The 131,160-nt window shown below is 31.4% G+C and overlaps 4 protein-coding genes and 1 long non-coding RNA gene across 5 annotated transcripts; 3 read left to right on the top strand and 2 right to left on the bottom strand.

Moving 5' to 3' along the window:
* The first annotated feature begins 30,912 nt into the window (after positions 1 to 30,912).
* On the top strand, positions 30,913 to 36,138 carry LOC127737025 (uncharacterized). Its single transcript, XR_007999268.1, has 4 exons — positions 30,913 to 31,024; positions 31,406 to 31,505; positions 31,976 to 32,133; positions 35,737 to 36,138. It is a non-coding gene; the product is annotated as an uncharacterized LOC127737025 (long non-coding RNA).
* Positions 36,139 to 47,906: 11,768 nt separating this feature from the next.
* LOC127738921 (propionyl-CoA carboxylase beta chain, mitochondrial-like) lies at positions 47,907 to 91,627 on the bottom strand. Its single transcript, XM_052250415.1, has 17 exons — positions 91,388 to 91,627; positions 89,882 to 89,995; positions 88,026 to 88,094; positions 87,429 to 87,485; positions 85,945 to 86,058; positions 85,469 to 85,529; positions 84,344 to 84,393; positions 83,864 to 83,905; positions 66,476 to 66,542; positions 65,610 to 65,730; positions 64,751 to 64,832; positions 63,267 to 63,390; positions 57,752 to 57,859; positions 56,817 to 56,917; positions 56,158 to 56,256; positions 53,038 to 53,134; positions 47,907 to 51,551 (listed from the first exon to the last, which is right to left on the bottom strand). The coding sequence occupies exons 1-17, from the start codon at positions 91,598 to 91,600 to the stop codon at positions 51,430 to 51,432; spliced, it is 1,641 nt and encodes a 546-aa protein (XP_052106375.1). The 5' UTR covers positions 91,601 to 91,627; the 3' UTR covers positions 47,907 to 51,429.
* LOC127738922 (beta-1,4-galactosyltransferase galt-1-like) lies at positions 74,327 to 81,674 on the top strand. The gene is made up of 2 exons (XM_052250417.1): positions 74,327 to 74,451; positions 80,133 to 81,674. Exon 2 carries the CDS (start codon positions 80,188 to 80,190, stop codon positions 81,658 to 81,660), a length of 1,473 nt encoding a protein of 490 aa, XP_052106377.1. The 5' UTR covers positions 74,327 to 74,451; positions 80,133 to 80,187; the 3' UTR covers positions 81,661 to 81,674.
* Positions 91,628 to 91,801: 174 nt separating the features above from the next.
* LOC127698950 (alpha-1,2-mannosyltransferase ALG9-like) lies at positions 91,802 to 118,401 on the top strand. The gene is made up of 17 exons (XM_052202729.1): positions 91,802 to 91,902; positions 95,839 to 95,986; positions 96,414 to 96,548; positions 97,557 to 97,627; positions 98,638 to 98,800; positions 100,165 to 100,226; positions 103,180 to 103,267; positions 104,691 to 104,796; positions 106,906 to 106,994; positions 107,584 to 107,620; positions 110,302 to 110,372; positions 110,796 to 110,867; positions 112,184 to 112,313; positions 114,557 to 114,707; positions 115,317 to 115,446; positions 116,407 to 116,537; positions 118,211 to 118,401. Exons 1-17 carry the CDS (start codon positions 91,835 to 91,837, stop codon positions 118,320 to 118,322), a joined length of 1,764 nt encoding a protein of 587 aa, XP_052058689.1. The 5' UTR covers positions 91,802 to 91,834; the 3' UTR covers positions 118,323 to 118,401.
* A 4,865-nt stretch (positions 118,402 to 123,266) lies between these two features.
* LOC127698956 (interleukin-1 receptor-associated kinase 4-like) lies at positions 123,267 to 125,020 on the bottom strand. Its single transcript, XM_052202736.1, has one exon. It carries the CDS (start codon positions 124,939 to 124,941, stop codon positions 123,343 to 123,345), a length of 1,599 nt encoding a protein of 532 aa, XP_052058696.1. The 5' UTR covers positions 124,942 to 125,020; the 3' UTR covers positions 123,267 to 123,342.
* Positions 125,021 to 131,160: the final 6,140 nt, after the last annotated feature.

The raw sequence follows: 131,160 nt of genomic DNA, 5'->3' as shown, positions 1-131,160 counted from the left end.
GTGCCAAAAAGAAGCAATTTTCATAGGTTCTTTGGGACAGGACATTTTTTTAGTCCCTCTCTTTTTTTTCCAAAATCCGTTAATTTTTTGTTTTCTATTAATTTCAATTATTTTCGCGTTTTTCTGTAATATATACTATATGAACATAAATATACAAGAATTAACTTGTATTTGCTATTTTCTATCACAAGTTTACTATCCACAGCGGTCACTGATATGTTATATAGGCTCTAATTATTTCTAGTATATCTATGTTCATATAATACAGAAAAACGCGAAAATAATTGAAAGTAATAGAAAAAGAAAAAAATAACGGATTTTTGAAAAAAAAGATGGAGGGCTTAAAAAAATTGTCCTGTCCTCAAGTACCTATCGTTATTTTGTATTAATAGAAATATCACAACTATTTCTATGTGAAATTTGTAGTATTTTGGCCTGAGTGAAAAAACACTAAAATCTTAGTCAATTTTAAGTTAACCCTTCGTAAACTTACTCCTTTTTTCTCATCTGTACATCGGTTTTAATTACCTTAATACGAGATTTGTTCACACGAGTAAACTACAAGAAGTAGTTTAATTGTACATTTCATAGATTTGGAGTATTTTGAAAGTTCTATGAATGTTATGATTACGTAATAAAAACAAGCAGGCTATAGCTGCGTAGCAATAGGCGAAAAGGGATTGAAATGTTCAGCAACGCAGGATCACTGCATTTTAAACTTTTATGTCCTCCCATATTTTCCTGCTCATTCTGCCATAAATCTTTTAACCCTAAGGGTTGACTGGGGTATAGAAATATGTTCATCTTTTTAGTCTACTTCCGATCGGCAATACAACCAAAGTTGGGCGTTCTTTGGCTGTGCGGGATGTATGAACTCGAAGTCACGTCCGGTCGGAAAGGGCGTTCCGCTCCATGCACTTTAAGAACCCTTGCAACAAATTGTGTAGGATACGTAGGTAGCCCGTTGCCAGGCTTACTCTCTGTCCATATCCAATATATTTTTCCAATGTCATTTTTAATTCTCTTCTATTCATATCCCGGTCGACTTCCTTTTCCAGGATCTACCTATTGTAGTAATTGTAAACTCGTTCTCGTCCTGGACATGCATGAAATAGTTGCCACTGGACGTAAAGCAAATAACAATCAATCAATCAAAAACTATTAATTCATAAATGGTCCAGTTTCTGAATGAGGATTCTGATGATAATTTGATTAGCAACTCCGAGGCTCCTACGATTGAACTTTTGGTTGCTATAAAATGATCGGCACTTAAAGTTAACCAGCGAGGGACAATAACCACCGAGGGTAGTAATGAATATTCATCTTTACTGGATGATTGACATCGATGTAAATAAAAACATGAGTGTAATTGCCGGAAGTAGTTGCAATTACTGTGTGTCATCGTCAGAGCACATTAGTTCATTTTAATTGTTAGAAATCAAACGGTATTAATTCTAAAAAGGAGTAAATCATGATAAAAACGTTTTTGACGTCACGGTCATATGACAAAATTATATCTATGAGCTGATAGACAAAACACTTTCAGGCAATCAGAAGACGTGTTACATTAATTTATTGTAAAATATTAACTTTTTTTGTGAAATGCAAGGATTCAACATTCTTGTGAATTATAACCATACAACTATTCTTTTTCATTCCTTACAGTTTAAACAAGCATGCAACTATTTTTTTTCATTCCTTACAGTTTAAAAATTATATACTAATTCATTTGTGTTCATTCCTGATACCTTGGTACTAATATGTTGCATATGATTTTCATAAATGTATTTACTGTTAAAACCCGATGATAATATAACATTATTAATTATATTCTATTAATGATAAATTAAGTTTCAGTTTAAAGTTTAACGATAATCTTAATAAATTTTCCCTTGGTCTCAGAGGCGGATTTAGGGGGGGGGGGGGCAGGGGGCCCGCCCCCCCCCCCCCCCCCTTTTGTGGAAAAAAATTGGTTGATTACATAGGGAATCACTGAAGCATGACTGGAGCGGGCCCCCTCTTAGGCAGTCAGTGGGCCCCCACTTATAAAAATTTCTGGATCCGCCACTGGGTCTGTTAGTATCTACATTTGTTGTATTAATGAAAATAACTATTTTAGACAGAATTTCGTTTTGTTTAATTATCTTTCTGTGTTTTCCGATCTAAGGTAAATATTTTTAACAGTAATATCGTTTTGTTCATTTTCTTCTTGCTTTCCGACATTTGCTCAGGCTATGATGGATTTACAAATAGAACGTGGTAAACGTTTAGAAATAATCAATTTATTCTAGGACATAATTTAATGTCAGTATATTATTCCCATGTTTAATGTCACCATGCACATTAGCAACCCGAATAATTCAGTCCCTCCCCGTGATCGACTCTCCCACTCGCGAGCCTGAACTCTTTATACGATAAAACGCGTCACGAATCCAGGATTCTGATTGGTGCTCTCTGTGAGAGAGAGCCAATCAGCTAATAGCTAAATCCCGAGCTAATTCCGAATGATTTTTTGACGATTTTACATTGACTAAGCCTTCAGGCGTTAATGTAGCCATCGCAGAGCAGTGGAATATAACGACTGAATTATTCGGGTTAATACAGGGACCGTCTCAAAACATAAATTATATAATTGCAACATCATTACTTCATATTTAATGCTTTCAAATAAAACCCCATATGTCTGTCAAAAGCAAATAGGTTGAGATATATAAATGGCTTTCTTATTGCAATTCATTCTTTAATCTTTTACTTTCCGATTTACAAATGAACTTTGATTTGATTGTCGAAAATTGATAAAATGTCACGTGGTAATATATCAATTGAGGGACCGTATCAAAGACATAGATAACGACCTGTATAAATGATCGAAAAATTTCGAGACGTTCCGAGAATCATGTTTCCGTGGATATCGAATGGCCCATATATATATAGAAGCTTCCAAAACTCATCAATATATAAGCATGAACCCCTCAGGGGATTCACGAAAAAATACAAAAAATGTTTTTGTTAAATTTATAAAAAGAATCTATTTTTTTTAAATTGAAAGTTATATTGTTAAATATTATATAAACCAACAGTGTGAACAGTCGGGATTCGAAGTGCTGTCCCCATTAAAATGCATTGATTTCTGCTTAGTAAGCGAGGGCTTTATCCTCACTGCTATCTACACGTAGGAGAACATAATCAATTGACAAGTTAAGTAAGACACTAATACCATACATGGACAATATAAAATCAGGAGATTATGAAGAAATTGAGAACAATCTACATCACATGCCTGCTACCAATAATTATGCACATTTTTTTAGAATTTCGTTAAAATTTCGTTTTTGTACCTTTTTGTATGGACTGACTCATATGTTAAGTGACGATTTTGAAGCTTTGTTACTTACTAACTGCCTTGTAAGCCATTGGCGTGTATGGCAGTAGCGAAGATATATAAGCTTTATAGATTTAACAACATACCAGCAATCAGGGGTTAGGCACAAGCAAGCTGTTATATAATTTTCACATACGAAAATGTCTGGTATGATTAATGCCGCAATCATACGATCGATCCTCAGTTTGCTCATTCGAATACAACGGGCACATATGTAATGTTTTAAAAGATCAGCAAAATCAAAGCATCTCTTAATACTTCTAATAAGTGAGCATGATATCCACATATATATTAGGCAGTATTTAAATATTTGTAGTCTTTTCTCCTTTTCGCCTACAACTTAGAACAGTTTTTATCGAAAGTATCTAAAAATCATATCTTTGCCAAACTTTGTCTTGTAGACCCAGCACTAAGTAAGAGCACAGTCATTGGTGCTATCATTGGTGTAGTGATTGTTACCAGTGCCGTTATCATTTTACTTTATTATTTTACCAAATATAGGTATGTATATTTACAAAATATATAATTATAGTATTTTATATATACATTTACTTCCAAAGCAAGCACTCGTATGAACCTTGTGTAAGATCGGTTAGATCCAAACACGTATATTATCTTTATGATAATGACTTGGCCCTGTGTTCATGTTCTTTTTCTTAACTAAATCACAACCAAATTTTACAGGTAGACGGACATGCAAGTGCCGATATTTACAAAAAACTACTTTTCATATTATATAATGAATGTAAAATGTGTTTTTCTTATTATCAAATATTCAAAATTTACTGAATAATAAAAATTCAAGTTTTTGCGTTATAACGCAAATGTTTGCATTCGTTCGTAAAGGTTTGCGTTATAACGCAAAGGTTCACGCAAACATAGGAAGAAATATAAAAAAAAATGTTGTGTGGCGCTAATATGCTTCCATATGTATAATATAAATAATAAGCTAAATTTATAAAATTGAAGCACTCCAAAAGTTACGTGTTTCTTATATGTTCTTAATATGTTTTTAGAAAAAATAGATTTACTTTTTGTCGAAATCTCAAACGACGAACTTGGTCTTCGGGATCTAACTACAGTCAACACAACCCACTAGAACCAGATGAAACGGGTACCAGTGATCCTCCTCCTAGGACAGAGAGACAGCTGTTTTCGATCTCAGATCAGCCGGATGACGATGGATATTTGTATGATGAGATTTTCGATGCTTCAGAATTTACTGACGAAAAAACAAAAAGGTCAATAAAAAATTTGTATACAGCAACACGGACACATGAAGATGTTCCAGATCTGAATCTCAGAATTTAAATGTACAGAATAATCATACATATTAAGTTCAGAACTTTTTTTGGATATTTCTGAATGGAAAGATTTTTTAAATAAGTGAGAACTGTTCCTGCTTAACGACAGAGTGAATTCCAACGAGCACGTGGTGAATGGAAGATATGTTAACAAACAATGTTTTAGAACGGTCTAAGACCAAATCCAATGAATAGTTTACTTACTGTGTGATTTGTTCTGTCAAAAACAACCTAACATGTTCAATAACAATTAAAATTCAATATAAATCCTTTTTATTACAATCAATAGATAATATATAGCAACAAAAAGGTGCTAGAGAAAAGTCGAAGCGACCGTGTGTCTGAAACTTTCTTCTCTCATTTACACAGTGCTAGTTTACTATGAATAAAGTGGGGATAATTCAGATCTACTATCAGGGAAAATATTAAAAATAAGAAGATGGGGTATGATTGCCTATGAGATAACTCTCCACCAAAGACCAAATGACATAGAAGTTAACAACTATAGGTCACCGGTACGGTACCCCGTGTGTACCGCCTTCAACAATGAGCAAAACCTATATCTCATAGATAGCTATAAAAGGCCCCAAAATGACAAATGTCAAACAATTAAAACGAGAAAAATAACGACCGATTTATGTACAAAACAAAACAATGAATGAATAACAAATATGATATACAGCAACAAACGAGAACCACTGAATTACAGGATCCTGACTTTGGACAGGCACTTACAGAATTGGGGATGGGGTTAAACATGTTTGCTGGTGCCAAACCTAACCCCTAACCTAGGACAGTGGTGTAACAGTACGACATAAGAACAAACTATAAAAGTCAGTTGAAATGAGCTTAACCCTCTTGATGCCACATTAAAAAAATCAACGTCGAAACGTTGCCAATAGGCAATGACAATTTGACGTCGCCAGTACCAAATTCTTTTGACGTCGTCTTTTTGGCGTTTTTTTTTCTCATATTGATTTATAAAGTTGTTTTTTCTACGCGAACGGCATTCACAATAGCGGTGACCAGGAGATCATTTTGATAATGCTAAATTGACCGATTAAAATCTTTCTATACAAATTTGCTTCTTGATGGACCAAGGAGACTCATGAATGTAAAGTTAACTGATAAATTTTTGAAAATACTGTTGAATTTGTGCAATTTACGTGTTAGTTACTTTACCCATTTAAATTTTCGACTGATATAATTCTCCAAAACGCAAGACCAATTATTAAAAGTTCTTTTTTTTAATTGCAAGGGAATATTGTAAAGTATTATGCAATACGTATTTGCCACCTACAATTTTGGCTATATATTTTCATATCATAACAGTTTTTAAAAAGATATTTTAGGGTTTTATCTTCGATTGTTTTTGTTTTCTACTGATGTGAACATTGATATTAATATTTTGCAAACTAATTTGGGTAAAATATATGGCAAACTTCGGGATAAAAAATTATTGTTTATATCACCAGTAAAAGATAATTGTCCAAGGATAAATATAACTTATAAACAAATAGATTTGTGATAATTTTTTTCTATTGGTTGATTGAAACCCAATTAGAAATAACTTTATAAAATTTATATTTAAAAAATGTAATATATAGCCAAAAGTTGTTCGTGAAAAATACTTCTCGTCCACTGTATAAAAAGGAGTTGTACATAATTTCTTCTAAAAGGGAAATGCAGGGTCAGTTATAATCGTTTTTCCCCATGTTCAAGAACTTTTATTTTTCTATAAGTGACATTTTGATTTAACAATTACCGATAAAAAAGGAGGCGAGTAATGTCGTGATATTTTAACCTCGCAACATTGTCCTGTGCTGTCTCTATACATAAACCATATGAGCAGTAGTCTTTTTTATATTACATGTAAGAACATTTTTTTCTTGCATTTAATGTTTAGGGATAAATTCAGAAGACGGGCTTAAATTTATCTTAACTTGTCTCGACACGGGACTATTCATTATATGAAGTTATATAGATGTGATTGTGTATTGAATGTTTGTCAACCTCTGTTTGTCATGATTTTTTTTAATTTATTGTGTCTTTTGATGTAGGCCTATACCACTTCTTTTTATCTTGGAGATGGGGTATTGAAGGTGACAAGATTCCTTTTGTGTAAATTTCTGTAGAACAACCTCAATTTCAAAAACATACAGCAAATAAAAAACAGTATGAAAGAAAGTATTGCCCGTAACTATTATCGAAAATAATTTTAGTACCCATACTCCTTGTATTCTTCACCTGCAAAACAACTTATTTCATTTCTAAATGGTATATTTTACATCATTAACCGAATCAAAAGGTTAAAAATAGTTCCAGATTTTAGAGGCCGTAATAACCGCTGCTGGTTTTGTGTAAAAAAAATGTGTCAGTAGAGGGTGTCTCCTCTTATATATCTTTTCGTGTTCTCTTCTAACGAATGCATAGACATTGGGTGTTCATTTTGTATTTTTTAATGTGAATCATCGCACAGAGAAGTACTATTATCGACAAGATCCTTTTAAGTTAAATTACAAAAAATGAATGTCGAACACTCGGAGAACATATTGTTTCATCAGTTTATTCTCTATAATTTATTTATGAATATTTCATGACCAGGTCTGTGGTATCTGTTAAGCGAAATTCAAATCCCTAGCTTCTGTTAAATCCGGAAAAGTCAGACATCAAATAAAAAATACTGGTCCCTCAGGCTTTAAAATTTCAAGCTGGATACAGATGGTGCATGCATGGCTAAAAATACCAAAAAAAATGTCAAAAACATTCAGTAACTTTCATTTTTATTTCAATAAATGATTAAAAACTTATGTGTTATACTTGTACACGAGTATGAATAAGCCAAATATAGTATTAGAGTTGAGGTTTTTCACTACAGTCTAGTCTATATTTAATAAGACCTTATATAGTATTATGAATTAGGTCATTAATTTTCTAAATTGAATTATTTCACATTTTTTATTTCGGGCCTTCTATAGGCGACTAGTGGTATTGTTTTTCTCATCGTTGAAGGCCGTACGGTTGCCTGCAATATTGCTGACATCCACTTCTTTTCAACTTTGGTTTATTGTTGTCTCATTGGCAGTTATACCACATTCCCTTATTTTTATATTATAAGTATGAAATATTGGTCGCTGAACTAAATGACATGCAATTAATTAATCGTAAATTCAGTTTTAAAATAGCTTTACTTAAAATTTAAATTAAATATTTCGTCTATTAACTATGTGAAGCCGACTGAAAGTGTTCGTCAATAATGCACCATATAATGTTTAATGACACGATTTCATTCTAAAATGTTTGTAAAATGTTTTTCCTGCGGTGTTCACACAAATAAAACAGTCGAAGTTCACGAAATATATGTTTGTAAAAAATGGAATTAACCCTTTCCTCTTTCACGGCAGGAATTCAGCTAGCAATAATAAAGAACACTTTGAAACATCAAAAGGAGTAAAAAACATGGTTAAATTTCAATTGTCGAAAACTAATAAATACGAAATTTTGTTTATCAAATTAAAGTCAAGTATTTGTCGCTTATCAGTCAAACACCATTTGGATAAAAGGAATTCAATTTAGATAAGAAAATGTGGGCATTGGCAGTGTGTATTTTTTCGAGAATGTTAGGGAATTTCTGTTGAGTTCCATGTTTAAAATTAGTGTTTTTCTAAATTTTCATAACTCCAAATCTAAATATTTTATTTTAATATTTAGCGAGTCCTAACTGTGCTTTCTCTTGGGCCATGATTCTGTCATGGGTGGACCGATTTCCCGTTTCGGACTGAGAGTGTAAACACAGAAACATTACTATTCGAACATACGTAATGTGCGAAACTTTCTAAAGTATTTTTCAACACACAGTCTGACGAATATGTCGGATATGCGGTCAATAAAGTGTTTTATATTATGTTAGTCTGGTAAGTTACAATGCCAAAAGGAGGGCGGCACGGTCTTGTTGTTCAATTATCTTGTGTTTCCAGCTCTTATGTCGATCTTTAAATCGTCAGCATCAGTGTCATGTGCGTGCATGCAAATATAAAAACCAACGTTGTCGTTTGCCGCTGGAAGACGGGTTTTTTTTCAGAGAAAGAAAACTCAATTTACTTGTGCCATAATTATAACGTCACAATGACGTCATGGATACTACGTCATTGCTCCAAAATACACTTAGATGACCGATGGTCAACAATGTTATAAAGCATTAATTATTTAGTGTAGTATAGGTTGCAAAGTTTTGATTTATAATATATACTTATTGTAATATTGCTGAAACGACATATATGTCGCCTTGGCATCTAACCCCCAAACGACTTATATGTCGCTTTGGCATCAACACTGAAACGACATATATGTCGCGTTGGCATTAAGAGGGTTTAACTCATCAGATCGATACAAAGTAAATAAAAACTCTAACAAAATCACAAAAGACACTAAGTGTAAATCTGAGAGTACTCGCAATTAACTGAAAGCTAATTTTTATTATGGTTACTTTTCAATACCAAATAATACTACTTGCCAATGCAACACACAACAGATAGTACATGCTTTTTTAAACCCCTTAATTTTCCATTTTGGAAGTAATATGAGTATAATAATGCACCCCATACACAGCGCGCATATGTGCATATTATAGACTTAACAGTTACTGCCAAAGATCTGCATTCGACACCGAATTTCTTAATTGATACAATGGTAAAAAAAATAAAGATATATATGAAAACAAAGACAACTGACGAAGTTTTATCAACTGAACCCTCCAGAGTTTTTTTCTCTCTCAATCGTTGAAATAAAAAAGAAAGTATAAAGAAAAACGCACAATAAAATATATAGTTCAGATAAAAGCATCGAATTAAAAAATATCGACATTACAGATCATCAAAACACAGATACGTACATGTTATCTGGTTGTGGATATATAGATATAGAAAAATATCAGCCCGCGAGCCAGAATATGAAGCTAAATGTCGAGTGAGCGTAGCGAACGAGCCATTTAGCTTCATGTTCTGTCGAGCGGGCTGATATTTATCAATATCTATACAATCCACATTTAGATAACATTTTTATCATCTTTCAAAGCATTGTTTTTGATCAAAATTTCCTTTTTTAATAATTTCGCGGGAATTGTTATTACCGGAGTGTCTCTGTTATTACTAGGCAACACACGTCATCGACATATTAAAAACCGCGGAACACCTTGCGGCCAAAATACGCAGGGTAAAATATTCCCATTAACTACATGAAGAAAAATGTTTTTTGTACATGATAATGCATATATGGATGTATAATATTTGAAGATGATACAAAAAAGAAGAAACAATGCTTAATGATAGATTGAAAGATCGAAGTATTTCATATCACCAGAAGAAGAAAATTTCTACTCGCTGACTGCTGAACAACTTCTAAGCATACGCTGCACAAAAAAAAATCCAATATTTCGCATCAAAATGTTGTTTGTATCAAGTCTGAGAGTACATAAATATTCAGGAGTTCATGTAAGGTCACAGAGTTCAATTTAAAAAAAAAAGTAGTCCCGGCAGACGTTATTAAGAATCCGGTGGGACACGTTTTTACTATTGCTTATTCAAGCATAAAAGGTAAATTTTGCAACATAAAAATTGCACAATGAAAAAATTGGTATGCAAGTGTAATTTATTTGGTCAAGTCATCTTTGTAAGTGACATGATATCATTACAATGATGGAATAAATGTTGGAATAATTTGTTGATATTTCCTCCTCAAGTTGATAATGTCTCCTCACAGCCCGCGCTATCGTGATTCGAGTTTTACGGATACGTTGAGGAAACAGATATAGCCGTAGGGAAGGATGATAAATATGTCTTGACGTACTGAAATAATATCAAAATAATTTTAAGATAACTCTAATATCGGTCGTTGTATATTAGATTTCACAAAGTAACGTAACTTAATTGACCTTGAACAACCGTCAAATCAAAGTTCAAATTGTAAAGCAGATGATTTATATTAACTCCCCCAAAAATACAAGACAATGGTTGTTAACAATAGTGTAAATAGATATAAGAAAATGTGGCATGAGTGCCAATGAGACAACTCTCCATCCAAGTCACAATTTATAAAAGTAAACCATTATAGGTCACAGTACGGTCTTCAACACGGAGCCTTGGCTCACACCGAACAGTAAGCTATAAAGGGCCCCAAAAATTAATAGTGTAAAACCATTCAAACGGGAAAACCAACGGTCTAATCTATATAAAAAACGAGAAACAAGAAACACTTATGAACCACATCAACAAACGACAACTACTGAACATCAGATTCCTAAAGTTCATCAAAATCAAATCGCTTAGTTTATTCAGTCGACTATTTTTAAACGCGAGGAATTCTTTTGATTTCTTTGTTCGTGCATGCTTATATGAATAACATTGAAAGTTGCATTACCAACGAACGAGTGTCATTTTATTTGAAGTCTTTACTACTAGGCAGTGATCAACCAAACGTCGTGTACTGTAAACCTGTTTGCAATTAGTTTCATGTAATGAACACGGGTTTTCTTTAAGGACAAGGTTCGCTTTAGGCCAAATATTGCCTTTTCAACTTCATCATAAAATGTCAAAATGACCAGAATTTGGCTCTTAAATGGGCCTATTTCAAAGACCTAACTCCTAGGTTGAACAAATCTCATCATAAGAATATACTCTAGGCTTCAAAGTCAGCACATTTTTGGTAATATTGTCAAAAAGACATAATTTTGTGCATTTTTCAGACCTGTATAGCCAGACCATTTGCTGGGTATTAAATGAAGATTCAAGTCGGTATAAAGTTTAACAATTTAATAAACGATCCAACAAGAATATAAATGATGTTACAATATTGAGTCCGGTGTTTACGGTTCGAGAACCTTTCCAAAACTGAATATAAATTATTTTTAAGAAGTATATAAAACAGAATAATAAAGAAATACATGTAACTACGGATAAAGCAATTATTGTCCATTGTTTAGATAATCTGCTAAAATTGTCTTTGACACGTAGATACGAAGTCCATTATCGGATTAGTAGAAACATACATTTTTAACCAGAAGATAATTGTGTGGGAATATTTGAGCTAATAATGACAATTAAAAGATATAATAATTAAAGTCAGAAAGATGATAGTCCAAATAATTAACATGCTTTTCATCCGGTCATATTTTATTGGTCACCTCTGTCGCAAAATGTTTTGTGATCAAAAGATGTCAGAGATGATATAAAATCCTCAGATACAAAAATATTCTGGAATAGGGGTGGCGACCAAAGTTAATTATGACTAAAACTGATAAGAATTATTGAAAAGACCAAAACTAACATTTCAACACTGACAATTAAATAATGCATAAATAAGGGGTCATTACTACGTCATTTATAATGTGAAGTGCCAAAAAGAAGCAATTTTCATAGGTTCTTTGGGACAGGACATTTTTTTAGTCCCTCTCTTTTTTTTCCAAAATCCGTTAATTTTTTGTTTTCTATTAATTTCAATTATTTTCGCGTTTTTCTGTAATATATACTATATGAACATAAATATACAAGAATTAACTTGTATTTGCTATTTTCTATCACAAGTTTACTATCCACAGCGGTCACTGATATGTTATATAGGCTCTAATTATTTCTAGTATATCTATGTTCATATAATACAGAAAAACGCGAAAATAATTGAAAGTAATAGAAAAAGAAAAAAATAACGGATTTTTGAAAAAAAAGATGGAGGGCTTAAAAAAATTGTCCTGTCCTCAAGTACCTATCGTTATTTTGTATTAATAGAAATATCACAACTATTTCTATGTGAAATTTGTAGTATTTTGGCCTGAGTGAAAAAACACTAAAATCTTAGTCAATTTTAAGTTAACCCTTCGTAAACTTACTCCTTTTTTCTCATCTGTACATCGGTTTTAATTACCTTAATACGAGATTTGTTCACACGAGTAAACTACAAGAAGTAGTTTAATTGTACATTTCATAGATTTGGAGTATTTTGAAAGTTCTATGAATGTTATGATTACGTAATAAAAACAAGCAGGCTATAGCTGCGTAGCAATAGGCGAAAAGGGATTGAAATGTTCAGCAACGCAGGATCACTGCATTTTAAACTTTTATGTCCTCCCATATTTTCCTGCTCATTCTGCCATAAATCTTTTAACCCTAAGGGTTGACTGGGGTATAGAAATATGTTCATCTTTTTAGTCTACTTCCGATCGGCAATACAACCAAAGTTGGGCGTTCTTTGGCTGTGCGGGATGTATGAACTCGAAGTCACGTCCGGTCGGAAAGGGCGTTCCGCTCCATGCACTTTAAGAACCCTTGCAACAAATTGTGTAGGATACGTAGGTAGCCCGTTGCCAGGCTTACTCTCTGTCCATATCCAATATATTTTTCCAATGTCATTTTTAATTCTCTTCTATTCATATCCCGGTCGACTTCCTTTTCCAGGATCTACCTATTGTAGTAATTGTAAACTCGTTCTCGTCCTGGACATGCATGAAATAGTTGCCACTGGACGTAAAGCAAATAACAATCAATCAATCAAAAACTATTAATTCATAAATGGTCCAGTTTCTGAATGAGGATTCTGATGATAATTTGATTAGCAACTCCGAGGCTCCTACGATTGAACTTTTGGTTGCTATAAAATGATCGGCACTTAAAGTTAACCAGCGAGGGACAATAACCACCGAGGGTAGTAATGAATATTCATCTTTACTGGATGATTGACATCGATGTAAATAAAAACATGAGTGTAATTGCCGGAAGTAGTTGCAATTACTGTGTGTCATCGTCAGAGCACATTAGTTCATTTTAATTGTTAGAAATCATGTTTTTGATGAAAATTGAAAAAACAAAAATGAAATTGAAATTGAAATTGAATTGAATTGAATTGAGCTATGTACAATACAGTAACAGTAGACATTTAGCATATTTTGCATGATAAATGCTTTTTGCATGCATATTTGGTTATACTATGTACTCATTGTTTCCATACTGTTTTATGTTCAAATAAGACTTATATGTGAAACATTTATACACGATTAATATAAAGAAATGAAGTGGATTCATACAGGATCATACAGTTAACGATTTTATAATATACGAAAGCTAATACTACAATACCGTTTTACTATTTATTACCTATTTTCTGATATCAAAAAATGATTTTCTGATATCAAAAATTCGAATTCCTGATATCAGAAAATATTTTTGATTTTTTGATATCAAGAAATAGATTTTGTGATATCAAAAAATGAATTTGTGATATCAAGAATTCGAATTCCTTTTTTGATATCAGAAAATAAGAAATAAATGAATGATGGCTCCCTGTGTGTAATTTAAAATATTCAGGCTCACCAATGAGGCCAAACATCAGGAAATATCTGAAATAATGTTCCCGGTAGACTAATTGTTTTATAGTGTGGAGTACCAGTATACACGGAATTGGTCATTATATTGATGACATTGTGTCCCTTGTTACAAAAACAAAATGCTTATACACTTCAAGTTTTATAAACATGAATAAGACTTCAAAGTCTCCGGAAAACTGCTATTTAATAACAATATTAGAAGCAAAAAAACTATTTACACTAATCTTCAGTTTGATCAAACTTATTACGAAATTCAAGACCCATGCACTAAAAGACAATATATGGAAGATTTTTTAAAATTATTCCTAAATAAAACATATTTACTCTTGTGTCGTACAATCCGAATTGACGGGATATGTCGACCTAAGAATTTACTACATACTGGAAATTGTTTTCAAGATTTAAATACGATGGCTCGATAATATATTCAGGTTCAACTGGCGATATACACGATCTTTTCGCCTTATATATCTAATACAATGCATAAACAAGTCTAAATTGAAAACAACGTTCAAACCTATGATTGCGTTGGATAAAAACCGCAATTTTTATACGTGTGCATGCAAAACAAATTTCTTGGTAGAGGGGTCTAAATACAGCACAAACAACAGTTTCCAAAAGATCAAAAAAGTGAAAAAGTATATTTTAACAAAACGAATTTGACTAACAGGTCGAACAACGGATGTTCTTAAACCCTGCTGACTGCCATTGGCGATTGCCAAATAAACGGATCACAAGATGTAACAAAATTGATCTATATTATTAATTTAATACCAACCAGAAAACAATAAACTTGCGGAAAAGATGGTATACCGCAAACATGAGGTGCAGAAATTTGTACACCATATCCGGATTTCGACAATTAATGTCTCTTCAGTGATGTTAGGAATCGAAACGGTATTTGGAAGACCATATAATTTACCTCAATTTAGGATAGACTCTTGAATTTTAAAGAGCCGAAATATATACCCTTCTAAATTGCACTTACCACTTTTCTCAAAATGAAGTGAAAATTTCTTGACAATCCTTTCAATATAAAGACAAACTTTTCCAAAATGAAGGTATTTTAGAGATGAAAACGTACATCCAACCTACTGAAACGTTTCATTACATCACAGAAAAAGCTCATATGTATTTAAAAGGTTTATGGAAGACGCGGTTCGTAAGAAATACTAGCAGTCTCGTAAAAAGACGAAATAGACAAATCTTTTGAAAATACAAGACATGCATTTTTTTTTATGTTGTTGTTGGCTTTGAACTAGTTGTCACTATCACATCTGTAATTTGTGTCTTTTTGTTGTTGTTACCCTGCCACGTTTGTTATTACACTATGTTGTAATGTAACACCAGTGTCCCAGGTTAGGGGATAGTTGAGCGCTAAAACATGTTTAATCCCGCCATATTCTTTATGTGTCTGTTCCAAGTCCGGAGCCTGCAGTTTAGTGCATTGTCTTGGTTCATAGAATTGAGAATGGAAATGGGGGATTATGTCAAAGAGAAAACAACCCGATCAAAGAGCAGACAACAGCCGAAGGCCTCCAATGGGTCTTCAACGCAGCGAGAAAATCCCACACCCGGAGGCGGTCTCAGCTGGACCCTAAATAAAATTGTGTACTAGTTCAGTGAACATGGACGTCACACTAAACTCCAAAACATATCAATGAACTAAAATTAAAAAACATACAAGACTAACAAAGGCCAGAGGCTCCTGACTTGGGACAGGCGGAAAAATGCGGCGGGGTTAGACAGGTTTTGTGAGATCTCAACCCTCCCCTATACCTCTAGCCAATGTAGAATAAAGAAAAACATAGCAATACGCACAGTAAAACTCAGTTTAAAAGGAGTCCGAGTCCGATGTCAGAATAGGTAACAAAATAAACTAAGCAAAATGACAATGATACATAAATGAACAAAGGACTACTAGCAGTTACTGACATGCCAGCTCCAGACCTCAATTAAACTGATTGAAAGATTATGTCTTCATCATAAGAAAATCAAGTACAATCCCTCCCGTTAGGAGTTTAGTATCATACCATCATAAAATATATGAGAAGAACATAAACCGTATCATGCCAACAACTGGTTTTAGAATAAATGTGTTTATTTCCGATGAGTGAATCAATATTAATACCAAAATATGCAATCATTAATGACTAATTGACAACAGTATCGTAACTACCGGTATATCCTTTCCAAATAAGTCTGTTTAAAGGTTTGGTTAGATTTTGAGGTGAATGCCGACATTTTTGTGCTTTGTAAAGAATATTTCCATAAAATATTGGATGTGAAATACCTGAACGTATAAGAAGTCTGCATGCTGATTTATATTTACGAATGATGTCTGCCATATTTGTTTTACGTAGATTGTTTTGTTATAAATAATATAGGCCTTTAGCTTTCTAAATTGAGTTGTTTATTTCTTTTTCATATTGGGGCCTTTTATAGGCGACTACATGGTATGGGGTTTTCTCATTGTTGAAGGCCGTACGGTTGCTTATAATTGCTTACATCAACTTTGAACTTTGGTGGCTAGTTGTCTCATGGGCTATCATACCACATCTCCTTATTTTTAAATTTAACAGAACTAACTTACTTACTAAATCCTCAACATAAATAACGGGACAAAAATATAAAAACAAGATGAACAAAACACTGGGGCTTGATATTTGCAAAAACCTGACTGCACAAATCTGTTTCAGAGGAAACCAATAATTTCTTATAAGCGAGAACTTACAATTGTTGACTATAAACCTTAAAATAATAAATATGTGAAACACAAAAAACACAAAACTTCTTATATTAAGACTGATGAAGCCGAACTCTGATATATGCTTTCGTATATATTACACGACCGAAACACCAGACTTAATGTAAGGGCTCATTGGTGAACGTTGATGCTTTTATTGACACAAAGGGAGCAATCGTTGATATTTTTCTTATTTTCTGATATCAAAAAATCATTTTTTGATATCAGGAATTCGAATTTTTGATATCAAAAAATCATTTTTGATATCAGAAAATGTATTTCTTGATATCAAAATATCGTCAGTAATATTTGATATCAGAAAATCAATTTTTTGATATCAGAAAATGGATTTCTTGATATCAAAAAATGATTTTTTGATATAAAAAAATCGAATTTCTGATATCAAGAAATAAAGATTATTTTCTGATATCAAGAAATCGAATTCTTGATATCAAAAAAGGCAATTTTTGATATAAAAAATTGAATTCCTGATATCAAGAAATATTTTTTGATATCAGGAATTCAATTTTTTATATCAAGAAATATTTTTTGATATCAGAAAATAAGGAATAAATAGTAAAATGGCGCCTCATAGTAATCAACTTTCAATTGCATGAGTCGTTTGCAACGAAAATCGAAATACATAATAAATGCTTATGCAACTGTTGACATATCAGCGGAATTTTAAAACAATAAATATATTTATGTTTTAAGAAAAAATATTTTAATTACATTTTTCAAAAATGATCTAAATTTGTTTGATATTTGATAACCGCGTCCACTCTGCACTTCATTTGCGCCTATTTTTTTTCTTTGCGCCATTTTTTTTTCCTCATTTGCACCAATTAACAGGTAAACACAAGTCATGAGACATAGAAGATGTATAGAATTTATTGATAAAATAACAAAAATATCCCTACTGGACTTCTGCCATCTGCCCCTTGTTAACCCGTGACGGGGAGGAGGAAGTTGAATTATGTGCAGGATAAATTTATTGCAAAAGTTCCAAAACTGTATACATCACACTTAAAATAGCAATTTATAAAATAAGATAGTAACAGTTTGACATCAAAAGCAAATTTGCATATTTACAAGTCTTCCCTAACTGAGTATTGTCATGCACCACTTCTGTTGAACTGCGACCTTGTGATATCTTCTCTACAATATATCATATACTTTTTATTAAAAAAAAAGTCATTCTTTTCCCTTTTCATGTTATGTTACGGTTGCTGCCATGTTGAGAGATCTGATTATCATGTTATCATATATTAAATTAATGCCTGGATTTTCTTTATGACATCCATAAATTAAAGTAAATGTTCGGGTAACAGAAGTGTTTTATAACTAAATCAATGAGCTCAACATGTATATATAACATAGACATGTACTCATTGAACTGCTGCGTTTGGTTAACCTAAGTGAATGTAATTATCTAAAATGTATCAGATTTAACCTGTTCGAATTAATTTGGCGCAAATAAAAATTGATAATTGGCGCAAATGAAAAATAAATATGATATTTCGATATTTTCAAAATTGGCGCAAATGATATACGCACATAATTTACCGATCACACTTAATTGGTTAGATTAAAAATAATATGATATTTAGATTTAAAAGCACCTCAGGAAATTGATTGATTGTTGTTTTCCATCAGTCCAGCGGCAAATATTTCAGCCAAGTTCGGGGAGAGAACTAAACAATTAATACAATAGGGATATAATGTTCCTGTAATCGGTCAATCGGAGTGAAGTGAGATAAATACGGAAATTTGTACTGCCACTTGCTAATAGTTTGTTTGGATATATCTTTGGAATTGTCCCCCTTTTTTGGATTGACAAGAACTTTAGTCTTGCCAGAGGCGACCTCCGGATACTCAACGATTTATTGATAGGGTTCTCTAATTGCGGATTTCATTGCACTCTCTCTACTCGAAGATAACGATTAGACGTATCCCTTAATTAACGTGGATACGTATGTATACATCCTGTACAGCAAAAAGGACACCCCCCTTTGGAAATAATTTTACCAGCAAATTTGAAAATGCCGATTATTTTACTTTAATTTGGACACGTATGTATACATCCCGTACAGCCAAAAGGATATCCCCTTTGGAAATATTTTTACTAGCAAATTTAAAAACCCCCGAGTATTCTAACTTTAATTTGGACTTAACCGTTTACAGATGGAAACCTGCAATTCAGCGTTAGGTAACAGTAACCTAAAATAAGACATCTCATGGATTTGAATAGAATCAAGAAACTAACACAATCGAAACTGTTTATGAATATCGTAAAATTATATTTGTAATGTTAATACTTTTCGATGCAAAAGGAATTAGAATTGTTGAGTTTAAAATTAAAATTATCGGTATTATTTAAGTAGGTGCTTCTACATGAATTAAATTTCGAATATATATAAGCAAGGGGTAGTTAATGCCAGATACTGTTTAAAGACTGCATATTGGAGTACTGTATTGTATTGTATCATATCCGACGGTAAGCATAAACAGATACAACCATTTCACTCCCTAAAATTTAGAACGTATGTAAAAGTAGCCCTACTCTGACAAAAAATAGTGCTTTTGGTGTCATTGTTTAACTTACCAAATAAATTCCAGAAATGAACTTTTGGTGAAAGAAAAATAAATAAATATATATATATATATATATAGACTATTTTGAGCTAAAAGTTCATTGTCTATGAGTTTGTATCTAAAATTAGGGATTAATGCGCTCCTTAGATTCCAGAAAACATAGGGACTTAGCTTCCTAAAGGCAGTTGATAGACTGTGTAATGGAGCACTGTATTGTATGTTAACCACCGACGGTAGGAATAGACAAATACTGTTGATATACGGTATATAGGAGTACTATATTGTATGTTAACCACCGACGGTAGGTATAGAAAAATACTGTTGATAGATAGTGCATATGAGTACTATATTGTATGTTAACCACCGACGGTAGGTATAGACATATACTGTTGATAGACGGTATATAAGAGTACTATATGGTATGTTAACCACCGACGGTAGGTATAGAAAAATACTGTTGATAGACTGTGTAATGGAGCACTGTATTGTATTTTAACCACCGACGGTAGGTATAGACAAATACTGTTGATATACGGTATATAGGAGTACTATATTGTATGTTAACCACCGACGGTAGGTATAGAAAAATACTGTTGATAGGTAGTGCATATGAGTACTATATTGTATGTTAACCACCGACGGTAGGTATAGACATATACTGTTGATAGACGGTATATAAGAGTACTATATGGTATGTTAACCACCGACGGTAGGTATAGAAAAATACTGTTGATAGACTGTGTAATGGAGCACTGTATTGTATGTTAACCACCGACGGTAGGTATAGACATATACTGTTGATAGACGGTTTATAAGAGTACTATATGGTATGTTAACCACCGACGGTAGTTATAGAAAAATACTGTTGATAGACTGTGTAATGGAGCACTGTATTGTATGTTAACCACCGACGGTAGGTATAGACATATACTGTTGATAGACGGTATATAAGAGTACTATATGGTATGTTAACCTCCGACGGTAGGTATAGAAAAATACTGTTGATAGACTGTGTAATGGAGCACTGTATTGTATGTTAACCACCGACGGTAGGTATAGACAAATACTGTTTATATACGGTATATAGGAGTACTATATTGTATGTTAACCACCGACGGTAGGTATAGAAAAATACTGTTGATAGGTAGTGCATATGAGTACTATATTGTATGTTAACCACCGACGGTAGGTATAGACATATACTGTTGATAGACGGTATATAAGAGTACTATATGGTATGTTAACCACCGACGGTAGGTATAGAAAAATACTGTTGATAGACTGTGTAATGGAGCACTGTATTGTATGTTAACCACCGACGGTAGGTATAGACAAATACTGTTGATATACGGTATATAGGAGTACTATATTGTATGTTAACCACCGACGGTACATTGTAGGTATAGAAAAATACTGTTGATAGATAGTGCATATGAGTACTATATTGTATGTTAACCACCGACGGTAGGTATAGACATATACTGTTGATAGACGGTATATAAGAGTACTATATGGTATGTTAACCTCCGACGGTAGATATAGAAAAATACTGTTGATAGACTGTGTAATGGAGCACTGTATTGTATGTTAACCACCGACGGTAGGTATAGACAAATACTGTTGATATACGGTATATAGGAGTACTATATTGTATGTTAACCATCGACGGTAGGTATAGAAAAATACTGTTGATAGGTAGTGCATATGAGTACTATATTGTATGTTAACCACCGATGGTAGGTATAGACATATACTGTTGATAGACGGTATATAAGAGTACTATATGGTATGTTAACCACCGACGGTAGGTATAGAAAAATACTGTTGATAGACTGTGTAATGGAGCACTGTATTGTATGTTAACCACCGACGGTAGGTATAGACAAATACTGTTGATATACGGTATATAGGAGTACTATATTGTATGTTAACCACCGACGGTACATTGTAGGTATAGAAAAATACTGTTGATAGATAGTGCATATGAGTACTATATTGTACAAAAATGTATGTTAACCACCGACGGTAGGTATAGACATATACTGTTGATAGACGGTATATAAGAGCACTATATGGTATGTTAACCACCGACGGTAGGTATAGAAAAATACTGTTGATAGACTGTGTAATGGAGCACTGTATTGTATGTTAACCACCGACGGTAGGTATAGACAAATACTGTTGATATACGGTATATAGGAGTACTATATTGTATGTTAACCACCGACGGTAGGTATAGAGAAATACCGTTGATAGGTAGTGCATATGAGTACTATATTGTATGTTAACCACCGACGGTAGGTATAGACATATACTGTTGATAGACGGTTTATAAGAGTACTATATGGTATGTTAACCACCGATGGTAGGTATAGAAAAATACTGTTGATAGACTGTGTAATGGAGCACTGTATTGTATGTTAACCACCGACGGTAGGTATAGACATATACTGTTGATAGACGGTATATAAGAGCACTATATGGAATGTTAACCACCGACGGTAGGTATAGAAAAATACTGTTGATAGACTGTGTAATGGAGCACTGTATTGTATGTTAACCACCGACGGTAGGTATAGACAAATACTGTTGATATACGGTATATAGGCGTACTATATTGTATGTTAACCACCGACGGTAGGTGTAGAAAAATACTGTTGATAGATAGTGCATATGAGTACTATATTGTATGTTAACCACCGACGGTAGGTATAGACATATACTGTTGATAGACGGTATATAAGAGTACTATATGGTATGTTAACCACCGACGGTAGGTATAGAAAAATACTGTTGATAGACTGTGTAATGGAGCACTGTATTGTATGTTAACCACTTACGGTAGGTATAGACAAATACTGTTGATATACGGTATATAAGAGTACTATATTGTATGTTAACCACAGACGGTAGGTATAGAAAAATACTGTTGATAGATAGTGCATATGAGTACTATATTGTGTTTGGATATGACGGTATACTCTATAGAGACTGAAGATACAAGTACTGTTATATATGGTAACCACTGAGAGTAGGTATGGTTATAACGATATACTTTAAATAGACTGTAGATACAATAACTGTTATATATTGTAACCACTGAGGGTTGGTATGGACATAACGGTATACTCTATATAGACTGTAGATACAAGTACTGTAATATATTTGGTAACTACTGAGGGTTGGTATGGGCATAACGTTATACTCTATATACTGTATATATACTGTAGATATAAGTTCTGTACTATATGGTAACCACTGACGGTAGGTATGGACATACAAGTATACTCTATATCGACTGTTTATACAAGTTCTGCATTGCATGTTAACCCCTGAGGATTGGTTACATTATACTTTCATCTGTTGTTTCCTTTTTTAGCCACAAAAACATTATCGACTGTTGATATGCTTTTCGTGATCATGGAAACGTTGTACCCGCCACATTATGTGTGTACCTTTCCCAAGTCAGTAAGTAGTCTTTAATTCAGTGGTTGTTGTTGGTTGCTGTCTTTGATATTGGTTTTACGTTTATTGTTTCAGCATTACTCGGGCTGTTAGTTTTCGTTTTTCGTCACATCTAGTCAGGAATGGGTTTTAATAACATTCTACATCATTGCATAGGAGTACTACAGTCTATATTAGTACATGTATACGTATGGGTTACTCATTGTTGATTCACGTTCGTTTGTCTTCGGTGGATAGTTTTCTCATTGGCAATCATACCACATATCTTCTTATTTTCATTGCATCATCTAAACATGGAAAATACGTATACAGAAAATATATACGTATAGATAATATATATATAAGACCCATACAATACATACAGACCATATATCGAAACCAATATATAATAAGCATTCAGGCAATCATACAAAATGCATCTTAGAACCAGAGATTATTTTGACACTGCACATGGGTCAGAGATACAGTTTGTATACAGACTGAATGTAAAAATTAGACCCATAGACAAAGCATACAAAAATGCATACAGACTTTAAGAACCACAGGCAATGCACACACTTTATCTTGCAGTAACAAGCAAAACATACAGACTGTATCTTCAACTTAGAACAACTTACAATGCATACATACTTTATATCTGATCCATAGACAGTGTATACCGACTAAATCTAAGATATACCGACAACAGAAACTGTATCTTAGAATCATAGTCAAAACATATAAACAATGTATATAGACTAAGAACCACGATCAATACATAAACTTAATTTAACTTACAACAAAAGACAATGTATACAGACTGTATCTTGGAAGCACAGACAATGCATTGATTGTGGCTTATTAAGAACCTTTGTGAGCAGGCTCACATACCCCACAGCCCGACATTGTCACTTAGCAAGCAAAATCTCAACAGATTATTAAGTTCAAAGACGCATAACTCCTTCAAAAGCCAACTGATACAAATTTCTTGTGGATATGCACAAAGTTCAAAGGCATAATTCATAATTCCAAACAAGAGTGCACATGCACGCTGAAAAGTCTCGCCTTCTTTACTAACTATTGATATTATGTTGATAGTTCTAAATATAAAGCTTTACTACAACTATAAACTTAACATGACAGTGGCGGATCATATTACCTTGACCTCATTTTATTGGATCATGTCCAAGTAAATGAGGTCAAGGTCATATGACCAAAACGAGAAATACATATACACCTTACAATCATTCAATACACTAAATATAGTTGACCAATTGCTTGTATTTTCTAAGAAACAGACTAAACCAAGAAAACTAAACATTGACAAATGAACTATCAAAATGAGGTCATGGTCAGATAAACCATGCCAGGCAGACATGTACAGCTTACAATTCTTCCATACAACAAATATAGTTGACATATTGCTTATAGTTTAAGTAACCAAAACAGACCAAAACACAAAAACTTAACACTGAGTAATGAACCGTGAAAATGAGGTCAAGGTCAAATAAAACTTGCGAGACTGACATGTACATCATAAGATATTTCCATACACCAAATATAGTTGACCTATTGCATATAATATTAGAAAAAAAGAACAAAACTCAAAAACTTAACTTTGATCACTGAACCAAGGAAATGGGGTCAAGGTCAGATGATACCTGTCAGTTGGAAATGTACACCTTACAATCATTCCATACACCAAATATGTAGACATATTGCATACAGTATAACAAAAACAGACCAAAACACAAAAACTTAACTATAAACACTGAACCATGAAAATGAGGTCAAGCTCAGATGAAACCTGCCAGCTGGACATGTACACCTGACAATCCTTTCATACACCAAAAATACTAGACCTACTGCTTATAGTATCTGAAATATAGACTTGACAACCAAAACTTAACCTTTTTCACTGATCCATGAAATGATATCGAGGTCAAGTGAAAACTGTTTGATGGGCATGAGGACCTTGCAAGGTACGCACATACTAAATATAGTTAACCAATTAATCATAAAAAGAGAGAAATTAACATTACAAAAAATCTTAACTTTTTTCAAGTAGTCACTGAACCATGAAAATGAGGTCAAGGACAATGGACATTTGACAGACGGAAACTTCCTAACCTAAGGCATCTATATACAAAGTATGTAGCATTCAGGTCTCCCACCTTCTAAGATATAAAGCTTTTAAGAAGTGAACTAACGCCGCCGCCGCAGCCGGATCACTATCATTATGTCGAGCTTTCTGTGACGAAAGTCGCAGGCTCGACAAAAACAAGAATGTGTCCACAGTACACGTTTCCCCACTCGCACTATCATTTTTTATGTTCAGTTGACCGTAACATTGGGATAAAAACTCTAATTTGGCATTAAAATTAGAAAGAACATATCATAGGAAACATATGTACTAAGTTTCAAGTTGATTGGACTTCAACTTCATCAAAAATTACCTTGACCAAATAATTTAACCTGAAGCGGGACAGACGGACGAACGAGTGGAGGACGCATAGACCGGAAAACGTAATGCCCATCTACTATCGTGGGTAAGGCATAAAAATTTAATCATAATTTTCTGTCGATATGCACATCGACATAGCATGTCCTAACTATCTAAAAAATTTCGTGAAACTCTGTTGTGTACTTTCAGAAAGTTGTGATGACAAACTGTTGTAGGAGTATATTTAGGCCAAAATTCTCATAACTAATAGAAAATCAATGAATCGATAATTTTATAATTTCCTGTCGATATTATCTACAAAGGTTTATAAAATTCTGTTATGTGGTTTCAGAGGAGTTGAGATAACGAGAACAGGACAGACAGACTGATGGGTCAAAAACATTGTACCCTTAGGAACTTTGTTTGGTTTGGTATAATAAAGGGTCTGCTAAATAATGTAAGGCTCAGATTAATTAGTCAATTGGTCACACCAGTTTTTGGTGAAGTTGGTTTTGCTCAGTCTTTAGTGTTCTTTTTTGTGTTTTGCATACTGTTGATTGACTTTTAATCTTTCTCTTTTTTGCCGTGGTTTTGTCAGTTTATTATTGACTTATGAGTTTGAATGAGCCTTTGTTATCTTTCGCCTCTCTCTTCGATCAATTTGATTGGGAGTTAGGACATACTGATTTAGGCCCAAACTTGTCTCTGATTGTTCAGTGATTATTGCAGATGTAAATCATACTAGCCTTTACAAGGTTCTATATGGTATGTTTTTGATCATTGTGGAAGGCTGTATGGTTGCATATAACTGCTTACATCCACTTCATTTGAACTTGAGTGGATAGGTGTCTCATTGGCAATCATATCACATCTCCTTATTTTTACAGTATTGTATTAGTACTGCTACAAATTTGGCTACTTCCTGTTTATGAGGCCGGTGCCTTAGAAAAGAATTGTAACAATGGATCCAATCTTTCAAAAACCAGACTAACTTTACTAGGAGCAGCAGTTAGTTGTCATAGATACTCATGTATAAATAGGCAAAAAAAAACATTTGCCACTTTTATAAAAGGGACTACACATAGTTTTTGAAAGGGTATAATCGGTTTGTGCCGAAAATACTTTCTTTTGTCCCGAAACTCATTTGTGCTAAATGGTAATCTCCACCCACATGTTCGTGTTGCTTAGTCTTTAGTTTTCTATGTTGTGTCTTGTGTACTATTATTTGTCTGTTTGTCTTTTTCTTTGATAGCCATGGCGTTGTCAAGTTTATTTTCTATCTATGAGTTTGTCCATCTGGTATCTTTCGCCCCTCTTTTATGACTGACAGTTCCCTAAGGCTGATATTTGTAGTTTTTATCAACAGCTTGCAATTTCTAAATTATATTTGCTTCTTAAGACTGACCAAAACTGCTTTTTAACAGTGTAATTTGATTAAGGTAGTGTTTATCAAACAACTGTTGGAAATATTTTGGACAACCCTCTTATTTACAATATTATTTGATTAACACATAGTGATCTTTGATGGTATCTTGCATAACATTAATAAAGTCTTTTTTAACAGGCAACTTGAATTTATTGGCCCCTTATTTATGTGCATCTATAGCACATGCATGTACTGCTGATCTGCATATATGATAGCAATATATTCTTATGTTTTCAATCACCCCTTATTTCTTCACTCCATTTTATAAGATAACAATCTTTTTTATTCCATATTTTATTGGTTTTTTAAAAGGTATCATTATTTAGACATAAAGACAAAACTAAGCACAGTGAAAAATGTCTTTGACACTTGTATGGAAACACTAAATCTTGATTACCTACAACAGAATTATTATCACTTTTAATAAATAAGTCCAATTCAGTTGCTGCAATTAACATACATGTAATAAGGAAAATGACAAAATTTAATAGACAAGATCAGATCTCCACGTGAAGAATATTCAAAAATATATCAAACATAAAAGCCAAGAACAATAAGTTTTATTTGCCATTTAAGGACAAATAGGACCATTCCACCATTTGAAGGGGAAACAACGAAATGTACAGATTACATAAAATTTCAATGCAGAAATACAATTTATGTGCAACACTTTTCATTTAAATAAATAAATTCTACACACAGTATTTGTCTATACCTACCGTTGGTGGTTACCATACAATACAGTACTCCTATACAAAGTCTATATACAGTATTTGTCCATACCTACCGTCGGTGGTTACCATACAATACAGTACTCCTATACACAGTCTATATACAGTATTTGTCCATACCTACCGTCGGTGGTTAACATAAATTATAAGACTCCTATACAGAGTCTATATACAGTATTTGTCCATACCTACCGTCGGTGGTTAACATACAATACAGTACTCCTATACAAAGTCTATATACAGTATTTGTCCATACTTACCGTCGGTGGTTACCATACAATACAGTACTCCTGTACAAAGTCTATATACAGTATTTGTCCATACCTACCGTGGGTGGTTACCATACAATACAGTACTCCTGTACAAAGTCTATAAACAGTTTTTGTCCATACCTACCGTGGATGGTTACCATACAATACAGTACTCCTTTACAAAGTATATATACAGTATTTGTCCATACCTACCGTCGGTGGTTAACATAAATTACAAGACTCCTATACACTGTCTATATACAGTATTTGTCCATACCTACCGTCGGTGGTAACCATACAATACAGTACTCCTATACACAGTCTATATATACAGTATTTGTCCATACCTACCGTCGTTGGTTACCATACAATATAGTACTCCTATACACAGTCTATATAAGTATTTGTCCATACCTACCGTCGGTGGTTACCATACAGTACAGTACTCCTATACACAGTCTATATAAAGTATTTGTCCATACCTACCGTCGATGGTTACGGGGCATACAATACAGTACTCCTATACACAGTCTATATATATACAGTATTTGTCTATACCTACCGTCGGTGGTTACCATACAATACAGTACTCCTATACACAGTCTATATACAGTATTTGTCCATACCTACCGTCGGTGGTTAACATACAATACAGTACTCCTATACACAGTCTATATACAGTATTTGTCCATACCTACCGTCGGTGGTTACCATACAATACAGTACTATACACAGTATATATACAGTATTTGTCCATACCTACCGTCGGTGGTTACCATACAATACAGTACTATACAAAGTAAATATACAGTATTTGTCCATACTAACCGACGGTGGTTACCATACAATATAGTACTCCTATACACAGTCTATATACAGTATTTGTCTATACCTACCGTCGGTGGTTAACATACAATACAGTACTCCTATACACAGTCTATATACAGTATTTGTCCATACCTACCGTCGGTGGTTAACATAAAATACAGTTAGAGTATTAGGAGTAAATTATATATGTATGATAAGTAACACAACTATTTTACGCAACAAATGGTATGAATGAATGTTGTATTATTATTTAAAATATTATGATTTTACCCAGTGAATTTTTATTTGGTCTGTTGATTAGTTTTCATTGATAAGTTTATCAGGACTGGGTTGAAACTAACCTTCAGATTTTGAAGGCTGCATCAGGTACCAGGATTGTAGTATAAAATTTTACTACCTGTTAACCCATGAGTTAATCAATTTTATAAATCAACAAGCTATTAGCTTAACAGGCTAGGTAAAATTGTTCAACGATTGTTTCATTGTTCTTTTTAATAAAAAAAAAATACCTGTTTCAGTAGACTGAAAATAATATTATTTTATAAAGGAGGATGCATTTAGATCAAATTGTGACATGAAAATGTCAAGATTCATTCCAAATTATGGACAAATGATAATGCTATTAATAAAACCAAGTCGTAACCTTTCTCTTTTCTATTTACATTATTTATGACTAGGTAATAATGATTACTTGTTTCAACTATTTTCATACTCTTTTGTTTTCTCTACTTTTCTATCAAGGACATAATTGTTTATTGCAAACTAAACATCTGCATATTTAAACTATTCCTGACTATACTCTACCTCAAATTCTGGAAACTGCAACATTTTTCTTATCATGCTTATGGCATGAATGGTAGCTGAACAATTTCTATTTTTTGGTAATCTGGATTAGTCTTTTGCCACTGTTCTGTCCATTCTGGGGCTACATAAAAAAAACCATGACAGAATTATTAAAATTATTTGTATAATGTTTGTGTACAGTCATGTTCTTAAAAGGACAAAAAATATGTTTAGTGTACAAATAAATAATTGTGATTTTAATATCTTAATATTATAAAAGAAAAGATTCAATTTATATTTTAATTAAAACATGAATGAGCACATATAAATCAACCTTTTACTCAGATTTAAATCTATCACCAGTTATTATAATTACTAGCTATGACTATCATCATCTAATTTTACAAGACAGTATTTGCATGTATTTTAGTGGCACATCCTGCACAATTAGTATGATATGCCTTAGGTGTCATTTTGATGCAATCACATTGCAGGTGGTTCATGTCTTGGGTTTTTATTAATGAATAAATTACAGTTTAGGCTGACCTGAGGTCAATAGGCATAAACAATGTCATCAAACTATCGGTTTTTATTGTAATATAATGATATTGTGACATTTATGGGAAAGAGCATAGGAGTTGGTCATATTGGTCAATAAATTTGAAAGTTTATAACTATGTTAAAGAGCTCCAAAAGTAGGCGTGCATAGTTGCACTGGGCGTGTCTAAAAACCGACCCTCGGTGGTTAACGTCCGTCCCTCGCTGGTTAACTTTAAGTGCCGATGACTTTGATAAAAATTTGTTAGTGGATAATTTCGAAATAGTTTGATATTTTTCATTAATCACTTCATGCATAAGTGGTCCACTTTCATTTGGATCTCTTTAAAATCTCTTCTCATGGAATTGTTTGCACTAATTGTGTTACCAGAACCCTTTTTGTCTCTCCTATATTAATTTAAACAATATAACAGTTTTGAGCTATCTTCAGCATTTACATTTTGATAGCATTTACAGATGTACACCCTGAGTAATGTTATTACAACCGCAAAGTGCACGTATGAATCTGTCACTGTGGATTTTGGTTTAGAAGACTTTTTAAAAAACAATCCTGGTGTGACATAAATTCAGAGGGAATTGGCCCTACCTTAAGTGGTAAATTTTGAAAAGGTGTATTTAAATAGATCCAAAGGAGATTGGCCCTCCCTCTTTGCCATCGCAGTCAGTCCACTTTATTATGAATTTATTATTTATGTGTTTGCGTACTGAATATGCATGAAATACTTGCCACTGAACATTAATCAAACAACACCAACTAAATCTCAACATGGTGTATATGTGGTAGTGTGTTTATTTGGATATTTTTATTTTTGTATTATACTTTGATATTATTTATCTGATGAGTTAAATATATTAGTTATAAGTACTTATTGAATAGTTTCTAGTCATGCATCAGTGGTTATATTTATTTTAAGACTTCTTCATGGCTTAGTGAGTTTTGATCCATTGGTTATATGAGTTCACTCTCTAGGTTTTACTAGTTTATGTTATGAAAACTCTCTCTGCTTTATGATAATTGGTTCATTAAGTCATATGTCTATTTTGGAGGGAAATTCTTTTGTTTGGTTGGAATTTGCTTTTTTTTTTAACTGAACGGTGTTATGAAGATCTTTGTATAATTTGTATTCATATTTGGTGGACATCTTTGATTTTTATAAAATAAGGTCAGTTTTCTCAACTTTATATCTCACATTCCTACAAATACACTATGAATATACAGTATAGATGATAGACGATGTTGTATGAATGGCCAGAATGAATGATTTCAGAATGAAGGTGCATATGATAGAATAAAACATATAAAAGTATAAAAATATATGAAATATCAGTTAAATCAGACAATCTAATCATTTTATAAGTATTTAAGCGTCTAAAATTATATGCATAACTCAGATTGAGTGAAAAGAATCAACAGTAAATAGATAAAATATTTTTTTGTATCAAAATAGTAATTTGTATGTTAAGACATATATATATTCAAACTATTAGATAATTTCATACATAAACTATAACACACAAAGTTATGATTATATTTCTTATTACAGATATTGAACCATACTGTTCCAATATTGAACATGATGTACATGGTGTAGTACCATAGGTTCCATAGTTTTGTGTATACATGACCTTTGTACCTCATACATGGTAAGTTTTGTATTCTGTTTATATGTGTGTTTTTGTGCTTAATATGTGTCTTAAGCTCTGCTATACTATATGTTTCAAAACTTGGTGTGTTATGTTGCTGTTCCCTTTGCTTTATGTGTACTAGATTAGTACAATGTTGGAAGTCATTTTAATCGAATGACCTGAAAAATAAATCAGAAGAATATTTGGTAGAATTTGATATGTTAGATATTAAGATGTATAATTTATGATGAGAACAAAATTTAAAACATGGAAACCACAGTTTTTCAGTAGGAAATATTTGAGTTCTGTCATCTAAAATTAATAGAGTTATCTTTCTTTGCACTGATTATTTTTATATTGCAGTGTCATTATCATAAATAACCAGTGACCTTAGGTGTTTATTTTATTATGCAACCAAAACAACCTGATAACATATAAATAATTTCAAAAGTATTCCTATTTGTTAAGCATGTTTTTATGTTTTGCAGGGAATGATTAATAGCGACTTGAAATAAATGAACAATCTTCAGAGTTAAATGCATAGAAAGGAAACATACCAATGCTTGACTTTAAAGGAGAAGCAATTATGAAATTGGTACAAAGGCAATGGTCATACATCACAGAAGTCTCAAAACAAAGTGTACAGGTAAGCAACTTGATTGGTTGATTTTAATCTTTTGTCATATATTAAGGAGATTCGGTATGATTGGCATGAGACAATTATCCAACGGAGTCCAAATAATGCAGATTTAAGCAACAGTTACTATAGGTCACCATACAGCTATCAACAATGAGCAATACTATATAGTCAGCTATACAGGCCCCAACATTGTTTGTTTACTGTTTTGTGGCAACTGTTTCATACATAATCAAGGCAGATGAAAAAATCATAATCTCTTAAGTAGCTTCTGCAAATTTGGTGAAAACTTGTTTCTAGAGGGGAGGGACCATCACTGAAAAGTAGGATCTGTTGCAACAAACCATCTGCAGATTCTTCATATAAAGAGTTGCTACACAAGAGTCCATTATTTAAATAGAAATAGAAATAGAAATATTTTTCATTAATTTTCCTAAAAATCTTTCATCAGATCAGACTTTTTCTGTTAAAACATATTGTTATGCAATCATATTACCATTTGCTCATCTCATTTCCATGGAGATTATATGGTCAAGCCCCATCATCATGGTTCATTGACTTTAAACGTTTGTATTGTTTACATGTTAAAGTTTGTGTTAAGTCAAGTTTTTAGGGAACCACTTACAATGTATGATGTCAATGGTATTGGGTATAAAGTATTAGCATTGGCACTTCTTGTCTCCACGAAGGTTATTAGGTCTTGCACCTTCAGTCATGGTTCGTTGGCTTTAGATTGTTTGCATTCTCAGAGAACGGTTTTATAGAGGTACTGGCTACAATTACTCACAAAAAGTAACCTAAGTAATAGTTACTTCCAATACTAATTGCTAAAATGTATTTTCATGTATGTTTTTGTATGATTTTGCTCATTTTCTGTATTTTATGCCAGGCCGTTTTTATATTAATTCCATTTTCAAGACATCTTATAAAGTTAAAAAGATATCTTTTCAACAAAATAAGATGTCTTAATATAACCTTTATGATAAGATATCTTATAAAGTATATATAATATCTTGTATTTTTTTTAGATCTGATTTAATCTGAAGTTCATAAGATATAGTATATACGTTATAAGATATCTAGATATATTATAAACAAATAGAGATATCTTATAAACTTAATAAGATATCTTATAATCTTATAGAGATATCTTTTAAACTTATAGAGATCTTATAAACTAATAGAGATATCTTTAAAACTAAATAAGATATCTTATCTATTAAATAAGATATCTTATAAATTTAAAAGGATATCAGATAAATTAAGATATCTGATAAATCAATCATATAAGATATCTTGTATATATCTTATAAAGGTAATAAGTTATGTAATAAAGTAGATAAGATATCCTTTATACTTTTAAAGAAATCTTATAAACGATACATGATATCTCATAAAGTAGACACAAAATTATCTAAAGTATATTTGTTTATTTGATCACAGTTTTGTCGTCAATTATTTTTGTTTTCTCTTGATATGAACATGTGTAGTAATTTCTTTATAATTTAATTTGGTTGAAATATATAGCAAATTTATGAATAAAAAATAAAACTTATACTTTAATATCATCAAAAAATGAAAACGCTCCACAACAAATATACAACCTAATAAACAATAAAGTTGTGACAGTTCTGCCTCTATTGGTACAAATGTACCAAGTTGATTAAAATTCAACCAGAAATGTCTCCATAATATTTTTTTTTGAAAAAACATAGTTTTCTATGAAATATAAACAGTATTCAAAAAGTGACGAATACTTTTGGCAATTCACTCATACATAATAATAATAAATAATTTAGGTACCTTTAAAAGTATAATTTATGTAATAAATAAAATGAAAGGTTTATATTATACAATTGCATAGATTGAACATGAATAAATTATTTATCAATTTGAATTTAATAAAAGTATGCACTGTCCCTGGTTAGGGGGAGGGTTTGGCGCCAGCAAACATGTTCAACCCTGCAACATTCTATATGTGCCTTTTCCGAGACAAGAGCCTGTAATTGAGTGGTTGTTGTTTAGTGCTGGTTCTCATATTTTTTTTTCGTCTATTGTTTTGTAGTTTGTTCTTGTATTGTGCAGTTATACCACTATTCCCGGTTAGAGAGAAGGTTGACTTCTTCAAACGTGTGTAACCCCGCCACATTCTGTATGGGGACAGTGACTGTCCTGTCCCAAGTCAAGAGCCTGTAATTCAAGGGTTGTCATTTGTTGCTGTATATCATATTTGTTTTTCATTTATTGTTTTGTACATAAATCTGGCTGTTAGTTTTCTTGTTTGAAATGTTTTTACATTTGTCATTTCTGAGACTTTTAAGGCTTACTATGCGGTACAGGTTTTGCTCATCGTTGAAGGCTGTACAGTGACCTATAGTTGTTAACTTTTACATCATTTGGTTGGAGAGTTGGTCTTATTGGCATTCGTACATCTTCGTATTTTTGTAGCTCTTTTGCAGTCAATATTTTGGTAGTCTGTGATTAGAGATTTTAAAACCAAAAATCTCCATGGAATTTTAAAACAAGACTTGGTCAGAAGCTTCTTCATAGTTAAGAGAGAATACCCTGAGCAAAATTTAGACTTTTCTTATATATCTATTTTTATCTAACTAATAAAGGGACTCACATTACTAAATTGTAAATGGTTAAAGATAGCTCAAAATTTCAAATTTTGATAGATTTGTCAAATTTCTGGTATTTACCTCAATCATGTTTAAAAACGACATTCTTTACAAAAACCAAAATGCATTTTTTGTTTTAACAATATTTTATAAACTAAAAAAATATCTTAAATTCTAAATAAGATATCTTATAGACTGAAAATGATATCTTGTATTCTTTATGAGATACCTTATTTAATTTGAAGAAAATAAGATATGTTACATACTTTATAAGATATTTTTATCTATTAATAAGATATCTTATTAACTATATATGGTATCTTATTGTGTTAATAAGATATCTTATAACATATATAAGATATCTTATCATCAAATTAAGTAAGATATCTTATAACATATATAAGATATCTTATTATCATCAAATTAAGTAAGATATCTCATTCAGAATACAAGATGATATATTATATACTTTATAAGATATATTATTAACATATAAACCAGGGGCAGATCCAACCATTTTTAAAAGGGGGAATCCAACCATATGTCCCTATTCAAAAGCATTGATCGTAAAAAAAAAGGAGGGATTCCAACACCCAGAACCGCCCCCCCCACACCCTGGATCCACCACTATAAACTATTTTGAAATTGAATAATATAAAACGGCTTGCCATGCACAGGTACAGGGAAAATCAATTAATCTTTCTCAAATAATTTTTCTATGAAATATTTTTCATTTTGTCTGAAGTTCCAATTTATGTACATGTATACCCTATGACCTCCCTCTTTTTCCTTTTTTGCATTTAATTGGTATTACAATTTGCATTGTGCAATTATTTAAATATTAGCTGGTATTGAATAAAGTTTCATGTTTATTTACCAATTCAAAATTTTTAAACTGAACATTACATAAGAATATTTGATTTAAGGATGATTTAACTCCTACAAGCAGCAAACTTAATTTAGGATTATAAATCTTGTTTTTACATTTCAGTAATGTGGAGAGAAGTTCAGAACAAGCTATTTTGTTTGAAGAGGAATCACAGTGGTCAAGACTTATCTTTAAATGAAGTGGAAGTGAAGCATTGAACATAGTCATGAGACAATAATTAATATTTAACTGTTATTTCAAAGTGGATGGAATCTGACTAGCATTTGTTTGACTTTTAAAACGTGGCATTTTTTTCCATATGAAGACTTACAAGGCAAAGAATTGGATGTGACAAAAATTTGTGTATTTTCTAGACATGAAGATCTTGTACTGTCTTCTGCAGATTTCAGGAGAATTTGTTTTAGATGGTAACAAGTATATGTAATGAAGAATGTTGATTTTCTCATTTTTTTTTGTTATAATATGATTTCAACCTTGAATTTATTAAAGTAAAAACATAAATGTTGGACAAAGTTCTTTTTTTTTTTCATGCCACTTATTACAGAAATATTCTTATATACTAATTCTTGATAGATGTGCTTAATGGAAATTCCATACAAATGGCCTTGTGGAAGTCTTTTTGTCTCAAACTTCTTATGTTCATTATTCTGCTGTTTGGGCAAATACAATGTTTGTTTATTTAGTAAATAGTAATGGTTAAACATCTAACGCATCCACAGGATATGTAGACAGGAAATTACTCAAACTCTATTTTTTATACCTTACTTTAAAAATATGATTTGTTCATTCTTGAGAATATCACAAATCAAAATTGGAGTTTTGTTTGATTGTTGGGCCCATGCTGTTCAGTGTTGGAATTTTGTAAAATTAATTGCTCAGTTCCAGTACTCAACATACCATTTTTTGTGTGTCACATCTATAATCAAGATTGCACAAGAAAAAACATGTACTGGTCTTGCAGCTACATGGTGCAAAAAGCTCATGCAAGAAAATATGCTTGTTTATGTTAATGTCTTGCTGTCTATCAAAAGCCCTTAATTGGAACAGTAAATATTTTTATTTCCTTTCAAAATTAAAGAAAATATATGTGTATTCTTCCAATTTTTTTATCTTTTTATTTCATAGATTCCATTAGATAGTTTGGTATTACACATTGTATATGTGTTCATAGATTGATTAACTTAATGCCACACTTACTTCATTTGTATCAATTTAAGGAAGTCACAACTAATGACTAAGGAAACAGGATTCTGACAACTGATCATTCTAAATTATAAACTGAGAAACTGTATTGTGTATCTCAATGGGTAACACTGTAGTTTTCTGTGATGCTAACCCAGCATCACAGAAAAGTACAGTTTTCCTCTCAGCCAGTAAGGAATGAGGTAATTATCCCTACAGACCAAAGATCAAAGATAATGAAGTAATAATAGCTTATCATGGATTTCAATACAAAAGAAAGGTCACATATATGATATAACATTCAAATACCATTAGATACTATTAGTTATAATCGTTTATTGGTAAAAGACTGTATTTTGACATCTTCATGTATATTTGCTTGAACTTTATTGTTGAGTTTCTGTCACACTGTGTTTATCCAATGGACACAACTTTTTCAATCCTTTCAAAAACTTTTAACAAAAATACTTAGTAGACATTTATAGAATAAAACATTTCACTTCTTACCACAGGGAACTGTTATAGTGTTCAACTTTGAATCAAGAATTTTATGTTATCATATTGCAGGAGACCTTCAGTAGTTATATTTTTTAAATTGTTTTCAGTGACTGACATGAAAAACATAACATAACTTACCAGTAAGCATTGGATACTTGTACACACGTATGGGAAGTTAAGCCGCTCTTTGTGTTTAGGGTTCATAGATGCTACACCTCTGCTCTAGGTATAGTAACGTCCCCTACCATACGTACCAAGTATCCACTATTACTGGTACAAACTGAGAGTGAGGCGGCTCGGTTTGGCTGAGAGTGAGGCGGCTCGGTCTGGCTGAGAGTGAGGGGGCTCAGTCAAAAAATTTTTGGGGATCTTTTATCCCCCGTACCAAGTATTTGCTATTCCCGGTACAGACGGAGAGTGAGGTGGCTCAGTCAGCATGTGAAGCTCTGTAACATGATTTTAAATGAAAAGGGACATTTTATATGTTTTTTATCGAATTTTAACTGGGGATGTTTTACTGTTTTTATGCAAATTTTAATTGGGGATATTTTACTGCTTTTATCCAAATTTTAAAAGGGACATTTTACTGTTTTTATCCAAATTTTAATTGGGGATATTTTACTGTTTTTATACAAATTTTAAAAGGGATATTTTACTGTTTTTACCCAATTTTAATGGGGATGTTTTACTGTTTTTATCCAAATTTTAATTTGGGGATATTTTACTGTTTTTATCCAATTTTAATGGGGATATTTTACTGTTTTTATCCAAATTTTTAAAGGGATATTTTACTTACTGTTTTTATCCAAATTTTTATTGGGGATATTTTACTGTTTTTATCCAAATTTTAAAAGGGATATTTTACTGTTTTTATCCAAATTTTAATAGGGGATATTTTACTGTTTTTATCCAAGTTTAAATTGGGGATATTTTACTGTTTTTATCCAAATTTTAAAAGGGATATTTTACTGTTTTTATTTTACTGTTTTTATCCAAATTTTTATTGGGGATATTTTACTGTTTTTATTCAAATTTTAAAAGGGATATTTTACTGTTTTTATCCAAATTTTAATTGGGGATATTTTACTGTTTTTATCCAAATTTTAATTGGGGATATTTTACTGTTTTTATTTTACTGTTTTTAGCCAAATTTTTATTGGGGATATTTTACTGTTTTTATTTTACTGTTTTTATCCAAATTTTTATTGGGGATATTTTACTGTTTTTATCCAAATTTTAAAAGGGATATTTTACTGTTTTTATCCAAATTTTAATTGGGGATATTTGACTGTTTTTATCCAAATTTTAATTGGGGATATTTGACTGTTTTTATCCAAATTTTAATTGGGGATGTTTTACTGTTTTTATCCAAATTTTAATTGGGGATGTTTTACTGTTTTTATCCAAATTTTAATTGGGGATGTTTTACTGTTTTTATCCAAATTTTAATTGGGGATATTTTACTGTTTATCCAAATTTTAATTGGGATGTTTTACTGTTTTTATTCAAATTTTAATTTGGGGATATTTTACTGTTTTTATCCAATTTTAATGGGGATATTTTACTGTTTTTATCCAAATTTTTAAAGGGATATTTTACTGTTTTTATTCAAATTTTAATTTGGGGATATTTTACTGTTTTTATCCAAATTTTAATGGGGATATTTTACTGTTTTTATCCAAATTTTTAAAGGGATATTTTACTGTTTTTATCCAAATTTTAATGGGGATGTTTTGTTGTTTTTATCCAAATTTTTATTGGGGATATTTTACTGTTTTTATCCAAATTTTAATTGGTAATATTTTACTGTTTTTATCCAATTTTAATGGGGATGTTTTACTGTTTTTATTCAAATTTTAATTTGGGGATATTTTACTGTTTTTATCCAATTTTAATGGGGACATTTTACTGTTTTTATCCAAATTTTTAAAGGGATATTTTACTGTTTTTATTTTACTGTTTTTATCCAAATTTTTATTGGGGATATTTTACTGTTTTTATTCAAATTTTAAAAGGGATATTTTACTGTTTTTATCCAAATTTTAATTGGGGATATTTTACTGTTTTTATCCAAATTTTAATTGGGGGATATTTTACTGTTTTTATCCAAATTTTAATGGGAATGTTTTACTTTTTTTATCCAAATTTTAATTGGGGATATTTTACTGTTTTTATCCAAATTTTAAAAGGGATATTTTACTGTTGTTATCCAAAATTTTAATTGGGGATATTTTACTGTTTTTATCCAAATTTTAATGGGGATGTTTTACTGTTTTTATCCAAATTTTAATTGGGGATATTTTACTGTTTTTATCCAAATTTTAATTGGGGATATTTTACTGTTTTTATCCAAATTTTAATTGGGGATATTTTACTGTTTTTATCCAAATTTTAATTGGGGATATTTTACTGTTTTTATCCAAATTTTAAAAGGGATATTTTACTGTTTTATCCAAATTTTAATTGGGGATATTTTACTGTTTTATCCAAATTTTAAAAGGGGATGTTTTACTGTTTTTATCTTACTTTTTTATCCAAATTTTAAGTTTTTATTCAAATTTTAAAAGGGATATTTTAGTTTTATCCAAATTTTAATTGGTTTTACTGTTTTTATCCAAATTTTAAAAAGGGATGTTTTACTGTTTTTCTCCAAATTTTAATTGGGGATATTTTACTGTTTTTATCCAAATTTTTATTTGGAATATTTTACTGTTTTTATCCAAATTTTAAAAGGGATATTTTAGTTTTTATCCAAATTTTAATTGGGCATATTTTACTATTTTTATCCAAAATTTTAATGGGGATATTTTAGTTTTTATCCAAATTTTTAAAGGGATATTTTACTGTTTTTATCCAAATTTTAAAAGGGATGTTTTTTTTTTATCCAAATTTTAATTGGGGATATTTTACTGTTTTTATCCAAATTTTAATTTGAGATGTTTTACTGTTTTTATCCAAATTTCTATTGGGAATATTTTACTGTCTTTATCCAAATTTTAAAAGGGATATTTTAGTTTTTATCCAAATTTTAATTGGGGATATTTTACTATTTTTATCCAAAATTTTAATTGGGGATATTTTACTGTTTTTATCCAAATTTTAATAGGGGATATTTTACAGTTTTTATCCAAATTTTTAAAGGGATATTTTACTGTTTTTATCCAAATTTTAAAAGGGATGTTTATTTTTATCCAAATTTTAATTGGGGATATTTTACTGTTTTTATCCAAATTTTAATTTAAGATGTTTTACTGTTTTTATCCAAATTTTAATTGGGAATATTTTACTGTTTTTATCCAAATTTTAATGGGGATGTTTTACTGTTTTTATCCAAATTTTAATTGGGGATATTTTACTGTTTTTATCCAAATTTTAATTGGGGATATTTTACTGTTTTTATCCAAATTTTAATTGGGGATATTTTACTGTTTTTATCCAAATTTTAAAAGGGATATTTTACTGTTTTATCCAAATTTTCATGGGGATATTTTACTGTTTTTATCCAAATTTTAATTGGGGATATTTTACTGTTTTATCCAAATTTTAAAAGGGGATGTTTTACTGTTTTTATCTTAATTTTTTATCCAAATTTTAAGTTTTTATTCAAATTTTAAAAGGGATATTTTAGTTTTATCCAAATTTTAATTGGTGATGTTTTACAGTTTTTATCCAAATTTTAAAAAGGGATGTTTTACTGTTTTTATCCAAATTTTAATTGGGGATATTTTACTGTTTTTATCCAAATTTTTATTGGGAATATTTTACTGTTTTTATCCAAATTTTAAAAGGGATATTTTAGTTTTTATCCAAATTTTAATTAGGCATATTTTACTATTTTTATCCAAAATTTTAATGGGGATATTTTACTGTTTTTATCCAAATTTTAATGGGGATGTTTTACTGTTTTTATCCAAATTTTAATTGGGGATATTTTACTGTTTTTATCCAAATTTTAATTGGGGATATTTTACTGTTTTTATCCAAATTTTAATTGGGGGATATTTTACTGTTTTTATCCAAATTTTAATGGGAATGTTTTATTGTTTTTATCCAAATTTTAATTGGGGATATTTTACTGTTTTTATCCAAATTTTAAAAGGGATATTTTACTGTTTTATCCAAATTTTAATTGGGGATATTTTACTGTTTTATCCAAATTTTAAAAGGGGATGTTTTACTGTTTTATCCAAATTTTAAAAGGGGATGTTTTACTGTTTTTATCTTACTTTTTTATCCAAATTTTAAGTTTTTATTCAAATTTTAAAAGGGATATTTTAGTTTTATCCAAATTTTAATTGGTTTTACTGTTTTTATCCAAATTTTAAAAAGGGATGTTTTACTGTTTTTCTCCAAATTTTAATTGGGGATATTTTACTGTTTTTATCCAAATTTTTATTGGGAATATTTTACTGTTTTTATCCAAATTTTAAAAGGGATATTTTAGTTTTTATCCAAATTTTTATTGGGCATATTTTTTCTATTTTTATCCAAAATTTTAATGGGGATATTTTAGTTTTTATCCAAATTTTTAAAGGGATATTTTACTGTTTTTATCCAAATTTTAATTGGGGATATTTTACTGTTTTTATCCAAATTTCTATTGGGAATATTTTACTGTCTTTATCCAAATTTTAAAAGGGATATTTTAGTTTTTATCCAAATTCTAATTGGGGATATTTTACTATTTTTATCCAAAATTTTAATGGGGATATTTTACTGTTTTTATCCAAATTTTAATAGGGGATATTTTACAGTTTTTATCCAAATTTTTAAAGGGATATTTTACTGTTTTTATCCAAATTTTAAAAGGGATGTTTATTTTTATCCAAATTTTAATTGGGGATATTTTACTGTTTTTATCCAAATTTTAATTTAAGATGTTTTACTGTTTTTATCCAAATTTTAATTGGGAATATTTTACTGTTTTTATCCAAATTTTAATGGGGATGTTTTACTGTTTTTATCCAAATTTTAATTGGGGATATTTTACTGTTTTTATCCAAATTTTAATTGGGGATATTTTACTGTTTTTATCCAAATTTTAATTGGGGATATTTTACTGTTTTTATCCAAATTTTAAAAGGGATATTTTACTGTTTTATCCAAATTTTCATGGGGATGTTTTACTGTTTTTATCCAAATTTTAATTGGGGATATTTTACTGTTTTATCCAAATTTTAAAAGGGGATGTTTTACTGTTTTTATCTTAATTTTTTATCCAAATTTAAATTTTTATTCAAATTTTAAAAGGGATATTTTAGTTTTATCCAAATTTTAATTGGTGATGTTTTACAGTTTTTATCCAAATTTTAAAAAGGGATGTTTTACTGTTTTTATCCAAATTTTAATTGGGGATATTTTACTGTTTTTAACCAAATTTTTATTGGGAATATTTTACTGTTTTTATCCAAATTTTAAAAGGGATATTTTAGTTTTTATCCAAATTTTAATTGGGCATATTTTACTATTTTTATCCAAAATTTTAATGGGGATATTTTAGTTTTTATCCAAATTTTTAAAGGGATATTTTACTGTTTTTATCCAAATTTTAAAAGGGATGTTTTTTTTTTTTCAAATTTTAATTGGGGATATTTTATTGTTTTTATCCAAATTTTAATTTGAGATGTTTTACTGTTTTTATCCAAATTTTAATTTGACATGTTTTAATGTTTTTATCCAAATTTTAATTGGGGATATTTTACTGTTTTTATCCAAATTTTTATTGGGAATATTTTACTGTCTTTATCCAAATTTTAAAAGGGATATTTTAGTTTTTATCCAAATTTTAATTGGGGATATTTTACTATTTTTATCCAAAATTTTAATGGGGATATTTTACTGTTTTTATCCAAATTTTAATAGGGGATATTTTACAGTTTTTATCCAAATTTTTAAAGGGATATTTTACTGTTTTTATCCAAATTTTAAAAGGGATGTTTATTTTTATCCAAATTTTAATTGGGGATATTTTACTGTTTTTATCCAAATTTTAATTTAAGATGTTTTACTGTTTTTATCCAAATTTTAATTGGGATTATTTTACTGTTTTTATCCAAATTTTAATTGGGAATATTTTACTGTTTTTATCCAAATTTTAAAAGGGATATTTTACCTTTTTATCCAAATTTTAATTAGGGATATTTTACCTTTTTATATCCAAATTTTTATTAGGGATGTTTTACTGTTTTTATCCAAATTTTAATTTGGACTGTTTTACTATTTTTATCAAAATTTTAAAAGGGGTATTTTAGTTTTATCAAAATTTTAATTGGGGATGTTTAACTGTTTTTACCAAAACTTTAATTGGGGATTTTTAACTGTTTTTACCAAAACTTTAATTGGGGATGTTTAACTGTTTTTATCAAAATACGAACTTATTTTAAATTTTACATTGGGATATTTTACTGTTTTTACCCAAATTTCAATTGGGGAAGTTTTTCTGTTTTTATTCATTTTTAACATGGGATATTTTACTTTTTTATCCAAATTTTAATTGGGGATATTTTAGTGTTTTTATTGAAATTTGAAATGGGTAATTCTATTGATTTATCAAAGTTTTAAATGGTCATTTAATTGTTTTAAAACTTGGCTTTATAATTCATGCCAAATTCAAATCAAAGACTTAAAAAACTGGAACTCCGAAAGGAAGAGGCAGGTGTCTTACTGCGGGCATTTGTCTTGGTGAACTAGCACCTTAAAGTTCAGATAACCCACAGGCCAGCTGGCTAGTACAAGCAGACAGGTATTTTTTGTACCATTTGGCATTTTTAATACTTTTAAGACATTTTTACTTTTGGACTTTTGCCTTTTTCTTATTTTTTGTTTTAAATTTTCTTTTTAATAATATTCTCAACACCTTTTAGTAAAATACATATTTTGGCTGCAAAATGGTTATCCAAGGATAATTTCTTTTTCTAAATTTGCATCACACATTTTGGCTTATTGTAACTTTGGCTGTTACCTTACATTTTAAGAAATGATATGATAACCATTTAATATTGAAAATAAAAACTACACTTCAAAATTGGTTCAATGCAAATAATTTTTTCCAGATTTGTTTTGATCTTCTTTTCAATGTTGGAATTTTAAACTTCCATGCCCATGCAGTACTTCATGATTAAAAATCTTTTTTTGTCAACTAACAAACTTTTCATAGGAGTAGCTAACATTGGGTAGGCTAATGTAGTTGGCTAAGGTTGGTATGGATTCGAGAAAATAGGAAGAATTGAGAGGGTGAGGGTAAATAATGAGAGGGGTATGTTAAGATGGGAGAAAAAGACGAATTGAAAGGATGAGTAATATTGAGAGTGGTATGTAAAGAAGTAAGTTTGAGAGGGAGAGAATGTTAATTTGTTTGAAAGGGTTTGATGTTCTGGTCTAATGAAAGTGAAGTTTTCTCTCTTTCATGTAGTTTTTATTTTGTTTAGAAATCTGTTCTTAACTTGTGAAATTACTGCTGCCTAAATATTTACAAGTTAACATATTCCATTAACATGTTCTCAATCTGAATAGTCGTTTAATTTGCCATCCATCCACCATCATTATCAAGCCTCTTTTATCTGATTTTCAGAACATTTATAAGAAAATTTATCAGAGATGTCTTTGACCTTCAATATGTGACACACTCTCTGAAGGTGGTTTCAAAAATACCAAGTGTCATTTATCCCTCAAAGCTTTTAAAACTTCTGAGAAGGACACAACTTTGTAAACTTTGATATGGTGGTGTAATGTTGAACTAAGTTTGTGACCTTGAGAGACATTCCAACCTTACGGTAGACATTTGAACTTTAGTCAGACCACACAGGCACTTGTCTCAGAATTTTCCCCCTATATACCTTAATGTTATATAAAGGTATATAGGAATTTTTTTTCTGAGACAAGTGCCTGTGTCAGACCACCCTTTATTGTTGTGAGCAATATAAGTATCATCCTTCTTCTAATTTCATTTACTAGAACAAATTTCAGTTAAAAACACCAAAACAGATTATAGTTTTTTGAAGGTGTTGAAAGCACTAATTTTATGGTATATATGGTAAAATATCATGTACGACTATTTTTGTATCCCATATTGGTTATATACAGATATTTCCAGTAAGTTAAGGAACATACTATAGTTTCTCTTGTATTGCTGATCATTGTTTGCAATTCTAACCTGGCTCCTATTGTTTTTTCAAAGTAAATAGATTTAGTCAGTATGATTTTTTGCAATTTACACTTTTAAGCTAGCCCCTAAAATTTTCACAATAAATGCCAATAAATGCTAAAATTGGAAAAAGAAAGTTATTTCAAGGGAAAAATCCAAAACAAGTACTTAAGATTTTATCAATTTTCAGGGAGGGTACATCATTTTTGCAATTTACACTTTTAAACAAACTCCTATAGTTTTTGAAACAATGGCAAGGAAATGCCAAAAAAGTTAAAAACCAACATTTATGGGGCAATAACTCCAAAATGGGTTAATGAAAATAAGTACTTCTCTTACAAAACCGCCTTAGTTAGCTATAAAGAAAAAGTTATCTGAGCCGATTTAGCTATAAAGAACAAGAGGCTCTCTAAAGGAACATTTAGTTAAAGTTTGAAGGTAATTGGCCCAGTAGTTTCAGAGGAGAAGATTTTTAAATGTTAGCAAACTTGATGAACAAATTGTGTAAAATTGTCTTTAAAGGGCAATAACTCCTTAAGGGGTCAATTGACAATTATGGTCATATAAACTTTTTTGTAGATCTTACTTTGTTGAACATTATTGCTGTTTACAGTTAATATATATCTATAATAATATTCAAAATAATAACAAAAAACTGCAAAATTTTGTTAAAACTACCAATTCGGTGGCAGCAACCCAACAATGGGTTGTTCGATTCGTCTGATAATTTCAGGGCCGATAGATCTTGACCAACTAAACAATTTTACCCCATGTCAAATTTGCTCTAAAAGATTTAGTTTTTGAGATATGAGCCAAAAACTGCATTTGACCCTTATGTTCTGTTTTTAGCCATGGTGGCCATGTTTGTCGATGGATACAAACTTCGGATACATTTAATAAACAAGATACCCTAAGGAACATTTAGTTAAAGTTTGAAGGTAATTGGCCCAGTAGTTTCAGAGGAGAAGATTTTTAAATGTTAGCAAACTTGATGAACAAATTGTGTAAAATTGTCTTTAAAGGGCAATAACTCCTTAAGGGGTCAATTGACAATTATGGTCATATAAACTTTTTTGTAGATCTTACTTTGTTGAACATTATTGCTGTTTACAGTTAATATATATCTATAATAATATTCAAAATAATAACAAAAAAACTGCAAAATATTGTTAAAACTACCAATTCGGTAGCAGCAACCCAACAATGGGTTGTTCGATTAGTCTGAAAATTTCAGGGTCGATAGATCTTGACCAATTGAACAATTTTACCCCCATGTCAGATTTGCTCTAAAAGCTTTAGTTTTTGAGATATAAGCCAAAAACTGCATTTGACCCCTATGTTCTATTTTTAGCCATGGCGGCCATGTTTGTCGATGGATCAAAACTTCGGATATAATTTATAAACTAGATACCCTAAGGAACATTTAGTTAAAGTTTGAAGGTATTTGGCCCAGTAGTTTCAGAGGAGAAGATTTTTGAAATAGTTTACGACGACAGACGACGACGACAGACTATGACGACGGATGACGACGGACGCCAAGTGATGGCATAAGCTCACATGGGGCCCTTTGAGCCCCGGTGAGCTAAAAAGTTATCTGAGCTGATTTAGCAACAAAGAAAAAGTTATCTGAGCTAATATATGTTTGGCTTTTTCATCACTAAATTTAAGTTATTTGCAAGTACAGATCAGTTCTTCTTGCGTTTATGAAATTGGGCAAAGATGATGGCAAGATCAATCTACAATTTTTTTAAGAACATCTCTTACCATGGACATTTCATTCCAAAAATTGACTCTCTGTAAAGAGTTTTTATCTTAACTTCTGTTTTGATTCGTAGGAGCCATGTTGAACATTACAAGTGATCAAGTATATTTAATTTTGATGAGTAGAGTCGAAAGTTAATTAAGGTTATAACTGTTCATGTGGTATCAGAAGAGATTTCAAAACATTCTTTCTCATAACATCCTATGTAAACTATGTTCAACAATGACAGTTATATAGGATGTAAAGCAATACCTAAAGAAATGGAATTTTAAAACAATTGTAGTGAACATGGAAGTAATGTTTAAATATCTAACAACAGTTATATTGACCATCATGTTAGGTCATAAGAGTTTTTAAATTCCAGAAGACAGCATTTAAGGGATTGTTTCATGAGCTTCTGGTTAAAACAAGACCATTAATCGGAGAATTATAACATAACTCCTTTAAAAAAATAAATTATGAATTTTTTGTTGATTTGTTGACAGATTATCATTCACAAACATTAATATGGATGACGGAGACCAAGGTTAGTCCTAATTTGCTTACCGGTATATAAAGTGGAAACTTCCATCAAAACTTATTATAAAGGATTAAAAACATTCAAAATATTTGAATTAAATATTAATAGAAACTAACGCAGGAGATTTGGACCAGGTGAGGTAAGAACAAAAAGTAAAGATTATCAAATCAGTTTTAGATTTTTAATAAATCATCACAGATGGTGGATAGCTAACAATCTTAAAAATATCAATAACATACAACTATTAGCACTTATATAACTATAAATTTCAGACAAATAGCAAATTTTTGTTAACACCATTCTAAAGGAGCATAATGTTGATAGGTGCTGAATACTTGATACCCTTGTATATTACATTCTTCTCTCAGTAATAATAACTTTTTTCGTATTGCTTCAATTCTTCTATTCTTACTTCAACTTTTGATGATAGCCCAAGATTTTCAGCAATCCTTTTCAATACCAACTACCACAAGAACAAAACCAAACTATCCTTTGATTAATCTGTTTTCTTTCACTTTGAAATTACTATAAAAATTAGTATATCTATAGCCTCAGATAGGAAAAATCATTTAAAAAGTTTTAAATTAAGAAAGAATAACTCATTTTTTAACTTTTGAAATTATTTTTTCATAAAGGTATATGTACTATCAAGTGTCTAAATATGTTATCACATGATGGTTAGTATTTAGTAGATGAAAGATCTATACTTTAAAAGTCGTTGACAACAATGTAAGAATGTCATTTTTAATGTCATTTTGATTTATTTGAGTCTGTGTCCTAACATTTGTCATGAATAGTAAATTCAGAAGAATCTGCAATAGCATCATTGAGAGAAAACTAACCTAACACACATTGATGAAACTACATTCAGGTGGAATTCAGTTTTTAAATAAGAGTATTTTTAATAAATGTATCCTGCAATGAATTTATGGTATTTGCATGTACTGATTTTGTGTCATGGATGGATACCCCATATCCTTTGTTTTTTCTAATACAGAGAAATTGATGAAGTTGTTGCAAGATATCGACAAAGTAGATATTCATACATCACACTATTAGGTCAAGGATAACATACATTTGTAATTTGAATTCATGCATTGATTCAACTGTTTTAAAATGTTTTGTTTGCAATTCACTTTGGTAATGTAAAATGGAAAATTAACCCTTCTGTTACAAAAAATGTCCATGTTACTCGTATGGTCTATATTGACATCAAATTCCATGCAAGCATCTCATGTTTTGTGTGATATCATAATATATTTTATACAAATATCTTATTAAAGCCATACATTATATTTATGTCTCTACTGCTATGATACAAAATGCTGTATACATGATTCATATCTTCAACAGATACCCTTTTAGGTTAGAGGCTATAAATATACAAACAATACTATACATCTTTAACATAGTAACTTGTTTCTGATACTAGAAAAAAAACATACAAATGCCCATGAGAGAAATACTTCATTTTGAAAAAAAAACTACTATAAGAATAAAGAAATAAGATTTCACTATTTAATAAAATGCTCCGCAGGGCGCAGCTTGATACGACCGCAGAGGTCGAACCCTGAACAGTTGGGGCAAGTATGGACACAACATCCAAGCTTGATACAGCTCTGAATTTGGATTGTGATTAAATATTTGACACAGCATAGGTTTCTGACACAGAATGAATGTGGTCTAAGAACTTAAAAATTTTAAATTGGACATTCACCTATTATGGTCAAATATCCAAAATCTAAATACATGGTTAGATTCAGCATATCAAAGAACCCCAAGAATTCAATTTTTGATGAAATCAAACAAAGTTTAATTTTGGACCCTTTTGACCTCAATGTGGACAAAGTTGATAACGGGGCCCAAAAATCAAAAATCTAAATACATGGTTAGATTCAGCATATCAAAGAACCCCATATATTCAATTTTTTTTTAAATCAAACAAAGTTTAATTTTGGACCCCGATTTGGACCAACTTGAAAACTGGGCCCATAATCAAAAATCTAAATACATGTTTAGATTCAGCATATCAAAGAACCCTAAAAATTCAATTTTTGTTAAAATCAAACTAAGTTTAATTTTGGACCCTTTGGACCTTAATGTAGACCAATTTGAAAACGGAACCAAAAATTAAGAATCTAAATACACGGTTAGATTCAGCATATCAAAGAACCCCAATAATTCAATTTTTGATGAAATCAAACAAAGTTAAATTTTGGACCCTTTGGACCTCAATGTGGACCAATTTAAAAACGGGGCCCAAAATCCAAAAACTTAATACACAGTTAGATTCAGCATATTAAAGAACCCCAAGAATTCAAGAATAAAACCCCATTGAAATTGATCAAGAAATAAGCAATTTATACGAAGTATCTTCTTTTTGCACAATACTGTGCAATTGAATATTTCTTGCTATTGCGCAATACTGTACAATTGACAATTTCTTGCTATTGCGCAATATTGTGCTATTGGATATTTCTTGCTATTGCGCAATACTGTGCAATTGAAGATTTCTTGCTATTGCGCAATACTGTGCAATTGAAGATTTCTTGCTATTGTGCAATACTGTGCAATTGAAAATTTCTTGCTATTGCACAATACTTATTATATAATAATTTACACATCCTGTTTGGTGTGTATCTCCTACCATGTCATTATTATTTGCTTCAAATATAAATCAGAAATAACCAACTTAAAATGCAAAATTTTAAAAGAAAAAAAAAATGAAAAAAAGAAAAAAAAAGAAAAAAAAAAATCCCCCCCCCAAATTTTTTGAACCCCCTTATGATTCATCACCCCCAAACTCAATCCCAGCCTTCCCTTTGTGGTATGGTACCTTGCAGTACAATTTCAGAGAGATCCATACACTTGAACACAAGTTATTGTCTGGAAACTAGAAAAATGCTTATTTTTGGCCCCTTTTTGGCCCCCAATTCCTAAACGTTTCGGGCAATTACCCCCAAACTCAATTCCAGCTTTCCCTTTGTGATATGGAACCTTGTAGTACAATTTCAGAAATATCCAAACACTTACACTCAAGTTATTGTCATGAAACTAGAAAAATGCTTGTTTTTTTGCCCCTTTTTTGGCCCCTAATTCCTAAAATTTTGAGGCAATTACCCCCAAAATCAATTACAGCCTTCCCTTTGTGATATGGAACCTTGTGGTACAATGTCAGAGAGATCCATACACTTACACACAAGTTATTGTCTGGAAGTTACAAAAATGCTTATTTTTGGCCCCTAATTCCTTAACTGTTGGTACCATAACCCCCAAAATCGATCCCAACCTTCCTTTCGTGGTATTGAACCTTATGGTAAAATTTTATGGAGAGCCATTCACTTAAACTAAAGTTAGAGTGCGAAAACCAATGTGTCTTCGATGACGCCGACGACGACGACGCCAACGTCATACCAATATACGACCAAAAAATTTTTAATTTTTGCGGTCGTATAAAAACAAAACACATTTTCCCATGCACATACATCCAAACTTGGATCTTGCATACATCTAAAGATACAGTACTTTTCTATTCCTTCAACTGTACTAAAATATTTGATATTCAATCCTCAGAAAATATAAAACCGACAACTTGCTTCTTCCCTAAATACAATCTTGATCCTGGATCCAGTTCAGGTCTAAGCAAGCATTGCTCCACTTTAGTTCAATCAAAAAACAACACAGTCTAATTTATAATGGCATATTAGCATGTTTCTTCCATGGGTTTTCTCTCTTCTTGCTAGCCAGTACTTGCAAGTCTTGACAGATTCTTCTTCGAGTTGAACGAGGTTCTATAATGTCATCAACAAAACCTAAAATAAAACCATATATCATTATTTGCAATGACTTCTCAAAATCTTACAATTTATACAGGTAGCTTAAAATGATATATAGACATGACTTTAGATATATACCGGGTATATAAATGGATATCATTGATATTTTAACACATATATCAATCTGACATGTTGTACTTTCAGTTTAACATAAATATCACACGGAATTACATTTTATTGTTTGGGCAACCTAATTTGTAACTCAGAGTGGTAACTTTTTCACATATATATTTGCAACCAGAATCATATGAAGAAGTGACTTCTATTTCTCAATTTGAGAGGAGAAAATGGCGAGACATAACAGAGAAGTGCCCATTTACTTGTGATTTTGTGATGTTGCTATAATATTGCAGTTTTGAAATTTGAGAATTTTTCCATTTGTCTTTTTATGTGTTGTTTGCCATGTATCTAATGTGTATTATTGATGTCTATTAAGTAACACATTATCATACTATATTTTTATATGCAAATCGAAGACGCAACGTATTTTGGTTTACCAATGTATTTCCGTCTATCCGTCACACTTCATATTCGCTTCAACTAATTTAATATAACTTTACCACTAAGTTAGAATAGACAGTAGAAAGCTCCCTTTCGCTTTTTTTTATTTTTTGATTTGTCATTCCAGAGTTACCGAACTTTAACAACTTTTCACAAATCATGAACTCATTCCAGTATTCCTGAATTGATTTCCTCAAACTTTACATTATTGTGGGGATGGATGAAAGGAACCTCCCCTGTAATTTATGTAATTTTCAGGTTTGTCGCTCCAGAGTTATAGGACTTTAATTGTGAGATTTTAGTAAATTTTTCACATATTGTATCATAACTTAAGTTTATTTTGATTGATTTAGTGGAAACCTGGTAGTTGCTGAGCAGGGATTAGCACTGAAATATCTTAACCCTGGTAGTTGCAGAGCAGGGATTAGCACTGAAATATCTTAACCCTGGTAGTTGCAAAGCAGGGATTAGCACTGAAATCTTTTAACCCTGATAGTTGCTGAGCAGGGATAAGAACTGAAATCTTTTAACCCTTGTAGTTGCTGAGCAGGGATTAGCACTGAAATCTTTTAACCCTTGTAGCTGATGAGCAGGGATTAGCACTGAAATCTTTTAACCCTTGTAGCTGATGAGCAGGGATTAGCACTGAAATCTTTTAACCCTTGTAGTTGCTTAGCAGGGATAAGCACTGAAATATTTTAACCCTTGTAGCTGATGAGCAGGGATTAGCACTGACATCTTCTAACCCTTGTAGCTGATGAGCAGGGATTAGCACTGAAATCTTTTAACCCTTGTAGTTGCTGAGCAGGGATTAGCACTATAATATTTTAACCCTTGTAGCTGATAAGCAAGGATTAGCACTGAAATCTTTTAACCCATGTAGTTGCTGATTAGTGATAAGAACTGAAATCTTTGAACTCTTAACAGCTTTCCATAAAGGATTTGCACAGAAATCTTTTACCTCTGACAGCTGCTGGGAAGGGATTAGCAAACTTCTCCACATATTCTGCTTCATTTTTAGCTTGATCTTTACCACGGAATATAATAGACACAGCTCCCTAAATAGAAACAGAAAAGAATGAATAAAATTTTGTATGTATTTTCAGCCACTTTTGTTTCTGAAATGTCTATTCTAATTTGCACCACCAAGTCGATATGATATCGAACAGCTATTGCACTTTTGAAACTCACCTTAATTAAACGAACACTTTTCCTTATGGCAGTTATCTCCCCTTTACTGTTTTTATTTCTAAAGCATCTTTTCAGAAAGCAATATATTTATCTCTTAAAGTTTTTCTTACTGTTTAATACTCCCATAGGCTGATCTATTAAATTTGGACTAAAGCAGTCCGGTTACATGAAATGAGAGTTCCCTTTTTATGTTTGACATGACTGGCATGTTGATGTAACAAATAAACAGTAAATTATAGAAACCTAACGCTCTTGACATGAGATTCTTAAGTCTATAAGCAGGAAATCGCAACTCCTCGGAAAAGTAAACATGGTAAAAAGTTATCAACTTTAGATTTTTGTCAAATTTTTAGTTGTGATATGATGCAATGTAAATACATTTGGTCCAAAGTGTTCTGCTGACTTTCTATATGAGTTCTCCCCTTTAAATATTCAAAATAAGCTGTTTGGTAGGATCAATTTTTAACAATGTATATAATAGACCTAGGATATTTAAGTTTTCTGAGACAGTCAGTAAACCGAAAAATACTGTAGCAAATTATCTCCCTTATTTCAAGCAAAAGTATAGAAACCAAATATTTTTCGCAACTTTTTTATGAAAACTATCATATAACACTGGAAATGGCTTTTGTACAACAGAAGTAGACAATTATCTCCCTAATTTCAATGGGAAATACATAGAAACCATTTATTTTGGGAATTCATGAAAAATAAGTTAACAACATAAGTGACTATTTTAAACTGGATGGAGCCTTTCATCTCCAATATTTCAAAGAAAAAAACTCTCAACTTTACATTTTTGGAATCTTTTCAAGATAAGTTATCTAGTGACATGTTTTTTTAATTTTTTACAAAGGTTATTTTTTTGTAATTAAAAAAAATTATTTGCAGATCAGTATCAAAGTTGATTTAAGGATGTTCGCTACTCTGTTTCAAAATAAGTTGATTTAAGTATGTTCGCTACTCTGTTTCAAAATAACAAGCTTTTTAAAAGACTGCTATAAATTGAAAGTATAAGAATAAAGGAACTAAAAAAGCAGAAAAAAATGAATGCCCCCGCTTGCATATCATATAGTAATAAAGGGACATAACTGAAGAACGGTAAAAGTGACGCTACCCAAATTTGAACTTGATCTGAGTTTTGTGGTAATAAGCATTGTGTGTAAGTCTCATAACATTTGGTTGAGGCTAACTAAGTAGAGAACAGAAACTATAAATTCAGCAATTTTTCTATTTGTAAATACGCATAACTCTAGAACGGTTGTGTATAAGTTTTATAACATTTGGTTGAGACAAACTAAAGTTAGAGAACGGAAACAAAAAATTAAACTGAGTTTTGTGGTAAAAAGCATTATATATACATTTCACTACATTAATTTAAGACAAACTCAAGTTAGAGAACGGAAACAAAAAATTCAGCAATTTTTTCATTTGTAAATGGGCATAACTCTAGAACAGTAATCAAAGTGCTTGTAAGCACTGAAGGGTAAACATTGCTTTAATTTATCAATGGAAGGTAAAATTAAACATTGCATTGTATAAAGCATTGATTGTAGTTGATTCAACTATAATCATGGACAAAGAAAGATAACTCCAATTTAAAAAATACTTGATATTTAGAAAAAAAAATGAAAAATTCAGCAATTTTTCCATTTGTAAAGGACATAACTCTAGAACAGTAAAAGTGACAGCACCAAAATTCAAACTTGATCTGTATATTGTGGTAATAAGCATTGTGTATAAGATTCATAACATTTGGTTGAGGCAAACTTAACTTAGAGAACGGAAACAAAAAATTTAGCAATTTTTCCATTTGTAAAGGGGCATAACTCTAGAACGGTTAAAGTGACGCCACCAAAATTCAAACTTTATCTGTATTTAGTGGTAATAAGCATTGTGTATAAGTTTCATAACATTTGGTTGAGGCAATCTAAAGTTAGAGAACGGAAACCAACTTTGGGACGTACGGACGGATGTACAGACGGACAAGGGTAAAACTAAATGCCCCCTCTGCTACGGCGGGGGCATAAAAAGTGTAGAAAACTTATTATTTAAGTGAATTTTCTCAGTCCAAGGACCATAGCTCTGCACAAAATCATCAGAACGGAAATTCAAACTTGATCTGTAACTTGTCATGATAAAACTATATACCAATTATCAAATCCATATCTTCAAGCATGACGAAAAAAAGTGAGGAAAACTGATTATTTGAGTGAATTTTCTAAGTCCAAGGACCATAGCTCTGCACAAAATCATCAGAACGGAAATTCAAACTTGATCTGTAACTTGTCATGATAAAACTATATACCAATTATCAAATCAATATCTTAAAATATGATGAAAAAACAGGGGAAAACTGAGTTGCCAGACTGACGGATGGACAGACAGACAGACAGACAGAAGGACGGAGTGCAAACCTAAAGTCCCCTCAACTACTTCTGTAGGGGACTAATTAGGAAAAGAAAAGTAGGTTTTTTCTGGCACTACATGTTAAAACCAGAGGATTCCGAATATCTGGTAAAAATTCAAAAACAAGAGGAGCGAACATCCTTAAACCTTGATTATCAACATGCGAGGTGGAAACACCAACTGTTCTTTGAACAATCAGACTTTAAATATTTCCTTTAATTGTTCGGGCCTTCTTTCTAAAATAATCACCATCAATCAATTTTAATAAAAGTACCTTACTACCCTAATACACCCTAAGTAAAATGGTTTCTTTTGATAATAAATTGACATTTTGTACCATTGCTCTGCTCATATGTGAGCTAGGTAAGTTATAACACTTTCACATAGAATCTCTTGTAGAAAGTAAGAACTTTCATAATTGACATATTAGCTTCTAGAAAATTTAAATATTGACATATTTATTGAAATTCATCAACTTTACCTTTGCACCCATGACAGCTACCTCTGCAGTTGGCCAAGCATAGTTTGTATCTCCTCTTAAATGTTTAGAACTCATCACATCATATGCTCCACCATAAGCCTGAAAAAGTCAAATTTAACTGTTAAAAGTTATTTTGTATACCTACAAATGGATGAAACATATAACCTTACTGACCAGTTACAACATATTTATAACAAGCCTACAAATGGATGAAACATATAACCTTACTGCCAAGTTACAACGTATTTATAACAAGCCTACAAATGGATGAAACATATAATCTTACTGACCAGTTACAACGTATTTATAACAAGCCTACAAATGGATGAAACATATAACCTTACTGACCAGTTACAACATATTTATAACAAGCAAGATTTCATTTAGTTTGTCCACCAGTACAAGCTTGCTAAAGTGTTCATGTATTGCTTGGTTTATTTTTTTTTTATGTTAGATACAGAATATATTGATACTGATGATGCCAATATATTTTATGTTTTGTATAGTAAAAGTTAAAGGAGAAAACCAATTGTAGATTTTAGAAAAAACATAAGTTTCAATCACAGTTTGTTAACTGTCAGTTGGGAAGAAGAAAAAAGCATATATTAAGTATTTGTCACTATATTTTCATTAAGTATTTCCTGTATAAGTTGATCTACCTTTCTAGTGATAACTGTTATTTTAGGAACAGTAGCCTCAGCAAAAGCATATAATAATTTAGCACCATGCCTGATGATTCCTCCATATTCCTGTCCAGTACCTGCAATAAACACAAGAAATATTGTAGTTCATGGTCATGGTTAATTGCTTTGAAACATTACTTTGTTCAAATTAACAAACTCAAATTTCAAATAACTTCTTATATATTCTTTTTTTTACATTTCCATAAAATAAGAAACCGCAAGATAAATAATGCATATTCTCCTCTGATAAGCCCCCTATTTCAGAGGCAAACTCCAAATATTTTATACCAATTTTGCAATCCCCATAAAGCCAGTACCCTGTAGGAGAGGTCAAAGTCGAACTTTTGAAAATATCGTCAAAAGTTTCTCACTTATTCACCACTATATGGATCCATTTTACCATTATGAAATGTTCCTTAAACCAGGGGACTCTCCTGAGAAGACATAATAAGTACACTGTCATGATTCAAATGACATATTCTTATTGCAAACTTTTGGTTTATAAACTATATTTATGCATCAAATACTAGGGATACAACACATTGTTCTGTTTGAACCAGTTCTTGGTCTTCTCTTGTGCATTTGGCTACCTAAACTTTTCTTTTGAAGTGACCTTATCAAGTCTATTCAAAATTACAAAGCTCATGTGCACTAAAATCAATATCATATTTATCTCAAAACTTAAAAAGACTGTTTTTCTCCAATTTTGATGTACTAGTTATATGATTCACTACTCATAGATTTGTAGTCTCGGAGGCAAATAAGTTTTTTTTTCAATTAACATTTACAACTACGAAGCAAATATGTTCTCACATCATAGGCTTTATAAATTTTTAAGCATTGTTGCTACACTGAATATTATCAATCTTATTTGAAGTAACAAAGTATTTTACAATTTTTAAACAACTTACCAGGTAAAAATCCAGGTACATCTACAAATGTTACTATAGGAATGTTGAAGGAATCACAAAATCTGACAAATCTGGCACCTTTGACTGACGCATTTATATCTAAACAACCTGAAAATATATACATACAATATGTTTTCTGTTTGGTATTAAATCATAATAAAGATCCGTTCTGTTACATCTTGTGATCCATTTATTTGGCAATCGCCCAATGGCAGTCAGCAGGGTTTAAGAACATCCGTTGTTCAACCTGTTAGTCAAATGCGTTTTGTTTAAATATACTTTTTCACTTTTTTGGTCTCTTGGAAAATGTTGTTTGTGCTGTATTTAGACCCCTCTACCAAGAGAATTTGTTTTGCATGCACACATCTAAAAATTGTGGTTTTTATCCAACGCAATCATAGGTTTGAACGTTGTTTTCAATTTAGACATATTTATATTTTTTCGTTTGGGATTGTATTATATTTGCCTTCGTGTTTATATGATCCGTTCATCCTATTTTGACTCTTCAAAATTCAATAGTCTATCCCAAATTGAGGTAAATTATATGGCCTTCCAAATACCGTTTCGTTTCCTAACATCACTGAAGAGACATTAATTGTCGAAATCCGGATATGGTGTACAAATTTTTGCACCTCATGTTTGCGGTATACCATCTTTTCCGCAAGTTTATTGTTTTCTGTTTGGTATTAAATTATAATAAAGATCCATTCTGTTATGTTTATTTGGCAATCGCCAATGGCAGTCAGCAGGGTTTAAGAACATCCGTTGTTCGACCTGTTAGTCAAATGCTTTTTGTTTAAATATACTTTTTCACTTTTTTGATCTCTTGGAAAATATTGTTTGTGCTGTATTTAGACCCCTCTACCAAGAAAATTTGTTTTGCATGCACACGTATAAAAATTGCGGTTTTTATCCAACGCAATCATAGGTTTGAACGTTGTTTTCAATTTAGACATATATATATACATGCAAAATGTGATTTTTCCGTGACATTAGTTAAAGTGAAGCTTTAGCCAAGGTGATCTAAAAACTGGATTTCTTCTACCATGAATTGAACAATTTCAGAATGAGGAGGAGTAATAAATCATTCTTAAATTTATCATACTGAATATTTCATTTTTAGATTAACTAAAAGACATATGTGATGTGATAATCACAGCTACAACAAAAGCAACTTTATTGTTCAGCCTTTTTTGGTAAAATAACATGTACTGCAGATGATTTTCTTATTATAAAAAATTAAACATTATGGATATATATATATATATATAACTCGTCTAAACATTAGCCCAACAATGTTAAATCTGTAAATTTGCGAAAATTTACAGATCTAACATTGTTGGGCTGATGTTTACGTCTGAACCAGTGACAACTCTACAACAGATTTATCCATCGGATCACCAGCAGTGATGGTGATACATGGCTGTGTACATTCTGTATATACAACTCGTTTCAACATCAGCCCAACAAAAAACAAGTCTAAATTGAAAACAACGTTCAAACCTATGATTGCGTTGGATAAAAACCGCAATTTTTATACGTGTGCATGAAAAAAAAAATTCTTGATAGAGGGGTCTAAATACAGCACAAACAACATTTTCCAAAAGACCAAATGAGTGAAAAAGTATATTTTAACAAAACGCATTTGACTAGCAGGTCGAACAAATGATGTTCTTAAACCCTGCTGACTGCCATAGGCGATTGCCAAATAAACGGATCACAAGATGTAACAAAACAGATCTTATTATTAAATTATTACCAAACAGAAAACAATAAACTTGCGGAAAAGATGGTATACCGCAAACATGAGGTGCAAAAATTTGTACACCATATCCGGATTTCGACAATTAATGTCTCTTCAGTGATGTTAGGAATCTATATATATATATATAAGTACATCTGAACCAGCGACGACTCTACAACAGATTTTATCCATCCGATCACTAGCAGTGATGGTGATACAAGGCTGAAAATACATTCTGTATATATAATTAGTCTAAACAACAGCCCAAGTAGCTTTATAATTATAGAGCCTAGGTGGTCGAGTGGTCTAGCGCGTCCGCCATAGTGCAAGGCCATTTGGTGCCACGATATCTCAGTAGCATGAGTTCGAATCCTGGCCAGGGAAGAACAAAAAATATCTAACATTGTTGGGCTGTTGTTTAGACTTGTATATATATATATATATATATATATATATATATATTATGCTTCATTTTTGCTCTTTATCACATTTATTTATACCTTTTCTCCCTTTTGTTTCCTATCAATTTCCTCCAAATTAATATATTAGTTAACATCACATTTACTGTTATCTATTCTTTAAACATTTGAATGATAAAAACAAATTTGGTATTTACTTTAAAATGTATCATATGAAGTGATCTTGATTTTATCAGTGAATTTTGATTTTATCTGCGAAAATTATCTTACGACGACAGAGCAAATCCTGTTATTTTGAGCCACCCATTTTAACTGGACTGATCATAAAAAAGGCATTTTCTATGTCTAATGGAAAAGCCCAAACTCTGGCTGTGTGTCAGTTCTGTGAAGAATCTCCAGAAATTAAATGGAAGTGTATTAACTGTGAACTATTTCTATGTCAACTGTGCAGTTTAAAGATACACAGTAAAAGCAAGGCATCTATGGAACATGAAATTATCAATTTTAAACGAATTGAAACAGAGGATGTTGACCCTTCACTGCGTAAAGTGGATCTTGAAAACATAGTATGTACAATGCATAGTCAACAAAAGTGTTTCGTCTACTGTAAAGACTGCAGTCAGCCAGCTTGTTCCAAATGTTTAACTGAGACTCATAAACTACACAATTATAAAGGCCTGGATGAAGTGTATAATGATATTATCTCTGAAAAAAAGGAACTATTAAATAAATTGGAATCAAATCTTCAGTTCCTCAGAAATACAAAAGACAAACTGAACAAAATACTCTCAGATGGGGATAAAACATTTCAAGAAACAAAGGAAGCTATTAAACAAACTGAGAAAGAAATGAAAGAGGCTATTACAAAATATGCTAACGACCTTTTACAAGAACTTGAAGCAAAATCAAAATCATCAGAAAATATGATTAAAGCTGAACTGTCTGCCATGAAAAAGAACGAGGATAAGTTGGAAACCAGAATCAACAACCTAAACCAAGCAAAGCAGTATCATCAAGTGGCAGACATTTTCTCTCCATTGACAAAGTATCCAGTTAAAAAAATCAAACATAATGGAGTAAAGTTCATTCCTGCCAATATGCAAAGGAAATTAGGGAGTCAGTCAGTGCTTGGTGATCTTTATACAGTGCCAGACTTAGAACTGATACACTCTTATCAAAGTGCTATTCAAAATGTGACAAATATAATATTCTGTAGTGACAACTGTGCCTTGATAGGAAGTTATTCTAGTCAAAAACTACAAAAAGTCAAATTTTATAACCATCGTATCAAAGTAGAAAGAGAAATTAAGATTAAAGTGTATGATATGGCTAAGACACAGGATGGAGAAATACTTGTATCATCTGAAGGAAGTGAAATAAAACTATATACCAAAGATGGACAATTAAACACATTTAAATCATTTTCTCCATTGAAAACATTAGGTATTCATATCACTAAAGATCATAAAATAATAATAGGGTTGACAGAATCTTTGAAAATACCTGCTACAAAAGACAGTATTAGAACACTTGTGATTATGAAGCACGATTGTTACATACAAAATACTATTGAATTTGAAAGTCTGTTAACATATCCTTATAGAATCCAATCTTTCAGTGATAAGATATTAGTTGTAGATATTATAAACACAGAATGGGAGGGTAGGGTAGTAATGTTAGATGAAAGGGGGAAACTCTATTGGACCTATAATGGTTGTAACAGTATCAATTCTGATCAGGATCATTTCTATCCAGATGATATAGCTATAACCTCTACAGATATGATTTTAGTTTCTGACTGTGAAAATCATACTATACATGTATTAAATCTTACTGGGAAACTGATTGTATGTAAGGATATAAAATGCTTGGGAATAGAATTACCATTAGGTCTTTGTATTGACAAAAACCAAGTTTTATGGATCGGGTGTAATACATATGCAAAAGACAAATTTAGTAAGGCTAAGATAAGTTGTGTTAAACTGATCTAACTAAGAGGTTTATATTGAATAGATCGCTATTAAAAGCTAATGATCTTATCATTTTTGTATATCAATCCTTTTAAGCATTTACAATTTTTTTATTGTGGATTATCTAAAAATCAATTATATTTTAAATATCAACCAAATCAATGCATCAATATGTTTACATGCTATACATACTGATAGTAGCAACAGAGAGGTATAAATGCTATGGCTATTCTTTGAATATCACTTATTTTTTATACAACTAGCTGTATTTAACTTGATTAGCATGCTAGAAGTTTTAGAAGCATTTTCTGGATGCAAATAATTGATAAAGTTAGAGTTGTTTCCCCTACCATGATTGTACAATTGCATAATTCTTAAGTGAATTATTTTAATAAAAAACGTTCTTACAGTTTTTAGATTTGTTTATTACCACTTGTTATGTATTTTTAACTCCATGTTGTGGATCCACAAATACAGTCAGCTTTTAAAGATCAAATTATTGAATTTCTAGCTTGGAAATATTTCAAAGAAAAGTTATGCATATTAAGACAATAAAGGTATTACGGGATTAGAATATGGAAGAAAAATGGGTAATATTCTGTATCCCATCATTACTTGATATCTAAGAAGATGAATGAAAATTTCTGATGCAAAGATATTTTCCACAGGGATGGCCATAAACAATGTGCAAGTTAACAGGTGTGTTACATGATGAAACTCGACTTCATTTTTTGAACTTCCAAACATTATGAGGATTTGGTTGAATCAAACTCAGGAAACTGAATGAAAACCTGGAAAAGGGCTATTTTCCACATAATCAAGAAGCATAACTCAGTATCTACAAATATGAAATACATTCGAGATGACTTGAACTTCAAATTGTTCCATACAATATTTCCAAATATCTAATTATTTGGTCAGGGCTAAGGTCATTTATTGAATGCAAACTGAAATTTTCAGAATATTCAAAGGGCATACATAAATCATTAAAGACAACAAAAAAGATGTCAAAATTGAACCAGAACAGTATTTCCTAAGTCAGAATAGTTGGTCATGGATAATTTTAGTTATTGAACAGAAACTAGAATGGGATAGAAAAGGGAAACATTTAATGCTCTAAATGTCATACAATGACGGCATAAAACTGTTTTTTGTTTCTTGTTATTTACCAACTCTGACACATCCAGCAAGACCTATTTTCACTTATTTGTGTGATATCCTTACATGATTTTTAGAGCAAAATTAATAAAAAACAAGGGTTTAAACAAACAATCATTTTTTGGAAGAGAACTTTACTGTGTAAATTTTTTATTCAATATATTTCATTTATGAATTTTTATATCATATACTGTCTGCTTTGTTTTTCTTTACATTTTGTTTACCTGCAGCAACTTTAGGTTGATTTCCTACCACACCAACAGTCTGACCGTTCATTCTAGTAAATCCAACAACAATATTTTTGGCATAATTAGGCATAATCTCAAAGAATTCCATATCATCAGCTACCTACATTTATAGATGATAAACATTTGTAAGACATTTAAATAGCTACAATTAAGACAAAAAATTAAAATATGATTATTTATAAAAGCAAAATACAGAAATAATATTAGTAATAAGCAGTCAGTTTGGTTCAATTTCGTCCAAATAAGCTAAAAAACAAACCCATTGCTGATGTTTTATTGGTTAGCAAGCCAATAATTCAAGCTCATTTGCATGTATTCATGCAACCTTTAACTTAACCCTTCATGGAGACTGGTTGCACATGTGGCCAGCATGTGGTCAGCATGTTCTTTCATTAAAAAAGAAAAGAATGTCAACAATAAAAAGTGAAACAAGGGAGTCACCAGGAATAACTGTTTCGTTGACTGAACCACATGACAAAAAATATTCCTATACAGGTAAAACAATGATTTACATATATTTTTAATCTATAACATGAAATCAAACAGACCAAGAATAATCTGTCATGATTATATTGCACATGCTTGTCTGTCTATTTATATTTATATCTATGTTTATAAAGGGTTATTTAATCATCAGCAGTCTTTGCAGGTCATCTCAATGGATAATTAGATGGGGTCTGAAATATGCATGAAATGCTGATACATGATAATGAATTCATGCATTGTTAATTGCTTTTTTTTGACTTTTTGTAATTAGGATATACATATTAGTATCTTAAAGGAGAATTTGGGTCAAATCAGTGAACATGAAGTTCACAGCTAATTCCACTTTATAAGCACCAAATAATTGTTAAATGCCTTACAATAAACTCTAGATGTTATCTTTGTTTGCCACTTTCAGCCCTCTTTACTATATTATGGTTGCTTGTTTTTTTGGTGGAGTAGTCGGAAAGAAAACTGACATTCCCTGTCAATTAAAGATCAAAGTTGAACACGCCTTCCCATGATGTTACCTTTGAGGATGGCCTATGTAATTGTGTTTTATGTCTGATAGTTTCATCTCTTCTTTTATGGACAATTCATTATGTACAAAGGATCTCAAGAAAAATTCAGCAATTTTTGAATGCAATTTTTAAAAATTAGCAAATATGACTAAAGCTAGTACATGTATTGTAGCATTCGAGTTTTCTCTTCTTGGTAGCTTAAATTTCAACAAGTTCATTTCTGATGATGGAAGAAGATGCCAAACCCATACAGGATAGACCTCAAATACAATGCATGAAACTATAAGTCCCATAAGTTTAAAAGGTTTCCAGTTTCAAAAAAAGTTTTGGCACCTGTAATCAACCTGGAAACCTTTCGAACTTCATAATTAGCCTCTAAAAAATAGACAATTGTCTATTTACAGAAACTGTCTATTTACAGATGATACAATGACATTTTTACAGTATTATACTTACACCAAGAATAACATCTTTGATGTCATAAGCTGCTGTACTTTCCAGTGGAACAACTGTATCCAAGCCAGGTACATCTCTAAATCTGAGAAATAGATATTTAAGTCATATTCAATAGCTTGTATACTTTCTCTGAAGTAAGATATAAAACCATTCTTTCAATTATCATTACTTACAAAGTTTTTTGCACATTTCTCTGTATACAGAGGCATACGAGAACCTATTTATTTGAAATCATTTGTATAAAAGTGTACTTTCTCTGGCAACAAAGGTTTAGCAAGTTGTTCCTGATAAGTTACTGATTACTCCAATATATATGTATATGTATCTGTAAGGTGTGAGCACTGACCACCTATGGCTGAAGATTTTCCTGAATCTATCAAAATGAACAGCAATAAAAGATATGTCCCTTTAACAAACAGATAGAGTACATGATGTGGTTGTCTCACGTACATTAAATAATACCATATCTTTTTATTTCCAATTAGTGGGTATTGTGAAGGGTCAGAAACTTTCCATTGAAACTCCTTATGGTTCTTTCACCTACAGAGTGTATGTCATTTTTTAAACATCTAACCTATCCAGGTAACACATCGTAGAAAAACAAATTACAATATATATTGACTCCTCTTTATTTGACCCTTAAAAGTCTGCAGATTTGTTTGTTTGTTTTTTTTGTGTTTTAATGACACTTTCAGTGACCTTGACAGCCAGTTTTTATTTGGGAGAAAGTCAGAATACTGCTGATTTGTTAGTCATTAAATATAGGAATTGAATTATAATCAGATTATGACACTGAATACTTTAAAGTCAGCTGATTAAGTTACTATAGTAAAAAGGTGTGGTCTTAAAACGTACTTACGGCGGATCATGACATACTCTGTGAGGTGCTGGATCCTTATTACTCAAAGGTAGAAAGTTAAAGAATTCTCTGACTTGAAGTATGGCATCAACATCATTATCAAATGCTTTATGTGCAACACCTGGGAAAAAATAGTTCTTATTTTCCAATGTTACAGGATACATACAGTCTGCACATCATACAAAATTCTTTGAGGAAAATTTTATCAAAGATACAATTTTATTTATAATTCTTTTTTTTTTTGTGAAGTATTAAAACAATGAACTTTCGATTTCTTTGGTTAATTGCTATATATAACTAAACCCCACATCTGAATGTCTTAAATTTTGTGTTTTTATACTCATAATTACTTCATGTCCAACATGTTGTGAATTGTTTTTGTTCATGTGAAAAATGTGACAGTATCAGGTTCCCAATATTAGAACTCTCCTTCACCAATTTTTTGCACAGGAATTAAATTTACCTCACAATTTTACCAGTAAATAGTGATTAGCAATAATTAATGCATAAATCAATTTAAAAATTTAAAGTATATCTAATTTTTTATCATTCCTTTCTGTATTCTGTTTTGTCCTTAGCTAAAAAAAAATCTATGTTAAGGCTACCCTTAAGAAATTCTTTGTTTGATGTAGCCTACCCATGCACTATATGGTTGGGTAGGTAAGTAGGGATTTTATTTTCTTTTGGCCAACAACATAAGTTACATGATTTAGACAAAAACTATGTTAGAGCAGGAAACAATCTTTAAAAAAAAATTTGAAAAGATTTGTCTCATAAATTTATTTTGGGTAGGCTGCTTTTTAGGTGGGTATGTAGGCATCATAAAACAATTACAAATTTATTTTTAGCCTAATCATCCTCCGTACCTGATGTAGCTGTATGGGTTTTTGCCCCTCCTAGTTCTTCTTGAGTTACATCTTCACCAGTAACAGACTGAAATAAAAGTCAATTATATAAAATATTCATAAAGAAACTTTAGTCAAATTTCTGCACTTATACATTTTAAATAAAACTGCCTATAACAAAAGAAGGCTGATGATACAGAAAAGATCGACTGATATGCAGTAATCCTTATCAAACCGACATGAAAATTTATAAAAAAGAATTTTAAGACTAAACACAGTTGACCTATAACTTATAATAACTGAGAAAATGATCAATCATATAAGAACAATCATGAAACATTGAACCATGAAAATGAAAACATAGGTCAAGTGACCCCTACCAGACAAGAATGAACATCTTCCAACAAAATTGTAACCAAATATTATTGACCCATTTTTTTAGTTACTGACAAAACAATAAGATTCAATATTGTAGTTTTTAGACCATTTTTACGACGTTTCGGGCGAATTTTGAAACAAGAATATAAATTTCAATTTAAATTTTGTAAAGTCAGTGAACCATGTCACCAAATCTCTTAAATGACATCTCTAGCTACCTTACATTCAGTAGGATAAGCCTCAGATGAGGTAAAATCATAAAAATGCTCAATGATCAATTTCAACAAATTGGTTGTTACTTAGAGATGTCAAATTATGTTAGTCATTGTGACTCTGATTCAGAAAGTTTTAAATTATGACTGTGTCCACACAACTGTCAATTAAACGCACTTACAGCTTTATGGAAATTGAACACAAGGAGAGTCATACATTGAACATTCCACTTATATGAATTTGTCTTTCAAAGGGCCAAAAAGAAAGAAAAAAAATTGAAATATATTGCAAGCTCACAGATTTACAAATAGCCCCAAGTAATAAATAATGTCAGCAGCAACTCTAGATTCTATTACAGTTGGGATAAAAACAGTAAAGAAACAGTAGCACAATCTGGGATCATCTGCTTTGTGTCTATTTTTAGATAAATACAGACATCTTAAGTAACACTTAAGGGACCTATAAAATCAATCTTTTTTTTTCTCATATCACCATTTTTGTAGCCACCTTAAGGGAACATCAGAGGTCTGCAAAGTTCTGATGTCAATTTTAAATTTCAACCAAGAAAGAGTCAATAATAACACATAAAATGCATGTGCTGTACATATAAAATCAAGGACAAAATAATAAATAGGAAAAAAAACTTGATAAAGAAATAAATCAGCATAGGAGAGAAAGCTTCTAAAATGCAAACGATGTTTGTGGAATTAACATTCATTGGTTAAATAATCATCAAAAGGATGTTTACCATAATTCAAATGCAGCCAACATCTGCATAGGTATAAAAAGTTAATTTACAGATATCTGTACTAAGTTCAATCTGTTTCCATCTTAAATTTCTTTTGATTTATGGTAAAAACTATAAATTAAAGTTTCTTCAAATGTTCTAACTGAGAAAAAAAATTGTAGCAGGCATGTTCAACTTAAAACTTTTTCAATCAAAAATTTCAAAATTGACAAAAATTAACTACTGGTCAAGGACCAGTCACTGTCACTAGGCATTTTTTGTAATAATAGTTTGAAGATGCAGGGACATGAATTCAATACTTAATGGGTCCTTGATTTTAGAAAACTTACTATCTCTAGTACATCTATTTTTGTCAGTTATGAGATGATTTAAAAATTGAGTGTGTGTTGTTTAACCTCACTTTTGGTAACCCTTTGTACAAAAATAAAAATAAACAGATGTGGTATGATTGCCAATGAAACAACTCTCCACAAGAGACCAAATGACACAGAAATAAACAACAAAAGGTCACCATATGGCCTTCAACAATGAGCAAAGCCCATACCGCATAGTCAACTATAAAAGGCCCCGAAATAACAAATGTAAAACAATTCAGACGAGAAAACTAACAGCCTAATTTATGTACAAAATAATGAACGAAAAACAAATATGTTACACAGCAACAATTGACAACCACTGAATTACAGGCTCCTGACTTGGGGACAGGCACATACAGAATGTGGCGGGGTTAAACTAGTTTGAAGGCACCAACCCTCCCCCTTACCTTGGACAGTGGTGTAACAGTACAACATAAGAACAAACTATAAATAAACTGTTACCACAGAGATATGTCTTGCTTTTTTGTAATTTTGATTATGCAAATGTTGAAATTAAAATGGCAATACTTAGTTAGGCTAATATTCAAAGTCAATGAACCATGACTGAGGTACATGGCTAAACCATCTCCATGTAAATGAGATGCGACAATGCTGATACAACTGCATACCAAATATCATTGACTTATTATAAGTTGTTCCTTTTAAACAAACCTAAACACAAACATTAACTTGTTAACTATGTAAAAGTTTCAAAGTCAATGAACCATGTAAATGGGGTGGAGCTATATAATCTCCATGGAAACAATACCTACAAATGCCAATAAATTTGCATACCAAATATCATTGACTTAACATTAGCAGTTCATCTTAAACTGATCTTATCACAAACTAATACATGTAAACTAAGCAAAAGTTTCAAAGTCAATAGGCCATGACTGAGGGGGTGGGGCTTAATATTCTCCATTGAAATGAGATGTGCTAATGCTTATACAACTGAATACCAATTAACATTGGCCTACCACTAATGGTTCCCCTTGAACTGACCTAATTACAAACTAATACATGTTAACTAAGCAAAATTTTCAAAGTCAATAGACCATGACTAAGGGGGCTGATCCAAATAATCTCCATGGAAATGAGATATGCCATTGAATGCTTATACAACTGCATACCAAATATCATTGACCTACCACTAATGGTTCCCCATAAACTGACCTAATCACAAACTAATACATGTAAAATAAGCAAAAATTTCAAAGTCAATAGACCATGACTGAGGGGGCAGGGCCAAATAATCTCCATGGAAATGAGATGTGCCAATGCTAATACAACTCAGGAACTGCATACCAAATATCATTGACCTACCACTAATGGTTCCCCATAAACTGACCTAATCACAAACTAATACATGTAAAATAAGCAAAAATTTCAAAGTCAATATTCCATGACTGAGGTGGCAGGGCCAAAAAATCTCCATGGAAATGAGATGTGCCAATGCTAATACAACTGTATACCAAATATCATTGACCTACCACTAATGGTTCCCCATAAACTGAAATAATCACAAACTAATACATGTAAAATAAGCAAAAATTTCAAAGTCAATAGACCATGACTGAGGGGGCAGGGCCAAATAATCTCCATGGAAATGAGATGTGCCAATGCTAATACAACTCAGGAACTGTATACCAAATATGATTGACCTACAACTTGTGGTTCACCACAAACTAGACCTAATCACAAACTATATATTGTTGACGCCCCCGCTGGAAACAGCATACCTATGTCTCGCTTTTTGACTCCGTCAAGCGAGACAAAAATCAATTGAAAGACTATTTTCAACAGGAGTTCCTGTAAAAATATATTTGAGAAAAACTACCAATTTCTAACGATAACTAGTACCGGTAACTAGTACCAGATAAGTACTGAATAAATATTTCAATAGGATTTAAAAAAAATGTTTTTTTGAAATAAAAATATCTGCCTGTTACATGGATCAAAGCCTCAGCATATTTTCACACATTCCTGCTGATTTGAGTTAATCAACATATGCTATCTGTCTACCACAATTTTTTACTTCAATTTTATACAAATTAACATCATTTTGCACTGATACAACTAATGTTATGGGCATTTAATAAGTGCACTTGACAGTAATTGCACTGATTAATTGGAATTTTTTTATGTATCTTGATAGCAATCAGAAAAAACATTATTACAGCATTTGTTGCAATATGAGCCCATGCTCCAATAAATACTGTTTGTACATATAATTATGCTTAACTTTAGATTTGTCTGTTTCATCACAAGAGTTTTCTCCCTTTAATGATTCTGAACTGTTTTATTATAAAGATAAATCATTGAAGCAAATGTGTCTGATTTTTTTATTAATGACAAAATGAAATGATAGCATAGAGTTAACAAAGGAGGATATAGAACTGAATGGTTTGAGCTAAGACACTTTAAAGAGGATTATGAAAGGAAATCAAGTTTTATTGGACCTTTGGTAAAATGGATAAAAATGGCCTGTTTATAAAATCAACAGAGTTTTTAAGCATCAAAGAAGACTGAAGAAGATAATCATGTACTAAATACAGTTTTCTTTGATAACCAATTTCATCCATAAGAATATTGATAAAAAAAATCATTTTCCTAATAGGATACATTTGACCAAGTTTGATAAATACAAATGTCAAGAAAGTATCTGTAGGCCGAAAAATGACAAAGTTGTAGACATAACATGTAAACCATAGGCTGAATTTATCTTCATATGTCACCATTACATCACCAAATTTAGGACCACACACTATCTAATCATAAAAAAATTCAAGTATTCAGCAATTTTCTTTCAAGTATTAGTTATCAATTTTATTTTGACTTCACTTACAAAAGTTCCAAGTGTTTAAATAAAAAAAAAATTGCTTGCAAGAAGCCTGAATCTAACTTTTTATCTGAACAATATTGATTTCAACACCTTACAATCTTGATAGAGTCTAAATAACTGTAAGAAAAAAATGATTAGAAGTGTAGGTGATAGCAGTAAGTATATTGAACCTATGTTATTTTGTGTAAAGCAAAACAAAAGTAATGAAGTGGCAACTATCGACTGAGGATGGTAAATTTAGAGAGCTGGCTTAAAATATTATGGTTTTGTATGCTCACGGCAGACACACTTATTGAATCTAGCTTATTTATTATGTACTTAATAATATTAACAGAAAAAAATTGATAAAGAATGAACTCACTTAACTATAACTATACTGGTTAAAGAATGAACTCACTTAACTATAACTATACTGGTTAAAGAATGAACTCACTTAACTATAACTATACTGGTTAAAGAATGAACTCACTTAACTATAACTATACTGGTTAAAGAATGAACTCACTTAACTATAACTATACTGGTTAAAGACTGTCAAGTATTAAAAAACAAAAGCAGCTGCAAAAGGTAATTTATAAATCTTCCAAATGAACAAAGGTTGTTTTAATCCTTTGTCATACTATAAACACAGTGATGGGTACTCAAAGATTACAGGAAAGTTACATAACTTCACATGTCATACAGTGTTTAATGCAACAATATGCACCAAAAATGCATGAAACTTGCGGATATGGATGATATAACAAATATTTATCTGTTGGCAATCAAAAGACTCATTACACACAAAAATATAAAAAAAAAACCCATAAATATAACATTTCTTGCTAATTAATTTCTTTCAACTCAAGCATGCAAGGGGAAGTCGTGTTTAACAAGAATTTCTATACATAAAATTATTTTATGACTGAATTATGCAAAGAACAGTTGTTGATGTAGATTTATTGCTGGCACTTAAAACAAGCTTTCTAAGGCAAAAGTAAGAAATTTTTATCATGCTATAAAATTTGCTTTATTAAGTACCCAAGATTTTCTTTTCCTTTCTGCACAAAAAAAATGTTCAAAACGTAAATGTTCTTGAAGCAGAACTCAGTTAGACAGAAAATAATCCTTTGAAATTCTCAGCCCACCCATGAAATCTGAGATACCACCAAAGCTTTCTGACACTTTTAGACATCAAAACGAAAATTCTGTAAAAAATCCCAACATTGTTGTCTGAAGGCAATTGATGGTTAATATTTTAATAGAATTATTACAAATGAAAACCTGGGAAAACAAAATAAAATTCAAATCAATTAAATTTTGAAGTATCAAAGTAAATCATAGTAAACAGCTGTTTTCTTTTCATCCAAAGATATAATAATGAAATATTAAAAATAAGCTGGAAAAAATGGGTAGACAGGGGATAAGAATTCAGACATTATTCATATGACACCAAATAAAAGCCAGCAGGAGCCTAAAAAAGTATATCAAGGGGGGTTCAGGGTTTGAAGAAAGAGGCATTTCATGATAAACTGTTATATACTTTTTGTCAATTAAAATTGAAAATAATGATATATTAGAGCCACACTACCATATCTTAAACTTATAAATATTTTGCAATCTTTCAATACTCAATGAATCATACTAAATAAACACTGCTTAAGTCATGGAAGAGATTTTTTTCATTTCAATAATCTAAATGTAAGTCCTTGGATTCAAAAGTGTAACCAGGACAAAAAGGTTGAGGGGCAAAGAAGGATCAGGACTTCTATGATCATTTTCAATATATGCAGCTGAAATTAATCACATTCATCAGATCAACAAGGCATGAAAAAATGATATAATATCTGTTTTTCAGCTCAAAATATAAAATGCACTCAAAGTTTCCAGTTGACTGAACAAATAAATTGGATCCTTACAAAATTTAATTAGTAAGAATCTATTTAATTACTGTGCTGGATACATGTGCAACAGATTGTGAAATAATAATGTTGGGGATTTTTGTTGAACATGTTTGAATGGAATCATTTCAGCTTATAAATATATTGCTCTGGTGGTCCTGAATTTAAATCTGCTTGTTTTTTCCCCTTTTCTTTTATTTCCTCTTTCTTTTGGTGCTCCCTTATGTGAGTGAAGGCAACATTTTATTTTACTAATATTGTCATAAAATTCTATATGTATATTCAATTGTATCACCAAATATGCGAAGGCCTCAGTGTGACTTAGAGATGAAGAACAGCAATAAAAGCACTGTTCTTTTGCTGTCAGTGTGTTTTGCTGTGCATGTACTGATTTTGTGTCATGGATGATTACCCCTCATCCTTGTTTTTCTATTATAGCACTGAGCAACTTTTGACTTTATTGATAAGTGTAAAATTGTTACAAAATCTTTAATTTGTATTATTTCTACTGATTAATACTGAATTCCAGTAGGTTTTAACCTCTTTTTTGATCCTATGAGGATAATAATTCAAGGAAAATTGGCCCTACCTCTTTGAACACAGTATTTTTTTCAAAAAGAAGCATAGCAAATTTCCCCAGTATTTGTTACAATCAGAGGGTCAAAACTGGAAACTTAAGTAGTTGAATTTTAGATATTTATAAGACTCTACATTAATATGCTTACAGGTCAAAGATTTTTCATCAATTGTTTATATATTCATTACATACTAAAAGAACACTTTTAAAAATTCAAATTAAATATAAACATAGTTTCATGATACTATCATGTTCATGCAAATGGGAAAGGAATAAGTTGAATTTTAGAATCTCATACTGAATTATATTAATTAATTAATTAGTTATTTTACATTATTTTTAAGGAAACATGCCAAACGAATGTGTTTACTTTACATTAAATGAACCATGCTTTTCTACCAGGAAGATAATAGATAAGACAGTAAGTAATTACATACTGGTATACAGATAGATAAACTTAACATGGATATATTCATTGATTATTCAGTACAAAGTTCCTGATTCAAAATATATGATTTTACAACAAGAAAATAACCCAAAATATTTAAACATGGTCTTATTCTAATTGATGATTTGATGGACAGAAAAGAGAATAAAAAATGTACTAAACTCCAGGGTCTATTAATCAATCGATGTTCATATGTACTGGAATCATTCAGAGAAATCTTTGAAAACAATCATGACTGGATCTATGAAGATTAACTGATAAGTAATCATTGACTAAACTCAGTGTTTCACTTTCCCCTTTCAATGTTGTGTATGTGAAAGTATTTAGTTTAATTACCAGTAATTAAGGATAAAATGTAATTTAATAATCATATCCAATTTCAAAAATTTTCTGTTGCCATCACTTTTTAAAATTCCCTGAAATGATCCTCTGGAGATGATTAACCAATCAACATTTGAGTGTGTAGAAAATTTAATACCCTCCACAATGTGTATTTTATCAGTGGGTCACTGGAGTGTAAGATCTAAACAGAGCTACAGCTGCTGAATTCAGGTAAGAGACTGGCTAATTGTTATACAATTAATGACCACTTTTTAATATCAATTCAAAAAACAAATCAAATAATTAACTATGATTATAATCAAAAGTTTCAAATACTTTCATGCTTTAGTTGTGTGTTAAAAATAGAGGAATAGGGCTGATTCACAAGTGGAATCATTTTGATGAGAGTATATTTATACTTGGAGCATCAATTTTTATTAAAATTACAAATGATCTTTGGTTAGTTAATATAAAAAACCTACAAAACTGAAAATAGATGTTCTTGGTGTTCTCATTTGGCTGTCCACCCAAGTATTTTCAAATAAGAATTTGTTTAACATCTGCCAAGCTTTCAACAAGGCAATTAAGATTATAAAGATAAAACCAGTTCTAACAGTGTCAATTTTTAACCTGAAATTTTATAACTGTTTTTATGCAAATAGTAAGTTATAAACTCCTTACTATTTATATTATAAGCTCATAACATTTTAAGCTTTGTAGAAAAAGTTACGGGGATTATATTTCCTTCTGGGGATTTTTTTATATTGGACTTCTTCAGGTATTCTGAAGGCCAAAAGTGTTCTTAAACACTGGGAGTATGAAAAATTGGCTAAAAAATTGAGAATTTTTGTGGTAGATGAATTCGAAATTCCCATCAAATGCTGTACTTATTATAAAAGTTGTTTTTAAAGTTGATATTGACTTATTCCAAAACTGTAAATGGATAATTTGTTCTGGAGAGAAAAATTATAAATACTTACAAATTTTAAAATATAAATATAAACATATATAACTTCCCTAAAATATGAACCACTGGTGTAATAAGAAAAAAATCGTGATAACTTTTGGAATTATCAAATAGAAGCTGGACCAACAAAGGCATTGTGCCAAAAAAGAAATAAGATGAAATAAAATTGTATTTCTTTTAATTCCATTTTCCCAACAGAAATAACTTCAAATTTAATAAACTAAAGCAAGGATTTGTATAGTGAGTCTCACTACACAAATCCTTGACTAAAGGTGGTATTTACTTAAATAGTTAGCATTTTAAGTTTTCTCCATCTCCAGTCAATTAAAAAATATGTGTATTACAGCATTTGTCAGTTTTTAAAAGCTTTTTATCAATTTAAGTCAATCATGACACAGTATGAATTGATATAAAATTATATGTGAACATACGTTATTGAAACTTATTATAAAGGACAATAAAATTAAATTCTCTAAAGTAAGGTCTATTAATTTTATTTTGAAGGCCAGTAATTTAAATTTTCAATTGGTATAAAATTAATGATAAAATTACTATACACTAACTGCCAATCCAGTCCTTTCAGACAGACAGCAAACAATGCTCAAGAAATTAGGAAGAAAATTTGCTAAAAGTCTTCTCTTTATCCAAATTACTGGGACTATTATACTAACTATTAGTATAATAGTCCCAGCCAAATTACAAGTAACAAATTGCATATCCTATCAAGAAATTTAATTATCCAATGTAAATTGTTGCAGTTTTAAATTCTATCAAATTTCATTCCAATTAGGTTATATTGTAGTTTTTAAGTTCTGGAAATATATTAAAAATGTAAAAGTCCTTTTAAGGCTATACATATTAGAGACCCGAATATTGATCTGATAAAAAAAACAATGTGTAAAGCAAAATCAAAAGATACATGTCTATCTTTAGATTACAATATTTTAAAATGTTAAGCCTAATCTTGATATATAACAAGTTCAAAATTCTTGCTACTTCAAAAACAAATATATGGGACCAGTGGATAACTTTAGTGATGATCATGATGTCAATTGTAAATTTATTGTCTTTGACACAGTATTAAAGTAAAATTGAGGATTTTTAATTATCTTTTTCAAGAAAATGTGCTCTAAAAAGAGAAGTCACACAAGCTTTTCACTGACACCTCCTTAAACTTCTGCCAAAAATTAGCTTTGCATATTTCACAGGTCAATGAAATGTCAATCAAATTGACCTATATATACGAAACTGGTTACATGTAGATGAAAAAAACTTAATATAAACCTCTTTCAAGCCAAATTATAGAAAATAAAGCAAAACCCGATATCATGTCAGGTCTCCTTTAAGACTTTTGCATTTTGAAAATGCATTTAATTTCATTTTTTTGGTATGTTACCCGTGGTTGTAATTCTTCAACTTCTGAAAATTTCTAGTCTGCCCATTCATAAAATATTTTCATAAAATATATTTTAGTGTTTAATTGAACTTTCAAAAATTTACCCTGACTACCAATCACTCAATAATTTTAGGTAGAATAAAGACTTAAAAATATATTAAATGGTGCAAATTAGTAAGAAGCATTTGCTTTAAAAAAAAAAAACCTTTCAAGTAAGGATATGAATAAAACTAAAGGTATTCAAGAATTATCACGACAGTGTGTCATCTCTACAATGGCTACCATATTCTTGCTTGAAAAAATTTATAAGTATAAGACACTTTTGTCGAAGTAGGAATTTGACTGAATAAAATCCAACCAAACATTCTGGAACCTTACAACAACACTTAACTCACACTAAATTTCGAAGTAAATACATGTATTATATATTTCTTTTATTTTCCCTCTTTTATTTCTCATCCCTTGTGTCATTTATCCTCCTAACATTTACAAATGTGACAGTCTTCCAAGGAAGGCATATGTGTCATCTGGCACCTACATATAATATAAGTACAAATGTTGATATTCCTGGCATGTTTTGATACAGTAGACCACAGCAAATTGGATACTCAAAGTGTCAGCAAAAAATATCCTTTAATCCGATATATTCAATTTGACGATAAATGTTTATTCATTGAATTTTCTGAAATAATAAGTTGACCTAATCTTGGGATGTTACTAGCCCTGACCACTGTTATATAAGAGGGTGAGGATGACTTTTTTGTAGGAGAAACCCCAAAAATTATTCAAATAAAAAATTTAAAATAGCAGGTGCTCAACTTTCATCTCCTGTAGAAGAAGTTTGGTGGAATTCTAATACTGGGTGGGGTAAGCTGTTTTCAAGGAGTTGCAGATTAACAACTTAGTCCATGTTTTGGCATTATCAATCTGATCAAAAATTAAAATATCAGGTGTTAATGTCTCTTAGAAGAATCTGTGCAAGATTTGTTAAATTCTGTTCAGCCCGTTTAAGTAAATGCTGACAACAAGGACAAAGTTGACCCAAGACAACAGAAGTGATCCCTTTGTGTTGCCCCAACTAGATGCTGTCAGGGAACACAATTTACAAAAGTTGTTACCCTTTATAAATATATTTTGGTATAGGTTACCATTATTTTTTTTTCAAATTCATTTTCATCGATTTGACCCACATTCTCACATTTGACTTATAACATACTAAAACATTCCAATTCAAATTCCAAAAAGTTCAAAAAGAAACAATTAACATTACATGAGCTCATTATAAAGTATCAGTATTTCATGCATCCATCTAGATGACCTCCAAAGACTGCCTACAGTCAATATTTACATAAATAAAAATATAAACTAATAATCAAGCATGTGCAATTGTATAAAGACATTCTATTTAAGATCTGTTCAATTTCATGATATTCTTTTCTTTTTAAGGAATGAACCACATGCTGAACACATGTGTAACTCATCTCCAATAAAGGTCAAAATTAAAGGTTTCATGAATACAGATTCAAATGAATTTGAATTATTGACATGCAAGTCAATAATACATTGGCGATGTTTTTCTTGCTGATTTTGACAAAATTAAACCCAATTGATTGCAAATATCAAAAAATTATTTCTATATTAAGCTTTTATAATGTTCGAAAGCAAAAAAATAACAACATAATTATTTTTATTTTTTGTCTTATTCGTAGCTAATACCCCTTTAAATTGAAACTATACTATTTTAGACTTTGAAATATATTTGCAATATCTGTAGTTTTATTTTTAAGATTAAGTTTTGAATTCATTACAACATTTAAAATTTTTCCATTTACCTTCTTATTTGTAAAATCAAAATAGACCATTAATATTTGAAAAAACATAAAAATTTAGAAGTAAACTCTTTCAATGTTATATATTTTTCCTTAGCTGCCTTCAAATTGATATTTATAAATGCAATGACTGCAATTACAAATTCATATACATATATATATATATATATATCTATTAACCAAAATAAAAATGTACTCCCTTCTTGCACACCTATAAGCCTTCTACTAAAGTGCTTTTACTTTCAGTTTCCATCAACTTTTTTTGCTAGTTTTTTTACTTTTGTCACTTTCTTAGTGTGTAATTTGTCTTCGAATATTTACTCTAAATAAAAATGAGATGCCAATGAGACAACTGTCCACCAGACAAAAAAATACTACAGGTAACCAAACACTCATCATATTTTAGGGATAGTACAAAACACTTTTTCATTTGTAGTGTAAATTAAACAAAAAAGGCTTAATAGGTGACTTTCTAATGTACCTTTTACTGTATGATGTATTGTCTTTAGTGCAATTCTCCAGAATTTTTCCTTTTTAATATTTACATATTTGTAATAATTTTTAAAACACTTTTCTTATTTCTTTCATGTTTTCTTTAATGATATTATTTAAAAGGGATGACAACTAGTACATGTACACAAGTACTCAAGTGTAACTCGGAAGAACTGAATCTTTAAAGAAAAGTTAATACATGAATATTTGGCTACATAGTTTTTAAAATAAACATAAACAACTTTTTAAATGAGAATTATTCTGATTATTTATTCAAGAAACTTAAAACAAAAAGTGTACCCAACCAAAACTATAATGTTGTCATATCGTCAAAATAATTAAACTTATATGACAGCAAGAAGGATGTAATGAAGTTGATAAATAATTCTATAAAAATAAATATTCATTTGAAGGCAAAAGATTTACAACATAAGCCTTAATTTTATGTTTACATATTGTAGTATCTAGAACTATTAACTGAACACATTATCAAAACTTACTAATCAGGCTATAATTATATTAAGTATCTAAAACTTTTTTTAAATTTTTATTATTATTATTAATAAAGTTCTCATTATCAATATATCAGCTATATTATGTATATGGTACTAATAAAGAAATAATATAAACAACATTTATTTATATGAACCTACATACACAAAACATTTGGTAGATCAAAAAATATTACCCCCCCCCCCCCCCCCCCCCCCCAAAAAAATTTAAAAAAAAAAAAATCATAAAAATACCTATAATTTTAATGAAAATTGAAAATTTGATTCTATGGAGGAATTTATCTTTTTGCTTAAACATTTTAACACAATTATAGTTGGGTTTTAACATTTCAGATGTTGAAATATGCAGAATTGTCTGGAGTTTGTTTATTTGGTCATAATTTTATCTGCCATTGGTTTCAATTTTCCATGATGTGAACACACATATTTTTGATTAAAAAATTTTTTGTTAAAATGTATGGAAAATTTCCAGGCAAAAAATAATACTTTTGTTTATTTCATCAAATAATTGAAACATTTAATAAAAAAAAATAAACCAAATAAACCTGTGACAATTTTGCTTCTATTGGTACCAAGTTCATTAAAATCTTACCAGAAACCACACAATAATTTTTTGAAATATAAATTGAAAAATCCCAAGTGATGAATATCACCTCGAACTGTACATATAAATACGCATATGAAAAAAATTACATTTTTGTTTATTTTTTTTCTAGGTAGAAAGCAGCTTAAATATGGTGCTTTAGCTAATGGAAAATAATTAAAACGTTGATGCTTACCTACATCAACGAAACTGAGCACATTAAGGATGACAATACAATGAGAATATCAATATCTAATTTTAGACTTGTAATAGTAGTTGCCCTCTCCTTGTACACTTTAACTATCGCCATCATATTCTGGGGATTTCAGGACAAATCATCATGGTTTCCAAAGAGATTCAGGAAATCACATCTTAGTGAAATTCAAGTTTTAGTCGATGATGACGAAGAGGAAATGTATGAATACGTAAATAAAGAGGAAAATCCCACCATTGAAAGTGACGCTGAACAGCGAGATACAACATTCATCAAATTAGGAAATTTATTCATCTTTTCTGCATATTTTGACAACAGACCGAATATTAGGCCAAAAATCAGAATAATGACAATAAAACAATCCAATTCTTCACAAAATATTGGTTGTGCATTTAAATTTCAAAATCATTGGATACGTGTTTATGCAGAAAGACATGAAATGTGTGAGAATCATGGGAGATTTTATGGAGGCTGGATGTATTTCTGTGATGTTCCTGAACAATTTATAGATATAAATTCCAATGCTCTTTCCACATCAGATATACGTTTATTTGAAAGCAATAATTTGGAAACGTTAGTTCCAATCAACATCACATCACATACTTACCAGGACAGTTCAAAGTTCAAATTATTAGGTCAATTTACTGACACAATTGGAGTGTGTATTCCTCCTTTATTTGGGGAAATAAATTTACCGATGCTTTTACAGTTTATAGAATTAGGCAAAATACAAGGGATCACTCATTTTACTTTTTATTTACATAAAATTGCTGATTCCATTAGAAAAATTCTAGATCATTATCAGGAGAAAGGGGATATTACACTTGTTGAGTGGATTCTACCTTCAGTTATTTCATCAAGAGAGATATGGTACCATGGACAAATGTTGACCATACAAGACTGTCTTTATCGTAACATGGCAAGAATTAAATATCTAGGATTCTTAGATTTAGATGAATTTATCATTCCATTAGAATATTTCAAACTGACAGAGCTTCTTGACAGCTATGCAAAGAAACTTCCAACCATTTCAAACATATCAGGATTTTCATTCCAAAGTGCCTTCTTTGATCCCAAACAACTTCCCGATCCATCACAGCAACTGAAGGTCCTTCAGCTTCAGAGGCGCAACAGTAAACTTAGCAAAGTCAGAACCAAATTGTTAACAGTTCCTCAAAATGTGTTTGAATTAGGAATCCATCATGTAAGCAAACCTATTGATGAATCTAAACAAGTGCTATATGTTGATCCAGATGTAGCTAAAATTCATCATTACCGAGCATGTATTATAAACTTTGAACCAGATATGACGTGTTTTAAAGACATGAGAGATGATACAATTCTAAAGTACTCTGATGAACTGATACAGAATTATAAGGATGCAGTTAAAAATACCATGCATTTATTTGCTCCTGAAAAAGAACTTCATAAATTTTCTGCAAAATAAATTGTTAAATATTTTTCTATTCTTTAAATTTTCTGCACAAATCCTTGTTTGACTTTAAGATCAGACTGAAATATCTTTTGATTTTTTGTCTTGTATGGCTGACAATAGCTATAAAACCTACATACCCATAAGGACCATGGCCATATAAACATTAAATTTATTGCAAATAACAACTGAATTACACAAATGATGTGTCTTCTTTGAAAAAAAATTGAGACATTCACTTTTTTATTTATAACTAAATGGAAAAGAAAGGGTCATATGGTGTATCAATTCATCACATAAAATCTAAACACATACAAACAGCACTTTTATTACTGATCTTCATCTCAAAGTTAAGGAGAGTCATTCCACATCAAGCAAATACTCTCATCTCACACTATTTCAATATGGGACTAAGCATTGGTGTGAGTGGAGCTCTTTATTAGATGTTTATCAAACTACAACTGGGCATTTTAGAACACAGATACTGGATAATGTCAACAAATAATACATTACATCTGGCAAAGAAATCTAACAAATTCTGTCATAAATTGCCTGACAATCTTACTGTTAAATACAGAAACAATACATTTACCAATAATCAACCACATTGAAATTAATGTAAGATTAGATAACTTGGCAGGAAATAATGCATAAAGTTGACCTATAATTAGTCTGGACTGCACATGAAGAAGCACACAGCAGAAATTATCCCAAGAATAAATAAGCCATAACTGTGAGACAAAAATAGAGCATTGGGAAACTTTTTACTGACTCCACAAAACACAGATTTCAGTCAAATGATATCTATTTTTGGAATAACTTTCATCACTTTAAAGGTCAAATCTTTTGAAACCATAGACTTAAAACCTTTGTGGTGAACATCAAAACCAAAAATAAACCAAAACATTACACTATAAACTGCCTAAGGTCAACTTTGCTGGCAGGAATCCCAACAAAGTTTTACTGTTGTACAACTACCGGTATACAATTTACAAACTAACAATTGACAATGTAAAAGTATCTATTAAATAAAAGTGTATGAAAAGAATGAGTGCCATAATTAAATTTCCATTAATGCTTTGTATTTGTTAAGTAAAATAGATTAATAATGCATACCAAGTTAACAGGATCTGTTGCTAACTTGTAATTTTGCAACCATCAATTTGTTAGATACAACAATGCTGAATCATCCAGATGAAACTGTAAATTCAGCAGACACATTACCTGAATTGTTTGGTTCAATTAGGCCTATTGTCTTATGAATTTCTAAATTTGAAGCTGAAAGCTTGAGAATACATGGAAATCATTTATAATTTTTTTGTAATATTTTTCATAGTTGACAAGTTTTGAATTTTCAGTCTATGGGAGATAACTCTTGATATTTTGAAAATTATGAAAAATTTATTAAATATTGTCCTGGTTTTTTTATTTTTTAAAAGCTCCATATTTAGGAAACTGGTATCAATAAACATTTATGAATTCAATGAAAAATATAAAACTACTTGTTCAATATTCTAGTGAATACACAAACAACAAAATACAGTAATCAATTTGATACACCTTATGCATATTTCAAAAATGTATTTTTCTTCAATGGTGGAAAATTGAAACATTGCAACATTTGAAGAGTTATAATCCCAAAAAGCATAATAATTGACACTAAAACAAGCTGCAAAGCATCTGAATCAGGAGAAAAATCTGCAAATCATACATCCCTTCTTCAAACATTCAAATGCAAACATATTCATTCTACTGGGTTATCAATATTTTGTTTCCAGATTGGATTTATGGCTGTTCTGCATAAAATTCACCTCCTTGTTATCCTAGTAAAAGACCGAGACTTTAGAATGAGCTGTAAAATTGAGTTTCTGTGAACTCCAACACATATATAAAGTAAGAAACAAAATAAACCTTTCTTAAAACCTTACTTCAAAAGCATACACAAAGCACAAAAAAACGTCCATTGTTGCTTTGCACTGAAAGTGTTGAAAAGAATTCATATTGAGTCTGTAATTTTAAGAAGCAAAGTAATCAACAACACTTCACATATTCTCAGTTCATTCAATTTAAACTTGAGTTGAAGGAAAAGAGAATATTTTGTATCATTCAGCAGTATATATATTATTTTTAATAGAAGAGAAAATTGCAATGCAGTTTTGTAGACATAAACCTTGATTTCATAGATACATTTAATTTTAGGAAAAGTATTATAACTCACCTTGACAACATCAGGTCCTGTTATAAATAAATAGGATGTATCCTGAAATAAACATCATATGGCTGATTGAATTTGCAATGTATATTAGTAATGCATGGTTTTGAATCAAGAAAAAAAAATATAAAAAGGTAAAAAGGTAAATTTTAAGTCATACTAGACATGTTGCTTGGTAACAGAGGTAATATCTGAAGTCATGATAGACATGTTGCTTAGTAACAGAGGTAATATTCTAATTCATGTTGACATGTTGCTTGGTAACAGAGGTAACATTTTAAGTCATGATTGACATGTTGCTTGGTCACAGAGGTAATAATTTGTCAGACATCAATTGTACCGTAAAATATACGTAAGATAATTGTATGTCTTGTTAAAACTCCAATCAAAAAGAGTTTTGACTAATTTGGAAATGACTAAATAATGAACCACTTTATTTCCAATCATATTTATAATATTTCATGAAGTATTTAAAATTCTGCTAACCTTAACCATAAATACATAATCTGTTAGAGCTGGAGAGTACACGGCACCTCCTGAAATAAGAGGAAGAGAATATCTATAAATCTGATAGTGATTAGGAATTAATTCATTTATATAATTAATCTAGGTGCTGTCGATCATATTTGTATTTCATTTATTGTTTTGTACATCTTTATATATATCAGTACTAACATTGCAAAATTTTTGCACGTCATATTTGCATTAAATATGAAGGTGTTATACACTTTTTCATATTTATCTATCTCAACTGATTCTATTCATTTTTATCTATGAAAGTACACGAGACAAAAATCTCACAAAGCCAGGAAATAATGTACGAAATTACTTTTTTTTTTACATATTTAAAGTCATTTGAAACTTCAAATTTAAAAAAAAGTTGAATATGTTTTGTATACTTGAATGGTTAAGTTTTTCTATAAAACAAGTGTATGTGAACTTTCTTGTAAAAGAAAATCCTTTATATTATCAAAATCTTCATAAATGTAATGCTATTGAATTATTGTCTTTCCGTTCACTAATTTGCCGATATTTTCCTATATGCAGTGACCTCAACTATGAGACCTCTCATTAGAACTTTGGTCACTGCACAGCACAGAAGGTAAATAAATAGTAATAACTGATTCTTAAAGAACAAATTTAATACAAAAAATCATTTAACAACTGTTATGGAAAAGTTTAACAAATGGGAAGGAATGGAAAAAAAATATCATGGCTCTATCTATTCACTTATTAGTCACATGCTGCACTTGCTCTGTGTTGATTGTTTATTGATGTCACGATCCAGTAAACCTCAGCAACAAACTCACAAGTTAATTAGCTTGCGATCAACAATCATTGAATGAAATATTATTTGTGGATAATACGTTATAGATTCATAATTAATATAAAAAACTTGCATACAACACTTACTTTAGTTTATATGCATGCATCTGTTCAATAATTTCGATAACATAAAAGTTGCAAGGAACTTGTTTCATATGAATTTAGAAAAACATAACTTAATCAAACAATATGCTGATGGTAAATTCTTTGAAAGCACAATACAAGAGACCAAGAACTCATCTTCAGTACTTTAAATCTTTCACACTGCATTTTTTACTATCTCACCTGCACAAGGACCCATAATCAATGATAGCTGTGGTATTACTCCTGATGCATTAACATTTCTCTGTAATAGACAAAAACTAAAATTATAATATTATACACCTTACCCTTTGCTCTTCAGTACATGTACTAAGTAATAAAAGGCACAACTAGATGTTAGATGTAAAGTGTCCAATTTTTTTCTGCAGTATAGTTAATCCTGTCTAAACCCAATGCCATAACAAGCTGAAGATAATGTTTGTATTAGTTTTGTATTCAGTATAACTGAAAAGTATTCAATGTAATGCCTTGGTACAAAACTTGTTCAAACTGGTTTTATCTAATCAGCTTTACCATGTCTTGGACTATTCTCATCATTTTTGTTGTCCGAATATGTGTGAAACATTTGACACTGGATGTTATGCAAGCAGCAATCAATCAATCATCGCTTATAGTTAATGTGATTTGATGTAATCAAATATACACTTTAAACCTTTTACCTGGAAAATATCAGCATATCCAGCAAGAGACTCTACACCCTCCTGAATTCTGGCTCCTCCAGAATCATTGAGACCAATCACAGGGGCACCAACTAGCATTGCTTGATCCATAATCTGTTGATAAAAGATCAAAATAATGAAAACTCTTCTCAGACAGTCGTACATTATTTAATAAAAGAAGAATGTGTCCATGGGACATAGATGCCCCTACTTGTCAATAAGCAAGAGTTAATGTACTGATTCAGACCTACTGACATATTTTTTCTTTCTTTGAAACTTAATGACATTTGTTTCTGTATGTTGACTGTGCAAAACAGCAAATTTGGTCATTTTCCATTTATAAAGGGGCTTCAAGAACAGTTAAAGTGTTGCCACCCAAATTTTAACTTCATCTGTTTTTGATGGTAATAAGCATTGTGAATAAGTTTCAGAATATTTAGTTGTGGCAAAGTCAAGTCAGGAGTCTGTAATTCAGTGGTTGTTGTTTGTTGCAGTATATCATATTTGTTTTTTGTTAATCGTTTTATACATAAATCAGGTCGTTAGTTTTCTCATTTGAATTGTATGACATTTGTCATTTCAGCCTTTTTATAGCTTACTATTCGGTATGGGTTTTGCTCATTGTTGAAGGCCCTACGGATCCCTATAGTTGTTAACTTCTACATCATTTAGTCTCTGATGGAGAGTTGTCTCATTGGCAGTCATACCATATCTTCTTATTTTCATATTAGATCGGGAAATGGCAAATTCAGCAATTTTTCCATTTATAAAGGGACATAACTTGAGACAGTGAATATTTATGCCACCATAATTCGAATAGATTTGTGTTTGGTGGTGATAAACATTGTGTATAAGATTCATAACATTTTGTTGGGGCAAAGTAAAGGCGGAATGTGGAAACAGCAAATCAGCATTTTTTTTCATTTATAAAGAGACATAAGTCGAGAACAGTGAAAGTGAGGCCACCTAAATTCGAACTTGATCCGTGTTCCTTTGTAATAAGCATTGTGTATAAGTTTCATAACATGTGGTTCAGGCAAAGTAAAGTTTGAGTGTGAAAAAGGAAAAAAATTCAGCAATTTTTCCATTTAAAAAGGGACATAACTCGAGAATGGTCAAACTGATACCCCCCAAATTCAAAATTTATCTGTTTTTTTTGAGGTAATAAGCATTGTGTATAAGTTTCATAAGATTTGGTTGAGGCAAAGAAAAGTTAGAGAATGGAAACCAATTTCGTGACATACAGATGGACAAAGGTAAATCTTAGTGCCCACTTCACCTAGCGGCGGCGGCATTATTACCACTGTGTCAGTGCTGTTAATCTGCTCATTTAGTCACGTACTGTTAAACATGCATTTATATTTATCTTTAAATTCTAAACATTGGCATGTATATTCACAACCTGTTAATCTATTTAAGAAGTGTTTCCGTAAATTCTAATTTCCTGTTTTATTCTAATGTATTCTGAACATCACTGTACTCACTTTACAAATCTTCTTGGCATGGGCTCCAGACAAACTTCCTCCAAAGACTGTAAAATCCTGTTTAGATACAAAGACAAATGTTGAATTTACGATGTTATAGAGAATATACATAAAATATTGGACATTATAGAAGTTGAAACCTATCTACCAAATATCTATTGTTTTGAAACTTTCCTTGATAAAAGATGTTTGATTAGGAGGTATAATTTACTGACTTTTAAGTCTTCATTGATTTTTTTTGGTCCTTTTCAAAACTTCTATATGCATAATCCTCATAAAACATTGATAGACACGATGAAACTCTTTCTGAATTGCTGTACCTACAGTATTTTGTTTTTGTTCAAGCATGAACATAATTGTTTCCCCATCTTTTTTATTAGTATAAAGGGCAAGACAATGATTTAAACAGACAGGGGGGATTGAATAGGCTCTTGAACATGGTGATGAATAGACACCTGTCTATCGTCATAATTGTACGTGATATAGATATCTTTTGGTTTATTTTGTTTTTGGGTTGCTGGGTCACTTTGATATATACCCCAACTGAAAATTTGCCGTCATATTACAAATTGGTCATGTTTTTTGTTTATTTTTTACCTGACTAAATACAAAACAAGGTCTTCCATTAATTGTTCCTCTTCCTGTTACAACGCTGTCACCAGGGTACTATATAAATAGATATATCAATTTAAAATTACATCAGTACTGTTATCAAAAGAGATATTTTAACAAATGAAAACAACATGTTACTTATTTCATGTGTACAAATCTCTATTATGGATTTACCTTCATCAGTAATGCTCACAGTTGAATATTTTGAAGCCAAGGATGTGTATAAGAACTGAAACAGTTGAAGAGCTATATAACCAAATAGGACCGAAAAAAATATAGCAAAATCCATCTAAGGTCAACTTTGCCTGAGGGAGTTGAAACCTTAGTTTATTCTTCAATACCAATAAGACTTACAAATCACAATAAACATGTTCACTACAGGTAATTATCCAAGTCAAAAAAATAAGTTTGTTGCAGTGTTTGCACCAAGTAATCATAGCATAACTGTATAACTCATATAAAAACTTTTTAAAACTTCTGACTGGATAAATAATCATACAATGATACAAAGTATCATCATTAAACTCTGAGATATTTCAAAATATAGACTGGAAATTATTTGTAAACCTAACTGCAAAATTAAACAAGATTTGTGACCATGACCCTCAGACCAAATATTCAAAGCTTTTTTATGACCCATCCTCTAATTGTGAAAAAAAAATCGCACAACATAGAATCATTAAACTTTCAGCCGTACTCAAGATAAAGAGATGACATGGTACTTTAACATGAAGCTTGGATTTGCAACATTTTACTGATTGTGACTATAGCCTTTGTGAAAGAAATAAATTTCAGTCTTATTCAAACACACCAAGTGTCAGTGAACAGTTACACAACCTTTAGGTCTACAACATACAACATTGATTCAATATTATTTGTTGTATACATTTTTCGTGGATTTCGTTGGTAAAGGTGAACCAGTGAACTTAAATGTTCAATGGAGTACATTTTTTCTTAAGGCTTGTGTGCAGACTTTGGCAAATCCATGAAATCAAATATCAATGAAAAAACATTGTTTCCTCAATCTACAGAAATAAATGTATCTACAAGTATGCAACCTTAATCTTCAAGCAAGAAATTTCCTAATTTTTGTATGCAGTACCTTTCAGTGCACCCCCCAGTTTTCTGTGGGGTTCATTTTGCTCAGTCTTTAGTTTTCTATGTTGAGTTTTGTGAACTGTTGTATGTCTTTCCCTCATTATTTGTTTTTGCCATTGTATTGTCAGTTTGTGTTTTGACTTCTTAGTTTTGCCATTGTATTGTCAGTTTGTGTTTTGACTTCTTAGTTTTGCCATTGTATTGTCAGTTTGTGTTTTGACTTCTTAGTTTTGCCATTGTATTGTCAGTTTGTGTTTTGACTTCTTAGTTTGAATATCCCTTTAGTATCTTTGGCACTCTTCTAGTGGTGATGATTAATTATGCAGAGTATTGTCTTATAATCATCGGTACAGGTACTATTCAAGAGCTGCAGACAAGATTTGTGAGATGCATGGAATGATACTATGATAGACTGACACATGAAAAAATGAATCCAAAGATTGATCACAATAGGGAGACCAAAATGTGGGGCCCTAATGACTTCATATTGATGTGTGATAAGTTTCTGTTAAGTTGTAAAAAATAATTGTTTTGATACAATGCATAAAATGATGAAATGTTATGTCATCATGTCAAAAATATAACAATGTCATAATTCAAAATGACAATTTACAAAAAATTGCAATAAAGAAGCTAAATCCATTTCATGGTAATTAAAGGAAAAGAAACTAAATATTTAGCAATGTCCAAACTTGTCAATATTTTCTATAATAATACACAATAATTTATTTAAAAGAACTGACCTTTTCTTTCTGCATGCCAAAGTCAGCACAGTCATGCTCTAAATACATATCATACTCAATGAAAGATCCTGCATCCATCAATAGCTTCACTCTTTCTCTCGCTGTCAGCTTTCCCTGAAATAAAATTTACCAGAATACATTATACTCTAAATCATTTTGAATTTTGTATGTATTTTGGGGTTTTTTTTCACCGAGTTGTTGTCTCTAACATGTCTAACATTGACATATACCTCATATCTCCTTTTTTTCTTATAAATAATAAAAACAAAGTTTAAATTTCCAATACCTTTGACCCTTTATTAACATTAAACATTAAGAAATCTCTTGATCAATCATGAGTGAAACTTTTTATACTGTAATGTTGATTAGATAAAAACAATGTATATTAGGATTAAACTTATTTTGAGCATCTGCCCTAACATATTATTAAATGAGGATTTCTTCACAATAAACTTTTCCTCAACATATCAGTTTTTGTAACTGCTATCTTGTTCTATCAAAATATTCACTTGATTATTAGGTCAGTTGTCTACCCTGCCCTCTAGGGACAATGGGAAATAATAACTGGTAAGTCACAGCAACAATGGTAGATTATTTTCCATATTGAAAGTCACAATATGAAGGTTTTTTCCTTGCAACAAATTTTTTAAGCAAGGAGCACTGTTTATAGCCTGCTCGCTTAAAAAAATTGTTGCCAAGAAAATAACCAGTGTAAATTTTTAAAAATTGTTCAAAAACATTTGCCCCTTTGCCCTTCAGAATATTACACCCTCCAGAATATTACACAGAAGAAAATAAGTTGTTCATAGATTATAGTGTTATCAGATGAAGATCTTGTATTGCTGATAATTTTTTGCTTTTACAGTTTTTACTTATAAATCTTTCATAATTTTGGATTAATTAACAAACTCAAGATTTAAGAGTTAATGCATTTAATCTATGTGTTCTTATTTTAGCCATGGCAGCAATGTTTTATGATCATGATTGATAGGAATAAAAAAATTAGTTGATCCAAGGGTTCTTTTATGGGCAGAGTGTGGAAAGTTAGCCTCATGAGGCATCAGATATAACATACATCCCAGTTCTGACTTGAGGTGGCTGAAATTTATACATCCAATAAAGCCAAACAGACACTTTACTTTGGCAATGGTTTTATACTGCCAGGTGGAAGACTTTGTTGAGGTGACCATATTTCTAGCTAAAGTTTAAAATGTGACGGGATTGCTTCCCTTCAATAGTAGATAATTAGTCAGCTGTAAGCGGTTGAGCTAAGGAAGTACTTTTTTAGCTCAGTAGGTTAGAGCGCTGCCTTGTAACATATAGGTACCAGGTTCAGGTCTCGGAGGAGATAATGTGATTTTCATTATAAGAATCATGCTCCAGTTACAAAAAATAAGGCCAGGCAACATATCTATAAATCAAGAAAATCAACATTATACTGTTTAGTTTGTGTCTGGTGCAAATGGAAATATTGTTTTTTTTTTAATGCGTTTGATGTAAAGTAACCTTGAGGTGCTGTTTTTCTATTCTTTTTATGCCTCCTCCAAGTAAAGCCTTTTCTTTTGTTGAATCTATCTTATTTTTCACACTAAGAGTATGTTGTGACGATCCCACTGCTGCCACAGAATACCATGCCCTTTGTGAAGGTGCATGACACCGAAGATTGATAGAGTTCTTCGGGATTAAACCTTGCAATCTTCGGATTGCCACAAATGCCATGTTTCAACTGTGTTTGAAGAAGCTTCGGTGAAGGTCATTTCAAACTGTCCTATTTTTAGTCCACGCTTCATTATTCTTTTATCTTTAGTTATAGAGATTTCTAAGCTTTTTCAATTTATGAAGTTTCCAATGGTAAAAAATGCATAAGAAATATAGACTCATATCATTTTATTTTTGAAAATAGAATATTAATTCACTGCGGGATTTCAACATGACAGCCTCCATGAGAAAAACATGAAACAACGAAAAATTATCGAAAAACACCACAAAACATCAAATATAATTCCACACGAACCTCTAAGGTATATTTTTCAAACAAAGAATTTTCAATTTGCCAACGATGTCACCAAGAATTACAGAATTAGTAGAATAATTACAATGGGGAAAGTATTAAAAACTATAATTTTCAAACACAAATGTAAACATGGTAAAAAAGATCACAAATAGATTAATCATGAGACTATAACCATGTGTTATAGTAATCTCAGATTAAACTAAGTATAACATGAATTAGTTGATTGTAACTGGAAAGCATGATTCTAACTAAAAAATTATGTTGTCACCTCTAGGACTTGAACCAGGACCTCAGTTGTCTGTGCTCCAAGCTTTCTTGATTAAAAAGCCAATTAAACTTGGCACTTGTGCTTAACATTTCGAAAATTTTACGATGACGTGATAGCAATTTATTTAATTTTCTCATATAACTCTTTTCTCAAGAGATAATAATGGGGACATTGACATATAAAATGTTCTTCATCTTCAACTTTATCCAACGTGCATTTTTACACAATCTTTGTGATTTATCTATATAGTTTTTTTGCATATCTATCCGTTTCTATTTTTAGAGGGTGCACTTATTCTGATCTTGCATGGTACCATATGGGCCAATTGCATAAACCATTTTGTACCATAAAGACTTAATACATGTCTAAGAGTATTTTGTATGATATATTTGTAAATCATTGAAATTTGTATCAACATCGATCATGTCGATATTGGTGATATGTGAAACACAGATTCATTGTTTAAAAAAAGAAAGATCATAATTATACAATGCCTCATATAACTTTACAAAATGTTTTTTTATATTTAATCTAAACGTTTTAATATCGTAAAATGTATTTCCGATCATGTTTCGTGTCGCCATATTTGTGTTACAAAACGGTGTTGTTTTTCACTCCAATGACAGGAGCACCACCTACATTTTTTGGCCGTCTCTGGCGTTTTGCTTCATGTTTACAAAAGGCAACATGTGGTATATCTGAACTGTCCTTGTCAATTCTTTGGTCTTTGGTTTGTTTATAAATTTTGTAAACATGCCTCCAAAGAAACAGCGAATTGTTGCTTAGCCTGGCCAAAAAACGTTACTTTCTTTTGTTGGTCGCGATAAAAATAATAAAAGTGCTGTGGAAATGCCTGAAACATCCTCAGATACGGAACTTTGGACAAAGTATGGCAGTCGACAAAGACCCAAATTTAATGTTAAAGGAACTTGAACATGAATAAGGCGACGGTACCGTTGTATATATTAACATTGTAAATAAAAATTCTCGTCAATATCGCCCGTTTTGGGGGAGTTATGGCCCTGGTTACTGTATGATGGTAGTCCTATTAATATAAGACTTCGTAGCACTAGGTCCATATCGTTTGCTTTCAACGTTTTTTATCAGATTTTTTTTTTACTATCAATGCTGAACCACATCCATAGTAAACTAAGTAAAGTATTCGTTAAAAAACGTTGAAAGCAAACAATATGGACCTATAAAGTCTTATAGTAAAGGACCATGTATGATGGCAGCAAAATGTACTACAAATCTTGACAAAAAGCTGTCAAGAAAAATCCTCTGGCATTAGGCTGCACAACATTTAAAACCAGTACAATCTTGATCTCAGCATTTCCTTAATCTTGATTCTGTTCATTGAAGTGTTGTTGGGTTTGGTCATATGCTGTTCAGTTCTATAGTTTTTATTATAAGTCATAAAGTGTTAATTTCTGAGTGATGTTACATATCATGAACACATACAAGTCAGTATTAGTCACATAAATCACCATGAACTAAACTAACATTTATTCACTGAAACTACAAAAGCACAGGAACAATATCAATTAGAATCACACAGGTTAGTACCTCCTTGCTGAAACATACACTTTTTTAGTTTTTGTTATAAACAAATGTCCCATTCATTTGACAACATGACCCATTAATTCTAAAAATGGTCAATTGAATTTTTTTTGGGGCCCTGGGCCTATACTGAAAAAATCCTTCCAGATCACTGATTTAATGTATTTTTATACGACCGCCAAAAATTTTTTTGGTTGTATATTGGTATGACGTCGTCGTCAGCGTCGTTGTCGTCGTCCGAAGACACATTGGTTTTCTCACAATAACTTTAGTTTAAGTGAATGGATCTCTATGAAATTTTACCATAAGGTTCAATACCACAAAAGGAAAGTTGGGATTGATTTTGGGGGTTATGGTACCAACAGTTAAGGAATTAGGGGCCAACAATAAGCATTTTTCTAGTTTCCAGACAATAACTTGTGGAACGGTGTATGGATCTCTCTGAAATTATACCACAAGTTTCCATACCACAAAGGGATGGTTAGGATTTGCTTTGGGTGGTTATGACTCAAACCGTTTAGGAATTGAGGGGCAAAAAAGGGGGAAAAACAAGGATGTCCTGGTTAATGGACAAATACTTTAGTACAAAACATAATTTAAAGCAGTGTAAGGGAGGTAATTCAAATACATCATTTGAATTACCTCCCTTACACTGCTTTTAAATTATGTATAAAGTAATGGTTAATGAACAATTAAGACAATTTAAAAGCAGTGTAAGGGAGGTAATCCAAATACGTTTTGATTACCTCCCTTACACTGCTTTTAAATTATGTTTAAAGAAATGCATATTTATAAAGGAAGAACAGTAAAAATATCTGCAAATGTTGCATCTTTTTTTTTTTTTACAAAAAAATCCATATGAAAGATTTGACACCATATTTAAAATTCTATTAAAAAATAGATTAAGTTAGCACTATGGTACATTAAAATGGGTAATTATGGTTGCAAACTCCATTGGAAATTTTTTATATTTTTTGTGGGGGAAGGGGGGTCAATTCGCAACAACAAAGTGTATTGCACAAAAGCAAAGAATTGAATATAAATTCAAATCATATAACCAATTCTAAGTTCTTTGACTACATTTATTCTGTGTCAGAAACCTTTTATGTGTCAAATATTTAATTACAATCCAAATTCAGACCTGTATCAAGCGTGAATATTGCGTCCATTTTTGCCCCAACTGTTCAGGGTTGGACCTCTGCGGTCGTATCCAGCTGCGCTCGGCAAAGCAATTTATTATATTTACATAGGAATTTGCACCATCATGACCATGCAAGACCAATTATTTCATTTTAAGACACAAACAACCAATAGATAACCTTCTCTGTATACCATATTTCGTTCTGAATGTGCGTAAAATCATTGCTACTGGACGTTAAGGGTGCAACAATGAACAAATCAACCAATCAATACAGTACTTATTGTCACGGGTCGACGAAATTAAATGCATTAGTTTGTGATTAGGTCACATTTATGGGGAACCACTAGTGGTAGGTCAAGGATATTTGGTATGCAGTTGTATTAGCATTGGTACATCTCTTTTCGATAGAGATTGTTTGGCCCTGCCCCCTCAGTCATGATCTATTGAATTTGAAACTTTCGCTTAGTTTACACATGTAACATGTACAAGTTTGCGATTAGGTCAATTTAAGGGGAACCATTAGTGGTAGGTCAATTATATTTGGTATGCAGTGTTATAAGCATTGGCACATCTCATTTCCATGGAGATTATTTTGCCTTGCCCCCTCAGTCATGGTCTGTTGACTTTGAAACTTTAGCTTAGTTTGCATGTACAAGTTTGCGATTATGTCAGTTTAAGGGGAACCATTAGTGGTAGGTCAATTTTATTTGGTATGCAGTGTTATAAGCATTGGCACATCTCATTTCCATGGAGTTTATTTTGCCTTGCCCCCTCAGTCATGGTCTGTTGACTTTGAAACTTTAGCTTAGTTTGCATGTATTAGTTTGTGATTAGGTCAGTTAAAGGGAACTATTAGTGGTAGGTCAATGATATTTGGTATGCAGATGTATTAGCATTGGCACATCTCATTTCCATGCAGATTATTTGCCCACCTCCCAGGTAACCTTATTTACTATATTATACTTACTTTTCAGACAGGAAATTTCTTCATCTGTTAGTTACAGTCAACCATGGATGCCTGGAGCTTACACATCTTTCAAATTACTTCTATCGATCAGACTTTGTGCTGCTGTCTGGAATATTGTAGGGGACTGTGATGAGACTTTTAATTATTGGGAACCAGTAAGATAGTTTGTTAAGACTATATGTTATAAATATTTCAGAATGATATATACGTTATTGTCATCATTATCAAACTTAAATCTCTTACACTGTGTATATTAATAATAATAAATGGAAAATCATAACAATGCAAATCCTTCTTTCAAACTTCAATGACCATGTTAATGAATTTGGTAAAATTGTCAACAAAGAAGATCATTTTGAGAATGAGACTTAATTAGGTGGCCTATAATCATGATAATTGCTTACATTGTTTTTCATTTGAACTCTGGTGGATAGTTGTCTCATTGGCAGTCATACCACATCTCTTTATTTTTATATCAAATTGAATTTATATTAGTTAAAGTATTACAAATTGAATTCTGGGCTTTGAAAACTGCAAACCACATTTTAAATAGTAAATTATAAATAATTTACATATTTTCAGATGCACTACTTGTTATTTAAGAAGGGTTTTCAGACCTGGGAATATGCACCACAATATGCCATTAGATCTTATGCATATCTATGGATACATGGATTTCCACTGAAACTCATCCACTTTATCTTTGGGACCAATAAGGTATTCTGTTTGTATATATTAATAATTTTGAGCTTTTATTACCAACTGTAAAAACCATTGATTGTCAGTCACTAAACACAATGTAGTTTGACCTTAAGATAGTATTACTACAATTTAATGTGAATTAAATGTTAAAGTGGCAAACCCACATTTGATGTCAGTAAGCAGGTCAAAACAAATTTTACGGGTCATGATGATGTCTGGATTAAACGACTATTTTGGAAGCCATGGTATACATGAAGATTCCTTAATTGAAATGATTTCATATACTTTTATATTTTGCGTAATTTGAGATTATTTGATGAAAAAAAACAAAGGATATGGGGTAACTATACATGACACAAGATCAGTACATGCAAAGCAAAAAATACACAAAAAGCAAAGGAACAGTGCTTTTATTGCTGTTCTTCATCTTAAAGTCACAGTGAGGTGTTTGACACGGTGTAAAAACTCTCACTTCACTGCAAGTTTTAGACGGTCCCTAGCACCGGTTTGCATGTTTTAGGAGGTGGTCATTTTTTAAGTTTGCTTAAAAAAACACAAGTTTACATCTTTAACTATGTATATTTTATGGAATATTATACAATTATTGTCTTTTAATGAGGTAAATATGTGGTTTGATTGACTTTTAAAAAAAGTGATATTCACTGAGGCCAGTGGCAAAAGTAAATTTATATAAGTTTTTCATTGAACCACATATTTACCGAAAGAAATGACAGTAAGAGTTTTATTTCATATTCTGAGAGAAAAAAAATGTTTTTTATGACAGTTATTTACCAAAACCAATTGTACTCAAACATTTCATCATTATTATACAGGTAAAAGCATATGACGTTTAGCACGGTGAATATCACACTTATGCTGTTTTATTGAAAATCCAATTCATATAGAAAACTTTCCTTAAATAAAAGGGTTGCCCTGCCACTTTTTTCAGTACATGTGTAAGTATTTGATTCAATATACCCAACTATTTTACCACATATATTTTAACCATGTTGTAATTTACAGGTAGTCCTGTTTTATCTTCTGAGATGTATTTTGGCTGTGTGTTGCTCTGCTGCAGAAGTTTATTTCTACAAGTAAGTGGAGACATTATCTTCAAAGTTTGTAAAGAATAACTTGACTAGAATGACTTGCAGACCATTCCTGGTAAAATTCTTCATTTGGTCACCAAGTTAATGCAGTAGGCACCAATATTATACATGTACGTAAAAAATTACATATGATTAACTATGTGTTGATGTACATATGTGATACAAGTGGATTCGACTTTTGCTCAAAGGACAAGGTTCACAAGGCACAAAATGGCCTAAAATATCAACTTTATCATAAAACAACAAAAAGGTCACAATTGGGTTCCTAAGTTGGTCTATTTCAAAAGCCCTATTGCTAAACAAATCAATTCTTTTCATAAAAGTACATAATATTCTCCAAAGTAAGCCCATTTTGGACAATTTGTCAAGATATGATGATTTTGTGCAATTTTCACATCTAAAAGCTTTAGAAAAACCTTGGCCGCCACCTACGATCCAAAATGTTTTGTAACCAAAAGATTCCAATTTTGATATAGAATTCATCGATATAAAAACTTTTTGGATCGTAGATGGAGGCCAAGGTTAATTATGCCAAAAACGATCAAAATTATGGAAAAAAATCACCAAAATTGACCTTAAAATATAAATAATGTTTATTCAAGGGGTCATAGCTTCATAAATTTCAAAGGAAGGTGCCAAAAAAAATATATTTTTGTCTTAATAGTATTATCAGAAGTATATCTATGTGATATTTGTAATTTTTTGGTTCGATTTAAAAAACATCCAAAATTTAGGGCCAATTTTAACCCTTCGTGAACCTTCTCCTTTAACCATGACTAACATATACAAAGATTAAAAAGGATCATTATTTGATATTCATTTCTAGAAAAAGAAGGTGAAATAATTTTAAACGGAATTTAAGATCTAAAATACAAAAGGAGAACATAGTATAGTTAACTATTGTTTGGTTTTACAGATTTCTATTAGTTTACCAAAATTCCAATTAAAGAATTGTTTTTTTGATAGAATTTTATCAGTTGATATTTGTATTTCAGAGGTATTTGTAAACATTTTGGTACCAACACAGGACGGATAACACTGTTATTTCTCATAATGAGTGCTGGAATGTTTATATCTTCAACAGCATTCCTACCAAGCAGCTTTTGTATGTACCTGACATTCATTTCCATGGGTGCATGGTTTCTTGGTAAATATTCTGTGAGTATTATACTAGTATTTGAACAATGTACACATTTTTAAGTCATGGGAGATAATCCACACAAAAAGAGAACAAAAATGAAAATAACCATAGTGCTGTCTTAATATATGAAATATATAAATTCTGCAACCGCTTTTAAGTGAGATATGTTGCTCCACTCATGACTAAATGTAGATATTTCAAATAAAACAGTTGAGAACTGAGATAGATATGTAAAGGTTACTTTTTAGGTAGAATCTGTGTATCTAAGGACAACATTCTGGTATTCTGCAGCATTTGGTATGACTTAATCATGTGTATGTGTGTTTTTAGTCCCCTACCGAAGAAGTCAAAGGGGACTTTAGGTTTGCACTCTGTCCGTCTGTCTGTCTGTCCATCCGTCCGTCTGTCCATCCCTCAGTCTGGCAAATCAGTTTCCAGACTTTTTTTCTTCATGCTTGAAGATATTGATTTGATATTTGGTGTATTGTTTTATCATGACAAGTTACAGGTCAAGTTCGATTTTCACGATTTTAGCTTTTCTCCTTGTTCAGTTAAAGCCCTTTCCCTAGAATTGATGAAATACTTATTAATTACTAGATTTCTGTTCAAAGGGAATTAACTCATTTTTAACTTTCCCTAGAATTAAATTTTTGATGAAATACTTATTAGTTACTAGATTTCTCTTCAAAGGGAAATAACTCTTTTTTTTTTTTAAGATTTGTAAAAGACATTGTATTAAGATAAATGACATTTTGGATTTTTTTCCTTTTCTTTAGTAAATTGTTTGAAGAATTTAGTGGTAGGTTTGCTCCATTACAATGAATTTTTAAACGGTAGGGGACTATGTATTGCCATGCAATACTCACAGAATGCTTGTTTTTTCTCAAATTGCCTTGATGGCAAATCAAGAAGATGACACAGAAACTTGATATTTGAATTGCAACCTAGGAAAACTGGAGAAGAAGTAAATTACACATATTCTTTATAAAAAAATAAACAATATTTTGGGAAAGATATTATTGATAAGAAAAGATTTAGAGAAATTTATTTATATGAAATATAGTATAATTTCAATTGATATCATACTGATTTTGTATAGCAATCTAGAATCTATAGCAATCAATTATTTGCGAATTCTCTTAACCGTTGTAATTTCTACCACCTCTAGGATGAATTTGAAACATTATTCAATTTTGAAGCATGTTAGTTTGAAACACCTAAACTTCATAAAATGTTAGCTTAGAATGTATAATATTGCCTGTACAAGTTATGATTAAATACTTAAATTTTGATACTTGTATGAAATTGAGTTTATATCTACATCAACAATTTACAGTCAACAATCCTATAGAATAGCTGTTAGAACTTCTTTTACTTACAGATAGCCATAGCAGCAGTAGCAGCAAGTTCAATATTAGGATGGCCATTTGCATCTATTTTAGGGTATGTCTTAATATGTGTCTTAAAAGACAAATTACATAAACTTTTCTCAAATTTTCCAGTGGTTTATCCTTGCAAGATATTTTTTTAAAAGAGCAATGAAAGGATTTTTGTCTGATAAAGTCCATAATAAGATATTGATGGGCTTGATAAAACCGAATATTTAAACCACTTTTGGACACTCTTTTGAAAGTATAACACTTTTAAAAATTAGTTGAATATACTTCAGGTAATATTTCAACAAAATGTTGTGGCTTCCAAGAGTTAGAAAGAAAGTCCTTCTAGTATAGATTGATTTTTAAAAGTAGGTGATGGAATAAAAGTCGGCTTCTTCAATTTTCATCAGCATTACACAATTTTTGTCAGCAATAGCTGGTTGAAATAAGACAATGATGGTTAATTTAAAGTTATCATTCAGTGCCAGTGGGACATTCAAGATGACTCAAATGTCTTTGATGGCAAACATTTTTTAAGGATTTATTCTTCTGATATTTCATTTTTGTTGAAATCTCGTTCGGGAATTATTCCCAAAATATATGATGCAAGTGGAAAATATTAATGAATTTAAAAAATATCATAATCAAACTAAACTCTGTGAAAAAATTGTGTACTTCCAATAAGTTGTATTTATTTTCAAATTTTATAACCAATCCGATCATTGTCATCAGCCAAAATGTTGATAACATGGGTGAGGGGTACAAAGAAATTATTTTACCAAAAAAATGTACATCCCATATTATTTTTTTCTTTTCAAAATTCTTAGAAATGTATTTTTTCGATCATTTATAACAAAGAAGTTGAAATAATATGCTTTTTAGTATAAAAATACAGCATGGTCAATTTGACACAAAAAAGCAACAAAATTTTATAAATCTTTCTAATATTAACACCTACCTTTAGGTATTTTACGGTAAATTTATTCAGATTGGTCCACTTCATCTTTAGCGAAAGTATGAAAAAAAGTTTTAATTGTGAAACTGATTTTTATACGATTACAAAAAATTTTTGTGGTCGTATATTGGTATGACGTTGGTGTCATCGTCGTCGGAAGACACATTGGTTGTCGCACAATAACTTTAGTTTAAGTGAATGGATCTCTATGAAATTTTACCATAAGGTTCTATACCACAAAAGGAAGGTTGGGATTGATTTTGGGGGTTATGGTACCAACAGATAAGGAATTAGGGGCCAAAAATAAGCATTTTTCTAGTTTCCAGACAATAACTTGTGGAACGGTGTATGGATCTCTCTGAAATTATACCACAAGTTTCCATACCACAAAGGGATGGTTAGGATTTGCTTTGGGGGGTTATGGCTCAAACCGTTTAGGAATTAGGGGCAAAAAAGGGGGAAAAACAAGGGTGTCCTGGTCAATGAACAAATTCTTTAGTATAAAACATAATTTAAAGCAGTGTAAGGGAGGTAATTCAAATACATCATTTGAATTACATCCCTTACACTGCTTTTGAATTATGTATAAAGTAATGGTGAATGAACAATTAAGACAATTTAAAAGCAGTGTAAGGGAGGTATTCCAAATACGTTTTGATTACCTCCCTTACACTGCTTTTAAATTATGTTTAAAGAAATGCATATTTATAAAGGAAGACCAGTAAAAATATCTGCAAAAGTTTTTTACAAAAAAATCCATATGAAAGATTTGACACCATATTTTAAATTCTATTATAAAAAAGATTAAGTTAGCACTATGGTAAATTTAAATGGGTAATTATGATTGCAAACTCCATTGGAAATTTGAATTGAGAAAAAGGGGGGGTAAATTATTTATTTTTTTTTGTGGGGGGAGGGGGGGGGGGGGTCAATTTGCAACAGCAAAGTGTATTGCACAAAAGCAAAAATTGAATATAAATTAAAATCATATAACCAATTCTAAGTTCTTTGACTACAGTTATTCTGTGTCAGAAACCTTTTATGTGTCAAATATTTAGTTACAATGCAAATTCAGACCTGTATCAAGCGCGAATATTGTGTCCATTTTTGCCCCAACTGTTCAGGGTTGGACCTCTGCGGGCGTATCCAGCTTCGCTTGGCAAAGCAATTTATTTTCATGATAATAGCCCAAAAATGGGTAAAAATTAATGAAAATGGGAAAATCATTACAAATGAGGTACTTTCAAATGGCTGTAGCAAAAAGAGAAGTGCACCACCATATGATTTTTTCTTCGTCAATTACTTTCTTTCTGTCATATAAACCCCAAAATCAGCTTAAGAAAAAAATTTTTTGGCTCCGCAGAGGTGTACATCCTTAAAATCTCTTATGAAAGAATGTTGAACCTTTTGATGATGAATTATTGTTAAGTGGCAAATATTACATGAATGTCAGGACCAGATTATGTTGATGTGATATGAATATGAACCCTGCTTTGCACTGGACCAACATGCTGAGCTGGATTTTTAACATCTGCAAGAAGACGTGTCACCTAACCAAGTCCCAATTATTTGACTCCGAGGCCAACCAGTCTTTGCTCTTACTCAAAGCTGCCTTGTGCTTAGCTGAAAACAGCAATTTTAAAGTGTTTGGTTTGACTCTGCTTGATTGAAACACACAACATCCCACACTCTAGGCAAGCACAAGGCCATAAGCCTGTTTAGACAGTCAGTATAATGTGATCCCCATCCTCTGTCATATTTTAACATTGTTCCAATTAACTTTGAACAAATTGTTTATTAGGTATTTTAGAAGTACTTAATACGGTGAATCATTGATTTTTTAGCAGCTTTTGGATTGAAATCTTTAATAAAGACAGTTGTGAGGCCTGATTCTTTATTTCATATTCTTTTGAATTAATAAAGAAATACTTTAGTTTTCCAAATAAGTAAACTCAACTCATATTTACATGTAAATATAGTAAAACAAATTGCTACTTTTGAAAAATGCAGCAAAAAGTTGACACTCATCTCTCTGATAACAATTGCATTTCTTTTCTGTTTGCAGGATTCCTATTGCAGCTGATTTAGTGTTCAGAAGAAAAAAATTGACACTGCTTATTTCACACAGTTTAATTGCTCTGTTAATATTTTCGGTAAGATATTTTAGAATTCTTGTCTATTCAAACTTCTTTTTGAAAACAAGAGTTTAAAAGCACATATGCAACTGGAAGTACCCATATGTCTGTGACTATTCACATATAGTAACTTTGTTGATTGTCTTACATATCTAAAACAAACAGTTTTCTGAAGTGTATTTCTAGTATTATGCATACAATTTTTATGCCTCCGCTACGGGAGGAGGCATTAAGTTTTACCCTCGTCCGTCCATCTGTACGTCCTGAAATTGGTTTCCGTTGTCTAACTTTAGTTTGCCTCAACCAAATGTTATGAAACTTATACATAATGCTTATTACCACAAAACACAGATCAAGTTTGAATTTGGGTGGCGTTACTTTTACAGTTCTAGAGTTATGCCCCTTTACAAATGGAAAAATTGCTGATTTTTATTTCCATTCTCTAACTTAAGTTTGCCTCAACCAACTGTTATGAATCTTATACACAATGCTCATTACCACAAAACACAGATCAAGTTTGAATTTTTGGTGGCGTCACTTTTACCGTTCTTGAGTAATGCCCTTTACAAATGGAAAAATTGCTGAATTTTTCGTTTCTGTTCTCTACTTTAAGTTTGTCTCAACCAAATGTTATGAAACTTATTCACAATGTTTTTTACCACAAAACTCAGATCAAGTTCGAATTTGGGTAGCGTCACTTTTACCGTTCGAGAGTATTGACCCTTTATAATGTTATATGCAACGGGGGGCATCAACTGTGTCTTGTGGACACATTCTAGTTATAAATGAAAAGAGATGTTGGATATATGTCAATAAGAAAGCAACCCCAAAACACAAATAACCAAAATACATCTTAAAGTCAACATACATTCTACAAAAAGATAGGTCTCTTAAAGAAATATAAAACTATAAGTCACAATTTGACATGGTTTTCTATATAAGGATATCAAGGAAATGCGGTTTGATTACTAATGAGAAAACTATCCATCAAACTCTGTATGACAAAGATAGGAACAATTACAGGTCACCAATGAATACAACCTATACTTTATTAGCTATAAAAGACCCCAAGATGACAAAGTGTGAAAAAATTCAAAAGAGAAAACCAACAGCCTGATTAATACAGAAAAAACAAAGATGGCAGGCAGCAATCAATCACAACCACTTGATTAAAAAAAAAATCCACTATTATTAAACATCATTCTGTTAAAAATCACTTAAAACTCCCATTTAATTTGGAAGACATAGATATGGTCTGATGAATACTAAAACAACATTCTCTACATGTATTGGGAAATAAATTTATTTCTGTGGAACAGCATTGTTTATCAGAAAATAAAGGTTGTGTGATCTGAAAATTTGGTCTCAATTAAGAATGTGATATTGTAAATGTTTGTACAAATGATAAATGTTTTCTTAAGTGTTTTATTTTATTTTTTAGATACCAATGGTATTTATTGACTACCAGTACTATGGTAAATTAGTGATTGCCCCACTTAATATTGTAGTCTACAATGTGTTTACTAGTCATGGACCTGATCTTTATGGTAAGTTAGTGATTGCCCCACTTAATATTGTAGTCTACAATGTGTTTACTAGTCATGGACCTGATCTTTATGGTAAGTTAGTGATTGCCCCACTTAATATTGTAGTCTACAATGTGTTTACTAGTCATGGACCTGATCTTTATGGTAAGTTAGTGATTGCCCCACTTAATATTGTAGTCTACAATGTGTTTACTAGTCATGGACCTGATCTTTATGGTAAGTTAGTGATTGCCCCACTTCATATTGTAGTCTACAATGTGTTTACTAATCATGGACCTGATCTTTATGGTAAGTTAGTGATTGCCCCACTTAATATTGTAGTCTACAATGTGTTTACTAGTCATGGACCTGATCTTTATGGTAAGTTAGTGTTTGCCCCACTTAATATTGTAGTCTACAATGTGTTTACTAGTCATGGACCTGATCTTTATGGTAAGTTGGTGATCGCCCCACTTAATATTGTAGTCTACAATGTGTTTACTAGTCATGGACCTGATCTTTATGGTAAGTTAGTGATTGCCCCACTTAATATTGTAGTCTACAATGTGTTTACTAGTCATGGACCTGATCTTTATGGTAAGTTAGTGATTGCCCCACTTAATATTGCAGTCTACAATGTGTTTACTAATCATTGACCTGATCTTTATGGTAAGTTAGTGATTGCCCCACTTAATATTGTAGTCTACAATGTGTTTACTAGTCATGGACCTGATCTTTATGGTAAGTTGGTGATTGCCCCACTTAATATTGTAGTCTACAATGTGTTTACTAGTCATGGACCTGATCTGTATGGTAAGTTAGTGATTGCCCCACTTAATATTGTAGTCTACAATATGTTTACTAGTCATGGACCTGATCTTTATGGTAAGTTAGTGATTGCCCCACTTAATATTGTAGTCTACAATGTGTTTACTAGTCATGGACCTGATCTTTATGGTAAGTTAGTGATTGCCCCACTTAATATTGTAGTCTACAATGTGTTTACTAGTCATGGACCTGATCTTTATGGTAAGTTGGTGATTGCCCCACTTAATATTGTAGTCTACAATGTGTTTACTAGTCATGGACCTGATCTTTATGGTAAGTTAGTGATTGCCCCACTTAATATTGTAGTCTACAATGTGTTTACTAGTCATGGACCTGATCTTTATGGTAAGTTAGTGATCGCCCCACTTAATATTGTAGTCTACAATGTGTTTACTAGTCATGGACCTGATCTTTATGGTAAGTTAGTGATCGCCCCACTTAATATTATAGTCTACAATGTGTTTACTAGTCATGGACCTGATCTTTATGGTAAGTTAGTGATCGCCCCACTTAATATTGCAGTCTACAATGTGTTTACTAGTCATTGACCTGATCTTTATGGTAAGTTAGTGTTTGCCCCACTTAATATTGTAGTCTACAATGTGTTTACTAGTCATGGACCTGATCTTTATGGTAAGTTAGTGATCGCCCCACTTAATATTGTAGTCTACAATGTGTTTACTAGTCATGGACCTGATCTTTATGGTAAGTTAGTGATTGCCCCACTTAATATTGTAGTCTACAATGTGTTTACTAGTCATGGACCTGATCTTTATGGTAAGTTGGTGATTGCCCCACTTAATATTGTAGTCTACAATGTGTTTACTAGTCATGGACCTGATCTTTATGGTAAGTTAGTGATTGCCCCACTTAATATTGTAGTCTACAATGTGTTTACTAGTTTTGGACCTGGACATTAAGCCAGGCAAAAGTATTTGAAAGGTCCCTTCAATCATCTGTAATAGGTTGTAATGACTTAAACTTTATATTTTGATGTTGAAAATTACTATGAATATAGATTTATATTGTGACATTTAAATTGAAATTTGTGTTCAACTCATAAAGATTTTTAAGTTACAAATTGAAGTTGAGCCAACATATAAAAACAAGTTGCTAAAATTCAAAGGAGAAACTATTTCACTTATATTATTGTAGAAAAAGGAAAGAAGAATGTCTTAGAACATATTAAAAAAATAGATAAAAACTAGTGGTGAAATACTGGATTTAAAAATAGCTTTATTTATGAATTGCACGGAAGTTTATTTTGTAAGTTTGATAATTTAATGTTGTTTCCTTTTACAGGTGTAGAACCATTTTCATATTACATCTTAAATGGATTTCTCAACTTTAATTTGGTTTTCTGTTTTGCATTAGTATCAGTACCATTTGCTGTAAGTTGTTAACTAGTAATGCAAAACTACATTATTCTTTTCTATTATTTTTTGAATGCTTCAAAAAAGTGAAATTATAGATTAAAAGTTACTCAAAAAAAGTGTTAAAATATTTTTTCAGATTATTGTTTTGCAAACTGCTTTCAAATTGATACTTAATTACATGCATATTCTAAAAATATTTTTTCTTGAATGCAATATCAAATACATATATATATTATTTGTGTTATTGAACATTAGTTTATACATTTTTGAAAGATTTTATGATGATCATCATTGACATGAATTGGTTAATACACTTTTTATCATTACATAACGTCTTATAATGTAAAATACATATGAGAATGCAAATGAGACTATAAAAAGGTATTGAAATTAGATATCACTATTGGCTTTCTTCAGAAATTTACCACAGTAAATTTAACAATTCATAAGAAATTTTATTTGTTTGAAAAAAAAATGCTTGTTAAAGCGTCATTAGCTGTCAAATTCATGTCATAATACAATGACATTATGTTTTTTTTAGCATTTATCAAGGCACTTACAATCCTTATAAAAATTAATAATTTAATTTGATATATATTTTCAGATGTTGGTACAATGGATTGTAGGTATAGGTGATTCAGGTAAACCGTTCTTTTGTAACTGTATTTTATTTATTTTATGAATATATATTGTGCTTTAATAGCACCCTACAAGGGTGACTGGGGAATGGAAATATGGTCACTTTTGGTCTTCTTCCGACCAGCAGTAAAATCCTTGCCAGAGTGGGAGGTTTGGCTGTGCAGGATGTACAAGTACGCAGCCTCACCCGTCAGAATAGGGACATTAAATCAGATGCCTTGTGTAGAGAGAATGTCTTGCAGCAACTCGTTTAGGAGTATGTAGGTGGCCTGTTGCAAGACAAAATTTCTGTCCCTATCGAATATACCCTTATTTTCCAGTCTTCCTGGATTGCCTCTTTTACAGGACCAACTCATTGTATTTATTGTTAATTTATTCTTCTGAATATGCATGAAATAGTTGCCACTGGACATTGAACAACCAACAATCATCAATGTTATAATACATTCAACAGTAGTGTAAATGGGTTTTCTTACATGAAATTTTTTCCTGATGAAGTGTTCATATTAGGTAACTTGGCCTTGTTCTTTTTGAAATCTATTTTTCATTTTTATACGCCCATCAAATTTTTGACGGGACGTATTATGGTATACAAATGTCCGTCGTCCGTCCGTCTGTCTGTCCGTCTGTCCGTCTGTCTGTCCGTCTGTCCGTCTGTCTGTCCAGCGTAAACATGTCGCACCGTAACTTGAGAATGACTTATCCAAATTTCATGAAACTTAACATACTTGTTTCTTATGATGGTCAAACGATCTGTATACTTTTTGGTGAAAATAAGATTAAAACTTTTTGAGTTACGGGACTTAGTAACTAAAACAGGTGTGTGTTTTTTTTTCACATGGCGCGCCGTATCTCAAAAATAATTTATGATTATTGCTTAAAACTTTACACACTTCTTAGTTATATTAATCTCAAGATCTGTATACTTTTTGGTGATGATTCAAAATTTTATTTTAGAGATATTGAGTATTTTGTTAAAAAAGGGGGAGGGGTTTTTCACATGTCGCGCCGTATCTCAAAAACAGTTTATGATTATTGCTTAAAACTTTACACACTTCTTAGTTATATTAACCTGAAGATCTGTATACTTTTTGGTGATGATTCAAAATTTTATTTTGAGTTATTGAGTATTTTGTAAAAAAAAGGGGGAGAGGTTTTTCACATGTCGCGCCGTATCTCAAAAACGATTTATGATTATTGCTTAAAATTTTACACACTTCTTAGTTATATTAATCTTAAGATCTGTATACTTTTTGGTTTTGATTCAAAATTTCATTTTAGAGATATTGAGTTTTTTGTAAAAAAAAAAAAGGGGGTTTTCGCATGTCACGCCGTATGTCAGAAACTATTCATGCTTATTGCATAAAAATTTACACACAAGATGACGGGCGTATCATGTGCTCATGGCGCAGCTGTTTATTCTTTTATGTGATAATTTAGTTTCTTTAATTCCATTGTTATTTTAGCAATGTATTGTCGTAGACATACATATGTAATTCTTTAAAGGTGATATTGTTCATATAAATAAGAAAATGTGGTATGAGTGCTAATGAGACAAGTCTCCATCCAAGTCACAATGTATAAAAAGTAAACAATTATAGGTCAAAGTACAGCCTTGGCTCACACCGAACAGCAAGCTATAAAGGGCCCCAAAATGACTAGTGTAAAACAATTCAAACAGGAAAACCAACAGTGTAATCTATATAAAAAACGAGAAACACTTATGAACCACACCAACAAACAACAACCACTGAACAACAGGCTCCTGACTTAGGACAGATGCATACAAATGCAGCGGGTTTAAACGTTTTAATAGGCTTCAACCTTCACCCTAACCTGAAACAGTAGTGTAACATTAAAACATAAAAAGACACTATAAAATATCAATTGAAAAGGCTTAACTCGATCAAAAAGACATATAAACAAAAACTAGTAAAAATACACTGAACGAATAAGTTTGATCTATGACACAATATAGATACAATATTAATAAAAAAGATGTAGGAACAATGTCAAAAAGTCAACTCTAACCTGGGACAAAATCGTGTATAATTAAATAACGTACACAGGTAAATTTAAATATAATAATTTGTTGTTAGGAGTACGGAAACATTTTTTTACAAAATAAATAAATTTATTGTTCACAGTACGAGTACAGAAGTGAAAATTTATCATCATACTAAATACTGATCAAAGGTGGTACATATTAAGAATAGTGAGACGAGATATAACACAAAATAAATGAACATTGAATAACAGAATTGCATTACAAATAGAAAATAAACGTGGATGTGTATTTATACATCGCAAAAACCATTCAAAAAGACTACAAATTTAGTTATGTTTTAATTTTTTGATGACAAAATCAATGTTAGTGTCAATGTAAACAATATTCAAAGATCTTATTACAATATTAATAAGATAATCTTTACTAATAACTTTGTTTAAAGGTTCAAATAGTTTACATGGATCACATAGTGATTTCCACACTTTTAGTACATGTACAATATTACTGTAAAATTTAGGATGTGAAATACCGTTTTTAATTAGTTTTCTACAAGTACAACCAAATTTACTAATCAAATCTTTGTATCTATGAAAGAATTTAGTAAATGTTTAAGTAATTTATGGTAACGAAATCCCTGACTTAATAATTTACCATATCCGTTTGTTGTCATTTCAGATATACCTAGATGGCTAGCATTATCTCCCCTGTATCTTTGGATTCTTATCTTCTTTACAAGACCACATAAGGTATATCTCTATCTTTTTTATATAAAGGAATAAAAATGAATTTTGTTAATTATTACAACAATGTTAGTTTACTTGGAACTACTAAGTACCCTTAGCATCTGAGTGTGTCTCTATAAAGTTATAAACAGTAAGTTCTCTGAAAGACCAATCTTCACCATCAATCATAAATTTACGACTTTTGTTTACCTCTGATTTCCGTTCTCAGATACTATTTGGACCTGCATTCATGTAACAAACATGTAGCTTGAGCATATAACTAGTCTTGACAGCTTCCGACTCAATGTAACCTTATCGGTATATTATGGCTTATTTACTTTTGAGTTGAAATACAGTTTTGTTGTAACTTTTTACTGTCTCATATATTTAAAATGTCTTTTTATTTAACTGTAAGTTTAATGACTACATTTTGTAATTTACTTGCAGGAGGAACGATTTCTGTTTCCTATATACCCTTTGTTTGCACTGTGTGGAGCAGTTACTATAGATCATGTACAGGTATAAACAGACTATTTAATACTCTGTTCATTTCACAAAAGAAATATTAAGACTCACATAGGTCACAAGTCTTTACTGCAGAAATCACAAATCTGATAACTTGTTTTCTTGCAAGTGGTCAGTTCTAATTCTATAGTTGATAAGGCTTTTAAAAAAAAATAACTGTTGAAACCACATTTGGTGAAGTGAATCAGGTCGATTCTGTGGTATTAAACTTATCTTAGGTTTACCAAAAAATAAGTAAGAAATTATTTTATGCCGTAGCGGAGGGGGGCATTGAGCTTTATCCTTGTCCGTCTGTACATCTGTCCGTCCGTATGATGGTCTGTGCATCTAAAAATAGGTTTCCGTTCTATAACTTTAGTTTGCCTCAACCAAATGTTATGAATCTTATACACAATGCTTATTACCACAAAACACCGATCAAATTTGAAATTTGGTGGAGTTACTTTTACAGTTCTAGAGTTATGCCCCTTTACAAATGGAAAAACTGCTGAATTTTTAGTTTCCGTTCTCTTACTTTAGTTTGCTTCAACCAAATGTTATGAAACTTATACACAATGCTTATTACCACAAAATACAGATCAAGTTTGAATTTTGGTGGTGTCAGTTTAACAGTTCTAGAGTTGTGCCTGTTTACAAATGGAAAAATTGCTGAATTTTTCGTTTCCGTTCTCCAACTTAAGTTTGCCTCAACCAAATTTTATGAAACTAATACACAATGCTTATTACCACAAAACTCAGATCAAGTACAAATTTGGGTAGCATCACTTTTACTGTTCTTAAGTTATGTCCCTTTATAACGTTATATGCAAGTGGGGGCATCATCTGTGTCCAATGGACACATTCCCCATTTATTTGTTGATGCAACACTATACTCATTAAATTGATCAGCTACATTAGAATGAATTCTAAAAAACTACAAAAGAGGGACGAAAGATACCAGAGGGACAGTCAAACTCATAGATCGAAAACAAACTGACAACGCCATGGCCAAAAATAAAAAGACAAACAGACAAATAATAGTACAGATGACACAACATAGAAAACTAAAGACTAAGCAACACGAACCCCACCAAAAACTTATTTACAATTTACAATTTATGAAATGAACACCTCATAGAGAGTAGCTTGGAGAACATCACTATCTGAAAAAAAATTGTAATTGCAAAATTGATCTTTTTTCTCATATACATTTGTATTTTAGTTTCAGTTCAAATAAACTATCTTAGGAAAGTTTTAGAAAGTTCTATCTTATATTTATTTTACTGTGCATTTACCTTAAAAGGCCAGTTATGTTCATTATACTTTTTCAGAAAATTTGGTGTTATTTATTTTCACAACCTGTATCTGGACATTATACAACTTCTACAAACTGGATCTCTGCCAGTTCAGGGATTATTTACTCCATATTAGGTGTATCAAGAATCATAGCTATTTATCAAGGTTAGTTGGTAAATTTATATTAGTGCTCACAAAGGTGTTTAACCCAGCCACACTCTTTATGTGCCTGTCCCATGTCAGGAGCTTGTAATGCAGTGGTTGTACATGGTTGCTGTCTGTCATGTTTGTTTTTCATAAATTGTATTTTATAAATAAGGCCATTATTTTTTATACGACCGTAAAAAAAATTTGTGGTCATATATTGGTATGACGTTGGCGTCGTCGTCCAGCGTAGTCGTCGTAGTCGTCCGAAGACACATTGGTTTTCGCACTCTAACTTTAGTTTAAGTGAATGGATCTCTATGAAATTTTACCATAAGGTTCAATACCACAAAAGGAAGGTTGGGATTGATTTTGGGGGTTATGGTACCAACAGTTAAGGAATTAGGGGCCAAAAAGGGGCCAAAAATAAGCATTTTTGTAACTTCCAGACATAACTTGTGTGTTAGTGTATGAATCTCTCTGACATTGTACCACAAGGTTCCATATCACAAAGGGAATGCTGGAATTGATTTTGGGGGTAATTGTTTCCAAATTTTAGGAATTAGGGGCAAAAAAAGGGGCAAAAAACAAGCATTTTTCTAGTTTCATGACAATAACTTGTGTGTAAGTGTATGGATCTTTATGAAATTGTACTACAAGGTTCCATATCATAAATGGAATGCTGGAATTGATTTTGGGGGTAATTGTTTCAAAATTTTAGGAAAAAGGGGCCAAAAATAAGCATTTTTCTAGTTTCCAGACAATAACTTGTGTTCAAGTGTATGGATCTCTCTGAAATTGTACTGCAAGGTACCATACCTTAAAGGGAAGGCTGGGATTGATTTTGGGGGTAATTGCCTCAAAATTTTAGGAATTAGGGGCCAAAAAGGGGCAAAAAAACAAGCATTTTTCTAGTTTCAGGACAATAACTTGTGTGTAAGTGTATGGATCTTTATGAAATTGTACTACAAGGTTCCATATCACAAAGGGAAAGCTGGGTTTGAGTTTGGGGGTAATTGCCCTAAACGTTTAGGAATTTGGGGCAAAAAAGAGGCAAAAAAACAAGCATTTTTCTAGTTTCCAGACAATAACTTGTGTTCAAGTGTATGGATCTCTCTGAAATTGTACTGCAAGGTACCATACCACAAAGGAAAGGCTGGGATTGAGTTTGGGGTGATGAATCATAAGGGGGTTCAAAAAAAATTTTTTTGGGGGGGGATTTTTTTTTCCTTTTTTTTCTTTAAAATTTTCCATTTTAAATTGGTTATTTCTGATTTATATATAAAAGCAAATAATAATGATATGGTTTGAATAGGTAAATTAAAATTTTTTAAGTTCTTAGACCACATTCATTCTGTGTCAGAAACCTATGCTGTGTCAAATATTTAATCACAATCCAAATTCAGTGCTGTATCAAGCTTAAATGTTGTGTCCATACTTGCCCCAACTGTTCAGGGTTCGACCTCTACGGTCGTATCAAGCTGCGCCCAGGGGAGCATTTTATCTCATTTGAATTGTTTCACAGTTTTCATGTTGTGGCCTTTTATAGCTGACTATACAGTATGGGTTTTCCTCATTTTTGAAGGTCGTACAATGACCTTTAATTGCTTTTATCCACGTCATCTGAAATCTTGTGGATAGTTGTCTCATTGACAATTACATCGCATCTCCTGAATTTTATATAGATAAAAATGCTGTCAATCAGTAATTTGAAGCATTATATAGATTGAACAAAAAAGAAAAATAATGGAGAACTATGGTACAAAAGACTTATTCTATATTCCCTTTAAAGTTCTGATTTTTTTCTGTGGTTCAATACATTGCATTTGTTGTCAGAAGAAAAAAATAAAACTAACCTACAATGTTGATAGTAAATTCATGATCACATTTAAAATGATGCATTTGTCTCTAATACAAGAGATAGTTAAAAGTTAAATATCAAAGAAACAGGATAGGAAGATGAAAGATTGGTGATATACATTTCATCTGCCAGATGAAATATATTTTGTTATTAACAAAGTTTTATAAAGACATGATATTTTATCATTTTTTTTTGTGAACTAAGGAAACATAAATAGCATGAATATTTTTGACGTATTGAATTTGATTATTCCCTCACCCCTTGTGTCTTGAATACATCTGTTTACATACTACAGTATAAGATCAATGCATAAAAGATTGACGTTGCCGAAGCATTTTAAATAGCAGAAGAAATGTACAAGATTTATCATTAATCACATGTTTTTCTTTGTTTTTTTCCACAGGTTATCATGCCCCTCTTGACCTTTATCTGGAACTAAACAAGATTTCCAGTGATCCTAATATACATACACTGTCACCAGAAAAACCAGTCAATGTATGTGTAGGGAAAGAATGGTACAGATTTCCTAGTCATTTCTTTATGCCTGGTGATAAGTAAGTAAGTTTTCCCTCTATATACATTAAAAAGAAAAGATGATGTACTCAATATACTGGATTTAAGAGTAACAACTATTTTGAGTTACAATAACCTATTGTAGTCTCTAAGGGCTGATCCATAAAAACATACATGGGACCCAGGGAAGGCACTTTAAAATATCAACTACCCTGTATGGGTAGGTATCAAGAACAATGAAAAAGTATGTGAAATTCTAAATTGGACTGTATATGTGGTTACCCCATTTTGATTGAAAGTGCTTATCCTGGGTACCAAGTAAGGAACAGTTTAGTATACTGCTGCAATAGTTAAACAATTAAAATCCTCTGTTTGTAGGGTGATAATTGAATGGAATGTTCATTAGGGAAAACAGGAAAACTGCAGTGCATTTGTTCTTTCTGTCAAATTTTAGAACAATTATTATCAAGATCATTTTCAAACATGAATAAACACACTTGAGTGGTTAATAAGCTTGCAGTTAGGTTATTCCTGTGAAATTTACAGATACTTATAGTATACTTGTTAGCAGGCAAAGGGAAGCAACTCCTATTAACTTTAGATTGACTGCAATTGAAATGTGCATGGAATGATAGACATTTACATTTTAGCTGGAGTTTACAGTTCATCAAATCAGAGTTCAAAGGTCAGCTTCCAAAACCATACAGTTCTGGTGTTGATGCAACAAAAATAATATCACCTGAATTTAATGATATGAATAAAGAAGAAACATCTAGATATGTAAGTAGGAACAGACTATGTATAATAATGGTAATCACCTGCTGGGCATCAAGGGACTTGAGGCAACAGAAGAAACATGACTATCTAAAGGCCTTGTAGGTGATAAAAAAATACAGCTAGGAATGAATATAAATTTTATCAGCAGAATGTATGAATTGTATGGTTGCAAAGACACTTTTTATGTATTAAAGATTAGAATTTGTTATATAGTTCTTTTCAATAATCATTCTATTAGTGTTAAATTTAAATTAAAATTTTATGTTTTCATTGATAAACCAACATGGCCATTCTTCTACCACTATACACAGGATATAGGGAAAATGATGATTGATTTTATTACAGGACTTTTTTTTTTAAATATTTTGATAATTTCAGTTTACAGCTGTGTCAAAGGAAGTTATAGATTACGTATGCATTTCATACTTAGTGACCAACTTTTGACTAAACTATATCAGGAAAAAAGATCGTCAGTTTTATTTAGAGAATGATCAAGTCCAGAACTCCAGCCCAATTTCTTTCTGATGGAGGTTTAAAAGGATGAATTCAGTAAGAAATCTCAAATGGGTGCAAATGAAAGATTATTTTTAAGATAAATGTTTTACTTATTCAACAGTTTTATATTACAATTATGAGGAACTGTCAAATGCTAAAGAACCATGCTCTTTTTATAACATGGCTGAAACATTAGTCCATATGATATATTATATGGCAAGTGAGTAATATAGGCTCTTTGGAGCCTCCAGTGGACAAACATGTTTAGCTTTATTGGATTGGGAAAATTGATTTTGATTTTCAAAAGTGAGGACTGATTCAGGAAGTACTTTAAATGCAGCATATTTAGTACATTTGATTGACTAAGTCATGGGATTTTCTACATCAGTGAAATGGCTAAGTGAAATATGCATATTATGATGTTAGATGTATGTACATTTAATTATGCATTTCATCTTTCTTTTGTAGATAAGTTCAAATAAATGTCATTACCTGATAGATTTAGATTTACCTAATCGGTCAGAATTAGAGCCAAGCTATTCAAGTCAAAGAGAAGACTGGAAAGTTATATCATCTCATTTATTTTTAGATTCTTCCAAGTAAGTTTATTTTTAGATTCTTCCAAGTAAGTTTGTTTTTAGATTAATCCATGTAAGTTTATTTTGTAAAATGCCAATTTTGATATGAAGACTGCATCAACATTCTTAAATTCTTATATGTCAGCCCATGAAAGTGAAAATGGCATTGAAGTGTGTAATGTAATAATAAATGAGGTATTTGTCGTACCAGCAAGTACAGAAAAAAATCAACGAAAAATTGGTATCCCAAGAATAATAATGAATTTACAGTAGAAATAGGATCACAGGTAGATGGCTTTGCACAAAGAGTAACCGTAGTCCTTAAAATTTTATTAAAACTTTCTGAGTTAGTACAATTTCCTAAATAAGTTCTGTTGTTTAAGAATACAAATATCTGTGGATTAGATTTAAAAACAGTACTAGTTACTTTGAAGATACTTTATTATACCGTTTCCAGCAAGAAATTAATTTTCATATCAGCAGTTTTCTTTTTCATCTTCTATAAAACAGGTATAAATGGGTACACTTTAAATTATGATAAATGTGACAATAGTAAACTCTGTTGTTGTGTAGAGGCAGTGCATTGTACAACAACATAATATTCCTTGTTCAAAAATTACTTTTTTGAAAAGTTTTTAAATCAAAATGGCAAAAATTGCCAGACATAATGTTATAGAATAACTAAATTTGACAAAATTGAAACTTTCTCAGAAAATTTTAATATATAATGTTATGTATGATCAAAAAATCATAATATAACTGGAAATTACCAGCAATTACCCTTTTTGTCTTGCCTGTGAAAAATATAAAAGAGAATAAGCATATACATGCTAATTTGGAGATGGCTGCATAAATAATTTGTATAAAGCTTTATATATCAGAAGGTAGATGACCTGGATACTTCATATCTTGTATATATATGACTTTTCTGAAGTTTGTTGCTGACATATAAATGTTGCCCTTGACCTCATTTTCATGGTCCTGCAACTGCTCTTTTATCCATGATTTTCTAATTTATAGTGAGTAATGGGATAACTATATTCTCAGTCCCATTCTCAAATACATATACTATAAACAATAGGTCAACACTATATTTTCTGTATGGAATGATTATAAGGTGTACATATTCATCTGGCAGGTTTCATATCCTTGACCTTATTTTCATAATTAGGTGGTCAACTTTAAGTTTTCATTGTTAGGTCCATTTCTTAGATACTATTAGCAACAGGTCAACTTTATTTGTTGTATTGAATTATTGTAAGGTGTCTGTCAAGCAAGGCTCAACATACCTTGACCTCATTTATTGCTTCATTGGTCATTGTTAGGCTTTCATAGTTACATGTGTAGGTCTGTTTCTCAGATGCTATAAGCAATATGTCAACTAAATTTAGTGTATGGAAAGATTGTAAGGTAAATTCGTCTGTCTGGCAGGATTCACCTGACCTTGACCTCATTTCATTAGTAATGTTAAGTTTGTGATACCTGTAGTTAAACCTTCATCTTAAAGACTTTCAGCATAAATTCAATCATGATCAGTAAAACAGGATAGACATTGCAAGGTGTGCACTCCTGTTCTTTTTAAATTCCGCAAAAACTGGAAGGGAATCCATATAAAGGAAAGAATTTAAATGAGAAATGGATAAATTTGTTGATATATAAAGTTATACACGTATTTTGTTTTCCTTCTATTTCAGATCTCACAGAATATTTAGAGCCTTCTATATTCCTTTTGTATCCAGCAATTACTGCAATTATGTCAACTATAACATTCTCAAAACAACAAAGACTAAGAAAAGTAGACACTAAATTTTAATGTAACATATTTTAATCTGCTATTTAATGTAGTGTCCATTGTCTTTGATATATATAAAGTGTTTACACTTCAGTTTGACTTTTGTATATTCTTCATATTTACCTGTATACACATTCATTGCTGAAACATTTGTAATAAGTATGAGAAATTGTATAGACATGTCCAAGACTGTATATAGCCCTCTAGATGTTGTTGATTTGTTGCTGTATCAGTAAGGTTTTCCCCACATTCCCTTAATTTACATCTACAACTGAGATTGGTGAAGCATCATGTTTTTAGTTCTTGGCCAGTCATGTAAAATAATGAATGGACCAAAAGTTTGATATCCTATTAGTTTATATTCAGGTTGGGAACATTTTCAATGGTATGAATGAACATTCTGTTTAATCCATGAGTGATATGCTAAGTCTATTTTTAGTATTTTAGCACACAAAGTAACATTCACCTGGACACATTTTACAAAGCTGATTGATATTTGCTGTGAGATAAGCATACAATCACCAAATATTAATTTTAAAGGCTTTGGTTTTAATTAGGTAGTCATTTAACCATTGACCATCTTCACTCAATATTGGATGATCTATTATGGATATATATCACTGAGTAAGAGTTCTGTCACAAGATTTTTTATATTTTAACAGTTGCTGGAAAGTCATTAACAATGAGCAAATAACCCTAATCAGGGCAAGATCAGCACTTCTCAAAATGACCTACATGAGTGGATATATCAATCTGCTTCATGTCTTTATGTGGAGCAGAATCTGCTTACCCTTCTGGAGCACCTGAGATCACCCCCATTTTTTGGTGGGGTTCGTGTTGCTCAGTCTTTAGTTTTCTATGTTGTGTTTTGTGTACTATTGTTTGTCTTTTTCTTTTTTAGCCATGGTGTTGTCAGTTTATTTTCGACTTGTGAGTTTGAATGTCCCTCTGGTAACTTTCGCCTCTCTTATACATTTGAAATCCTTACTACCTTGGTCTTACCCTTTTGATTTTATTTTGTTTGATTGCCATTTAACTCCCACACATAATCTCTGCACAACCTGTACATGATCATAATATAATTATCTTAAACTATGAAATATTCAATCACAAGAGTTTTAACTTTCCACTCTTTACACTACACTTCCACACAATCTTATCAAACAAAAGTTTTCCTATTTAATTAAATGGTCGTTTGAGAAATCTAATTGCAAATTTATTTGCTACAAATCATATAAAGCCTTTTTCTCAAACTAGAAAGGTAAATATGCTAGATATACTTACTGGAGGTGTAATGAGATGATTACAGCCATAAATTTTCTCCTTGACAACATTTATGTACATTTCGGCAATAAAGTTTATCGACAAATTGTAGGTATTCCTATGGGCACCAGTTGTTCCCCTTTAATAGCAGACTTGTTCCTGTACTGTTATGAATCACAGTTTAAGGCCAAACTCAGTAAAGGCCCATTTAAATTCTATTTAATTGATAAATTCAACAACACTTACCGTTATCTTGATGATATTTTTCGTTTAAATAATCAAGAATTCTCTTAATATACTGCTGAAATTTACCCACAGCAACTTACTTTAAATAAATCAAATATTAACAGCAATAAGTGTCCTTTCCTAGATTTAGATATTTCATTTTTTCACCAGAAACTCTACACAAAAATTTACGACAAAAGGGATGATATTTCTTTCCTATTGTTAATTTTCCTTTTTTGGATGGTGATGTTCCTCTGGCACTTTATATATCCCAACTTGTTTGTTATGCTCATGTCTGTGGTGACATTTTAGATTTCAATGAGCATAATCTATGTACTACTGGTAAATTTTGAAGTCGGGGATTTCGTTACCACAAATAACATAATACCTTTACTAAATTCTTCCATAGATACAAAGATTTGGTTTGCAAGTTTGGCTGTTCCTGTAAAAAACTTATTTCAGACAGAATAGCACATCCTAAATTTTACGGTGATGTTGTTTACTGAGCCCGGAAATTTATATACAATCCGGTAAACTTATCAATCCTTTAAATAAACTTATTCTAAAATGTTACCAATTCAACACTGTAATTAGATCTTTGAATACCGTAGAAAGGCTTGTATAGTCCGCGGTTTTATTCTCCAAAATTGGACCTTCCAGACGGGGTGCGGACTATAGAGTACAATAAGCAAGAAATAAGAGAAAATTTTCAATTTCGCGGTCGAGGTGGTTTGTTTACGTTCCGCCATCTTTGTTATTTCTATTGTAGAGGGCGCTCTTATCATTTTTCAAACTAATAATTTTAACTCATCCATATTAATAAGTTATTTCTATTCAATATCAAATTAATACTGATAAATATAAAAACTAAACCTTTCATTACAAATTTCTCGTTTCTTTTCAATGCATTGGTTGAAATAAACTGGTATCTGCTCGATTGAAACGATACAAACATAGTGAAAAAGACAACCGTAAACCAGCTTAGAATTTGTAAACTACAAAACGAAATCGGTTATTGTTCGTTCCGTTTTGGTGTTTCATACTGACTAATATGGTTTGTATTAGCTTAAGACCCTTCAAACATTAATGTGATAGATATATTAAAGACTGTTTTACAAAAGGATGGAACTGTTTTCCTTTCAAAGTCGTATTATAGTGATATCTGTTATGTACGGATTTCGACTCTCACCGGTTAATTTCTTCTTTTACACGTGCTTTTTAAACTTCCTGTTTAAACATACACAAGTTTTTAAATTGTTTTTTTAAGTGAATTAAACTTATTTTAACAATCATGAAGCGTTCTAGAATCATTAACAAGCAGTTTCAGCTTCTGTTTGATGATGGAAAACAGGTTTTTCCAAGAAAATACCGCAAACGACCGCACAGGATTTGAAATTACCGGAATTTCATTAGACCTTTTCTAACAGTTACAAAAAGTTTTTTTACCTAAAATTTCGTGGGGAGAAGGGGGTGCGGACTATGTACCACTGCGAACTATACAAGCCTTTCTACGGTATTGATTTTGTTATCAGTAAATTAAAATCATACTAATAGTTTTGTTATACACATATGCACTTTAACAGTGCTACAATCTGTTGATCCTTTATTTTGGCATTGCACAAGGTCATGTTTTTCTCTGACTGTTAATGACGTCTTTACACTAAATCCATTGGATGTTGGATGTGTACTGGTTGATATTTTAGTATTAGATACATGATTTTTTTTGTTCGTTGTTATTGGCTTTGAACTAGCTGTCAGTAATTGTGAGTACTCTGAGATCTGTACTTAGTGTCCTTTTTGTTGTTAGGGATGAGGGATGGATAAATACCCTGCTACATTTGTATGTCCGGTCTGTGTTTATGTTTGATGTTTTTGTATATTGGTATGGCGTTGGCATCGTCGTTGTTCCGGCGTTGTCCAAAGACACATTGGTTTTCGCACAATAACTTTAGTTTAAATGAATGGATCTCTATGAAATTTTACCATAAGGTTCAATACCATAAAAGGAAGGTTGGGATTGATTTTGGGGGTTATGGTACCAACAGTTAAGGAATTAGGGGCCAAAAATAAGCATTTTTGTAACTTCAAGACAATAACATGTGTGTTAGTGTATGGATCTCTCTCAAATTGTACCACAAGGTTCCATATCACAAAGGGAATGCTGGGATTGATTTTGGGGGTAATTGCCTCAAAATTTTAGGAATTAGGGGCCAAAAAAGGGGAAAAAAACAAGCATTTTTCTAGTTTCCAGACAATAACTTGTGTTCAAGTGTATGGATCTGCAAGGTACCATACCACAAAGGGAAGGCTGGGATGGATTTTGGGGGTAATTGCCTCAAAATTTTAGGAATTAGGGGCCAAAAAAGGGCAAAAAACAAGCATTTTTCTAGTTTCAGGACAATAACTTGTGTGTCAGTGTATGGATCTTTATGAAATTGTACCACAAGGTTCCATATCACAAAGGGAAAGCTGGGTTTGAGTTTGGGGGTAATTGCCCTAAACGTTAAGGAATTTGGGGCCAAAAAGGGGCCAAAAAACAAGCATTTTTTTAGTTTCCAGACAATAACTTGTGTTCAAGTGTATGGATCTCTCTGAAATTGTACTGCAAGGTACCATACCACAAAGGGAAGGCTGGGATTGAGTTTGGGGGTGATGAATCACAAGGGGGTTCAAAAAATTTGGGGGGGGGGGATTTTTTTTTCTATTTTAAGACTTTTATGATGTATTTAAATTGGTAATTATGGTTGCAAACTCCATTGGAAATTTGAATTGAGATTATGACCATATCATGAGGGAAAGAATTTTTTTTTGGAAAGGGGGGGGGGGGGAGGTGAAAAAAAAATTCAGGGGGGCAGGGGGGTAAAAAAGAAATTGTAGGGGCAATTTTTTTTTTTGGGGGGGGGGGGGGGGTCAATTTCGCAACAGCATAGTGTATTGCACAAAAGCAAAAAATTGAATATAAATTCAAATCATATAACCAATTCTAATTTCTTTGACTACAGTTATTCGGTGTCAGTAATCTATTATGTGTGAAATATTTAATTACAATCCAAATTCAGACCGGTATCAAGTGCAAATATTGTGTCCATTTTTGCCCCAACTGTTCAGGATTGGTCCTCTGCGGTCGTATCCAGCTGCGCTCAGCAAAGCATTTTATTCTTCTTTGTATTGATCTGATGAGTTTAGAATTTTTCAACTGATTTTTATAGTTTGTTCTTATTTTGTGCTGTTACACCACTGTCCCAGGTTAGGGGAGGGTTGAGCGCTCACAAATAATGTTTAACCCAGCCACATTCTTTATGTGCCTGTCACAAGTCAGGATCCCGTAATTCAGTGGTTGTCGTCGGTTGCTACATGTATATGTCATTAATATAATGACATAAATTTAATTTATGGTTTTGTTATAAATCAGGCATTCTGATATCTTGTATTGTTTGGCAATTTGTACGTAAAACAAAGCAAAATGAAACTTTATTCTAATTTTATTACAGGTTCAAAACTCAAATGGTATACATGTACATGTATAAAAATTCAAATCATTTCAGTCTAAATTTTATTTACAAGCTTTTCAAGAACTGGTAAAATTTCACTGACCAAAACCCTGTCCTTTTTCTTGTTTTCATAGCATCGTCTTGACACTTCATACATAGAATTTGCAAGGTCTATATCCCATGATCCTGCTTTTGTATCTAAATATTTAGAAATGTCAGTCTCGTCACAGTTCTCCTGAATATAACTTAACAGGTCACATTCTGATCGCTGTTCATCTAAGGGTGGAAGTCCTGTTAACAGTTCCAGTAATACAACTCCAAATGCAAAAGAGTCTAGCTTAGCAGAAATGTCAAACCGGGGGGCTTCAGGTGCCATGTAGGCTGAGGTACCGATTACAAGTTTAGTACTAACTGCCGTCGATAATCCAGACCCTGATGGTGCTAGCCTGACTGTAGCAAAATCTCCCACTTTAGGTGAAAAGTTCTCATCTAACAGTACATTTGCACTTTTAATATCCCTATGAACCAGCTTGTTTTTATTCAAATACACTATTCCTTCTGCTGTTCCATGACTAATCTTCACACGTTGTTGCCAAGAAAGAGGATCTGTATTGTTTAAGCAATATAACCGATCTTCTAGTGATCCATTAGGCATGTATTGATAGACGAGACATTTTTGATAACCATCAACTGAAAAACCCAAGAAAGGAACTATGTTCTCATGACGATATTCAGAAAGAGTTTCCAACTCTGTCTGAAACTGTTTGGTCATCATGGCTTGATATTGTGCATCAGGTTTAGCGTCTTCATCAAACTTCAACGCTTTTATCGCAACCTTGTACTCGTTTGCAGGAAGACCTAAATAGACTTTTCCAAACCCACCAGATCCAATTACTCTCCCACCTTCTTCTAGATTGCGGCCATCAAAGTCATTTGTTATAAGACACAATGCTTTATAAGAGAATTCCTGTGTTTTAGTTTGTGGCTGAATTACTGGTAAATTGTCTTTATTCTCTTTTGAATAACTATCAGTATTTGTATGTTTGATTGTTGAATTTAGAGCTAATCCAGCCATTGCATCGTTTGATGGATAGACATCATACGACTGAATTCGGTGATATAGTACATCATTTACAGAGCTTTGAGGTAGACTTTGTCCTGTTAACTCTGATATATCTTTATTAACAAGAAATTTCTTTTCATCTACACTGTCAATGTTTTGTGTTGGCGAGAATGACGGAGGATATGGTAGACTATCCGAATGAGATGACAATGATGTAGCACTTGTTTTCCTTTGCACAGGATCTTGACGCAAAATCTTCACGGACAAATAATCAGCAGCAGCATAAAGTTCTGCTTCAGTTAATGCCTTCAGTAAGTGTTTTACTCGCGAATTTTGTGTTCCCCAATCTTCAATAATGCATTTCGTTGAACTGCCATTATTTTTATTGCCCCTTTCTTCAAACAATTTTACTTGCATGGACGAATATCTTTCTTGGAAATTTGGAGAATCCACTTTTTTGGGGACGTGGACTATAAATTTTTTCCATAGCTGATCTGGATCCAAGAGCGAACTAAGATATCTTTGCGTTGAGAAAGGTAAATCCCTGATGTAAGTGTCATAATTTATCTCGACACGTCTGTTTATGGGCATTTTCTGTTTCAACAGCTTTTGTTCGCATCAGTCAACAACACGGAAGTACAAAAGGGATTTTCCAGAAGTACGTAACAGTATGATTTGCCCAATGAAATGGTGTCTAAATTTAGACAGATTTTCATAACATACGGAACCCATTCAGGTTATGATATGTTACAAATTCCGAATTAAACTAAAAGTTCTCCGAAAGCAATAATTTGTATAGTAAACAAATCCTTGCATAAACTAGTAAATAACAAATAAAAAAAAATCGTTCTAAAAATATAATAAAAAAGAACTAAAATAAATCTTCTCCAAAAATAAAAATCTAGAAGAAAGCAGTCAAATAAATCTGTACAATAAACTGACAACACACCAGAGACAATATATTACATACACTGTGCTGAGACTACTATAACACTGTGTGACAACCATATTCTTCTAAATAATTTTGAAAATAGAACGATATTATGTAAAATGCGAGTAAGTGACCATTTCCTGGAAATAGAGAAGTGTAAATTATAAAGAATTGTAAACACGATTGTAATATCAATGAGGTTGAAGATCATGTATCTTATGCAAGGATTTGTATAGTGAAACTATACAAATCCTTGTCTTAAGCAACATTTTTCTATATGATAATTTTTATCAAAAAAAATTATACATTTGTGTTATTTATTTTGTTGATATGCCACCAACCCCCCGGGATATAAATGTGCATTTGCGAATACATAAATGAACACTTGAAATGAAGTCCACTTGTCACACATATTCACCAGCTGAAACTACTATTACCTTAATAACATAGTCTCAGTCACAAGTTCAGTAGCACATATTACAATTAACTCCTCGTCCAATCCAAAACAAAGCCACTCGCACTAAATCTTATAGCATGTATGCCTTCCCATTGACAAGCTATTACTATGTAAACAGAGTTTTCAAAAGACAATAAATTCATGTTATTTAGCTCCTACTGCGTATGCAATTTTTTAAATTCTATATATTGATACATGATAAAGGTAAGCTTCTAAGGGAAGAATGTAATCAGTGATGTATTTGATCAAACTAACATGATCTGTTCTGTTATTCTTACAAATATATAACAAACTTTTGCATGAATACTGAAAATTTCAACTGTTAGATGAGTGATGATCACAATACAATAAGCACTGAAATACAAAATCTTATGGCCTTGATTAAGAATAATGCATTGAAAAACTACACGTTTAAAGAGGGTGGTAAAGGGTTATTTTCGTGCAACGTGTTTTGCCATTTTTATTTCACGTGCAGCCGTGAAAAAGGTTCGTTATTCACCGTGTTTCGTGAAATCGGTAAACAGATCAACGTGCAAGAAATTTTTAATTGTTCGTTCATCGTGAAATGGCAATTTTATTTCGCGTTCTTCCGTGCAGATACCCCCCCCCCCCCTTTACGCCCCTCTTTAAATAATTTCGATTAGGGAGACATTATAGTTGACCTAAATAGATAGAATAACAAACCAATGCGATATTAACAAAATGTACACCGAGTTTTGAACAAAAGTTTATGGAAGTGGTGGATAAGCATGCTCCAATGAAAACCGTGCAAACCACAAACACCTTTTTTGAATAACGCATTGGAACTATGTATAAGAAAAGACTGTCAAATTTACAACAACAAAAAAACACACACTACATCAGCATGTCAACACAAAATTGGGACAGCAAATATATTGAGTCATTATCAGTGAGATAAGTATTATGGGGAACTCTGCCTGACCGCGACTATTTAATATTTCATAACAAATGAGTACAGTCATTTCTCAAAGAAAATCAGACTAAATTAGGATGACACGATCATAAATGACCAAAACTAGCAGAATACGTCAATTACATTTTTATCAAGGTTGCCAAATATATAGACAATAATACTCTTTTCCTACAAAAAACCATCCCAGTATAAACGAAATAGATAAAACTGGCAAGATCTCAACGCCTGAACTGGAATTTCTTGAAACTACTAAAGACTTTGTATGCAAACAAATAAACAGAATAAGTGTAAAAAAAGTCATAGACGTAAACAGAATGTCAGCTAAATCACTTAAATTGGCTAAACCAGTCATTTCTAAACCTATCACATTAAACTTAGTCATTAATGAAATCTCTAAACAAATTCTTCATTCCCGCACAGACGAACACAAACAATATAATAACACATAAAAAGGGATAACCGGAATCGCCCAAAAATTTAAATAGAACTTAAAAAAAATAAAGAAATAAAAATTCAAAATTTAAAAAAGCATAAAAAAATAAAAATATGTGCCACCAACAGCCGGAACAGGAGAAAAACCCAAACAAACGACAAAGCGACAGCAAGGGTGTCTACATCAGCAGCAAGATAAAGAGTGGAGAAATTTGATATGCCAAATTGTGTATGTGAATTTAGTTGCCAAATCTGTTGTATAAACCCAAATAGGCCTAAATATGTGTTTGTGAATTGATTTTATGTTAGTGGCAATAACGTCAGTTTTAGCAAAAAATAGGATAATTTCAGAAAAATTTCGGCTAAATAACGGCAGAAGCGTCGCCAAAATGGGCTGCAAGTATACATGATTGATCACAAAATACACTTCCTGTGTAAATATCTTTTTGGGCAAGGTTAGTTCTCTATACTATTTCTTAGCATCTATGAGTCAAATTGTCATAAATTTGTGATTTCGGGGCCTTTTATAGCTGACTATGCGGTATGGGCTTTGCTCATAGTTGAAGGCCGTACGGTGACCTATAGCTGTTAATTTCTGTGTTATTTGGTCTCTTGTGGAGAGTTGTCTTATTGGCAATCATACCACACCTTCTTTTTATATAAATGTTAGCCTATGCGCCGTTTTACAGAATTTACTGTATTACCAATGACTGGCAAATATTTTAGTCTTAAACTGCAATATCAAATTGAGTACATTGATTCAACATTTAGTTCTGCATATTTGAGAGCATGTTATACACATATGAAAATAAAGAGATGTGGTAAGATTCAAATCGTACCCCCCCCCCCCCCCCCTTTTCAATTTTCGTCCTTTTTTCCTGCCATTTCTGCAGAAAAAATTATATGAAAGCGTTTTACGTTTTATCTATGATGACTACAGTAGGTTTTTTTCCTGTTCACACGAACTTTTATTGTTAAAATCGAAAATGTTTATGCTGAAAGTCACGTCTGAAACAATGTTTAGATATATAGAATTATTAAGGAAGAAGGTCCAATGTACTTACAGGACTTAATTAAAGTAGGGAAAAAATCAAATTATTGCTATTCTCTCGCGTCGACAAAGTCGCAAAAAGCTAGACTTAGGCGTGCTGTTTCCGCGTCGGCGTTGGCGGCGGCGTCAACAATGTATTAGTTGGTGATAAGGTCGTGTTTACGGGGAACCACTAGTGGTAGGTCAATGATAATGTCAATAATAGCATTGGCACATCTAATTTCACGAGATTATTTTACCCAGCCCTCTCAGTCAGAGTCTATTGACTTTGAAAATTTTGCATAGTTTAAATGTATTACTTTGTGATCAGAACACTTTAAAGGGAACTTTTAGCGGTAGGTCAATGATATTTGGTATGCAGATGTATTAGCATTGTCACATATCATTTCCATAGAGATTGGTTGGCTCCACCCTCAGTCATGGTTCATTGAATTTGAATGTTATGCATTGTTTACATGTTAAAGCTTGTGATTAGATCAGTTTAAGATGAACAAATTATGTAAAGTCAATGCAATTTGGTATGCAGTTGTATTAGCATTTCTCGTTTCCTTGGAGATTATATGGCCCCACCCACTCATCATGAACTTTGGAACTTTTACATAGTTTACAAGTTAAAGTTTGTGTTTAGGTTAGTTTAAAGGAACCACTTATGATAAGTCAATGGTATTTGGTATGCAGTTTTGTAAGCATTGGCTTTTCACATTTCTATGGAGGTTATTTGGCCATGTACCTTCAGTCATGGTTCATTATCTTTGAATGATTTGCATAGTTTACATGTTTAAAGATTGTAATTTTAATTGCAACATTTGCAATATACCATAAAAATTACAAAACGCGAGTCATATCTCTGTGTCAACAGTTTATGATATTTAGCAGTTAAACCCTCGGTATAGCTATAAATCATTTAGATATGCTGATGCTTATAGATGGTTACTTTTCCTTGATTGAAAAATACATTTGAAAAAAAAGAGAAGAATGACGGTGCATATAAACTGCTACCACGTACTATCAGATTTTAGTTTGCATGAGTAAAACACGTTAAATAATGTGATATATGCTGATATAAGAAATAGTTTATTTGAAAATGTCTGTATCACAGAAAATAATAAAAAAGGGGTGTGATCCGTGTATAACCAGGGGTTTTCAAAGTCGGGCTAACAATACTCTAAACTTTAATACAGGGTCCAGACAGCACCAGATCCAAGACCCAACCTGGCCTTAAAATCACGTATTAAAGTAAATTTCAAAACAGTACTAGTATCAACATAGAAAATGATTAGTTTCCAACTGATGACTTTGATGGTAACAAATAAACATTTCAACAAAATATTTAATTAAGCACCAAGATAATTGAAAAAAAAAAAATGATAGACCAGTTAACAAATTGTCATGTTTTCATTTCAAATATATTGCTTGAAGTTTATTTATTTTCATGTACAGTTGTCCAAGTCTTCCGGGTTAAAAATGCCCCAAACGCTTATCAAATTACTTGTTATTTTGATATATACAGGAAATTAAACCGTCGGGTGTTGACCACCTAAGTGAAAATATCAATCATGCCCTTAAGTTTCCCTTCAGAAAATACTACATCAAAAGTGATAATGTGATAGCAGCCTGATATGCATATGTATATGTATTTTTTTAGATATTTAGAATATTACCAAGAAAGACTGGTATATGGACGAATTTCTTGTCATTTTCAGACAATGAAACCTGCGGTGAAGTTTAACACCTCTAAATTGAGATTTAACACTTTTCCCATTAATCAAATTAGTTGTGTTACTTTCCACGATCGTTCATTTGGTATCGTTCACGAACTTTTTATTTTGGTCATTCACCGATAGAGGCTTAGTAGTCATTGTTTTTTTCTAGAAGACAGAATATTCCTACAACCATTAACTTGGTAATTTTCATTTATCATAAACTACATTACACGTCAAAGTGACCCAAAGTTAGTTTTTACTTTTAATCAATATTCTTTATATATTTTACCTGTTATAGGTCCCTTTTGGTCATATAGCTTTTCACATGTTACAGAACTTATACATAATTGACTTTCAAATATTTGGCTTTGAACGTTCCTGATACACATCAAACAGTGTGTGCTAACTTACCATTTAGGATATAGATAGTACCAGTAGCGTTTCAGTCGTCCATTTTTTTTAACACATACACTTGTTATAAAGCGACATTTTAGAACTCTTTTATGGTGTTAAATTGCCTGTTTAATCATTTTTGTTTGGAAGATGCTGGAAAAGAGTAATTAGTTTTTAACTTTATGTTGCTCTGTTGGACCTCTTGATTACTACTTTTGTTACTTAGACTATCATATCGTATATCAGTAACAATGGCGCTTCACCAAACCAGATTTGGAACAGCATCAATAATATGTTGATATTGTTTAATGATGATTGAGAGTTTTCTTTTTTATTTATGTATGATTGAAGGTAAAGAGTGTAAAAATTAACTTCAATCTAACAGGTTTCTGCTATGATCAACAAAAGCCAGATATTTCGGCTCCATCTCTCTCTGATTCCGACTGTCTACCTGACGCCATGTAGAAAAATTAAAGAGTAATTAAAAAGATCTACCTTTAACGTTTGTCTCTATTTAAATAATCAAACATTTCTCATGTCTGAGAAATGTTATAAATTCTCAAATCGTTTTCTGAATTTTATTCTGTCTCTATACATTTTAGATAATGGATATTCATTAATATGGTTATTTTTGTTCCCACAGAATATGAATTACTGGGATCCACAGAAGGTAGGGATATTACTTAACTTTATAAGTATATTATATCGTCCTTTATATAGATAAGCAAAAAATTTAAGAGAACGTGAACTACAGGAAAAATAGTTTCCAATAACATGAAAAGTTTTTTCAAACAAATTTGGGAATCAATGAATGTGTGCACCATTTTCCACAAACTTCCACAAATGACAATTTATCAACAGTATCCATATGACGAATATCTGTATGTTGAATTCTTTATAAGTTTTTTC

Source organism: Mytilus californianus, unplaced genomic scaffold (assembly GCF_021869535.1).
Source record: "Mytilus californianus isolate M0D057914Y unplaced genomic scaffold, xbMytCali1.0.p SCAF_4, whole genome shotgun sequence".
In the NCBI taxonomy this organism is placed as follows: domain Eukaryota; kingdom Metazoa; phylum Mollusca; class Bivalvia; order Mytilida; family Mytilidae; genus Mytilus; species Mytilus californianus.
The sequence above is the reverse complement of the archived record's forward strand: the minus strand, read 5'-3'. Positions and strand labels throughout refer to the sequence as shown.

Excerpts from the sequence above, each read along its gene's own strand:
- LOC127698956 (XM_052202736.1), bottom strand. The coding sequence starts at position 124,941 with ATGCCCATAAACAGACGTGTCGAGATAAATTATGACACTTACATCAGG.
- LOC127738921 (XM_052250415.1), bottom strand. The coding sequence starts at position 91,600 with ATGGCATTTGTGGCAATCCGAAGATTGCAAGGTTTAATCCCGAAGAAC. Across the intron at positions 83,906-84,343 it reads ATTATGTATTTATGGTTAAG|GATACATCCTATTTATTTAT; the intron begins GTTAGCAGAATT and ends TGTTTATTTCAG. Across the intron at positions 51,552-53,037 it reads CTTCCCAGCAGCTGTCAGAG|GTTTTGTTGATGACATTATA; the intron begins GTAAAAGATTTC and ends GTTTTATTTTAG.
- LOC127698950 (XM_052202729.1), top strand. The coding sequence starts at position 91,835 with ATGAAACAACGAAAAATTATCGAAAAACACCACAAAACATCAAATATA. Across the intron at positions 104,797-106,905 it reads TCATGGACCTGATCTTTATG|GTGTAGAACCATTTTCATAT; the intron begins GTAAGTTAGTGA and ends TTCCTTTTACAG. Across the intron at positions 112,314-114,556 it reads AATCATAGCTATTTATCAAG|GTTATCATGCCCCTCTTGAC; the intron begins GTTAGTTGGTAA and ends TTTTTTCCACAG.
- LOC127738922 (XM_052250417.1), top strand. The coding sequence starts at position 80,188 with ATGCTTACCTACATCAACGAAACTGAGCACATTAAGGATGACAATACA.